At 44.6% G+C, this 110,800-nt stretch overlaps 4 protein-coding genes across 9 annotated transcripts; all 4 read left to right on the forward strand.

The window, feature by feature from the left end:
• The first annotated feature begins 3,127 nt into the window (after positions 1–3,127).
• LOC133373788 (ficolin-1-like) lies at positions 3,128–30,051 on the forward strand. 2 transcript variants are annotated; one of them, XM_061603996.1, is made up of 10 exons: positions 3,128–3,257; positions 5,763–5,876; positions 6,761–6,814; positions 7,702–7,737; positions 8,564–8,599; positions 13,889–13,924; positions 17,493–17,620; positions 20,966–21,095; positions 22,098–22,232; positions 23,229–30,051. In XM_061603996.1, exons 1-10 carry the CDS (start codon positions 3,170–3,172, stop codon positions 23,477–23,479), a joined length of 1,008 nt encoding a protein of 335 aa, XP_061459980.1. In that variant the 5' UTR covers positions 3,128–3,169; the 3' UTR covers positions 23,480–30,051. The 2 variants fall into 2 exon arrangements, with proteins under 2 accessions (XP_061459980.1, XP_061459981.1); XM_061603997.1 differs by lacking the exon at positions 22,098–22,232.
• A 2,271-nt stretch (positions 30,052–32,322) lies between these two features.
• Positions 32,323–48,932, forward strand: LOC133373697 (ficolin-1-like). Its single transcript, XM_061603726.1, has 11 exons — positions 32,323–32,373; positions 33,154–33,305; positions 36,016–36,129; positions 36,526–36,579; positions 38,337–38,372; positions 39,357–39,392; positions 40,258–40,293; positions 42,203–42,238; positions 42,933–43,065; positions 46,676–46,804; positions 48,498–48,932. Exons 2-10 carry the CDS (start codon positions 33,218–33,220, stop codon positions 46,776–46,778), a joined length of 636 nt encoding a protein of 211 aa, XP_061459710.1. The 5' UTR covers positions 32,323–32,373; positions 33,154–33,217; the 3' UTR covers positions 46,779–46,804; positions 48,498–48,932.
• An 11,745-nt stretch (positions 48,933–60,677) lies between these two features.
• LOC133373680 (ficolin-2-like) lies at positions 60,678–79,064 on the forward strand. Of its 2 annotated transcripts, XM_061603685.1 has the most exons (10): positions 60,678–60,825; positions 64,577–64,690; positions 65,087–65,140; positions 69,624–69,659; positions 70,491–70,526; positions 72,927–72,962; positions 73,702–73,829; positions 75,257–75,386; positions 77,169–77,303; positions 78,367–79,064. In XM_061603685.1, exons 1-10 carry the CDS (start codon positions 60,738–60,740, stop codon positions 78,615–78,617), a joined length of 1,008 nt encoding a protein of 335 aa, XP_061459669.1. In that variant the 5' UTR covers positions 60,678–60,737; the 3' UTR covers positions 78,618–79,064. The 2 variants fall into 2 exon arrangements, with proteins under 2 accessions (XP_061459669.1, XP_061459670.1); XM_061603686.1 differs by lacking the exon at positions 69,624–69,659 and having other exon boundaries at positions 60,679–60,825.
• Positions 79,065–82,461: 3,397 nt separating this feature from the next.
• LOC133373723 (ficolin-1-like) lies at positions 82,462–106,625 on the forward strand. Of its 4 annotated transcripts, XM_061603822.1 has the most exons (10): positions 82,462–82,563; positions 84,934–85,047; positions 93,905–93,958; positions 96,917–96,952; positions 97,874–97,909; positions 101,320–101,355; positions 102,128–102,255; positions 103,667–103,796; positions 104,803–104,937; positions 105,963–106,625. In XM_061603822.1, exons 1-10 carry the CDS (start codon positions 82,479–82,481, stop codon positions 106,211–106,213), a joined length of 1,005 nt encoding a protein of 334 aa, XP_061459806.1. In that variant the 5' UTR covers positions 82,462–82,478; the 3' UTR covers positions 106,214–106,625. The 4 variants fall into 4 exon arrangements, with proteins under 4 accessions (XP_061459806.1, XP_061459808.1, XP_061459809.1 ...); XM_061603824.1 differs by lacking the exons at positions 82,462–82,563; positions 84,934–85,047 and adding an exon at positions 88,889–89,009; XM_061603825.1 differs by lacking the exons at positions 82,462–82,563; positions 84,934–85,047 and adding an exon at positions 89,943–89,967.
• Positions 106,626–110,800: the final 4,175 nt, after the last annotated feature.

Consider the following 110,800-nt stretch of genomic DNA (forward strand, 5'->3'; position numbering starts at 1 on the left):
GTGACCAGCATAAGGGAAAAGGGGAAAAGGGAAGGAAAACATATAAAACATAAAACTATCGGGGGGGATTATCCCAATATACACTTAGATGGTTTTAAAAGAGAATTAGAGAAATTCATGGAGCATATCAAAGGCTACTAGCCATGATGGCTATGCTCTGCCTCCACGGTCAGAGGTGGGCGCTCTGCTTCTGAATACCAGTTGCTGGAAACTTCAGGAGGGGAGAGTGCTCTTGCACTCAGGTCTGGCTTGTGGGCTTCCCATAATGAGCATCTGGTTGGCTACTGTGAGAACAGATGGGCCACTGGTCTGATCCAGCAGGCTCTTCTTACATTCATATATTTTTATAGCCACTTGCTGAGGGGATTTGGCGTGCTGGGCTTAGGGAGGCTGGAAGACGGAGAGGTTGGGCAGAAGGCCCCTATTTTCTCCCATGAAGAGGTGCTTCCTTTCCCTGGTTTCTCTCTTCTGTCGCACACACATGCCTGCCTTTTTTCTCCTCTCTGTCCCATCTCAATAGACCTGGATCTCTCTGGGCCACCATACCCAACCCTTAGTGATCTGAGGCTATCTCAGCATGACGCAGCCAAGGCCCAAGTGCTTCCAAAGAGGCCCAATTCAGCTTGGTCGAATATGAAGCACAGCCCCACTAACAGATTACTTCACTCCCTACATAACCAGCTCATCACCATGTTCTGCTGAAAAGGGCATCTTGCAGATGCCACCAGGAGATCCGTTCTGCACCATGTCTGAATCGAGGCTTTGCTGTTGTGGCACCTACCCTTCAGAACAGGGACGGTGCTGGGCATGACTGGGCCCTTGGGCATCTGCCTGCCTTGGGCCTGTGGCACCCGCCTGCACTTCTCACCTACCTCTCCCATTGCTGTGAATGTCGTGCACACTGCATGCTAGGCTACCGTCAACCAAAATGGTGGCGGGGATGACAGCCCCTTAGGAAGCCCCTGCCACCATCTTAGTTGATGGGAAGCATGCGTGGGCAATGCACACAATGTTCACAGTGATGGAAGAGGTAGGTGGGGCATGTGTGCGGGCTTATTGTATGACGGGTGCCTGGGAGCTCCCTCTCCTCGATCTTCTGCAGGGTCAGGAGCTGCTGCTGCCGCAGATTGTGGAACAGGAATGCTACCCTCCCATCCTAAGGAGGGGCCCTTCCCTCTGGGCCACCGGGGCCCTCAGGCAGGGCCTAATCTGGCCAGCCTCTGGCGCTGGCCCTACTTTGGAACTCCCTCCCACTGCATATCAGTCAGGCACCTTCTCTGTTGTCTTGCCTGGTAAAGACACTTCTCTTTCAACTAGACTTTTAAAATCTTTATCCCATTTGGTATCTGTTTTGGATTTGAATTGATTTTAAGTGTGTGCTTTTTTATCGGTAACTGTTTTATTATGTTGTTATATTGTAAATCATTTTGGGATACCTCCTAGGAAGCGATTCATAAATGAAAGAAATGCAATTGCTAACAACAATCTAAATGGGGCTTAATTCTGGGAAGCCGTGCACAGGATGTCATTGTTAAGCCACCAGAAATTGCACAGAGATCAAGATGTCTTGGGAAAATTGCAGGCAAACAGGTTGCCTTTGAGGATTAATCTGACATGGGTCCCCCCCCCTTTTTTTAAAATGAAAAACAACTGCAAGAAGGCTGGAAACAGGAGGAAAGCACTGATGGGAAGAAGGAGCTACTTAACCCTGTGCACACCTGTTTGCTCAGCCCCCCCAGCTGCTTTTCATCTGATGAGGGGAAAGATACAGGGGAAAGTATTTCACCTTCTCCTCTGGGCTATTTTTTCCTATAAAATAAAAACATCAGGAGGAAGAATTATGGAACTGCTCACTGCAGTGAGCACACTATAGACCAGGTATCCTCATTCAAATACTTGGGAATACATATAAATAACCAACTACATTGGTCTCACCAGCTAACACCAGCTAACCCATATCAAATTACAAGCGCTCAGAACCTTGGGTTTATTAAAAAACTCTTCTATTCAAAAGGAGGCCAATTAGTGAGACCTATGCTTAATCTTTATATAGCTAAGTTTCTTCCCACAATCCTATATGGAAATGAGATCTGGGGCCACCCATTAAGGCTGACCCTCGAGTCAATCCAAAATACCTTTTTTAAACAAATTTTGGGCCTTCCTAAAAGCACTCCAGCTGCCCATGTGAGAATGGAACTAAATGCCCCTTCTTTAATGGCTAGACTCGATTTATCATTTCTACGATACTGGAAGAAACTTTCGATGCTTGACTCATCCTCCCTGGTAAAAATATGCTGGGAGGAACAGATGGAAAGTGGTGGTTGGGCGAAGGATTTTTTTTGCTGTTGGTATGCAATACCTTCTGACACCCACCCTTCTCACAAATCTTAACCCAAAGGCGCTACGTAATTTGATCTATGAGCATGGCCTACAATCAGATAGAGCAGCGATTGACATCTCTCCTTTCTCTTATTGGTTTCCACTTATTATGTTAAACGGTACATGTCCTAATTACTTTGATATACTAACATTGGCCCCCTTACGTAGAGCATAGACCGAGCTGAGATTCCAGGTAATGCCCTCAGGGTATTCGCAGGGCAGATACCTTGGAATTCCACATAGTGATCGATTATGCATAGCGGGATGCAGAGTACCTGAAGATTTGGTACATTATATGCTAGTCTGCCCAATGTTCTCTCCCCCAAGAGAAAAATTTTTAAATCCATTGTTCGCCTTGAGAAAAGGCCTAAACAGTTCTCAAAAAGTGATTTTCTTACTAGCTTCTGTACAACCCCATATTGTATTATCCACAGCCAAGTTTGCTTTGGCAGCAAAGAAACTCAGAGCCAGATATGTAAATAATTGTAGCTAAATTTATTAGCAAACAACTGAGCGTTTTATTATTGTTTTATGTACAGATATGTTTGGGGCTTTTGTAACAGCCTTTGGCTATATACATTTTATCAATCAACAAGCCTCTAAACAAGCCACTGCATGTGGTGTGATGAACCGCAGAGGAGTGCATGGAGGGGAGTAAGGGGGGGAAGGGAAGGAAGCGGAAATTCTCAGTTGTTGCAATTTTGTTGACTTTCATTTTTTGGAAGGAACGCCTCCCAGCTCATAAAAGCTTGAGGGGAACGCAGGCAGGAGACACATCGAAGGTGCAGCGATGAAGAGGGCCACAAAGCAAACTTGTATCTCCCTGCTCTGCCTGATGATGACAATAGCTTATGGGACCACCCTTGATACCTGCCCAGGTGAGCCTACATTGTTATTGTTATTGTCAAAGTTTATTTCTGTGCTGCCTTTCAAAGGGCCCCAAGGCAGCTCACAAAAGGTAATACTCCAATACAATTTAAAAAAAAATGCTGGTGGTTGTTAATTGCCTTCAAGTCTATCTCAACTTATGGCAACCCTATGAATCAGTGACCTCCAAGAGCATCTGTCATGCACCACCCTGTTTGGATCTTGTAAGTTCAGGTCTGTGGCTTCCTTTATGGAATCAATCCATCTCTGGTTTGGCCTTCCTCTTTTTCTCCTCCCTTCTGTTTTTCCCAGCGTTATTTTATTGTCTGTTCTAGTGAATCATGCCAGCAGTGTTGACACTTCTTCTTTGCTCTGTACAACTCTGTGCAAGGAGAGGCACAGGGGAGGCCTCCTCTCTCCGGCATGTAGCCGGAAGGTGAGCCAGTCGGACCAGAAGGGGCAAAGTGGGGAGGCCACATTGAGGATGCAGAGCTGCTCTCCCTGCAGAGGATTAAGGTGGGGCAAGAGATGTGTTGGCCCCTCAGAAAGGGAAGGGAAGCCAGTGGGAATGTGTGCCTGAGCATGGAAGGAAAGAGGAGGAGGAGGAGGAGGAGGAAGGACAAGCAGAGAGCAAACAGAAAGAAAAAGCCACGTTAAGTAACAAGAGATGAGAGGAAGATACTGACTGACGTAGGACTGAGGGTGAATGAAGAGAGGAGAGTTTACAGGGAATGAAAGGGGATGGCAAGCATTTCTAAGGGGAAGGAGGTTTGTAAAGTCTGGGGCAGCGGACCCCGGGGTGGGCTAAGTGGTAGGAGTGTCAAGCAGGTAGCCTAAGGGTGTGCCTGGGGGTGAGAAGCAGGGGTGTAGTCACCCAGTGTCCTGGGGGTTCTTGGACCCCTTTCCTTTTTGGGAGCAGGGTCTCAGCAGAGTCCCAATGCCTCCAGCATCCTATGAGCCAATCAGCATGAAAAGGGAGTGTGTTAGCCACTGAGAAGAGTCTTCTAACATGCTTCCTTGCCCTTTCCTGCTGATTGTAGCCAGTCAGAGTGAAAGGAGGTGAGTCAGCCACTGAGAAGACCCTTTCCAGCAGCTAACACTCTCCCCTTTCATGCTGATTGGCTCCCAGGGACGTCTGTTGTTGTGGGAGAAGGCATTAACAACCCAGCAGCAAAAGAGAAAAAAAGTGGGGAGAGGATGTGGCTGTGAGCATCATGAAGGGACCCTGCACTTCTGAATTAACCTTGAGAGAGGGAAGGCTTTGCCAGGTGCCTGTGAACATAAGGAGCACACTGGGGCTCTGAAGTCACTTGGGACCTACCCGGAAGTGAGAGCACCATCTTCACACTCTGTATGACTCTGGAGATGAGATCTGCCAAGTGATTTGAAGCCAAAAGGATGTTTGGCATCAGCTGAAAAGAGGGAGTGAGTTTTAAACTTCTTTTAACAGGTCTAATTTTGCACTGTTCTGACACTGGTTTTTGAACTGGGTTTGGGAGAAACGTTTGAAACAAATGACATCTTGCACACTCATGTTAATTCTGCAAGCTGATTTCCCCTCTAAAACGTCTAACAGGATGTGTTGGGGTCGTTTAACAGCTTGAGTCAAAATGAATACAGACTCCAATTTGTGTGTGCAAAATTGAGTTTCAGCGTTTCCAGGTGTTAACCCTGAGTGGGAAATGGGCTTTTATCTGCCCCAAGAGTGACAGGGGTTGCCTACTCCATTGCAGCCAGCTGCCCTTTTCTCCTGCCCTCAGCTGCAAGTGGGATTCCGACCCACAACAGGCAAAAGCAGAGGATGGGTGGATGGACCACCAGTGATGCATCCTCTCTGGCGTCCCTGTGGCATTTCTACAATATGCAATCTCTGGGGTAAAATCTGGCAACCTGACCGAGCTAGGAGAAATCCCTGGGGTACCCTTCCTCCAACATGCATTCCAGTTAGACACAGATTAATCAAAACGTTTAATTGCCGCTATCTCTATTATGATAAGATTGCAGGAGAACACAGACCCAAGAGCAGAGTTTGGGAGGAGATGATAGAAACAGAACGGAACTGTTCCTCCCCGTCAGCGAAAGACCTCAACATTGTGCCACTGGTCCTATTGTCACAAGCATTTAGGCTTTCTTTCTTACTTACCTTCAGTGGCCCCTTTGTATGACTAAGGCTGCAATGCAGTGCACACTTACCTGGGAGTAAGTCCCATTGAACACAATTGAGCTTACTTCTGAGTAGACACTTACTGGACTGCAGCCTAAATCAAGGAGGTTTTTACCTGACCTTTTCCATGACCTCATAAGGGCAGGAAACTTGAGAAACCTGAAACCTGCTGCATCCTAGAAGCAGGTATGGGTGTGCATTTGTCTTTATGTATGAGCGGCATGTTTAGAAATGGCATGCAATCGCTTCATATGAGCCAGTCAGTTTGTGGAGAGAGAATTTCTTCAAGCTGGGCAGAGTAGCATGTTGGGCTGTTTGCCTTTTTCTTCCAAATGTCTCTGTTCCCCTACAGAAGTGCAGGTCGTGGGCCTGGGAGGTGACGAGAAGTTGGCCATCCTCCGGGGATGCCCTGGCACTCCTGGTGCGACGGGACCACAAGGGGATCCAGGTGTCCCTGGTGCAAAAGGTACGTCCTTCTAGAGATGCCTTTTTGGGAGATGAGAGGTCCTGGGGCTCACAGCGGCTCCAAACACATGCATCCGTGCCTGGTTCTTTTGGAAGGTGAGGAGAATGCAGAGGCAGGACAAGTTATACAACAATAAGCATTTATCCTGCATTCCTCCTGATTTGCTTGAGGGGTGTTTAAACGTCTTCCTACTAATCCCACACTCTTCAATGCATTTCCCAGGAACTTTCCAAACTGCAAAAAGTCTGTTCTTTTTTAAAGTGGATTATTTGCTTTAGGGCAACAGATATCTTTTATACACTTTAACTGCGCAAACCTGAAGTTCTGGTGTGCAATTGAATCCCTTCCACAAAATGCTGACAGTCCAGAGGGCCTCTTGATGTATTGGGGGGGGGAATCCCAAATAGTCCGCAAGTGAGGATTTCCCCACAACCGAAATTCCAGCTTCAGAGGAGGAATTTTACACTATTCGAACAAAATGTGTTTTTTCAACATGATCATTGTTTATTTCCCCTCCACAAAAGGCAAGTTGCCTACATCCTGCTGGTTCTCAGTGCACATACATACACTGATGCAATCTTGGACGCTACAATTTGCACATCAATTTGCATTTTTTAAAAGCCTGCATGTCAAAAGCAAAGACACTTGACATAGTTTGGCCCTGCCCAAGCAGATCCAGAAATGAGCTCTGCCAGATAGTGCAATGTCTGGAGGTGAAACTGTGAGCAATTTCACATCATTCAGTCCATGTAGATGTGGATCTCTGTCGTTTTCTTTTTACTAGCAAACCTTGGAGCCAGCTCAGAGCCATGATCAGGGCCCCGTCCTCTTAGCTTCATCTTTGCCCCATGTAGACATTTTAAAACTTTTCTTTTTTTAAACAGGTGAGAGAGGCCTGCAAGGAATCCCTGGGAAAATCGGACCCCCGGGATTGAAAGGTATTAAAAATTATTCAAGAGGCAGTAGCGAGGAAGAAAATGGGAAACTTTAGGTCCATCCTTGACTGTACATATATTTCAGTTTCCTCTACAGTAACATATTTGGGGTGTGTGTGTGTGTCTAGTTCCTATGCATGCATGAGGGACCAAAACTGTGGACTTGTAAGCTGCAGAGATGATTATTCTTCCAAAATATGTGTCATTTTACACACTCTAGGAAATTTGTCCACCCCCCCCATGCATACTGTGTTGTAAGTGCCACCTGTGTTCTATAAAAATGTGGTCCATATTTCATGGGAAGCTGCCTTATACCAGGCTGGGCTGTGTATCCATCTAGCCTAGTATTGTCTATGATGATTGGAAGCAGTCTCCAGAGTCTCAAGAAGGAGAGTGAGAGAAAGACTGTTCCCGTCCCTTCCTACCTGATGATTGTGTGTGTGTGTGTGTGTGTGTGTGTGTGTTTGTCTGTCTGTCTGTGTGTACTGATGATGCCAGTAATTGAATCTGGGAACTTCTGTGAGCAATGCAGGTGTTTGGGGGGGGGCATGGAGCTACAGAGCCTGACTTCAGCAGATCAGTGGCTTCTTGCCCTCACAGCCCCCCTCCTTCTGATAGACAAGCTACAGGTGACACTGATCAGATCTTCTGACACTTGTTTTCCTTCAAAAGCAGCAGTCCATGGGGCTGCATTTTGGGGGGGGGCAGGAATTGGATTCGGAGAGCAGTGCTGGGGTGACCCCCTATATCCATGAGCTATTTCCCAGATCTGACTAATGCACACGCCTTGCAATGATATTTGAGCTGCTGGGGAAAGTATATATAGGTTACTAGTCTTGCAGGCGATGGCTGATTGATTCTTCTTCTTCCTCCTCCTTCTCTTTAACCAGGAGACAAAGGTGACCCAGGCACTCATGGGGAGAAAGGTAAGAAATGCTCCTGCTCTCCTTGGGCTGCTACAGTGGGATTCCTTTGGGGTTCCTCCTAGCACCAGCCCATTTTAGGTCAGGATGGAGCCACCAGCTTGACTGCTGACAGGAGAGGAGCGCCATCTATTGGTGGCAGATCAGTTTCCTCTCAGTGGTGACATTAGAACATAGACCTACCTAGTCCATCATCCTGTTCTCACAGTGGTCAACCAGATGCCCCAACGGGAAGCCCACAAGCAGGACCTGAGCGATATCACCTCTGATACTGGAGGTTGCACCTAGCCACCAGGGCTAGTAGCCACTGAGAGCCTTATCCATCATGAATTTGTCTAAACCACTAGTAAATTAAAGCCATCCAAGTTGGTGGCCACCGCTACATATTGTGATAGCAGATTCCATAGTTTAATTATGCTTTATGTGAAGAAGTTCCTCTGGTCTGTCCTGGATCTCCCAGCATTCAGCTCCATTGGATGGTTCCTCTCAGTTCTTGAGTTGTAGGAGAGGGAGAAAAACTCCTTTCTGTCTGCTTTTTGCACACATCATACATATTTTTATTTAGACATTTCCTCTGAACTAAAAAGCTCCAAATAGGTTTTCCCTTCACAGGGACGTTGCTCTGTCCCTTTGCTCATTTTGTTTGCCCTTTCTTGAACCTTTTTGAACTCTGCGATATTCTTTTTGAGGAGTGGCAACCAGAACTGTGCACAGTATTCCAGGGGTGGTTGCACCATAGATTTGTATAATGGCATGATGATACTGGTGGTTTTATTTTCAATCCCTTTCCTAATGTGGCACAAGCATCTGCTTCTGCTCTTATTCCCAGGTGATAAAGGTGACGCAGGAGCCCCAGGGAAGGTTGGTAAGTATAGAGATGAACTCCTTCTGGCCTCCTCTTGTACTGGTGAGGATTTGTATTATATTGTTAAGTTCACACCAACTCCCTGAGTGGCAAGTCATTCCAGGGGCATAGCTGTTACCTGGTTTCAGTTTCCCTTGGAAAGAAAAAATTGGAGACTTTACTTGCATTTTATAATATTTGTCAGCCAAAAAAGCAAATGTGTTTGTGTTTTCCCATAAGAACAATTTAAAAATCCATTATTATGGCAATACCTTAATTTTGTTGTTATGTGCCTTCAAGTCGATCTCGACTTATGGCGACCCTATGAATCAGCGACCTCCCACACCATCTGTCATGAACCACCCTGTTCAGATCTTGTAAGTTCAGATCTGTGGCTTCCTTGATGGAATCAATCCATCTCTTGCTTAGTCTTCCTCTTTTTCTACTCCCTTCATAGGGTTTTTGTGGTATTCAGAGGTGGTTTACCATTGCCTTCCTCTGAGTCTGGATGCATCTTAGTCTGGTGTCTCAGCTTTGACCATTCTGCCTTGGGTGACCCCGCTAGGAGTCTAGCCTCTTGGTCTAGACTCCTGACGGCTTTGCTCTCAGCTTCTTTGACACTCTCAAACCTCCTCACCATGTTAAGGTGTGCATCCTAGAAGGGGATGCCTTTATTAGGCCAAGTAAAATATGCAGGATTTTGAGGTCTCCAGAATTCTTTATCAGACTAAGTCAAACTGTGGTCTGTGGGCCACCAGTGGTGCGTGAGATTCATGCAAGTGGTCCACGGCATGTCTGCACTACATATTCATATTGCTTTTTAATTGTAAAATTAATTTTTATTGCTTTTTATTTCTTATATTGCATTTTATTGTATTACAATCTGAATTCCATGGAATTCAGATTGTAATACAATACAGTACAGTTGAACCTTGTTATAATGTGGGGGTCGAGTGCACATGCACCCGCCTTATAGGAATTCTGTGTTATAACGAAAACTGTGGTACTCGGGAACATTGTCACACCTGCAGAATATCCAGACCCACTGTACAGCGAGCATTGTATAAGAAATAAAAGAAGCAATAAAAATACAATTAAAATCATAGAATTATAGAATAGTAGCTTTGGAAGGGTGCTGTAAGGCCATCCAGTCCAACCCCCTGCTCAATGCAGGAATCCAAATTAAAGCCTACTTGACAGGTGACTGTCCAGCTGCCTCTTGAAGGCCTCCAGTGTTGGAGAGCTCACCACGTCCCTAGATCATTGGTTCCATTGTCATACTACTCTAGGAGTCAGGGCGTTTTTCATTATGTTCAGTTGAAATCTGGCTTCTTCTAATTTGATTATTCCATGTCCTGTGCTCTGGGACAATCCAGAAGAGATCCTGGCCCTCCTCTATGTGACAACCTTTCATGTACTTGAAGAGTGCTATCATATCTCCACTCAGTCTTCTCTTCTCCAGGCTAAACATGCCCAGTTCTTTCAATCTCTCCTCATAGGGCTTGGTTTCCAGTCCCCTGATCATCCTTGTTGCCCTCCTCTGAACCTGTTCCAGTTTCTCTGCATCCTTCTCAAAGTGCGGTGTCCAGAACTGGATGCAGTACTGAAGATGAGGCCTAACCAGTGCCGAATAGAGGGGAACCAATACTTCATGCAATTTGGAAACTATACTTCTTCTTCTTCTTTTTTTTACAGCATGTCCTTTGTTTTTGTTTTTTTTAATAATTTTTATTCAAATTTTCAGAAGACAAACAAAACAAAATCAAACAACAAAAACATAATAATACAATAAAAAATCTTGACTTCCGATTTGTCGCAGATCAGCTATAAGTATATAATATATATCAAACCTGTCCCTTGATACATACAAGATCACTTTTCTCCATAGGCTATCTTAATTAATCGTCAAATCCCATTATCATCATTTCATTTTTATCTTTCAACAAAAAGTCTAAGAGAGGCTTCCATTCCTTAAGAAATATATCTGTCGATTTTTCTCTAATTAAGCATGTCAATTTATCCATCTCTACTAAGTCCATTAATTTCAATAGCCAGTCTTCCATTGTTGGTGTTGATTCCATTTTCCACTTTTGTGCATATAATAATCTCGCTGCTGTAATCATATATAATATTATTCTTCCATATTTCTTTTCTATTTGTTTATCCATAAAACCCAATAAAAAAAATTCTGGCTTTGACTGAATATTTATCTTTAGAATTTTTTGCATCATCCTGCCTATCTGTGCCCAGAATGATTTTGCCTGTTTACACAACCACTACATATGATAAAATGATCCTTCTTGTTGTTTACATTTCCAACAAACATTAGGAACATTACTATACATTTTTGACAACTTTTCTGGAGTCATGTACCAACGGTACATCATTTTATAGAAATTTTCTTTAAGATTATAACATAATGTAAATTTCAATCCTTTTTTCCACATATTTTCCCATTGATCCATTTGTATGTTGTAACCAAAATTTTTTGCCCATTTTACCATACACTCTTTTACTTGTTCTTCTTCCATTTCCATTTTTAACAAAAGTTTATACATTTTCGCAATTATACATTCATCATTTGTACACAGACCTATTTCAAAATCAGATTTACTTATTTCAAAACCGTACATTTTCTTATCCATTTTATATCTTTCTAACAATTGTAAATAGGCAAACCATTGAGAACTATATCCTTCCTTTATTAATTGTTCTCTCTCTTTCATTATATATTCTCCATGCACATTTTCTAATAGTTCTTGATAAGTTAACCATTTCTCTTTTCCGGCCATTTCTCTTCTATAAAACGCTTCTTGACTTGAGACACATAATGGTATTTTGGAATAAAACCTTGGTTTATATCTGTTGCAATTTGGAAACTATACTTCTGTTAATGCATCCTAAAATAGCATTTGTCTTTTTGGTAGCCACATGCAGTGTTGGCTCATATTCAGCTTGTGATCCACAACAATCCCAAGATCCTTCTCTCATGTAGTATTGCTGAGCCAAGTATCCCCCATCTTCTACAGTAACTGTGCATTTGGTTTCTTTTTCCTAGGTGTAGAAGTTTGCACCGATCCCTGTTAAATTTCACTCTGTTTTCAGCCCAGTGTTCCAGCCTATCAAGATCACTTTGAATTTCCTATCCCTCCCAAATTTGTGTCATCTGCAAATCTGATAAGCATTCCCTGCACTTCCTCATCCAAGACATTAATAACAATGTTGAAGAGCACTGAGCTGAGGACCAAACCCTGTAGCACCCCACTCATTACTTTCCCCCAGTTTGAAAAGGACCCATTGAGAAGCACTCTTTGAGTACGATTCTGTAACCAACTGTGGATCCACCTGATAGTTGTTCCATCCAGCTCACATTTACCTAGCTCGCTAATCAGAATATCATGAGGTACTTTGTCAAAAACATTCCCACAGTCTACCAGGGAGGTTACCTGATCAAAAAATAAGATTAGTCTGGCAATTTGTTCTTGATAAATCCATGTTGGCTTCTAGTAATCACTGCATTGTTTTCAAAGTGCTTACAAACTGACCGCTTTATAATCTGCTCCAGAATTTTCCCAGAGATCGATGTCAGGCTGACTGGTCTGTAGTTCTTAGGTTCCTCCCTTTTGCTCTTTTTGAAGATCAGGACAACATTAGCCCTCCTCCAGTCAAATGCCACTTCACCCATCCTCCACGATTTCGCAAAGATCGTAGATTGCGGTTCTGAGAGTTCTTCAGGCAATTATCTACAGCATCTCATACAACTGCAGCGCATTTCAATTGCCTCAGTTGGCAGAAAAATCATTAAGTGGTGCGCCATGACCCTCAGCAGTTTTCAAGTGGCCTATGAGGTGGAAAACATTTGGGAACCACTGGGCTAGATGGAAACAGCAATGGTTGGGGGGAAGGGATTTGTGTGTGCTCATGTGTGTGTAGTCTCAGTCTGGACATTGTCTTCAGATGCAATGGAAGATGAGGTAGCAGACATTCAAAGAAGGCTCTTCAGGCCTTAGTCCAACCTGCATAGCACCTAAAGTACCCATTGGAATATCTCCTCCCTTCTTCCACATTTCATCTGAAGATGCCCAGACAGTGACCAGATGTTGAGTCCATGGCTTCACTATGGCTGCTTCACCATAATTAATGCCATCGGATTAATTATTATTTCTGTTATTCTCTATCTTCATGGAGAGAATTTTGAAGTAGCAACTCTCCATGCCTGGTTTCCTATTCATTCTTCTTGTTGTTGGAATGTATGACATTCAACTCCAACTTGTGGGTTGAGGCTGCAGGGGTTAAAAAGGGTAGCTAGAGAGGAGACCTCTTGGTTGCTTGGCTATACCTATCCCTTTAATCTCCTGCTGTTTCTTCCTTCCTGCTAGACTGATATGCAAAGGATGTTGATCCCAGTTCCTTCCCTCCTTCCCAGTCTTCTTCTTTCTCTCGAGAGGGGAGCAGACATCTTTTCCTTGTCTCTCCCTCTCATCCAGCATGAGGGCAAGTACTGGGCTCAGTGCTCGTTGCTCCAACTTAGCTAGTTAGATTCAAACACACACACACAAGCTCACTCAAAACTCTCCATTCTACTATGCAACTCTGCAGGGTCCTACAGGACATTGGGCCCAGCCTATACTTCTTCCCCCCCCCCCATTTCTCTGTTTATCATCTAGTTTGATGAAGAGTTTTGGAGAATTCATATGCTTGCATACTGTCATGTTTTTTAGGGAGTGGCCTAAAATGATATTGCCTTAATGAGGATTTTGTAATATTTGTGCTTACTAATAAATGTACAGGTTGAATGTAGGTGGAGGCACACAGATTAAACCCCCAGCAGACAAGCAAAGTCCACTCTTCCCACTTCTGAGCCCCAAGGAGACAGACAGCCCTCTAAGATGCACTGGGAACCTCAAATGTCACCTCTCTGTATCTTTTCCCATCTGCCTCAAACTGCTGTCTTGTCTCCACATGGATACCTGGAATATATAATCCTTTGCAGAGAGTGGAAGGATCTGCTCCATCCTCTGATTAGTTTCTGTTCTATTAAGAACATTCCCCAAATGATCCTGTGTCCAGAAAAAAAAATTGTTTCGTTCCCATGGCAATGCATTGTCTGTCTTTAACTTAACAAAGAACATGCATGGCCAGAGCTGGCCAGGAGGTTTAACTCTTCTGCCTAACAACCCTCAAAGTTTACACCAATAAACTTCCATGGTGAAACTCAAGGTGACTAATTGTAGGAGAGAGATTTGGTTAATTTATTTTTCACCTTCCCTTACTCATTCCACCTGCCTTTCTGATGTGCCATTTCTGCAGGACAGAATGAGCTGAATGACATCCATTGCAAGCAAGGTAAGTGTTTTCCTAGAACTTCTTTATAACCAGAATCTCACATCCTGCACTAGCGACGGGCTCTGTTTCTGCAATAATCAGATTTGATCAGATTTGATAATTGATAGTGTGAGTGATACTTTTATCGATCTACTTTCTATGTGAGCTCTTCAAATGTGTATTCCCTTTCACTGATGTCAGTGAAGTGTTGATTGTAATTGACAGATAGAAAACACGGGGAATGAGATGTTGATTGTAAGCAGCAAGGGGAAGACACTGCCTTGATTATCTGCCTTAATCTGCTTTGCAGTGTACTTGAAAAAAAATGTAAACAGGCAATCATTACAGAGTTCAGAATAAAGATCGATACTAGTGGAGACTCGTGAATAAATAGTGATTGTAATATCCATAATTCTCTGCAAAGCAAAAGAAACCAGAGAAGATCAGAAAAATGAGAAGATATTGGAGGAAAAAAGAATTGGATCATTAATGACCACCAGGGGGCCACACTTAAAAATGAAATAAAAAAAGAGAGAGGATTCCATCCTTATCCTGTGCAGGGAGGAAAGTTGAACTAAGAAATTAAGGTTGATATAGTTATGAGAATAAACACTGTAGTGTTTAAAGAAGTGAATGTCATATTTCTTTGGATATCGTTATATTCAATTTTTGTTGAAGTCATATTAGCAATTCCTTTGGTTATCACATTATATTCAATTTCTGTTGAAAGTCATATCAGTAGCCATTGAAAAAGACAACTGTCGAAACGCGTATGGCTGGACTTTTTTAACAAAAAATATATTTCTCTTTTCTCTATAAAAGAAACGGACCATTTGAACAAAATTTGTACACGTCAGATACATTCTTCATGATGTATACTGTTTTAGTCACATACTTTTGAAAATCATAGTATCATGTTTGTCATTGTTTGACTTTTGTATGTTATACCTTTTATATTCCTTTTTATTGTATTTTTATATGTTTTATTAAATTTACACTGAGTATTCTCATAACTATATCAACCTTAATTTCTTAGTTCTACCTCCGGTATCTGTTAAGGTTCCATTAGACTTGTCTTGATCCCAGGGAGGAAAGTTGACAAAGGGAGATTAAAGACATAGATAGTTCAAGTCAGTAGCCTGCCTCCAAGGCTTTCATTTCTTCCACCTATGTCTCCACACCTGGGAAAGCCAGTTTTCAGCCTCAGCCATTTATTTTGGGAACTGCTGGCAGCTTCAATGGATGACAGTTGCTGACCTCTTCTTCCCACTGATTCAGAAAGTCAGAAAAGAAAGGAAGAAATAAAGGAGGAAAGCAAGAAAGCAGGAGAGGTGGGATTTCTTGGGAGCTTTTGCTTTCACCTTGGCTGGAGGCCCCAATCCTGTCCCCCAGAGCTGGGACTCATCATAGTCTGATAGCTCAATCAATCAAATTTATTGTGCAGTCAGAGACCCGAACTACAAACAGTAAAAGCAAAATTAAAAAACAGGGAAGGTTAAAAAAGTTGGCATCGTAGAGATTGAGCTATGTGCAGGAACTTGGCAGACCCATGGGATATATACTTGTCCGTCCCTTTTAGAAGAAACTGTAGTTTGTCTAAAAATGAGCTGGATTGAGGCAATTTGGCAATCAGGGGATTTAGAAACTTAATTCGGGGCGTGTGATAAAAGGGACAGATAAAAAGAACATGCACAAGAGATTCGATTTCATTGGGGCTGCAGGGGCAGGATCGGTTGGTATATGGGATGTCCCTGAAGCGGCCTTCGAGAAGGGCTGACTTTAGGCAATTAAACCTGGCCTGTGAGAAGACTAGTCTGTAGCATGGAAGGTCTAGAAAAGCCAGGTACGGGGCAGGAAAAGGGGATGAAAAACTCAGACCAGAATGAAAAGGGGAACAGGAGGTAGAGGCCTTAGCTGTGTCCATTTGTAGATCAATATCCTTAAGTCTTCTGTTGATAGAGGCCTTAGTTGTAATTGGGTCTAAACTAGTTAGGGATAGCAGTGGAAGGCCGATGGAGGAGAATTTTTGTTGGACTGTTTTAGCCCAGGAGCTGGTAAAGAAATCCTGTTGGATGTAAGTAGCGTAATCTGACTTAAGGTTAGGAGAGGCCAGCTTGGACCAAAAGCATAGGGTGCGGGACCAGGACTGGCATTCCAAGGACGTGAGCCCTGCCTCTAACCTTAGGACTGCACTGGGGACGCATCGGGGAACGCTGAAAATAGAACGGAGAAAGTTAGAGAGAACCGCCTCCACTTTGGAGCAGAAATGGCTGACCCATATCGGGCTTCCTTAAAGGAGCTGTGGGGTGATTTTAGCAGCAAAAACGTTGATGGCAGCTGGTATGAATTGACCCCCCTTTTGAGAAAAAATAACGGAGTAGCACTTTGGCCATAGCCTTGGCCATGGACACAGAGGAGCGAATATGAGAAGACCATGAAAGTGAAGAATGAAATATTACCCCTAAATATTTGTATTCCCTGACCTGGGAGATTTTCTGGCCATTGATGGTCCATACCGGAATAGAGCGCCGAGGGGAAAAGACCAGAATCTTTGTTTTTGAATAATTAATGGACAGGAAATTCTGATTGCAGTAGGCCATGTAAGAGCGGAATAGCCTTCTGAGGCCTATTTTGGATAGGGAGCGTAGAGCCGTATCATCGGCATATAGTAATAGAGGGCATGCATGTTCAGCAATTTTGGAGGGTGGAAGTTAACTGCTTGACAGTATGTGCTCAGGTCGTTTAGGTAAAGGTTGAATAGAGTAGGGGCCAGTATGCAGCCCTGTCTCACCCCCCTATTGACTAAAATAGGGTTGGTAACTGAACCATCAGTTCTACAACGTACCTGAAGGGTGGAGGGCTGATAGAGTTGGAAGATAAGAAAAAGGAGTCTTTTATCTATAGATGTTTGAAGGAGCTTTGACCATAGCCTATCTCTGGGTATCGAATCAAAGGCCGATTTAAGGTCTATGAAAGCCACGTAGAGCCCATTCCCGTGGAGACTAGAATATTTTTCGGCCAGATGGAGTAACAGGGCACAATGGTCAAGAGTGGATCTCAGTTTTCTAAAGCCCGCCTGTTCCGGCCCGAGGATGGACTTCTCCTCGATCCAGGTGGTCAGCCTACCGTTCAAGTACTTGGCATAAAGTTTCCCAACGACAGATAGTAAGCTGATGGGTCTGAAGTTGTTGGGATCCTCTTGTGACCCTTTCTTATAGATGGGGATCACGATGGCATCCAGCCATGTTGTTGGGATACTGCCGTGGGTATTTATTGAGGTGAAAAGATTGGAGAGAAGAGGAGACCACCATGCAGCTTGCACCTTCAGAAGGTCAGCTGGAATTGCGTCAGGCCCTGGAGCTTCAGGCTATGGATTAGTGACATAATCTCCGCTTGGGATACTGGAGGCCAGAGGGGTAGATCTGAGGGTCTAGGGGGGAGTAGCTTTTCTGTAAGAGAAAGTGTGGGCTCCTTGAAAAGGTCTGAAAAAGGTCTGATAGCTGCAAAACCACACAAAGCCCTGTGACTTGCAGCCCAGTGAAACGGAAGCATCGCTGCTTTGAGACTGACGCCTTTAACTTCTGCTTAGGTGCCAGAAATTGCAAAGAGCTGTTGGCCAAGGGGGTGCTCCTGAGCGGCTGGTACACCATCTACCCCCAGGACTGTGTGCCCCTGACGGTGCTGTGTGACATGGATACCGACGGAGGGGGATGGATCGTAAGTCCAATTTAGGGAGGGAGGGGAAGACTGCTAGTGGAGAAGGCTGTGAACAGTACCTGTTCTTTGCATTGTTCAGTGCAAATCTATACACCTACTCAGAAAGTTTCACTTGAGCTTGCTCCCTCTTAAGTGTGTTTAGGGTTGCAGCCTTATTGCTGGTGAATGTTTTGCCTAAGCTTAAATAAAAAAATATTGAGCAAGAAATTAGTACAATTTTTGTTAAAATTGATCAGGGAGCTGAAGAATTTCCCTACGAGGATTGAAAATTCAGGGTTTCTAGTTTAGAAAAAGGACCAGCTGAAGGGGTCCTGGTGGAGCTTTGATATAAAGTGATGTCCAGCGTGGAGACGCTGTCATAATGCTAGAAACCAGTGGGGTCATCTGGTGAAAGGGGCTGTCCTGAACCTTTTATTAGACAAAAAGGAAGCTGGATTTATGGAACTCCCTGCCACAAGAAGTGGTGATGGCCCCTGGCTCAGATCTCTTTAGAAGGGAATTAGAGAAGTTCATTAAAGAAGAGCCTGTCAGTGCTGTGTTCCTCCCCTTTTCTCTCCCAGTAAACAGCAGTGACTCTGCTGCTCAGAGATGGCTCTAGAGTTAGTGAGCCTCTAGGTGAAAGTCATTCTTGGGGCCCTTTGATGTCAGGAGAAAAGTGCAGGTTTTTAAAAAGTGAAATAAAACATCATAGTAGGATCATAGCAATTTATTGAATGTATAGGTACAATTATTCGGTAGCAAGTCCCATTGCTGGCACAAGTGTGCCCTCTCTCGTATCTGTGGCACATGATTGTTGCCTTAATGTAACACATTGAAATGAGTAATGGCTATTGTATTTGGAAGTGGCGTCTGCTAATCCGTAGATAGGGCTGTTTTCTCTACAAGATATTTCTCTAATATGGGAAATACTTTTTCCTACATATGTTTTGCTCAGAAATCAACTCTACCTTGTTTTAGTCGGGCTTGCTCCTGAGCGAGCATGCATAAGAGTTTCCCTTTATGTTCTTGCCAGGTTGGATTTATAGATTAGTTTTAACTATAACTAGAGCTGCCGCTTGGTTAAACATATGTTAATAGCATGAGTCGGTGGATCAAATATGCATATGGAAAAATAAATAGTTTTTTATTTCAATAACTCTTTATTAAGAACATAAGAACATAAGAAGAGCCTGCTGGATCAGGCCAGTGGCCCATCTAGTCGAGCATCCTGTTCTCACAGTGGCCTACCAGGTGCCTGGGGGAAGCCCGCAAGCAGGACCCGAGTGCAAGAACACTCTCCCCTCCTGAGGCTTCCGGCAACTGGTTTTCAGAAGCATGCTGCCTCTGACTAGGGTGGCAGAGCACAGCCATCATGGCTAGTAGCCATTGATAGCCCTGTCCTCCATGAATTTGTCTAATCTTCTTTTAAAGCCGTCCAAGCTGGTGGCCATTACTGCATCTTGTGGGAGCAAATTCCATAGTTTAACTATGCGCTGAGTAAAGAAGTACTTCCTTTTGTCTGTCCTGAATCTTCCAACATTCAGCTTCTTTGAATGTCCACGAGTTCTAGTATTATGAGAGAGGGAGAAGAACTTTTCTCTATCCACTTTCTCAATGCCATGCATAATTTTATACACTTCTATCATGTCTCCTCTGACCCGCCTTTTCTCTAAACTAAAAAGCCCCAAATGCTGCAACCTTTCCTCGTAAGGGAGTCGCTCCATCCCCTTGATCATTCTGGTTGCCCTCTTCTGAACCTTTTCCAACTCTATAATATCCTTTCTGAGATGAGGCGACCAGAACTGTACACAGTATTCCAAATGCGGCCGCACCATAGATTTATACAATGGCATTATGATATCGGCTGTTTTATTTTCAATACCTTTCCTAATTATTGCTAGCATGGAATTTGCCTTTTTCACAGCTGCCGCACACTGGGTCGACATTTTCATCGTGCTGTCCACCACAACCCCGAGGTCTCTCTCCTGGTCGGTCACCGCCAGTTCAGACTGGCAGTTCAGACTATTAATTTCCAAAACCACATAAGACGGACATGAGTAACTATCAACTTTCAAAAATTTGTCAAACATAACATAACCCACTCCCCCTAAAAAAAATAATTAAAAAAATAGTCCGGCAACAAAAGGGGCCACAATTGTATTCATACTTTTGTTTTATTTTATTTTTGCTCTGCCGAGAGCACATCCCACAGCCCTCATCCTGGGCCGGGAGAGGCATGAAGACTGCCTGGTGCCATGCTGACTTCAGAAGCAAAGCAGAATGGGTTCCCCACACCTTGTGACATCAGAAGACCCCTGTCCTTTCCTCTCTAGGGACTCTAGGTGTTGCCCTACCCACCTGCCAAAATCCCAACATCCCAGGTTGAAAAGAGGAGACCGGGAAGACTTGCAAAGCCCTCCCCGAGCGGATCTTTTCAGACTTTTGCAATTGTCCCCCCATTTTTCATTTGCACCCCCCAGTGTCCTTTGCACAGAAGAACATCTCCTCCACCGCACACCCCATGTCCTTCTCTCTCTGCTGAAGAGCACCTCTCCCCCAACCCCCCACCTGCCTGCCAGCCAGCCAGCCGACCTCCCTCATCCACTTGCCGGCTGGCCTGCCTCGCCTGGCCTGCCACTGACCCTCCTCTGCCCCCACCTTCAGCACTTCTCCTGCAAGGAGGACAGAAGCGGAGGAGGGAGGCCACTGGCCATGGCAAGCTGCACAGGAACAGGCAACGTGGGCCTCGGCAGCTCTTCATCAACTGCCCTGCTATCCTGCCACTTCCTTCCTCCTCGCCCTCTCCTGAAACAGCACCCTTGGTGGGTTAGCTGGGTGGCAGCGGCAGAGCAGACTGGCTGTTAAGGAGCTGCCCTGGCCTGCCGTGACTGTTCCTCCACAGATCACTTAGGCTGCTGCAACCCACCTGCCAGCCTCCCCCTCGCTCACTTGCCTGCCTGCTCGCCTGCCTGCCTGCTCGCCTCCCTGCTCTCCACCCAACCAGCCGGCCCCCTCCCTCCTACTTTCCCTCCCTTGCCCACTTGCCAGCCTGCCTTGCCTGCTGCAGCCAACATGACCCTGGGTGCTTGTTTCCCCATGTGGGGCCCCTCCACATGTGGGGCCCTAGGCAGCTGCCTATTTCACCTGGAGGGCAGAGCCACCTCTCCTGCTGCCGGACAGCCAGCTGCGCAGTGCACCCCTCCTCCTCACTGAACTCTCCTGACGGTTACGTCTGGCCATGACAAGCGGGACCTGCAACAAAATGTGTGGGAGGAGGCAGGCCTTCAGATCTAGGGAGCCAACATTTTCATCTCATGCCCTCATTCTAGGAGAAGAACTAAAAGTAGCTCTGTCACTTCCTTGCAGGTCTTCCAAAGGCGAGTGGACGGCTCTGTGGATTTTTACCGGGACTGGGACTCTTACAAGAGAGGGTTTGGAAGCCAGCTCACGGAATTCTGGCTGGGAAATGACAACATCAACCTGCTGACCTCCTTGGGTAAATGGCGCACCTTCACTCCTTTCCTCTAACTGTGCTGGCCACAATTTTCTCTTTCACCACCATCTCCTGGGTCCTCTATTTTGAAAGGTGGGGGAGCCAATGTAAAGAGTTGGGCAAGGACTGGGGAGACCCAGGTTCAAATCTGCATAGCCAAGAAGCTCTCTGGGTGAGTTGGGCCTGTCATCTCTCCCAGCCTGCCCTACTTCACTGGGCTGTTGTGAGGATAAAAAGGGGGAAGGATAAAGGATGGCATAAAGATGTAATGAGATGTGAAACGAGAGCAGGCATCAATCTCACACCCACAATCCCTCTTGAAAAGCACTGTTGCTTGTGCAAGAGCATAAAGATGCCTTTGTGCAATTCTGCACATATTTCAGCAGAGGCTGGGTGAGGAAATCTGCTGGATATTGATTGTGACTTGACCTACTAAAAAAAATCTCCCAGTTTGCCTCTGTGTCCTGTTCTGGTCCTGTGGAGGAGCCCACTGGGCAAAGGAAGAAGGCGGGCCGGTTGCTGCAGCACCATGGAGAGCTCCTAGTGAACACCTGCTCTGAAATGAGTCCCTTTTGAGCCTCTGCTTCCCCACCCACCTCTCCTAAACTCCACCCCCTTTTGGAATACTGGACTCTTAAAGGGCCAGCCCTCTTTTCTCAAGACCGGCATTTCTTCCATGCTCTATGCCCTCCTGCCAGGTGCCCTCCCTGCTACACTCTTGGACTGGCAAGGTAGTGTTGATGGCACTTGGTTCCTCAGGCCCATGAGATGGTATCTGGGAGGATCCTGGCTTTGGTTCTATATGCCCTGGTGCTGTGGCATCTGGTTCTGGGAAGTCCAACCTTCCATCCTCGGGTTCAGTAGTCTGACTGCCACCTTCAGGCTCAGAGCCAGGAACAGTCCGGCTGTAGCCTCCTCCTCACTGCCCTGGTCACACTCTAGGGGAGATGGATGGCTGTGCTGTCACAGGCTGCAGGAACACGTCCTTCCCTCTGTTTTGGATAGGAGCAAATGAACTGCGCATCGACCTCACCGATTTTGATAACAACCACGTATTTGCAAAGTATGCGTCCTTCACAGTTTCGGGGGAAACTGATCAGTACCGGCTGGCGCTTGGGAGTTTCACTGAAGGCACTGCAGGTACCTCTTTGGAAACTGTCCTGCCTCTTTCTGGGGCTACAGGAGGGAAAACAATCAAACTATGGAGCAAAGTGACCTGATGGAAGAAGTGTGCTGTCTGACATGCCCGTTCAAAATGTTCGGGCAGCAGCAGGTGAGCGAAGGCAAAAGAGGACAAGGCAGATCCTGGGGAGCTCAGAAGAAGGGCCTTAGAAGAAGCCATTCTACTCCCCCCTCCTCTTTGTCACACTTTGCCATGTTTTTGTTACTGATGGGGTAAACTCCTCTGGTGTCCAAATTGATGCAGTTGCAAAGATTTACAGCACAAAATCTTTATTCCCAGCTATTCTTAAAATGAAGGAATATAGATTTTCACTCCTGCTTAAAAAGTTCTTCAAAATGTGATGGGGATCATTCCACCATGTGCAACTGTCTTTGAGTTCAGGGACCTTGTTGCACCCCTAATAATACCAGAGTTAGCACAATGGGGTCCAATAACTCCCCCAGCGATTCTCCAACCCCCTCATTCCCTTCCCCTGCAGCTACTGATCAGCCGCAGTACCCTCTCTGGCCATTATATGGGTGGCGCTGCAGTGCAGGAGAGGTTCGGCCAATCACTCCCTCTCTCTTGGTGGCTCAAGGAGCAACATGCCTGCACTGTGTGGCCAACATTTCCAGTTCAAGCCCCCTGTCACCTGACAATTGGTCAAGTGATGGTCGACGTATAAGTTTGAAATGGCCTCCACCATAACAGTGTGATGTAGTGGCTAGAGGGTTGGATTAGGACCTGTGAGATCAGGGCTCAAATCCCCACTCAGCCATGAAGCTCACTGGGTGACCCTGGGTCAGTCACCGTCTCTCGGCTTAACCTACATCACAGGGTTGTTGTGATGATAAAATGGGGAGAGGAGCAACCACGTACACCACTTAGAACTCCTTGGAGGAAAGGTGGGATATAAACGAAATACAGAACTAAATAAATACACAGACGGTTAGAGTTTGATCTCTTCCTCACAGGTGATTCGCTCACTGGCCACAACACCATGCCTTTCTCCACCAAGGACAAACAGCAAGACCCTGAGAATAAGAGATGTGCAGAGGCATATAAAGGAGCCTGGTGGTACAGCAATTGCCATAACTCTAACCTCAATGGGAGGTACTGGCTGGGGGCCCACAGCTCTTATGCCGATGGAGTTAACTGGCAATCTGGCAAGGGGTACAACTACTCCTACAAGCGTTCAGAAATGAAATTCAGGCCAGTGGCCTAGCGGAGAAAAGCGAGAGATGTGACTTCCAGATGTGACTTTCAGCTGGACGCTCCTAGGCATGTGGGCTCCTCCTCTTCCATTGCACTCTGATATGGTCTTCATTCCAGATTGGCCAGCAAGAACTGTCTATCCTCTCCCTGCAATAAACAACAACAGGAAAGCTGTTGACAGCAGTCTCCACCAGTTATCTCATGAGCTCTTGATCTACATCCATCCATGCAGCTTATGTCAAACAGTAGGAACCCCCCCCAAACCTGTATCAGTGAATCTTTTGAAGTTGTGCAAGAATTTGCCAATATAAATGTCAGATAATGTTTTTTCCAGTCTGATTCTCTAACATCTTCACCAGTGGTTGCTTTTCAGCACATTGTAGAAACTGAGAAATGTGTGCTCATAAAAACTGTAATCTCACCTACGCAATTCAGTAATCCCATGGCTGTTCACCATATGTTGGATGGTGATATCCAATTTGTTGGAATGTATGAGGTTCAACTCCAACTTGGTGGGTTGAGGCTGCATGGGGTTAATAAGGGTACCTAGAGAGCTAGACCTCTTGCTGGTTGAGGCTATACCTATCCCTTTGATCCTGCCGTCTCTTCCCTTCCTGCTAGACTGATAAGGAACAGGATGTTTGATCTCAGTTCCTTCCCGCCTCTCTCTGTGTTCTCTTTCTCTCGAGAGGGGAGCAGACATCTTCTTTTTTGTTTCTCCTCTCATAAGAACATAAGAACATAAGAAGAGTCTGCTGGATCAGGCCAGTGGCCCATCTAGTCCAGCATCCTGTTCTCACAGTGGCCAACCAGGTGCCTGGGGGAAGCCTGCAAGCAGGACCCGAGTGCAAGAACACTCTCCCCGCCTGAGGCTTCCAGCAACTGGTTTTCAGAAGCATGCTGCCTCTGACTAGGGTGGCACAGCACAGCCATCACGGCTAGTAGCCATTGATAGCCCTGTCCTCCATGAATTTGTCTAATCTTCCTTTAAATCCATCCAAGCTGGTGGCCATTACTGCATCTTGTGGGAGCAAATTCCATAGTTTAACTATGCGCTGAGTAAAGAAGTACTTCCTTTTGTCTGTCCTGAATCTTCCAACATTCAGCTTCTTTGAATGTCCACGAGTTCTAGTATTATGAGAGAGGGAGAAGAACTTTTCTCTATCCACTTTCTCAATGCCATGCATAATTTTATACACTTCTATCATGTCTCCTCTGACCCACCTTTTCTCTAAACTAAAAATCCCCAAATGCTGCAACCTTTCCTTGTAAGGGAGTCGCTCCATCCCCTTGATCATTCTGGTTGCCCTCTTCTGAACCTTTTCCAACTCTAGAATATCCTTTTTGAGATGAGGCGACCAGAACTGTACACAGTATTCCAAATGCGGCCGCACCATAGATTTATACAACGGCATTATGATATCGGCTGTTTTATTTTCAATACCTTTCCTAATTATCGCTAGCATGGAATTTGCCTTTTTCACAGCTGCCGCACACTGGGTCGACATTTTCATCGTGCTGTCCACTACAACCCCGAGGTCTCTCTCCTGGTCGGTCACCGCCAGTTCAGACCCCTTGAGCGTATATGTGAAATTAAGATTTTTTGCTCCAACCAGCATGAGGGCGAGTACTGGGACCAGTGCTCATTTCTCCAGCATAGACCAGTTAAGCTAGATATCGGAATCTTTCCTATCAAGCATATACTTCCAGAATAAAGTAGTTGTTTCTTATTTTAAAGCTTAAAATCTCTCTGACTAATTTTCAGGGAAGGTAAAATCTTAGCAAAGATTCATACACACACACTAAGCTTGCTCAATACTCTCCGTTTCGCAGCACATATACAACTTTGCTACGCATCTCAATAGAGAGCAAAATTCCGACACAATTCTAGTGTCAACCCAGTAGGGTAGCCCACATTCCAATTCTCTCTTGTGGGTTTTCCCTTGGAGCATCTGGTTGGACACTGTGAGAACAGGATGCTGGATTAGATGAGCCCCCATTGGCCTGATCCAACAGCCACACTCTTGTGTCCTTCCTTGAACCTGCTGCAGGGGCTGTGGGTTCCCTACTGCTATTACAGTGGTCTATGCGGTACTAGGTGAATGGCCAGCTGAATTCCAGGTCTCCTCCTCATGGCTCCTGTGCTTTAGCCCAGACAGTATACATTAGAAGGAGGGATGAACAGCGCTTGAGTATGCCCAGAGATCAGTACTGCCCAGCAATCCAATGAAGAAGTTTATTTAACAGGAGTATTTAAAAAGAGGGGAAATTGGGAAGAACAGCAATTATTTGCCAATCTAAAGGAAAATAAAGCCCTCAGCCAGAATACTGGTTTATCTAGTCATATACTAGGCCAGGGGTAGGGACCTGGAGACAGCGGCAGGCCCGATCCTTGTGTTTCCTACCCCACAGGCCAAGTTTGACAGGTGGATGGGACCATCCACTTTCAAACGCCTGATGCTATTAATTTATTTTTATTCATTACATTTATTGATAGCTTTTTGCACAAAAGTGTCTCAGAGCAACTTCCAATGTAAAAACAAGACATCAGTATGAAAAGAAGGGTGAAATAAAGCTAAAGCTAACATGCTCATCCATAATTTATTACAAAAAGACAAATCCAACCCACCCTGTTAAAAGATGAGTGCAACAACAAGCTAAAAACATACCTGATTACCCTCCAAATTAAGAGCTGTTAGCATAAAATAGAACCATAGGAGCCTGGCCTTCCTTTCCTTGATTGGGTCAGCACAGCAGGGCTGTTTTGCTTGCTAGTAGGGAGTGGAGGAAAATTCAGTTAGGTGAACCTTCCTAATTCACACTTTCCAAAACAATGTAAGGACCAAAATACAGCCATCCCTTGAAATTTGCACTTTGCCTAGGTGATGTCACTCACTACCTTGGAATACAAATTGAAAGAGAAGATGATGGATCTTCTTGCTGAATCAAAAACAAAAGATCCAAGATCTCTCGAGAGTCTAGGACTGAAGGATGCACATCCAGCACCTACTCCAATGGAAGTAGGACACCTGAAACCAGACCACAACAAACAACCATGGCAAGACCATGAGAGCTACATACAAGCCATTGGGAAACTTCTGTATATCAGCACTGTTAGCAGGCCAGATGTGGCGGTAGCAGTGGGGTACTTATGCAGAAGAACCAGCTTGGGAGCCAAAAAGGACTGGGAAGCAATCAAGAGAGTGGCGAGATATCTGAAGGGCACTGCAACCATGAAACTGAAGTTAGAGGCTACCCGAGATCCCAAACTAGTAGGATATGCAGATGCTGATTGGGCTGAAGACACTACAGATCGAAAATCCACCAGTGGAAACATCTACTATGGAAATTCAGTGATCAGCTGGGCAAGCAAGAAACAAGAGACTGAAGTACTCTCTTCCACAGAAGCAGAGTATGTGTCAGCTTCTGAAGCAAGCAGACAGTTGATGTGGCTGCTTGAACTGTTCAAAGATTTAGGCATCTCTATTCCTGGGCCTGTTGTGATGCATGAGGACAACCAAGGATGCATCAGACTCAAAGAGTCAGAAGGGGTGAGATCACGGACCAAGCACATAGACGTGAAGCATCATTTCATTAGAGATACCTACTGCAGAGGACTACTCAAGATGGAGTATTGTCCAACAGATGACATGACTGTAGATGCTCTCATGAAGACTTCATAATATCAGTACTGCTACCAAGCCAGATGTGGTGGTACCAGTGGGATACGTGTGCTGAAAAACCAGCTCGCCAACCAAAAGGGACTGGGAAGCAATCAAGGATACAACAGACTCTTGGAGTCAGAAGGGGAGAGTTCACACACCAAGCACATAGATGTGAAGCACCTACCTACCACCGAGGACTACTCAAGATGGAGTAGAACAGAAGAAATGGCTGCAGACGTTCTCACAAAGACGTTGGGCAAAGTCAGACATTGCAAGCTGCGAGACAAGATGAACCTTGTGGGCTGAACCAAACACTCGTTAAGGGGTGTTGGAACTGGGGCAAGAGCAACTCGTTTTGTTCTTGTGTTTGTGTTCCAGAAGGGAGATAGGCTTGATTATCTTTACCTGTGATGCTCTGACTGAGATACAAGGGGAGAATGGAGGCAGCAATTGCCAGATAGTTGAAAAACACTTAGAATGATTTTAAAAAATAAATAAAAAGGATGAGAGGATCGGGCCAGAAGCAGCAGAAGAAACTAAAATGAATAAAATGGTAAACAGAAGCAGAAAGAGGAAACCGGGAACAGATACAGGGTGGTGGAGGAAAAAAGAGAGAAAAGAACGCTTGAGAAAGGCAAACTGCTGCCACCGTGGCTAAGGCAAAACCACCACCGTGGTGGCTGAGGGACTGAACGGGAATGGAAGAAGCGGGAAGGATAAAGCTGAGGGAAGAATGTGTTAACAAGTTAAACTCCACAGACAAAAAAGGGTTTGAGAACTAACAAAAAATGAGGAGAAGACTTGAGTGGTAGACCCTTAGAAAAGAGGCTCCAGGAAGGAAAAAGGATGAGAAACAGGGTGGTGGTGAGAGAATGTCAGGAGAAGAATTAACAGAATGCTGATGGGGAAAAAATGGGTCAAAAACACTCATGAAAGCAAATGGAAGGACTGGCCAGGGAAAGGAACACTGAGGATGAAGAACCAGGTAGAACAAAGGAAGTAGAAAGCGAGGCTGATAAGAAGAATGAACGAGAAACCTTCCCTGGTCACATTTCAGCTCAGGCTCCTTAATAGGCACTGAAGTGAGGAAAGTTGTTTGGGAGAATGGGAGCCTACTGTGTTTTTCAATTGTGTGAGTAAAAAGATCGAACTGCTGTACTGTATATTTTACTCAGGGGAGATGGTCATAACCACGATATATCCGATTCTGTGGCACAATGAGATGTGTTATATCAAGATTCTACTCTGTCTGTCTGTCTGTCTCTGAATTTAAAGAGTGTTTGGTTCATGCTTAGTTCAAGAGAGTGAGTGTGATTTAGTGGTTAAAGAGTCAGACTGGGACCTGGGAGACCAGGGTTCAAATCCCCGCTTGGCCTTGAAGCTCACCTTGGACCAGTCACTGCCTCTCAGCCTAACCTGTCAAAGATCCATCCCCCTAGGGTTCCTTACCCTCAGTACTCCAAGGGGGTTCTTTGCTTCTGAGAACAGTCCCCACCCCACTGGGTTCCCCCTTCTCAGGCACGCTCCTCCCTTTCCACAGAAGTAATTATCCCTGGTATTCACTGCCACCACCCTTCTTTCTGAATTCTTCCCCTGAGTGAAGGGGCCTCAGAGAAGTATGTGATTTTAGAGGGATCTACCCTCACTAATCAATCCGTAGCGTTCAGCCTTCCAGCACTAGATTTAGAATCCTTAGTTCCAAGCCAATACATGCCTTTTATACAAAGATTGTTTATTTAAGGGTAGATATGTTAGTATATACAAAGGAGAAATAGTAGTTTGATTCCTTAAAGCTAATCACCCTCAGGCAGGCTACACACGGTCATTGGCATAACAAAAGGAGAGATGTTCAATACAGACACAAAACAAAAGAAAGACTTATCCTAACTAAGATCCTATACTTACATCCACGTAACTCTATTCCTCCGCAGCCGCAGCCGGGTTCCCAAAAGGCTGTCCCTGTTACACATCAGCAAGTTGAGGTAGATGGAACAAGAGGGAACTCCCTTTTGAAAGAACCTTAGGTCCAGGCTATCTGTTAGATCGTGTCTCCCTCTATGACCCTGTCCAAGTTTTGAGATCATCTGGTGAGGCCCTGCTCAATATTCCATCAATATCCCATCTTTCTCACAAGCTTGCTTTGTAAAAACACAGAATAGGGCCTTTTCAGTGGCTGCCCCTAGATTGTGGAATTCCCTCCCTAGCGAGGTTCGACTGGCTGCCTCACTTTCATCCTTTCGTGCCCAGGTTAAGACTATTTTATTCAGACGGGCTTTTAACTAATATTGTCTTTTTTTAACTTTTACTGATTTAATCTATTTTTAATTGTTTTAAACTGTATATTGCTTGTTTTTAATTGATTATGGTTTTTATTTGTAAGCCGCCCTGAGTTCCTTGGAAATAGGGCGGGGTATACATATTTTAAATAAATAAATAAATAAATAAATAAATAAATAAACCTTCTTCATATTTATGGGTTTCTTTTCCTCAACAAGGAGGGGGGGACTGTAAATAGCCATATCCCGCCCCTGCTGGGGATCCCTTCCTTTGAAGTCTTTGAAGATTGAGAGAGCTAGACAGAATCATCCAGGTGTCCCGATCTACAACATCCCCTCTTCCTGATTTTTAATCCCAGGAAGCTGATAAGGGGCAACACCTAAGAATCAGTTGCATTTCCTTGCAAGGTTGTAAATTGCCTGTCTGACACTGAGCTTCGGATCTTCCCCAGTAGGGAATCGTAAGGAAGCCACAGGCTCCCAGAATTCTCTCTGGTTGCCTCACTTCAGCCTGACCAAAGTTAGCTATTCTTGACATAACCTACCTCACAGGGTTGTTGTGAGGATACAATGGGCAGGGAGAGAACCTTGTATGTCCACCACCTTGCACTCTTTCGAAGAAATAAATGTGGGATATAAATGTAATAATAAACAAATAAATATAATTAAATGCGTGTACCAGGCAAGTTCAAGATTCTTGTGTTAATATAAAAGCCCTGGATCGCTTGGGTCCAGGGTACTTTAACGGACCACATGAGTCCTTATATCCCAGCTACTTCACTGAGATCATCTGGAGGAATCCTGTTAGTTGTCCCCCATGTTACAGTGGTCTGAGTGGCCTCCCCCAGAAGTCGGGCATTTAGTGCCTCCGGTCCCATGCTGTGGAGCTCTCTTCCAGCTGAGATTTGGCAGGCATCCTTGCTATTGACTTTCAGGCATTTCCCGGAGATCTTTTTATGCTGGGAGGCCTACGCAGTTGTTTAAAACGCTCTTGAGTAGCCAGTCTTTTTAATGATGTTTCAGCAATGCTTTCAACGACTTTTGTATATTGTACATGCCCTGATGTTTTGTGAGATGATGGTATATAAATACTTTAATACATATATTATAAATAAGTGGGGCATCATGTTTGTTCTCAAGACTGAGTCCTGGCATATTGTGACTAGTAGTGTAGTGGCAAAATCAGAAGTGCAGGATCCCTTCATGATAGTCACATCCATGCCCCCCTTTTTTTTGCTGCTCAGTTGGAATGAGATTCTTGTTAATGCCTGTCTCACGACAACAGACTTCCGTAGGAGCCAATAAGCATGAAAGGGGAGGGTATTAGCTACTGAAAAGAGTCTTCTCAGTGGCTGACTCACCTCCTTTTACTTTGATTGGCTCCAATCAGCAGGAAAGGACAAGGAAGCATGTTAGAAGACTCTTCTCAGTGGCTAACATGCTTCCCTTTCATGCTGACTAGCTCATAAGATTCTGGAGACATAGGGACCCTGCTGGGACCCTGCTCCCAAAAACGTAAGGGGTCTAAGACCCAAAGAGACCCTGGACGACTACACCCCTGATTGTGACACCCATTCTTAATGTATTTCCATGCACTAGCAACCTCCAGATTGGATGACTGCAATGTGCTCTATATGGCGCTGCCCTCGAGGCTGACCCAGAAGCTGTAGCTAGTCTGAATCCTAGCAAGATGGAGGTGCTGTGGGATGGTGGTTCCCAAGTTCAGATAATTGGTCAGTTGCCTGCTTTGATGGGGTCATACTCCCTCTGAAAGAGCAGGTCCGTAGTCTGGGGGTGCTCCTGGATCCATCTTTATTGCTAGAGGCCCAGGTGACCTCAGTGGCTAGGAGTGCCTTTTACCAGCTTCAACTGATAAGATAGCTGCGGCTGTTTCTGGACCAGGATAGCCTGACCACTGTTGCCCACGTACTGGTAACCTCCAGGCTGGGTTACTGTAATGTGCTCTATGTGGGGCTACCCTTGAGGTTGGTCCAAAAGCTGCAGATAGTGCAAAATGCAGCATCGAGATTGCTCCCTGGGGCAGGGTATCACCAATATGTCACCCCCCTGCTGAAAGAATTGCACTGCCTGCCTATTTGCTACCGGGCCAAGTTCAAGGTTCTAGTTTTGGTGTACAAAGCTCTATACAGCTCGGGACCAGGATACCTGAAAGACCGTCTTACTCAGTCGATCACTGCGCTCTGCAGGTGAGGGCCTCCTGCAGATACCATCTTATCGGGAAGTCCGTTCAACACAACATAGGAAACAGACCTTTAGTGTGGCGGCACTGACCCTTTGGAATTCCCTCCCCTTAAGTATTAGGCAGGCGCCATCTCTGCTATCTTTTCGGTGCCTTTCCTCTTTCAACAAGCCTTTCAAGTAGAGACCTTATCCCAGTCTGCATCTGTGTTGGAATTGCTTTTTAATATGTTTTTAAACCTTTTTTAAAAATGTTTTTAACCTTTTTTCAAAAGATGTTTTGAAAGCTTTTTAAAAAAAATGTTTTTAAAGATGCTTTGTTTTAATGTGTTTTGAAGTCTGTTTTTATGATGTTTAAAGTGTTTTTACTGCTTTTGTTTGCTGCCCTGGGCTCCTGCAGGGAGGAAGGGCGAGATATAAATCAAATAAATAAATAAAATGGGGCAGCTCAACTGCTCAATGGGGCAGAATATCAATATCATATTATGCCACAACTGAAAGAGTTGCACTGGCTCCCAATTAGTTACCAGGCTAGGTTCAAGGCACTGGTACTGGGGTATAAAGCCAGGGACCAGGATACCTGAAAGATGATGTCATTCCCTAGTACATATCCAGCTGATCACTGTTTTGCAGGAAAGGGCATCCTGCAGATACCAACCTATCAGGAGGTCCGCTCTGCACAAGAGCTTTAATGTGGCAGCATCTACCCTTTGGAACTCCCTCCCATGGCATAGGCACATTCTCTATTGTTTTTTCAGTGCCTGGTAAGATGTTCCTCATTCAACAAGACTTCTAAAATCTTTATCCCAGTTAGTATCTGTTTTGGATTTGAATTGATTTTCTGTAGGTGCTGTTGTTGTTTAACAGGTAACTTTTATTATATGCTTTTTATATTTTAAAATTGCTTTGGGTGCCTCATGGGAAGTGATTCATAAATGAAAGAAATGCTATTATTTATTAAATTATATCCCACCCTTCCTCCCAAAGGGAGCTGAGGGTGGCAAACAATAAGTGATAAAGCCCTAAAAACATCTTTAAAAACAATTCCAACTATTATTACCACTATGATCTAAGTGGGGCTTAATTCCGAGAAGACATGCACAGGATTTCACGGTTAAGCCACCAAAAATTTGGGGAGGGCAGAGATCAAGATGTCATTTTCTTGTGAAAATTGCAAGTGAACAGGTTGCCTTTGAGATGTGTTTTTTTTTTCTTTTTAAAATGAAAAATAACTTGGGAGGGCTGGAAACTGAAGCGAGGGGTTGATGGGAAGGAGGGGCTACTTAACCCTGTGCCTGCCTGTTTGCTCATCTCCTCAGCTGCTTTTCATTTCATCAGGGCAAAGATAGAGGGGCACTTATATCAACCTTTTCCCCTGGCTGTTTTTCCTAAAAAATAAAAACAGCAGGAGGAAGAATTGTGGAACTGCCCGCCACATTTGGCTTGATGATGTGCAGAGGTGGCAGGGAGGGTTAGGGAGGGGTGATGGAGGGGAAGGAAGCGAAAATTCTCAGTTGTAATTTTGTTGACTTTTTTTTTTAAAGAACACCTCCCAGCTCATAAAAGGTTGAGGGCAGGGCAGGCAGCAGACGCATCGAAGGTGCAGTGATGAGGGCGGACACAAAGCGAACCTGCATCTCCCTGCTCAGTCTGATGATGACAGTAGCTTGTGGGGTCGCCCTTGATACCTACCCAGGTGAGTGGCAAGCAGGCTGCCTTGCAACCAGGTGAGCCTGTACTACTATTTGCCAAAAGTTTATTTCTATGCTGTCTTTCAGCCAAAAGAACCCCCACCCCAAGGCGGCTCACAAAGGGTAACAGGTATACACAAAATGCAAATAAAAATGCAGCTTACAAAATTAAGACAACCAACTCCTTGCTTTTTAGCTTTTCATACTTGAGCAGCTCCTATTTAAACAAGAGGAGCAGTGTTGACACTTTTTCCTTGCTCTGTACAACTCTGTGCAAGGAGAGGCGTTGGGGAGGCCTCCTTTCTCAGGCATGCAGCCGTGAAGGTGAGCCAATTGGACCAGGACAAAGTGGGGAGAACCCACTGATGAAGGAACGCTGCTCAACCCGGCAGAGGATTAAGGTGGGGCAAGAGATGCATTGGCCCTTGAGAAAGGGAAGGGATGTGTGAGTGAGCATGGAAGGAAAGAGGAGGAGGAGGAGGAGGAGGAAGGACAAGCGGAGAGCAAACAGGAAGAAAAAGCCACAGAAAGTAACAAGATATAAGAGGAAGATACTGACTGACGTAGGACTGAGGATGAACTAAGGCCGTGTTCACACCATACATTTATTCCACTATTATTCCATTTTAAACAATCATCGCTTCCACCCCAAAGAATCCTGGGAAGTGTAGTTTGTGAAGGGTGCTGAGGGCTGTTAGGAGACCCTTATTCTACAGTTTCCACAGCGGTTTAACAGTCAATCCCTCTTCGCAGGGAACTCTGGGAATTGTAAGTCTGTGAGGGGAAGAGGGGTCTCCCAGGATTCTTTGAGGGGAAGCCTAAAGGGGTTTAAATGCAAACTGATTAATTTTCTTCCCCATCCTTACTTCTCTTCATTCCGCAGGCTCTTTCCCCCTTCCAAATTTATAATATAATGAGAGCTATTTTAACTAATTTATTAAATTAAATAAAACATTTTTGGAGTTTGGGGAGTTTATATAACTGATTCATTCTATTTCCCTTAATTATTGTTTTTAATCTGTTCCTATGGTAGTTCTCCTTATTTTGATGTATTTGCAGAAAGCCTGGTTGGCTATCATGCAATAAATTTAAATTCAAACATAACCTGATTATTGTTTTTTTTAAAAAGCTCAAGTTAAAAGGAATATAAACTTCAGTTTGTATGTGCAAAATTGAGCTTCAAGATTACCAGGTGATCATCCCAAGGGAGTGGGGGTGGGAATGGGCCTTTATCTGCCCCAAGAGAGTGACAGAGGTTGCGTGCTCCATTGCCGCCGCCCTTTTCTCCTGCCCTCAGCTGCAAGTTGGATTCTGACCCACAACAGGCAAAAGCAGAGGGTGGGTGAAGGGTGTGGATGGACCACCAGTGATGGATCCTCTCTGGCGTCCCTGTGGCATTTCTACAATATGCAATCTCTGGGGTAAAATCTGGCAACCTGACCGAGCTAGGAGAAATCCCTGGAGTACCCTCCCTCCAACATGCATTCCAGTTCTGTGTCTGACAGATTAATCAAAATGTTTAATTGCCGCTATCTCTATTATGATAAGATTGCAGGAGAAAACAGACTCAAGCAGCTGGGCATGTCTCTGCTGATGGAATTCCTGCTTCAGTCTGTTTTCAAAAAGAGCAGATTTTGGGAGCACAAGTTAGAAATAGAACAGAGCTGTTCCTCGCCTCCCTACAGCTGAAGACTTCAAAATTGTGCGGCCTCCCTTAATATGACAAACGTCTACGCTCTTTCTTTCTTTTAATAGCCCCTTTGTAGGATTAAATCAAGGAGGTTTTCATCTGACCTTTTTAATGATGTCATAAGAGCAGGAAACTCAAGAAAGCTGAATTCTGCTGCATTCCAGAAGCACCTATGAGTGTGTGTGTGCGTTGGGGGGGCATGTTTAGAAATGGCACGCAATTGCTTCATATCAGGTACGATAGTTTGAGGAGATGCAATTTCCTAAGATTTAGCAGAATATCCACTATGTTGGGCTGTTTGCCTTTTTCATAGAATCATAGAATAGTAGATTTGGAAGGGGCCTATAAGGCCGTCAAGTCCAACCCCCTGCTCAATCCAAATCAAAGCATTCCCGACAGATGGCTGTCCAGCTGCCTCCTGAAGGCCTCCAGTGTCGGAGAGCCCACTACCTCTCTAGGTAATTGGTTCCATTGTCGTACCGCTCTAGCAGGAGATTTTTCCTGAACTTCAGCCGAGATCTGGATTCCTATAACTTGAGCCCATTATTCCGTGTCCTGCACTCTGGGACGATGGAGAAGAGATCCCGGCCCTCCTGTGTGTGACAACCTTTCATGTACTTGAAGAGTGCTATCATATCTCCCCTAAGTCTTCTCTTCTCCAGGCTAAACATGCCCAGTTCTTTCAGTCTCTGCTTATAGGGCTTGGTTTCCAGTCCCCTTATCATCCTTGTTGCCCTCCTCTGAACCCGTTCCAGTTTGTCTGCATCCTTCTTGAAGTGCAGAGAGCAGAACTGGATGCAGTATTCAAGATGAGGCCTAACCAGTGCTGAATAGAAGGGAACTAGTACTTCACGCGATTTGGAAACTATACTTCTGTTAATGCAGGCTAAAATAGCATTTGCCTTTTTTGCAGCCACATGACACTGTTGGCTCATATTCAGCTTGTGATCAACGACAATTCCAAGATCCTTCTCACATGTTGTATTACTGAGCCATTTCTTCCAAATGTCTCTGTTCCCCTACAGAAGTGCAGGTCGTGCGCCTGGGAGGGGACGAGAAGTTGGCCATACTCCGGGGATGCCCCGGTGCTCCTGGTGCAACAGGGCCCCAAGGGGATCCAGGTGTCCCTGGTGCAAAAGGTACGTCCTTCTAGAGATGCCTCTTTGGGAGATGAGAGTTCCTGGGGCTCAGAGTGGCCCCATACACATGCATCCGTGCCTGGCTCTTTTGAAAGTCAAGGAGAAGGCACAGGCAGGACAAGAAGTGACTTTTATTGCTCCAGGCGGTGATCCTGATGTACTGAATCCCTGCCCACCATCCCTCAGGTCACACCAGTTCAAGGCTTTCTCCACATGCCCCATTCTGGTACAGAAATCTGGCCTTCCCCAGCTCGAATGAAGGGGGAGGTGATTGCATGGCTGTGGGAGTTTTCTGCTGCTCTTGTGGGGCTCCTGTCCAGCCACTGATCAGGCCCCCATCCTCTTAGCTTCACCGGTGCCCTCTGTGATAATGTTAAACGCTTTCTTTTTGAACAGGTGAAAGGGGCCTGCAGGGACTCCCTGGGAAAATTGGACCCCCGGGATTGAAAGGTAATGGGTCAAAAATTGTTGAAGGGACAGCAGCGAGGGAGAAAAGGGGAACTCGATTAAGAGAGTAGGCAGCTTGAGGTTTTCTCTCCCCTTGCCTCTCCAGTAATGTATTTTTTTGGGGGGAGGCGCTCCAGTTCCTATGTAGCATTCACAAGGGGCCCAAATGCTGGACTTGTGTTGTAAGTTGCAGAGGTTATAACTGCAAAAATGGATGCCATTCTACACACTGGTGAGAATTATTCCAAGCACCCCCCTCTCTCGCCCCAGATGCTGTTTTGCAAGTTCCACCTCCTTTCCACTCTAAAAACATGAGCAACATTTCCTTAGAAGCTGCAGGTCAGGCTCTTTATCCATCTCTGGCGAGGGGTCATAGCTCCGTGGCAGAACATCTGCCTTGCATACAGAAGGTCCCAAATTCAGTCCCCAGCAGCATCTCCAGGTAGGGCTGGGAAAGACTCCTGCCTGAAACCCTGGAAGGCTGCTGCCAGTCAGTGTAGACAATAGGGAGCCAGATGGACCAATGGTCTGACTCAGTATAAAGCAGCTTCCGGTGTTCCTATGTCTACTCTGACTGGCAGCAGTTCTCCAGGTTCTCAGGTAGAAGGAGAGAGAAAGAGACTCTCCCATCACTTCCTATCTAATCTTTAAAAAAAAAAAGAGGGGGGAGGCCAGTGTTTGCACCTGCCTCTTCTGCATGCAAAGCTGCTGCTGTGTTGGGGAACCCCTGAGCTAGAAGGTCTCCCCAAGGCCGACCTCAGCAAATAAGTGGCTTCTTGTCCTCGGAGGCCTCTCCTCCTGAGGAAGCAAGAAGAGGGCAAAAGTACCAAGGTCAGCGGAACGGAAAGAAGATGAGCTTCCGAGGGCCAGACTGCATGAGACACTGGAAATCTTTGTGATCAGAGCTTTTGACTGGGAGGAGTGGAGGTTGACCCCTCTGTTACTGCACTATTTCCTCTAAGTAAATTATGCACACACCTTGCAATGATATTTGAGCTGCTGGGGAAAGTATATAGGTTACCAGTCTTAGGGCTCATCCACACGGTGATTTAGTGTGTGTCTGGTGCTACTTGCATCCCCTTGTAATTTGCATGGTTCAGATGACGTTGCAGGCAAGGAGAAGCTATCACACAGTTTCCCCCTTTAAATCTGTATTAACCCAATCCACTGATAATGCAAAAAAGGAAAGGAAAAACCGTCTCAGCTGCACTGCGCTCCTCCATGTAGGTGCTCTGCTTCAATTTTTTTTAGTGGGCGGGCTTTCTTATGCCCCATCACCTGCTCCCTCTCTCTCTGCTGCCCGCAAAAGCTGCCGCTACTGCTGCCTACATTGTCTTTCACTCACTCCTCCTTCTAATCAGTTTCATATAGTTTCATGTCAATTGCACCCCCTCTCTCCAAGTCAAAGAAGTGTGCAATTGACAAGAAACAATTAAACTGACCAAACAAAACCCCCTCACCTTCTCCATTAGCGATATGGATACTCTGGAGGGAGTAAGTATGTAAAATTGGGGGCAGGGACACAAGGAAACAGCAACACTAATCCTTCCCAGAGGAATGCCTACTTGTGTGAATGGAAAACAGTGGTTTGGAAGCTACCGTTGCGCATGAAGTGTGGACCTTAAAAAGTTATTGCGATGGTAAAAGCAGCTTATTTACTATGAAGTTAGGCTCCTGTGTGGATAAGCCCTTGGAGACAATGGCTTATTGATTATTATTATTGATTATTATTCCTCCTCCTCCTGTTCCTCTTTAACCAGGAGACAAGGGTGACCCAGGTGCTCATGGGGAGAAAGGTAAGAAATGCTGCTGCTCCCCTTGGGATTCCTTTGGGGTTGCTTCTAGCACCAGTCCTTTTTATGTCAGGATGGAGCCAAAAGCTTGACTGCTGACAGGAGAGGAGCCCATGGGGCTGGATTTGTTTTGGGGGGAGGAATTGGATTGGGAAAGCAGTGCTGGTTTGATCCCCTATGTTGTTGTTATGTGTCTTCAAGTTGATCACGACCTATGGCAACCCTATGAATCAGCGACCTCCAATAACACCTGTTGTAAACCATCTTGTTCAGATCTTGCAAACTGAGGTCTGTGGCTTTCTTTATGGAATCAATCCGTCTCTTTTTCATCTCTTGACCCCCTATACCCATGAGCTATTCCCAGATCTGAATAATGCACAAACCTTGCAATGATATTTGAGAAGCTGGAGAAAGTATATAATTTATTTATTTTATTTTTATTTTATTAGATTTTTAAACCGCCCTATAGCTTTCTAGCTCTCAGGGCGGTGTACAAAAGGTAAAAACAGATTAAAATACAGTAAACATGATAACACTACACTATAAAATATAGAAACAAAATCAAGACAAAGACAAATTAAAATAAAATTAAATTAAAATGCCTGGGCGAAGAGGTAGGTCTTTACCTGGCGCCGAAAAGATAATAAAGAGGGCGCCAGGCGTATCTCATCAGGGAGGGCGTTCCATAACTCGGGGGCCACCACTGAGAAGGCTCTAGCTCTAGTTATTACTCTCCGGGCCTCCACATGCGTTGGAACCCGGAGAAGGGCCTTCGATGTCAAACGTAGTGAACGGGCAGGTATATAGCGGGAGAGGCGTTCCACCAGGTATTGCGGTCCAATGCCGTTAAGGGCTTTATAGGTAAGAACCAACACTTTGAATCTGGCCCGGAAACATATTGGTAGCCAGTGCAGCTGGGCCAGGACAGCTACCAGTCTTGCAGGCAATGGCTGATTTTTCTTCTTCCTCCTCCTTCTCTATAACCAGGAGACAAAGGTGACCCAGGTGCTCATGGGGAGAAAGGTAAGAAATGATGCTGCTCCGCTTGGGCTGCTACAGCGGGATTCCTTTGGGGTTGCTCCTAGCACCAGCCCATTTTAGGTCAGGATGGAGCTAGACACTTGACTGCTGACAGGAGAGGAGTGCCATCTATTGGTGGCAGATCAGTTTCCTCCCAGTGGTGAGCAAGGGCATTAGAACATACAAACAGACTTGTGGGATCAGACCAAAGACCCACCTGCTCCATCATCCTGTTCTCACAGTCGCCATCCAGATGCCCCAACGGGAAGCCGACAAGCAGGACATGAGCGATATCATCTCTGATACTGGAGGTTGCACATAGCCACCATGGCTAGTAGCCACTGAGAGCCTTATCCATCATGAATTTGTCTAAACCCGCATTTAACTTAAAGCCGTCCAAGTTGGTGGCCACCGCTACATATTGTGATAGCAGATTCCATAGTTTAATTATGCTTTATGTGAAGAAGTCCTTCCTCTGGTCTGTCCTGGATCTCTCAGCATTCAGCTTCATCGGATGGTCCCACTCGGTTCTTGTGTTGTAGGAGAGGGAGGTAAACTCCCCTCTGTCTGCTTTTTGCACACACCAGACATATTTTTATTTAAACCTTTCCTCTGAACTAAAAAGCTCCAAATGGGGTTTCCCTTCATAGGGACATTGCTCTGTCCCTTTGCTCATTTTGTTTGCCCTTTCTTGAACCTTTTCGAATTCTGTGATATCCTTTCTGAGGTGAGGCAACCAGAACTGTACACAATATTCCATGGGTGGTTGCACCGTAGATTTGTATAATGGCATTATGATGCTGGGTGGTTTTATTTTCAATCCCTTTCCTAATGTGGCATAAGCATCTGCTTCTGCTCTTACTCCTAGGTGATAAAGGTGATGCAGGAGCCCCAGGGAAGATTGGTAAGTATAGAAACAAACTCCCCCTGCTCTCCTCTTGTACTGGTGAGGATTTGTATTATATTGTTAAGCTTGCACTTAAGTCCCAGAGCATCGATCTTACCCGGGTTAGCTCCATGTTCTGTCACCCCCTTGTATTTGCTGGGGGGGGGTGCACTTTCATGATGAGGTCAGATAAGCAATGAAGATTGACACCGGCTGTGCTAATTCATTTAGTTTATTTAGCTAAGAACACAACGCTAAAGATCGGCATGATTCTACAGAACAGCTAACACTTCACCTCCCTCAGCTGCTGCAGGGGACTCCCCTCTCTTGATCTTAACAATAGCTGTGGTTGAGTCATGCACTCCTCCTGCCCTGATCTTAATGCTGATAGGTAGAATAGCGTTGAGGTGGGAGTGCTGGGCATGTGGTCACTGAGCAGAGAGCAGAGATAAGGCTTGTTTTCTCATAGATCAAAGGCTTGCTGGTATGCATGACCTGGAGTGTCCAGCCCCCCCAAGACTCTCCTAACTAGACTTTTCTTCATCATGTTACATCATCCACTCTTACACAGAGCAGTTTTGGACCTTTATTTAGGCTGAGATAGGGCATTAAAGGGACAATTGCTGGATTTTATATATCTTCCCAACAACATAATTTCTTTGACAATACACTCCATGGCTTCACCATCAATATTTTTCCTCCCACCCATTACTCTGTTTGCCATCAAGTCTGATTAAGTGCTTACACACACCCCAACGAAAGTCCACTGTTCCCACCTCTGATCCCTAAGAAGACAACCAGCCCTCTAAACTGCACTGAGAACCTCAAAGGTCACCTATCTGTATCTTTTCCAGTCTGCCTCAAACTGCTGCCTTCTCTCCACACAGATACCTGGAATACATAATCCTTTGCTGAAAATGGAAGGATCGCCTCTGATTAGTTTCTCCTGTTAAAAATACTCCTCAAATGACCCTGTGTCCAGAAGCAATTGTTTAATTTTTTAGTTCCCATGGTAATGAATTGTCTATATTTAACTTAACAACGAACATGCATTGCCAGAGATGGTCAGCCGGTTTAACTTATTTTGTCTAACCCCCAAAGTTTTACACCCATAATCAAATAATTCTTTATTACAGTCAAAGAACAGCATTTCTTTACACCAATACCCTAACTTTCTTCCACGTCATGGTGAAATTCAGGGCGACAAATTGTAAGAAATGTTTGTTACACTGCACAGTGGGATGGGCTGCCCTCTAATCCTCTCCACTGAGGTTCCTCAGAATGCCAGGCCACTCTTGCTTTGGACTAGGCTTGGTTGGCCCTTTTTTCTCAGAACTTAGAAGCTCAGTTCATCACAGGATGCTCCTATGAGCTTCTCCTACCTTCCTGTGATCAGGTTCTTCCTCTTTCCTTCTCCTAGATTCGGCCCTGTACAGAATCAACACAGGCAGTATCCTGCTTCTTTCCTCACCTTGGTAATTTTCCATTTGGCTGCCTAGGGAGGTAGCCACCCTCCTACATAGCCTGGCAGCATTTGGGTTGTCTGCAGTGCTCAGACAGAAGAAGCCACCCTCTTCCTTAACTTTTTCTGACAGTGTTCCTGTTAGAAGCACCAAAGGTCATAGATCTTTGCCTGCAGCCATCTCTTCAGCTGCTCTCTCCCTGTCTCCTCTCCCTTTGCCTTCCCCCATCTCTCTCCCTCTCCCCTCAAGCCCATTCCATCTCAGTATTTCTGACTTTCTGTTTTTTCTCTGCATGCTGAGAGAGGAGGCATGCCCTCTTGCCTGATCTTGGCTGTTGGGGAGACTTCCTGCTAATACTGACGTTAAAATGAGCTGATTAAGAGTGCCTCCTCACAGATTTGGTGAATTCATTTTTCACCTGCTGTGACTCTTGCCCCTGCCTTTCTGTTGTGTCACTTCTGCAGGACCCAATGAGCTGAATGACATCCACTGCAAGCAGGGTGAGTGTTTTCCTAGAACCTCTTTGTAGCCAGAACCTCACATCCTGCACATGTCTGCGTCTGTGTTGGAATAACTTTTTATCATTTTTTAAAAAATATGTTTTTAAAGATGTTTTTAATATGCTTTTAAAGATGTTTTGTTTTAATATATTTTAAAGTCTGTTTTTAAGATATTTTAGAGTATTAATGTTTTTGCTGTTCTGGGCTCCTACTGGGAGGAAGGGCGGGATATAAATTTAATTAATGATGATGGAGGAAAGTTAATGCAGGATATGTGAAGACATATATAGTTCAGTAATCTGCCTCCAAGGCTTTACTTCCTTCCCCCTACCTCTCCAAGACAGTTGAAAGCCAGTTTTCAACCTCAGCCATTTGTTTTGGCAACTGATGACAGTTGCCAGCCCATTTTCCTCTCTGGCTCAGACTGTCAGGGAGCAGGAGGGGTGGGATTTCTTGGGAGTTGACTTGGATTGGTGGCCCCAATCCTGCCCACCAAAGCAGGGATGCCTGGATGGCTGCAAAGCAACACAAAGCCCTGTGACCTGCAGCCCATTGGAATGGAAGCATCTCTGTGTTGAGTCTGTCACCTCATCATACTCTGATGGCTGCAGAGCAACCCAAACCCTTGAGACTTGCAGCCCAGTGGACCGAAAGCATCGCTGTGTTGAGTCTGACACCTTTGACTTCTGCTTAGGTGCCAGAAATTGCAAAGAGCTGTTGGCCAAGGGGGTGCTCCTGAGCGGCTGGTACACCATCTACCCCCGGGACTGCGTGCCCCTGACGATGCGGTGCTGTGTGACATGGATACCGACGGAGGGGGATGGATCGTAAGTCCAATTTAGGGAGGGAGGGGAATGAGACTGCTAGTGGAGAAGGCTTTGAACAGTACCTGTTCTTTGTATTGTTTGAAAGGGATTCAGTGGGACTTACTTCCTAGTAAGTGTGTTTAGGTTTACAGCCTTAATGGTGGTGAATCTTTTGCTGAAGCTGAAATAAAACAAGAAATTAGCATTTTGACGTTGTTGTTGTTAAACTTGACCAGGAAGCTGAAGAACCTTCCCTTTAAGGAAAAGTATTCAGGGTTTCTAGTTTAGAAAAAAGACTAGCTGGAGGTAGGGATGTGTGAGAAATTCAATTCCATTCACATTTCAAGCCAAATCTATCAAATTCACACTTTCCAAAACAATTTCTTCAAAATTCACACTTATTTGAATTTTGCAATGCAGTTTGCCAACCAAACAATGTTTCCAGACATGCATATATTAGTGGGAAGTTTGCACAAAAATGAAATTGTGAATAAAAATAATATGCAAAATGCATTATAAGATGAGGAAAAAAGTGTACATTAGTCAAAACTGTTGACTGTTTATTAGAAGAAATCTGCACAAAAATGCAGGAGAATTTTTATGAGATTTTTTTTAAAAAACCACAAATTGCTACAGAATTGTTCAGAACTGAATTGGAAAAATGAGAAATGGAGAGAACCGAAATGGACAATTCTTTCCCTCCCTAGCCAGAGGGGACCTGATAAAATATATAAAGTGATGCCTGGAGTGCAAGAAGTGTTTCTCCCTCTTTTTCATAGAATCATAGAGTTGGAAGGGGCCTATAAGGCCATTGAGTCCAGCCCCCTGTTCAATGCAGGGATCCAAATGAAAGCATCCCTGACAGGGGGTTGCCCTGCTGCCTCTTGAAGGCCTCCACTGTTGGAGAGCCCACCACCTCCCTAGGTCATTGGTCCCATTGGCGTACTACTCTAACAGTTAGGAGGTTTTTCCTGATGTTCAGTTGAAATCTGGTTTCCTGCAGCTTGAGCCCATTATTCCGTGTCCTGCACTCTGGGATGATCGAAAAAAGATCCTGGCCTTTCTCTGTGTGACAACCTTTCAAGTACTTGAAGAGTGCTATCATATCTCCCCTCATTCTTCTCTTCTCAAGGCTAAACATGCCCAGTTCTTTCAGTCTCTCCTCATAGGGCTTTGCTTCCAGTCCCCTGATCATCCTTGTTGCCCTCCTCTGAACCTGTTCCAGTTTGTCTGCATCCTTCTTGAAGTGCGGAGATCAGAACTGGACACAGTACTGAAAATGAGGCCTAACCAGTGCCAGTGCTGAATAGAGGGGAACCAGTACTTCATGTGATTTGGAAACTATACTTCTGTTAATGCAGACTAAAATAGCATTTGCCTTTTTTGCAGCCACATCACACTGTTGGCTCATATTCAGCTTGTGATCTACAACAATCCCAAGATCCTTCTCACATGTAGTATTGCTGAGCCAAGTACCCCCATCTTATAACTGTGCATTTGGTTTCATTTTCCTAGGTGTAGAACTTTGCACTTATCCCAGTTAAATTTCATTCTGTTGTTTTCAGCCCAATGCTCCAGCCTATCAAGATCCCTTTGAATTTTGTTCCTGTCTTCCAAGGTATTAGCTATCCCTCCCAATTTTGTATCATCTGCAAATTTGATAAGCATTCCCTGCACCTCCTCATTCAAGTCATTAATGAAAATGTTAAAGAGCGCTGGTCCCAGGACCAAGCCCTGTGGGACCTCCTTCGTTATGTCCCCCCAGTGTGAGAAGGAACCATTGATAAGCACTTTTTGAGTATGATTCTGTAGCCAACTGTGGATCCATCTGATAGTTGTTCCATCTAGCTCACATTTAGCTAGTGTCAGCTTCAGGGCTGGGGGCTGGGCAGTAACGAAGCAGCCGGCAGTTAGCTGGGCAATAAATCAGTCAAGGCCAGGCACTTTGTTTTGGCTCTCCACGACAGTCTCTCCTCTTCTGCTTCAACTTGCTGTTTTCCTTCCACCTTCTGTACTTCTCTTTGCTGTCGTTGTTCTAGCGTTCTATCTAAGAACTCTCCATCTTGTCTTACACTCTTCAGTGTGGCCCCTCACTTTTTCTGCCAACAGCACCACCAGTTTGCACGTGTACATCATGTTGTTCTCAGGCAAGAAAACAAAAATTGCACATACCTTACAGGTCGCCACCACTGGAGGGTCCTTCCCTTCCATAGTCCCTACTGCCATTTGTTTCTTTCTTTCTCCTTTTATTGGAGTGGCCTGTGCTTTTTCCTGTCCTCCTTCAGGGTAAATAGGAGAGTCCCACTGATACGTGGTGCTCTGTGTTGGAGAATTTTGTATTTCTCCGTTGGGATCTTTTGCTGGGGGTCCTTGAAGACACAGGCTTGCAGCAAAAAGGTCGGCCTTTATTAGATGACAAGTGTACACTTGGTCAGTCTCCCTCCGAGTGAGTGGAGGACTGCCACTTGGCACTGTTTGCCTGGGGTTTTTATACATTTCAGGACAAAGACTTTAGCATCTACCAATCAGGATTTAACACATCAGAATGACATAGACATGACAGTATTACACAGGCATTTTGCATAGGCATTGCACAGGTACTGTACTTCTCTGCATCGTGTTCTAGTGAATTTGGTGTTCCAATGAATTTGACAATGTTCGGTACTTCACATGAAAGTACATTTTCACAGTGAGCTAAGCATTTTAGTTAATGCAATCCTTTCTACGTCTTGGACAGTACAGGGATGTTCAGTGTTTGTTCAGTGTTATCAATTGTTCAGAGTACAAATAGTTCCAAACAAACCAGCATGGTCAGGGGAGATAGCTCCAAAGAGAAAAAGAGTCTGGCTTCCTACTAAACTATTAAAATGTTATGAAACTTTATAGCTTTATAAAAGATAAAGAATATATTTTGCTCATTGTTTATGTATATTGAATTTCCCATTAGCTATACATGTATGTATATATAAAATTCCCCATCACTCTGTACAAGGAAAAATTTTTTAGGGACCTCTCTCTTGACCTCCCCCGCCGAACTCCTCTGCCAAACTCCTGCTAGCTCTCCCTGTTCGCTCTCCCTGTTTGCTCGCTCTCTGAGAGCTGGCTCACTTGTATCTCCTGTGAATTAGCTGACACAGCTCCCTCTGCTCTGCTCAGTCAGGAGTCAGGAAACATAATAGGAGTCATAATGCTAGAAATCAGTGGGGTCATCATGTGAAAGGGGTCATCCTGAATGTTTTGCCAGACAAAGGGAAGGAGCTCTCCACAAAGGGGATTTATGGAACACCCTGCCACAAGGTGTGCTGATGGCACCTGCCTTAGGTCTCTTTAAAAGGCAGTTAGAGAAGTTCATAGAGGATAAGCCTAACAGTTGCTAATGAGACATTCCCAGTGCTATGACTGTCCACCAGTCTCTCCCAATAAATGGCAGGGACTGCTCTGCTGGACAGCCAGGTGCGCAGTGCAGCCCTCCTCCTCACTGAACTCTCCTGACGGTTACATCTGGCCATGACAAGCGGGACCTGCAACAAAATGTGTGGGAGGAGGCAGGCCTTCAGATCTAGGGAGCCAACATTTTCATCTCATGCCCTCATTCTAGGAGAAGGACTAAAAGTAGCTCTGTCCCTTGCAGGTCTTCCAAGGCGAGCGGACGGCTCTGTGGATTTTTACCGGGACTGGGACTCTTACAAGAGAGGGTTTGGAAGCCAGCTCACGGAATTCTGGCTGGGAAATGACAACATCAACCTGCTGACCTCCTTGGGTAAATGGCGCACCTTCACTCCTTTCCTCTGACTGTGCTGGCCACAATTTTCTCTTTCACCGCCATCTCCTGGGTCCTCTATTTTGAAAGGTGGGGGAGCCAATGTAGAGTGTTGGGCGAGGACTGGGGAGACCCAGGTTCAAGTCTACCAGCCAAGAAGCTCTCTGGGTGAGTTGGGCATGTCATCTCTCCCAGCCTGCCCTACTTCACTGGGTTGTTGTGAGGATAAAAAGGGGGAAGGAACAGCATACGGTGCCCTGGACTTCTTGGATGAAGGATGGCATAAAGATGTAATGAATGTGACAGGAGAGCACTGTGACGCCCTTCCCTGGCTCTCCCTGTCAGGTTCCTACCTGCGCGTGGCTACTGCCTGTCACTAGGCACCACCAGGGACTCCACCAGTCCGGACTGTCCTTTTTTATTGTTTCTCTCCCCGCTCTAGCACAGATCTCAACAGATCCCCCTGCTAGGCAACCACCAGTCACGTCCTAATACTAGTATTCCCAGAGACTCTGAATACTGGTATTGTTATTCTCTTCACCGCTGCCACCATTTGTTACAGTTTCCCTTCAGCCTTGGTCATTACCTTACCCTCCCTTCTGGTCTGTGAAACCCCAGCCAAGGATCAGGCCTTTGGTAAACCAAATTAAGTATTTATTAAAGATAACAAAGCTAACAAGATTAACAAGATTTCTTCTTAAGGCACATAAGCATATGGTTTTACTCAATACTAATCCGAACTCCACCCCCCTCCTTCTCCACTCTCTCCTGGCAAACCACTCTCTCAAACCCACCAAACAACCCACTCTTTCTCTTCTCCCCCCAGATTCCACTCTCACTCTTCCTTTTATACGTTCAGCCATTTTAAACACTCAGCCAATCATCTAGCATTCTACTGCCCATTCACTCCCCCTCCTCTTTCACTCCACTTACCATGTATCTTCTAAACAACCAACACTTACCATATATACATTAATATAGGAACATCACAAGCACACCCATGAGTCCTCTTGAAAAGCACTGTTCGTTGTGCAGGAGCATAATGATGCCCTTGTGCAATTCTGCCCATATTTCAGCAGAGGCTGGGTGAGAAAATTCTCAGTGATTCCTTCTTGAGCTACTAAAATATCATTTCCCAGCCTGCCTCTGTGTCTTGGTCTCGTGGCGAAACCCACTGGGCAAAGGAAGAAGGCGGGCCGGTTGCTGCAGCACCACGGAGAGCTCCTAGTGAACACCTGCTCTGAAATGAGTCCCTTTTGAGCCTCTGCTTCCCCACCCACCTCTCCTAAACTCCACCCCCTTTTGGAATACTGGACTCTTAAAGGGCCAGCCCTCTTCCCTCAAGACCGGCATTTCTTCCATGCTCAATGCCCTCCTGCCAGGTGCCCTCCCTGCTGCACTGTTGGACTGGCGAGGTAGTGTTGAAGGCACTTGGTTCCTCAGGCCCATGGGACGGCATCTGGGAGCGTCCTGGCTCTGGTTGTATAGGCCCTGGTGCTGTGGCATCTGGTTCCGGGAAGTCCTACCTGCCAACCTCGGGTTCAGTAGTCCACCAGATTGCCACCTTCAGGCTCAGAGCCAGGAACAGTCTGGCTGTAGCCTCCTCCTCACTCTCCTGGTCACACTCCAGGGAGGATGCGTGGGTGGGGTATCACAGGCTGCAGGAACATGTCCTTCCCTCTGTTTTGGATAGGAGAGAATGAACTGCGCATCGACCTCACCGATTTTGATAACAACCACGTATTTGCCAAGTACGCATCCTTCAGAATTTCAGGGGAAACGGATCAGTACCGGCTGGCGCTTGGGAATTTCACCGGAGGCACTGCAGGTACCTCTTTGGAAACTGTCCTGCCTCTTTCTGGGGCTACAGGAGGGAAAACAATCAAACAATGGAGCAAAGTGACCTGATGGGAGAAGTGTGCTGTCTGACATGTCCTCTCCCCAAACTTGTCAAAACATTTGGGAAGCAGCAGGGAGCGAAGGCAAAAGAGGACAAGGCAGATCCTGGGAACTGCAGAGGAAGAGGCCCTTGAAGAAGCCGTTTACTCCCCTCCCTTTGTCACACTTTTTGTTCCTGATGGGGTAAACTTCCCTGGTGAAGCTCAGAAGACTCCGTTATTTCCCTCAAAACTCCAGATATCAGACTGGTTTGTTCTGAGTCCAAATGGATCCATCTGCAAAGGTCTGCAGCACAAAATCTTTATTTCAAATAGTTTTTAATATTAAGGAATAAGATTTTTTTTTCTCTTAGTAAAGACTTTTTTGAAAAATATCAGGGATCATTCCAGTATGTGCAACTGTCTTTGTGTTGGGGGACAGGTTGCACCCCTAATAATACCAGAGTTAGCACAATGGGGTCCAATACCTCCCCCAGCGATTCTCCAACCCCCTCATTCCCTTCCCCTGCAGCTACTGATCAGCTGCAGTACCCTCTCTGGCCATTATACGGGTGGCGCTACACTGTAAGAGAGGTTAGGCCAATCACTCCCTCTCTCTTGGTGGCCCAGCTAGCAAGATGCCTGGAATGCGTGGCCCACATTTCCGGTTCGAGCCCTCTGTCACCTGACAATTGGTCAGGTGGTGAGCAACATATAAGTTTGAAATGGCCTTCACCATAACAGTGTGATGTAGTGGCTAGAGGGTTGGACTAGGTCCTGGGAGATTAGGGTTCATATCCCCACTCAGCCATGAAGCTCACTGGGTGACCTTGGGCCACTCTCTGTCTCTCGGCTTAACCTACAATCACAGAGTTGTTGTGATGATAAAATGGGGAGACGAGCAACTATATATACCACCTGGAGATCCTTGGAGGAAAGATGGGATATAAATGAAATAAAGAACTAAATAAATACATCAAGGGATAATTAGAGTTTGATCTCTTCCTCACAGGTGATTCACTCACTAAACACAACAACATGCCTTTCTCCACCAAGGACAAACAGCAAGACCCTGAGAATAAGAAATGTGCAGAGGCATATAAAGGAGCCTGGTGGTACCACCAGGAGTGCCATCACTCCAACCTCAATGGGAGGTACTGGCTGGGGGCCCACAGCTCTCATGCCGATGGAGTTAACTGGAAATCTGGCAAAGGGTTCAAGTACTCCTACAAGCGCTCAGAAATGAAATTCAGACCAGTGGCCTAGTGGGGAAGAGCGAGAGAGGCCTACAGAGATCAGTACTGCCCAGCAATCCAATGAAGAAGTTTATTTAACAGGAGTATTTAAAAAGAGGGGAAATTGGGAAGAACAGCAATTATTTGCCAATCTAAAGGAAAATAAAGCCCTCAGCCAGAATACTGGTTTATCTAGTCATATACTAGGCCAGGGGTAGGGACCTGGAGACAGCGGCAGGCCCGATCCTTGTGTTTCCTACCCCACAGGCCAAGTTTGACAGGTGGATGGGACCATCCACTTTCAAACGCCTGATGCTATTAATTTATTTTTATTCATTACATTTATTGATAGCTTTTTGCACAAAAGTGTCTCAGAGCAACTTCCAATGTAAAAACAAGACATCAGTATGAAAAGAAGGGTGAAATAAAGCTAAAGCTAACATGCTCATCCATAATTTATTACAAAAAGACAAATCCAACCCACCCTGTTAAAAGATGAGTGCAACAACAAGCTAAAAACATACCTGATTACCCTCCAAATTAAGAGCTGTTAGCATAAAATAGAACCATAGGAGCCTGGCCTTCCTTTCCTTGATTGGGTCAGCACAGCAGGGCTGTTTTGCTTGCTAGTAGGGAGTGGAGGAAAATTCAGTTAGGTGAACCTTCCTAATTCACACTTTCCAAAACAATGTAAGGACCAAAACACAGCCATCCCTTGAAATTTGTACTTCTGCAAATTTTGCAGTGCAGTTCTCTACAAAAATGCATAATACTAAGGTAAGGTGTCCATAAAGATGCATATATTAGTGAAAATGACATAGAAAAATGCTTTACAGTAGGAAAAATATGAACATTAGGGAAAACATACTTTGCAAAAATGTATATATATATTAGGGAAATTTGCATACAAAATGTGTATATTAGGGGGACTTCCCAGGAGGATCCCTCCGCCTGTGCAGCCTCTGAGACGGCTCCCGTCTTGGATGAAACTTTTTCAGCTTTAAATCCAGTCAGAAGGGTCTTTTTTGACTGGGGATAATTTCTTCCGGATAAGGAAGAAACGTGAGATTTCCCACACAGCTTTGTTGTGATTGTTGGAGACTGGAATTCGTCAGAATTGTCTGTGAAAGAAGGTCTTCCAGCAGCTCGGACAGAGCGAGGATTTCTAGCTAGCTCAGCTGAAAAAGTGACCCGTTTTTTTTTTTTTAGAAAAACGGTTTAACAGGCCAGCATCCTCCTGTCTACGCTTATCACTTTCTTATCTACACAGCTAAAGAGATTTGTCAAAGAATCAGCAATTAAGAAAACCTGGGTGAGACAAAACTTTCCTTCTTTTTTATTCACGGAACTAAGGGGGAAGAAAATAAAAATAGCCTATCTTTTTTTATTGCAAAAAGCTGACATGGAAAATAGCATTATAAAGATTACAACGGATGAGGGTTTTCTTTTTGACTTATAAGACTTTGGTGTAATATATGTCTGGGACTATTTTTTCTGATCTACTTTTTTTTTTTTGACGAATCTGCTCATCTTTTCTGCTACTAGTTTTTTGGATGCTGTGAACTAAAGCTGTTTTTGCACTTCTGAGCATATAAGAGATAAGGGCTGTCTAGAGTGTGACGCCAGTTGGTTTGATAGATTAAGTCCTTTGTAACTGGATAAAGAAATAAACTGCTCTTTGCTTGGGACATTGAAAATTGAAGGAGTTTTGTTCCTTTGGCTTTAAGAATGACAATTAAGAAGATCATGGATGTACAAGAAGGGACTTTATCTTTAGACATGTTTCAGAAAATAATGAATGGGATTAACTCAATAAAACAAGAACTGAGAAATAATAGTCAAGCGTGGAGAATTGAATTTGACGAAATGAGACAGGAGCTGAAAGAAATTCAGGATTCTATGAGAAAGGAGAATAAAGAGGGATCTGGAAAACCAAAAAAGGATGAAAGAGAAATTAAAGGCAAGGTTCAAACTATGGAGATTGGATTAAATATGGATATGGAAAAAGATTTGGATTTCCTGGCTGTGATGGATTCTGGAGACAAATATTACGGTTTGGAACTCAGCGCTGTCACTGAAGGAATTGAAGAGATTGGAGATAAAGATATTATCGGTTCAAAAAAATTCCTGGACTGGAAAGATTTGATGGAACTTGAAATGGAGAAAGCTAACAGAATTAATCCCTGTTTTGTGTCAATGGAAAAATCTTCAAGAGATGTGCTAGAGTATCATATAAAAAAGAGGAACAGAGATGCGGCTTTGCAACAATACTTCAGTGATATGTTCGGAACTGATGGCAAGAAAATATCTGTGAAAAAGGAAATTCCTATCAGACTCTTATTATATGACTATGACAGCAAGATTATTGGGCGCGTAAAGATGGAAGATGGAAGATGGAACCAATACGGATAATGGAAGAAGAGCGATTTGAAATTACTGGACTTAGTAGACTTGATGAGTTGGATTAATTGACATGTTTATCTAGAAAAAAAATTGATGGACATATATCTCAAGGATTGGAAACTTCTCTTTGACTTTTTGTGGAAGAATAAAATGATATGATGTTAATGAGATTTGTACCCAATTAAGATAACCGCTGGAGGAAGGTGATTTTATAATCTATAAGATACAGGCTTGTTATATATTATAGACTTATAGCTGAACTACGACAAATCGGAAGTCAATTTTTTAATATATTTTTTTCTTTTTATTGTATTAGTTATGGATTTGTGTTTTTTCTTTTTGTATTGTTTTGGTTTTGAAAATTTGAATAAAAATTAATTGAAAAAAAAACCAAAATGTGTATATTAGGAGAAATTCACACTAAAATGCTAATGAATTTTCATGAGGACTTTGTTTTAATGCAAACTGGTGCAGAAATGTGGAGAAACAGAAATTGACATCCCTATTTGCTACGCATTTCCAGCTCAGGGAATTGACCATGGCTTAGAAAACACATCTCTGGCTGCCCACGGCCCCCACCTGATCGCAGCAATTGTTGACAACCAATGGCTAGGACACAAAACATAGATTTGGAACCCCAAGAAAAGACTGGGGAAGTAGCACCTAAGGAGATCGTAATGCAGGCCAACGTTACTCCACAGGAGAGCCTCGCAAATCCTGACATGTATCACGTCCAGAAAGTCCGCTATCCTCACCTAGCCTTCAGCAGCCAGCTGCCCTCCAGACCTGAACCTCCTGTTTTCACTGCTGTGTGGTTTTAATGAGTTTCATTGTGTATTTTAATTACGGATATTTATATTTTAGTGCCTATGTGACTGGTTTGTAACTGCTTTGATGCCTATTTTGGTGTTAGGTGGTATATAAATGAATAAATAATAAATGATGAATACTGTTTTCCTTGGACTACAACTCCCATTACTCCCAGCCAGAATGGCTATATGGTGCTGGGGCTGATGGGAGCACAGCTGGAACAGCCAGGACTGATGGGAGTTGTAGTCCAAAACATGTGGAGGACACCAGGCTGGCCTCGCCTCTCTAGTTTGGCCTGGAATTATTGACTTTGCCCTTTTTATTTTTATTTATTTATTTTATTTGTTTCATTTATAGACCGCCCATAGCGAGTGGCTCTCTGGGCGGTGTACAAAAAAGTTAAAATACAAAATATCAACAATAAAATCAGACAACAAACAATAAACACAAGCAGCAACAAAAGAAAAAAGAAAAAAGAAAAATATAAAATTATAACATAAACGCTTAAAATGCCTGGGAGCATAGCCAGGTCTTAACCTGGCGCCGAAAAGATAGAAGCGTAGGCGCCAGGCGTACTCCTTTTCTTCTCCTGAAACTCCCTCCTGGGACACTGACAGGGTACCTGTTTTTCCTTCTCTCTTTCAGTTCCCTCCTCAAACCCACTTTTCCACGAAGCCACTAGAACAGCGAACCCTTCAGTAGGCGTAACTGTAGTGATCATGTACACCCCTTCCCTGTTTACTCCATCTCCTTTCCCGTCTTCTGTTGTCTCTCTTGAGCTGATGTATTAGGATTGCCAGGTTCAGGGCTTGATATTGATCCTGTATCTTTAGGAGAAGAGAAAGTCAGCCAAGTGCAAGTGTTCTTGCAACACTGTAATGAGAAAAACCACAACGTGGAATTCTCCCCACCGCACAACTTTTAAAGATACAGAAGACCTCTTGGTTGCCAGGCCCGGCCTCCAAGAGATCTTCTGTGGAAGAATTTCACCTTGTGGTTTTTCCCATTACAGGGTTGCAAGAACACTTGCACTTGGTTGACTTTCTCTTCTCCTAAAGATGCAGGATCAGTCTCAGGCCCTGAGCATGGCAACCCTATGATGTATATAGATTGTAAGCCCCTTGGGACAGACATGTCCTCTGGTACTTTATGAGGCATCATGCACAACAATGGCGCCATATACATTATTAATGATAATTAACAGGTAATACCTATCCCCATCATCACAGGACATTAAGCTGAAGTGGATATACCTGTGAAGCACCTCAGCTGCCAATCTGTCATTAGGTACTGAGTGCACAGGAAAGGTAAAGCAAGATGGGAGCCTTGGTTTCTCTGCAACGAGACAAAGCGAACAGTTGCCAGACTCGTTGCCCCATATCATATTCCAAGGGAGAGATATGGGCAGGATGGGTCTGGTTTGTGGCTGGTTTTGTGCCATGGCCTTTGGTAAGAGTGCCTGAAGGTGAGGCAGGCGTGTGTGTGTGACATGCCTCCAGATAATATTTGAGATAGCTGTTCTCTTTTGCTGTTCTGGCTGCCAGGAATCAGCTATGAGGAAGAGGTTGAGTGTACAAAGCAAAAAAGGACCTCCCATTCTAAACTCTTATCAAGCATTCCCCATCAGTTGATGCAACAGACTGCCTCTTTCCTTGCCTCACCTCTTGCTGCCTTCTGGTCACTACGTCCCCCACATCTCAGCTGCACTGCTGCCCAATGCTACACTCCCCCCTGGCCCTCTGGGGCCTCCCCATCTTCCAGATGAGCCTTCCACTTTCCTGCTTCCTCATAGCAACAGCCAAGGCCATCAACATCCCACAGGGCATTTTTAAAGGAATTATTACTGGGTGTCCTTTTTTTTTCATGCAAATGGTTTGCATGGGGACGCCTCTCTATCATGTACAAGGGAGAGTGGGTCAAAGTTAAAAACAAACAAAAAAACCGGGAGTGAATACAGCCTTGCAAATGCATGTACACAAGTTACTAGCCTAGCAAAAAGCAAATTGGACTTAAAGACTGCTACTTATGATCCACGCCTTGCTGTAGCAGAATTCTTACCCCCCCCCCCCAAAATGAAGATCTGGAGAACCAGACATCACAGTGTAGAGGGAGAGAGATTTTGTTAAATTAAACCTTAAGGATTATTGTGTAATGTGCCCCCCTTGTTCTACTGTTTCGGTTCCATTTCACGAAAATTTCATACCTCTAGTCAGTATTTCAGTGACTTCTATGATGAAATTGTGTTCTTAGTTCTTTAATTACATTTTCTGTGTCCCTTTCTGTCCACTGGGGGTGTCCAAAAGCTAGGACTGGGAATCCATTTGGATACACAACTATTGCTTAAAAATGCCTTGATGTTCCATCACTGACCTTTCCTTTTGCCATTTGGAATATTGGTGGATACATTCTGTGACATTACAGTAGCTGAACCAATGACTAGCTGGGTCTGGGAAAAGAGTAGGGAAGCTAAAGAATTTTGTTTGAACCATAAATATGTCTGAATGTTTGTTTTTCCACTCAACCAGATTCCACATTAGGTCAAATTTATTTTTTCTGCTCTTGTGCTGCTTTTGTCAACAATGAGGAGGGTTTTTTTGCAGCAAGCCAATCAGTTTTGCATTTTTCACATCCGTTTTGTAATCTCTGTTTTTCATTCCCATTTATTTAATGTATTTAGTGGTTAAGGTGGTGGACTATGACCTGGGAGACCAGGGTTCGAATCCCCACACAGCCACGAAGTTCGCTGGGTGACCTCGGTCCAGTCACTGCCTTTCAGTCTCAGAGGGAGGCAATGGTAAACCACCTCTGAATACCGCTTACCATGAAAACACTCTTTGTAGGGTTGCCATAAGTCAGGATCAACTTGAAGGCAGTCCATTTCCATTTTCATCGCAATCATTGGTGCTCTTTTAAAAACTACCACATGGTGGTACTGTTTTTAACCATGGAATGTGATGCTTGCATGCCATGGCTCTCTCATCCTTCCAATATTTTTTTTCATTGTCCCATAGGAACTAAGTGTTGTTCAGCCAGCCTCCAGCTGGAGCAATTGTCTGCTGCTGAAACCTGAATGTCCAGCAGAACCATTATTTTCCCCTGCATATTTTAATTATTTTATCTTGTCCCTTTGTTCTCACCCTTGCTTTCTTTATTCCTAATAAACGTTCCAAAATTTGACATTTGGGTCACAGGGTTCATGTAATCCCCCCCCCGAGCTTAAGCTGCTTGATTCATGTTATGCAGGTATATAGAATCGGGATTGGCAGAGAAAAGCCGGCTGCTTGGATCTCAGAGAGTGACAGCAAGCTGGGTGCTGGCTCTGTGCCCCTTTGAGTGGAATCTTGGCAGAGAAAAGCAAGTTTGGTTTCACCACGGAGAGGGCCAAGCAAAGTGGATGCTATCTCAGGGTTCCTGTTTAAGCGTTCACCTGAGAGCCCCAGAATCTCCTCCCAGCTGGGAGTTGCAGGTACTAAAAGGGGAGGATGGTGGCATCAATTACCAGACAGTTTGGGACACAACTGGCCTACCTTACAGGGCATAAGCAGGCTCTCCTAGCCCTTCCTTTTCCATTACATGGAAACCAAATCCCTATTTTCTGCTGCTGCCAGGGGGTGGTGGGTGCAAATACTTTGCCTGCTATGCTCTGCTGCCGCCATTCCATTCACTTCATCTGAGGTGAGCACCCTGCAGATGTTCTGTGTCAGTGTATCATGTTTACGATTATGAATGCTTTAAAAGCTACAATTTCCCACTTTATTTATTTATTTATTTTATTCCATTTATACCCTGCCTTTCTTTCCATGAGAGAAACCCGAGGCGGCTTACATGTGGTTCCCAGGTGGTCTCAAATCCAGGCACTGACCAGACCTGACCCTGCTTAGCTTCAGCAGGGAGCTGGCCTTATGTGCCTTCAGACCGTAGCCTGGGACTTTTATGAATGGAATTCCATCCTAAGCCACTCCCCACAGTGAACCCTTGTCCAATGCCCACCACCCCACAATCCATAAAGAGAATAGCATTATTGGAGTATTGCAACATGTATGCAACAGGCAAATAGTGGACTGAAAGGAAGTTTGTGGCACATGTGACATGCAATGGATGATGACAAACAGCCGCTGAATTTTAGACGGGGCCAAATTAAACATGAGCTGGCACCCCTTGTGACTGTGCTATAGCATGCGGGTCGGGGACAAAGGATGCACCCATGATACAGGGATTTCACGTTGTAATGAAAACTGCATTGAAAAACACTTAGAATGATTTTTTAAAAAAATGAAACAGATGAGAGGATCGGGCCAGAAGCAGCAGAAGAAACTAAAGTGAATTAAAATGGTAAACAGAAGCAGAAAGAGGAAACCAGGAACAGATATAGGCCAGCAGAGGAAAAAAGAGTGAAAAGAACTCTCTTAAGCCGCTGCCATCACAGTTGAGGCAAAACCACCACTGCGGTGGCTGAGGGACTGAATGGGAAGGGAAGCAGCGGAAAGGATGAAGCTGAGGGAAGAATATGTTAACAAATTAAACTCCAAATTAAAGATTTGGATTCCTGCATTGAGCAGGGGGTTGGACTTGATGGCCTTATAGGCCCCTTCCAACTCTACTATTCTATGATTCCACAGACAATAAAAAGGGCTTGAGAACTAACCAAAACTGAGAAGACTTGAGTGGTAGACCCTTAGAAAAAAGGCTCCAAGAAAGAAGAAGAAGGAGAAACAGGGGTAGGATGGTGAGAGAACATCAGGAGAAAAATTAAAAGAATGCTGATGGGGGGGAAATGGCTCAAAAACACTCATGAAAGCAAATGGAAGGACTGGCCAGGGAAACGAACACTGAGGATGAAGAACCAGGTAGAACAAAGGAAGTAGAAAGCGAGGCTGATAAGAAGAATGAACAAGAAACCTTCCCTGGTCACATTTCAGCTCAGGCTCCTTAATAGGCACTGAAGTGAGGAAAGTTGCTTCAAAGGATGGAAGCCTACTGTGTTTTTCAGTTTTGTGAGTTAAAAGATGTGCGAACTGCTGTGCTGTATATTTTACTTGGAGAAGATGTTCATAGCCACAATACATCCGATTCTGTGGTACAATGAGGTGTGTTATGTTGAGATTCTACTCTCTGTCTGTCTGTCTTTGAAATTAAAGGGTATTTGGTTCATGCTTAGTTCAAGAAAGGGTGCATCATGTAGTGGTTAAAGAGTCAGACTGGGACCTGGGAGACCAGGGTTCAAATTCCCGCTTAGCCTTGAAGCTCACCTTGGACCAGTCACTGCCTCTCGGCCTAGCCTACCTTATAGGGTTGTTGTGAGGATAAAATTGAGAGGGAAAGAACCTTGTTTGTCCACCACCTTGCACTCTTGGGAGGAAAGGTGGGATATAAATGTAATAATAAATAATAAATAAAAATAAATAAATATGTGTACCAGGCAGGTTCAAGGTTCTTGCGTTGATATACAAAGCCCTGAATCGTCTGAATTCAGGACACCTTAAGAGACCACCTGAGCCTGAGATCATCCGGAGGAGTCCTGTTAGTTGTCCCCCATGTTACAGTGGTCTGAGTGCCTCCCCCAGAAGTCGGGCATTTAGTGCCTCCGGTCCCATGCTGTGGAGCTCTCTTCCAGCTGAGAGTTGGCAGGCATCCTTGCTATTGACTTTCAGGCATTTCCCGGAGACCTTGTTATGCTGAGAGGCCTATTCAGTTGTTTAAAACGCTCTTGGGTAGCCAATCTTTTTAATGATTGTTCTGCAGTGCTTTCAACCACTTTTGTATATTGTATAGTGCCCTGATGTTTTGTGAGAGGGTGGTATATAAATACTTTAATACATATATTATAAATAAGTGGGGCATCATGTTTGTTCTCAAGATGGAGTCATGGCATATTGTGACCAGGAGAGTAGCGACACATTCAGAAGTGTGGGGTCCCTTCATGATAGTCCCATCCATGCCCCCCCTTTTTTGCTGCTCAGTTGGGAATGGGATCCTTGCTAATGCCTTGTCTCACAACAACAGACTTCTGTAGGAGCCAATAAGCATGAAAGGGGAGAGTGTTAGCCACTGAAAAGAGTCTTCTCAGTGGCTAACTCGCCACCTTTTACTTTGATTGGCTCCAATCAGCAGGAAAGGACAAGGAAGCATGTTAGAAGACTCTTCTCAGTGGCTAACATGCTTCCCTTTCATGCTGTTTGGCTCTTAAGATTCTGGAGACATAGGGACCCTGCTCCCAAAAATGTAAGGGGTCTAAGACCCCCTGAGACCCTGGACAACTACACCCCTGATTGTGACATCCTTTCTTAAGGGGCACCCATGCACTGGCAACCTCCAGATTGGATTACTGCAATGTGCTCTATGTGGGGCTGCCCTGGAGGCTGCCCTGGAAGCTGTAGCTAGTGCAAAATGGGGGCAGCTCAACTGTTCACTGTGGCAGAATGTCATCATCATATTACGCCACAACTGAAAGAGTTGCACTGGCTCCCAATTAGTTACCAGGCTACGTTCAAGGCACTGGTACTGGGGTAAAAAGCCAGGGACCAGGATACCTGAAAGATGATGTCATTCCCTAGTACATATCCAGCTGATCACTGTTTTGCAGGAAAGGGCATCTTACAGATACCAACCTATCAGAAGGTCCGTTCTGCACAATATCACAATCAGGGCTTTAATGCGGCGGTATCTAGCCTTTGGAACTTCCTCCCACAGCATATCAGACAGGCACCTTCTCTGTTGTTTTTTTAGTGCCTGCTAAAGATGTTCCTCTTTCAACAAGACTTCTAAAATCTTTATCCTAGTTGGTATCTGTTTTGGATTTGAATTGATTTTCTGTATGTGCTGTTGTTGTAGAGGTAACTGTTTTATTATATGCTATTATATTTTAAATCGCTTTGGGGTGTCTCATGGGAAGTGATTCATAAATGAAAGAAATGCTATTATTTATTATTAAATTGACATCCCACCCTTCCTCCCAAAGGGAGCCGAGGGTGGCAAGCAACAAGTGATAAAGCCCTAAAAACATCTTTAAGAAACACCTTAAAACATCTTTAAAAACAATTCCAGCATAGATGCAGACTATTACTATTATCACCACTATGATCTAAGTGAGGCTTAATTCTGAGAAGACATGCACAGGATTTCATGGTTAAGCCACCAGAAATTTGGGGAGCGCAGAGATCAAGACGTCCTTTTTTGTGAAAATTGCAAGTGAACAGCTTGCCTTTGAGGTGTTCTTTTTAAAAAAAAAAAAATGAAAAACAACTACAGGAGGCCTGGAAACTGAAGCGAGGGGTTGATGGGAAGGAGGGGCTACAACCCTGTGCCTACCTGTTTGCTCACCCCCTTCGCTGATTTTCATTTCATGAGGTGAAAGATAGAGGGGGACTTATTTCAGTCTTCTCCCCCTGGCTGTTTTCCCTAAAAAATAAAAACAGCAGGAGGAAGAATTGTGGAACTGCCCATTACATTTGGCTTGATGATCTGCAAAGGAGGTGGGGAGGTAACAGGAGGGGAAGGAAGCGGAAATTCTCAGTTGTTGCAATTTTGCTTTTTTTAAAAAAAAGAATGCCTCCCAGCTCATAAAAGGTTGAGGGCAGGGCAGGCAGCAGACGCATCGAAGGTGCAGTGATGAGGGCGGACACAAAGCGAACCTGCATCTCCCTGCTCAGTCTGATGATGACAGTAGCTTGTGGGGTCGCCCTTGATACCTACCCAGGTGAGTGGCAAGCAGGCTGCCTTGCAACCAGGTGAGCCTGTACTACTATTTGCCAAAAGTTTATTTCTATGCTGTCTTTCAGCCAAAAGAACCCCCACCCCAAGGCGGCTCACAAAGGGTAATAGGTATATACAAAATGCAAATAAAAATGCAGCTTACAAAATTAAGACAACCAACTCCTCACTTTTTAGCTTTTGATACTTGAGCAGCACCTATTTAAATAAGAGGAGCAGTGTTGACACTTTTTCCTTGCTCTGTACAACTCTGTGCAAGGAGAGGCATTGGGGAGGCCTCCTTTCTCAGGCATGCAGCCGTGAAGGTGAGCCAATTGGACCAGGACAAAGTGGGGAGAACCCACCGATGAAGGAACGCTGCTCAACCCGGCAGAGGATTAAGGTGGGGCAAGAGATGCATTGGCCCTTGAGAAAGGGAAGGGATGTGTGAGTGAGCATGGAAGGAAAGAGGAGGAGGAGGAGGAGGAGGAAGGACAAGCAGAGAGCAAACAGAAAGGAAAAGCCATAGAAAGTAACAAGAGATGAGAGGAAGATACTGACTGACGTAGGACTGAGGGTGAACTAAGGCCGTATTCACACCATACATTTATTCCACTATTATTCCATTTTAAACAGTCATTGCTTTCCCCCAAATCCTGGGAAGTGTAATTTATGAAGGGTGCTGAGGGCTGTTAGGAGACCCTTATTCTACAGTTTCCACAGCGGTTTAATAGTCAATCCCTGTTTGCAGGGAACTCTGGGAATTGTAGGTCTGTGAGGGGAAGAGGGGTCTCCCAGGATTCTTTGGGGGAAGCCTAAAGGGGTTTTATATGCAAACTGATTTATTTTCTTCCCCATCCTCTTCATTCTGCAGGCTCTTTCCCCCTCTAAAACCTCCAAATTTATAATATAGCGAGAGCCATTTTAATTAATTTATTAAATTTAAAAAACATTTTTGGAGTATTCCACCATGTTTATATAACTGATTCATTCTATTTCCCTTAATTATTGTTTTTAATCTGTTCCTATGGTAGTTCTCCTTATTTTGATGTATTTGCAGAAAGCCTGGTTGGCTATCATGCAATAAATTTAAACTGAAACATAACATTTTTTTTAAAAAAAAGCTTGAGTTAAAAGGAATATAAACTTCAGTTTGTACATGCAAAATTGAGTTTCAAGATTACCAGGTGATCATCCCAAGGGAGTGCGGGTGGGAATGGCTTTTGTTAAGAATGGATCTTGAACTTTCTCATGAGCAGAGCTCACTAGAAATGCAAGTTTCCCTATGAAGAGAGCAGCAGAATCTTTGGCTGGAGTTATCCGCACGTCACCCCCAGAGCATGCATAAATTTACCCTTAACCCAATAACACACACACTGAAAGTAAAATAAAGAGTGGTTTTATTAGGAGAAGAAACAAGGAAAAATATTGCAGTTTACAATTACAGTTAACAATGAGTAGCTTTCTAACTATTATTCATTCATTCAGCAACGCTGGATAGATAAAGCAAAGAGACTAACCCTATGGACACTTTCACATTAAGCTCACCCACACAGAAAGAAAAAGGAAAGAAAAGGCCCAGAAGTTGCATATTCCTTTCCTGGAGAGTTGCTCCAAGACTAAGGCTGAGAGACTATTGTATCTAGCCCAATGAGCCAAAGCTCCGCCCTTTGTAACCAGTGCTAGATTTGAAAGTTCTCACCCCAAATCCTTAGCTTAGAAGCTCTGCAATTGTCCCGAAGATGCTAGAGTGCGTTGATAAGAAAAGCAGCTGTTGGAGCCCTCCAGAAGAAGAACTACTGACTCCTCCCCACCCCTCATGCTTATACTGTACCTTTTTCTAACTAAACTGACCCCAATGTAAACCCAATGTAAATGTCCCCAGAAAGATGTGGACGTGACAGAGAACAATGAAAGAATTTAGGATCATCAGTCAAGGAATTTGGTTGTTTCCAGAAACCATTCCTTGAGGAATTCCCAGCTAATAGGTGTGATCTCCCTGCTGTAGATTCCTGATGATTCCTAAAGGTTATCAAAATCCTTATGTAAAACAGTTTCTTTGTTTGAAAGGAGCGCCTGATTCTTACTGGGCAACATTCCCCAAATTTCCATAGGAGACAGGAAGTCTGTACCCTCAGGCTTTCACAATATGTTCTCAGGGGTCACAGAGAGGCTGTTTCCCAGGAATCTTTGCTGTTGCAGGTTTCCCAAACTCTGGTTCACTGAGGTGAATCAAAGATTAAAAATTCACAATATTTGATTCCTTACACTTTATCTGCCCCAAGAGAGTGACAGAGGTTGCCTGCTCCATTGCCGCGGCCCTTTTCTCCTGCCCTCAGCTGCAAGTTGGATTCTGACCCACAACAGGCAAAAGCAGAGGGTGGGTGAAGGGTGAGGATGGACCACCAGTGATGGATCCTCTCTGGCGTCGCTGTGGCATTTCTACAATATGCAATCTCTGGGGTAAAATCTGGCAACCTGACCGAGCTAGGAGAAATCCCTGGAGTACCCTCCCTCCAACATGCATTCCAGTTCTGTGTCTGACAGATTAATCAAAATGTTTAATTGCCACTGTCTCTATTATGATAAGATTGCAGGAGAAAACAGACTCAAGCAGCTGGGCGTGTCTCTGCTCATGGAATTCCTGCTTCAGTCTGTTTTCAAAAAGAGCAGATTTTGGGAGCACAAGTTAGAAATAGAACAGAGCTGTTCCTCGCCTCCCTACAGCTGAAGACTTCAAAATTGTGCGGCCTCCCTTAATATGACAAACGTCTACGCTCTTTCTTTCTTTTAATAGCCCCTTTGTAGGATTAAATCAAGGAGGTTTTCATCTGACCTTTTTAATGATGTCATAAGAGCAGGAAACTCAAGAAAGCTGAATTCTGCTGCATTCCAGAAGCACCTATGAGTGTGTGTGTGCGTTGGGGGGGGCATGTTTAGAAATGGCACGCAATTGCTTCATATCAGGTACGATAGTTTGAGGAGATGCAATTTCCTAAGACTTAGCAGAATATCCACTATGTTGGGCTGTTTGCCTTTTTCATAGAATCATAGAATAGTAGATTTGGAAGGGGCCTATAAGGCCGTCAAGTCCAACCCCCTGCTCAATCCAAATCAAAGCATTCCCGACAGATGGCTGTCCAGCTGCCTCCTGAAGGCCTCCAGTGTCGGAGAGCCCACTACCTCTCTAGGTAATTGGTTCCATTGTCGTACCGCTCTAGCAGGAGATTTTTCCTGAAGTTCAGCCGAGATCTGGATTCCTATAACTTGAGCCCATTATTCCGTGTCCTGCACTCTGGGACGATGGAGAAGAGATCCCGGCCCTCCTGTGTGTGACAACCTTTCATGTACTTGAAGAGTGCTATCATATCTCCCCTAAGTCTTCTCTTCTCCAGGCTAAACATGCCCAGTTCTTTCAGTCTCTGCTTATAGGGCTTGGTTTCCAGTCCCCTTATCATCCTTGTTGCCCTCCTCTGAACCCGTTCCAGTTTGTCTGCATCCTTCTTGAAGTGCAGAGAGCAGAACTGGATGCAGTATTCAAGATGAGGCCTAACCAGTGCTGAATAGAAGGGAACTAGTACTTCACGCGATTTGGAAACTATACTTCTGTTAATGCAGGCTAAAATAGCATTTGCCTTTTTTGCAGCCACATGACACTGTTGGCTCATATTCAGCTTGTGATCAACGACAATTCCAAGATTCTTCTCACATGTTGTATTACTGAGCCATTTCTTCCAAATGTCTCTGTTCCCCTACAGAAGTGCAGGTCGTGGGCCTGGGAGGGGACGAGAAGTTGGCCATACTCCGGGGATGCCCCGGTGCTCCTGGTGCAACAGGGCCCCAAGGGGATCCAGGTGTCCCTGGTGCAAAAGGTACGTCCTTCTAGAGATGCCTCTTTGGGAGATGAGAGTTCCTGGGGCTCAGAGCGGCCCCATACACATGCATCCGTGCCTGGCTCTTTTGAAAGTCAAGGAGAAGGCACAGGCAGGACAAGAAGTGACTTTTATTGCTCCAGGCGGTGATCCTGATGAACTGAATCCCTGCCCGCCATCCCTCAGGTCACACCAGTTCAAGGCTTTCTCCACATGCCCCACTCTGGTACAGAAATCTGGCCTTCCCCAGCTCGAATGAAGGGGGAGGTGATTGCATGGCTGTGGGAGTTTTCTGCTGCTCTCGTGGGGCTCCTGTCCAGCCACTGATCAGGCCCCCATCCTCTTAGCTTCACCGGTGCCCTCTGTGATAATGTTAAACGCTTTCTTTTTGAACAGGTGAAAGGGGCCTGCAGGGACTCCCTGGGAAAATTGGACCCCCGGGATTGAAAGGTAATGGGTCAAAAATTGTTGAAGGGACAGCAGTGAGGGAGAAAAGGGGAACTCGATTAAGAGAGTAGGCAGCTTGAGGTTTTCTCTCCCCTTGCCTCTCCAGTAATGTATTTTTTGGGGGGGAGGCGCTCCAGTTCCTATGTAGCATTCACAAGGGGCCCAAATGCTGGACTTGTGTTGTAAGTTGCAGAGGTTATAATTGCAAAAATGGATGCCATTCTACACACTGGTGAGAATTATTCCAAGCACCCCCCTCTCTCGCCCCAGATGCTGTTTTGCAAGTTCCACCTCCTTTCCACTCTAAAAACATGAGCAACATTTCCTTAGAAGCTGCAGGTCGGGCTCTTTATTAGGGTTGCCAGGTCAGAAGCAACCCAAACCCTGAGATTTGAGGGGCGGGCCCTAGTGATGTCATGGGGCAGGCCCTAGCGATGTCACGCGGCGGGCCCTAGTGATGTAATTAAGCATGATACATTAAGCATCAATCACAGTTGCTTGGAGCATACAATTAAAAAAAATCTGATTGGAAATTAAGATAGAAATCTTAGCTAAAAGATGGAGCCTGGGTAGTGAACATTTAATCTAGTTTACTTGCTTTCAGCAAGAAGGGTTAATTGCCTTCAGGCTAGGCCACTCATCAGAAGGTCACTGTAGGGACAAAGGAGCCTAGTGTTGTGGAGATGTTAGACGGGAGCTTTGGAGAGTAAAGATGGAGGCTCCTGAAGGCTGCAATTCTAAACACACTTACTAAGGGATTAAGCCCCATACTGACTTCTAGTAGATATAGTTTGGATTGTGCTGTTGGTAAACCTTGACTAGGGTTCCTCTGCAAAGACATCCATATCCAAGCAGGGTTGGCAACCCCCTGCCTGGAATGCCCTGCCCTTATCTTTTAATGTGGCTGCTCTAAACTTCTTTACAGATTTGACCCTTCACTTCAGAAAGAGGTCTGAGAAATGAGTGAGAGTAAGAAGAATCTTTTAAAATTGTTCTTTTCAATTCACTCTTGAATGCACATCATACCTAGGGCAAATCCACACCATTCATTTAAAGCACATTCAACACCCATTTGGAGCACATGAATCCTACCACAGAATCATGGGAACTGCAGTTTGTTAAGAGTGGTGAGAACTATAACTGTGAGGGGGAAACGACACTTCCCAGGATTCTTTAGGGGACGTCGTGCCCTTTAAATGCGAGTTGGATGTGCTTTAAACAAATTGTGTGAATCCACTTAATAAATTTTGCCTGCATGTAAATTGTTTTAATTAATTTTTCAAAATGGAAATGAGCTATAAACTGTAGTGGGTGACCATGGGCTACTCACCATCTCTCAGCCTATCTACCCCTCAGGATGAAAATAATGGAGAACCATGAGCACCCCAAGGCATACTTAAAATGTAAAGGAAGAATTGTACAACCATAGTGTGAAATTGGATACTTATTGGGACACAGTATGACAAAATATTTATATAAGCATGACTATCAAATATGTTTATTATTTATACAACCTGTAAAGATATTTATAGTGCAATCCTATGTTTGTTTACTCAGAAGCAAGTCCCAATGTATTCAATTGGGCTTACTTAACCAGGGAAAACTGTTACCTGAAGTGATAAGGAACTTGTTCTTTTAACAAAGTTGAGACCTTATCCCAGTCTGTGTCTGTGTTAGAATTGCTTTTTAATATGTTTTTAAACCTTTTCTTTTTTTTAAAAAAATGTTTTTAAAGCTTTTAAAATGTTTTTAAAGATGTTTTAATACATTTTAAAGTCTGTTTTTATGATTTTTAAAGTGTTTTTAGTGCTTTTGTTTGCTGCCCTGAGCTCCTACTGGGAGGAAAGGCGGGATATAAATCAAATAATAAATAAATAAACATAAATAAATAAACTTCATTCACTCAACCCAAAATTCAGAATCATGCCACCGCAAGCTGTTTTGCAACTGTTTATACTTGTTTTATGGTTATTGGTTTTTAAAGTGATTTATTTCTTATTGTGAGCTGCCTTGGTTTCCAATCACCAACCCTACCTCACAGGGTTGTTGGAAAGGACACACACACACACACACACACACACACACACACACACACACACACACACACACAGAGGTGTAAAAATACACCCCATATAATCCTAACCATGTCTACTCAAAAGTAAGTCCTAACGGAGTATTGGATTAAATAGTTTCATATTTCATAGCCCAGGGTCTGACTCTTGCACAGAAGAGAAAAAAAAACTTTAAGCCATATTACTTACGCAAACTGCAAAATCTCAAAGCCCCCATTTTCTGATGTTGAAATTAAGTTTAGGCAAGCCTGGATCAAGAAGTCACAACCTGGCTTCATTTATTGGCTACAATCCTGAAAGGGCGGGGTTAGAGCCAGAGCTTCAACAAGTTACTTTTTTAAACTACAATTCCCATCAGCTCCAGCCAGGATGGCCACTGGATTGGGCTGATGGGAGCTGTAGTTAGAGCTAGGAGCTGTTCTAAACATCTGTAAAACAGATTTAACAGTCGTGCGGGGGTCGTTTGACCTTTTGGTGTATATCTTGGGAACCAGACCACCTAGAAACTTAATTTTTTTTTTATATTGAAGCTGAGAGTCCAGAGATTAAAGGGCACTAGTCAGAGAGCTGGAGGGCCCCCCAAAAAACTGGAGACTCTGGCAAAAAACCGGAGACCTGGTAACCCTACTCTTTACCCATCTTTGGGGAGGGGTCATAGTTCAGTGGCAGAACATCTGCCTTGCATGCAGAAGGTCCCAAATTCAGTTCCCAGCAGCATCTCCAGATAGCGCTGGGAGAGACTCCTGCCTGACACCCTGGAGAACTGCTACTGCCTGTCAGTGTAGACAGTACTGGGCTAGATGGACCAGTGGTCTGACTCAGCATAAGCAGCTTCCGGTGTTCCTGTGTCTACTCTGACTGGCAGCAGCTCTCCTCAGGCAGTAAGAGAGAGAAAGAGAAAGTTCTCTCCCATCACTTCCTATCTAATCTTAAAAAAAAAAAAGAGGGGGGAGGCCAGTGTTTGCACCTGGCTCTTCTGCATGCAAAGCTGCTGCTGTGTTGGGGAACCCCTGAGCTAGAAGGTCTCCCCAAGGCTGACTTGAGCAAATCAGCGGCTTCTTGTCCTCGGAGGCCTCTCCTCCTGAGGAAGCAAGAAGAGGGCAAAAGCACCAAGGTCAGCGGAACAGAAAGAAGATGAGCTTGCGAGGGCCAAAGTGCATGAGACGCTGGAAATCTTTGTGATCAGATCTTTTGACATTTGTTTTCTTTTAAAAGCAGCGGTGCATGGGGCTCTGGGCGGAGAGGGATTGGATTGGGGGAGCAGCGCTGGGAGGGGAGGAGGTTGACCCCTCTACCTCTGCACTATTTCCCCTAAGTAAATTACACACACCTTGCAATGTTATTTGAAATGTTGGGGAAAGTATGTAGGTTACATACCAGTCTTAGGGCTCATCCACACAGTGAGTTAGTGTGTGTCTGGTGCTATTTGCATCCCCTTGTAATGTTGTTAGCGTTTTATGCCGAAGTGATATGCCCACTTTCCAGGGTACTTGTATGCCCACAATCGAAGAGAATAAAGACGGACAACAGCGAGTCATGTAAACGATGGATCTTTACTGATCCCTTATGCAAAATAAATCAATGATACAGTTCTAGTCCTCTTACTAACACCCCCCACACCTTGCGGTTTCTTTCCCAAGGCTTTATACACATGGTATGCTCTGTGCCAGCTGCAGCCTCTCCTTCGAGCTGTCCTTGAGCTGCTGCACATGTTAACCCTTTACAGTCTTTCTGGAAACTTTCTGAACACTACTTTTTACAGAAGCCTACATGTAATTCACATGGTTCACATGACATTGAAGGCAAGGAGAAGCTATCAAGCAGTTTCCCCCTTTAAATCTTTATTAACCTAATCCACTGATAATGCAAAAAGGAAAGGAAAAACCATCTCAGCTGCACTGCGCTCCTCCATGTAGGTACTTTGCTTTGATTTTTTTTAGTGGGCGGGTTCTCTTATGCCCCATCACCTGCTCCCTCTCTCTCTGCAGCAGCCTCTGTCTACTTTGCCTTTTACTCACTCCCCACTCTAGTCAGTTTCATATAGTTTTGTGTCAATTGCACCCCAAGGCCAAAGCTACAATTGACAAGAAACAATTAAACTGACAAAAAATCCCTTCCCCCTTCCCCCTTCCCCATTAGCAATATGGATACTCCAGAGGGAGTAAACATGTAAAATTGGGGGCTGGACCACAAGGAAACAGTGACACTAACCCTTTCCAGAGGAGTGCCTACTTGTGTGAATGGAAAACAGCAGATTGGAAGCTACCATAGAGCGAGAAGTGTGGACCTTGAAAAGCTATTGTGATGGTAAAAGCAGCTTCTCTAGTACAAAGTTAGGCTCCCATGTGGACAAGCCCTTGGAGACAATGGCTGAATGATCTCTCTTTTTCCTCGTCCTTCTCCTCTTTCACCAGGAGACAAGGGTGACCCAGGTGCTCGTGGGGAGAAAGGTAAGAAATGATGCTGCTCCCCTTGGGCAACAATGGGATTCCTTTGGGGTTGCTCCTAGCACCAGCCCTTTTTATGTCACGCTTGACTGCTGACAGGAGAGGAGCGCTATCTATTGGTGGCAGATCAGTTTCCTCTCAGTGGTGACATTAGAACATACAAACAGACCTGTGGGATCAGACCAAAGACCCACCTAGTCCATCATCTTGTTCTCGCAGTGGCCAACCAGATGCCCCAACGGGAAGCCTCCAAGACCTTGAGCAATATCACCTCCAATATTGGATGTAGTACAACTGAGAGCCTCATCTTTCATGAATTCATCTAACTCCCTTTTAAATTAAAGCAAATCAAGTTGGAGGTCATCACTACATTTTGTAGTACTAGCAAATCCCATAGTTAACTATGCACTGTGCGAAGAAGCCCTTCCCTTTGTCTGTCCTGAATCTACCAGCATTCAGTTTCATCAGATGGTCCCAGTCGGTTCTTACATTAGAGGAGAGGAAGAACTCCTCTCTCTCTGCTTCCCCCCCCCGGTACATCATACATATTTTTATTTAGGACCTTTCCTCTAAACTAAAAAGCTCCAAATGGTTGTAACTTTCCTCTTAGGTGAGTTGCTCCATCCCCTTGATCATTCTGGTTGCCCTTTTTTGAACCTTCCCAGCTCTACAATATCCTCTTTGAGGTGTGGCGAACAAAATGGTGCACAGCATTGCGAGGGTGCTGACATCGTAGATTTCTAAAATGACATTATGATATCGGAATTCCCCTTTCAGTCCCCTTCCTAATGATCCACATGTGGCATAAGCATCTGCTTCTGCTCTTACTCCTAGGTGATAAAGGTGACGCAGGAGCCCCAGGGAAGATTGGTAAGTATAGAAACAAACTCCCCCTGCTCTCCTCTTGTACTGGTGAGGATTTGTATTATATTGTTAAGCTTGCACTTAAGTTCCAGAGCATCGATCTTACCCGGGTTAGCTCCATGTTCTGTCACCCCCTTGTATTTGCTGGGGGGGGGGGGAATGCTCTTTCATGATGAGGTCAGATAAGCAATGAAGATTGACACCAGCTCTGCTAATTAATTTGGTTTATTTAGCTAAGAGCACAACACTACAGATAGGCGGGATTCTACAGAACTGATAACACTTCACCTCCCTCAGCTGCTGCAGGGGCCTCCCCTCTCTTGATCTTAACAATAGCTGTGGTTGAGTCATGCACTCCTCCTGCCCAGATCTTAATGCTGATAGGTAGAATAGCGTTGGAGTCTCTCTTGACCAGTCCTCCCCTGCTCTGCTGTTATAGCAAGACTAGTATCAAGATGAGTCACCTGTCTAACACCTCCCAGGGGCTGACTCCCTCTGCATGTGCCATCCTCGGATCCTGCGGGAGTGCTGGGCATGCAGTCACTGAGCAGAGATAAGGCTTGTTTTCTCATAGATCAAAGACTTGCTGGTATGCATGACCTGGAGTGTCCAGCCCCCCCAAGACTCTCCTAACTAGACTTTTCTTCATCATGTTACATCATCCACTCTTACACAGAACTGCTTCTACTTGAGCAGTTTTGGACCTTTATTTAGGCTCAGATGGGGCATTAAAGGAACAGTTGCTGGATTTCATATATCTTCCTGAGAACATAATTTCTTTGACAATACACTCCATGGCTTCACCATCAATATTTTTCCTCTCACCCATTACTCTGTTTACCTTCTAGTCTGATGAAGAGCTTGCACACTGTTTTGGATGACCTAAGAAATGTATTCCCCTAATGTGGATTTTGTAATATTTGTGTTAACTAAAAAAGTTACCGTTGAACATAGGTGCACATAGCTTAAAAACCCGAATGGACAGAGAAAGTTCACTATTCCCACCTCTGATCCCTAAGAAGACAACCAGCCCTCTAAGATGTACTGAGAACCTCAAAGGTCACCTATCTGTATCTTTTCCAGTCTGCCTCAAACTGCTGTCTTCTCTCCACACAGATACCTGGAATACATAATCTTTTGCTGAAAGTGGAAGGATCTCCCCCATCCTCTGATTAGTTTCTCCTGTTAAAAATATTCCCCAAATGACCCTGTGTCCAGAAGCAATTGTTCAATTATTTAGTTCCCATGGTAATGAATTGTCTATATTTAACTTAACAACGAACATGCATTGCCAGAGCTGCTCAGCAGGTTTAACTTATTTTGTCTAACCCCCAAAGTTTTACACCTATAATCAAATCATACTTTATTACAGTCAAAGACCAGCATCTTTACACCAGTAGCCTACCTTTCTTCCACACCATGGTGAAATTCAGGATGACAAATTGTCCCAGGCTATGGTTTGAGGGCACCTGAGGCCACCACCTTGCTGAAGCTGAGCAGGTCTGGGTCTGGTCAGTGCCTGGATGGGAGACCACCTGGGAACCACATGTATGCCACCTTGGGTTCCATGGTGAAAAAGGCAGGGTATAAATGTAACATAAAAATAAAATAAGAAATGTTTGTTATCATGCACAGTGGGATGGGCTGCCCTCTAATCCTCTCCACTGAGGTTCCTCAGAATGCCAGGCCACTCTTGCTTTGGAGTAGGCTTGGTTGGCCCTTTTTTCTCAGAACTTAGAAGCTCAGTTTATCACAGGATGCTCCTATGAGCTTCTCCTACCTTCCTGTGATCAGGTTCTTCCTCTTTCCTTCTCCTAGATTCGGCCCTGTACAGAATCAACACAGGCAGTATCCTGCTTCTTTCCTCACCTTGGTAATTTTTCATTTGGCTGCCTAGGGAGGTAGCCACCCTCCTACATAGCCTGGCAGCGTTTGGGTTGTCTGCAGTGCTCAGGCAGAGGAAGCCACCCTCTTCCTTAACAGTGTTCCTGTTAGGAGCACCAAAAGTCATAGATCTTTTCCTGCAGCCATCTCTTCAGCTGCTCTCTCCCCCCTCTCACTTTCCTTCCCCCCTGGAGCCCATTCCATTCAGTGTTTCTGACTTTCTGTTTATCTCTGTATGCTGAGAGAGGAGGCATGCCCTCTCGCCTAATCTTGGCTGTTGGGGAGACAGAGCTTGGAAAAGTTACTTTTTTGAACTACAACTCCCATCAGCCCCAGCCAGCATGGCCACTGGATTGGGCTGATGGGAGTTGTAGTTCAAAAAGTAACTTTTCCAAGCTCTGCTTCCTGCTAATACTGACATTAGAATGAGCTGATTAAGAGTGCCTCCTCACTAATTTGGTGAATTTATTTTTCACCTGCTGTGACTCTTGCCCCTGCCTTTCTGTTGTGTCACTTCTGCAGGACCCAACGAGCTGAATGACATCCACTGCAAGCAGGGTGAGTGTTTTCCTAGAACCTCTTTGTAGCCAGAATCTCACATCCTCCACATGTCTGCGTCTGTGTTGGAATAGCTTTTAAAGATTTTTTTTTAAATTTGTTTTTAAAAAATATGATTTTAAAGATGTTTTTAATATGCTTTTAAAGATGTTTTGTTTTAATATATCTTAAAGTCTGTTTTTTAAGATATTTTAGAGTGTTTAAAGTGTTTTTCCTGCCCTGGACTCCTACTGGGAGGAAGGGTGGGATATACATTTAATTAATGATGATGGTAAGGCAGGATATGTGAAGACATATATAGTTCAGTAATATGCCTCCAAGGCTTTACTTCCTTCCCCTTACCTCTCTGCACCCTGGACAGCCAGTTGCCAGCCCCTTTTCCTCACTGACTCAGTCTATCAAGAAGCAGGAGGGGTGAGATTTCTTGGGAGTTTACTTGGACTGGTGGCCCCAATCCTGTCCACCAAATCAGGGATGCCTGGATGCCTGCAAAGCAACCCAACTCCTTGTGACTTGCAGCTCTTGAGGTCTTCTGTATCTTTCAAAGTTGTGCAGGGGGAAGGGAGAATTCCACCTTGTGGTTTTTCCCATTACAGTGTTGCAAGAACACCTGCACTTGGCTGACTTTCTCCTCTCCTAAAGATACAGGATCAGTCTCAGGCCCTGAACCTGGCAACCCTAAGCCCAGTGGAATGGAAGCATCTCTGCTTTGAGACTGATGCCTTTAATTTCTGCTTAGGTGCCAGAAATTGCAAAGAGCTGTTGGCCAAGGGAGTGCTCCTGAGCGGCTGGTACACCATCTACCCCCGGGACTGCGTGCCCCTGACGGTGCTGTGTGACATGGATACTGATGGAGGGGGATGGATTGTAAGTCCAGTTTAGGGAGGGAGGGGAATGAGACTGCTAGCAGAGAAGGCTTTGAACAGTGTCGTTCGTGGTATTGTTTGAAAGAGGTTCAGTGGGATTTACTTCCTAGGTAGGGTCCTGCTTTACTTCACTTTACAGCGATGCGCTAATACAGCGGTCTCAATTTGACACAATTAGACTAAAGCCCCACTCATACGGCGCTTGTTCCACTTTTACGGCGGTTTTCAGACGTCGCGCACCATTCTATTCAATGAGTTCCTCTTTACAGCGGTTTTCACTTTACAGCGGGGGTCTGGAATGTAACCTGCTGTATGAGTGGGGCCCTACTGTAAGTGTGTTTAGGTTTACAGCCTCATTGCTAGTGAATCTTTTGCTGAAGCTGAAATAAAACAAGAAATTAGTGTTTTGATGTTGTTAATCTTGACCAGCAAGTTGGAGAACCTTCCCTTTAACGAAAAGTAGTCAGGGTTTCTAGTTTAGAAAAGACTAGCTGGAGGAAGGATGGGTGTGAATTCAGTTCACATTTCAAGCGAAATCTATCAAATTCACACTTTCCAAAACAATTTATTCAAAATTCGCACTTATTAGAATTTTGCAATGCAGTTTGCCAACCAAACAATGTTTCCAAACATTAAGGGAAAGTTTGCATAAAAATGAATATGTGAGCAAAAATAACATGCAAAATGCATTATATTATGAGAACATGCTTGCAAAAATGTATACATTAGTAAAAACTGCCTACTGTTTATTAGAAGAAATTTGCACAAAAATGCTAGAGAATTTTTATGATGATTTTATAAAAAGAAATCACAGATTGCTGCAGAACTGTGGAGAACTGAATTTAAGATTGGAAAAATGAGACTTTCAGAGAACCGAAATGGACAGCTCTTTCCATCCCTAGCCAGAGGGGACCTGATAAAAATTTCATATACAGTGATGCCTGGAGTGCAGAAAGTGTTTCTTCCCTTCTCTCATAATGCAGGAACTCAGTTGGGCGATCCATTGAAAGGGGTCATCCTGAATGTTTTGCCAGACAAAGGGAAGGAGGTCTCACCACAGTGCATTTATGGAATTTACTGCCACAAGGTGTGGTGTGGCCCCTGGCTTAGGTCTTTTTAAAAGGGGATTAGAGATGTTCAGGTATGGAGGATAAGCCCAGCAGTGGCTCATGGAAACTCCTCAGAGCTATGACTGTCCACCAGTCTCTCCCAGTAAATAGCAATGACTGCTCTGCTGGACAGCCAGGTGCGCAGTGCAGCCCTCCTCCTCCCTGAACTCTCCTGACGGTTACGTCTGGCCATGACAAGCGGGACCTGCAACAAAATGTGTGGGAGGAGGCAGGCCTTCAGATCTAGGGAGCCAACATTTTCATCTCATGCCCTCATTCTAGGAGAAGAACTAAAAGTAGCTCTGTCACTTCCTTGCAGGTCTTCCAAAGGCGAGTGGACGGCTCTGTGGATTTTTACCGGGACTGGGACTCTTACAAGAGAGGGTTTGGAAGCCAGCTCACGGAATTCTGGCTGGGAAATGACAACATCAACCTGCTGACCTCCTTGGGTAAATGGCGCACCTTCACTCCTTTCCTCTAACTGTGCTGGCCACAATTTTCTCTTTCACCACCATCTCCTGGGTCCTCTATTTTGAAAGGTGGGGGAGCCAATGTAGAGTGTTGGGCAAGGACTGGGGAGACCCAGGTTCAAATCTGCATAGCCAAGAAGCTCTCTGGGTGAGTTGGGCCTGTCATCTCTCCCAGCCTGCCCTACTTCACTGGGTTGTTGTGAGGATAAAAAGGGGGAAGGAACAGCATACGGTGCCCTGGGATTCTTGGATGAAGCATGGCATAAAGATGTAATGAAATGTGAGAGTACAAAAATATGTATCCATGGACAGGACCACCACATGTGCATGTATGATCTTATTTCACCACACCTCTCTAAAAGATTAGAAGTGGCCTGATGAGTATGAGATAGTTTTAAGGGGTCATGCCCCATCTATGAATAAAGCATAGATTTAAGCTCCTAGTCTGGGCTGAGATAATTTTTCTGGACAGAAGCCTTCTCTGAGATCCAAAAAGCAGAACATAGTTATGGGCCCACAGTTGGCATTACTCAATGTATACACAACACAAAACAAAAGCATTCAAAATAAAGATTTAATCTGTCATTGTCTGTCAACTGCCAGAATGGTTATTGGAAGGGCATTTATTTATTTATTAAATTTATTAGGCGACCATCTGGCTGGTTAGCCAGTCCCTCTGGGTGACGTACAGAAGGAAAGCATACAAATACATAAAACAGTAAAATCTCAACTAACAATAATAAAACCACACAAAGTCCAAATGTAAGTTTTTACCTGACAGACAGATAAAAAAGAGTAGACTAATTTAACTCATAATAGTTTTCATCTTTATTTTCCTACTTACTGGGATCTTCCATATAATCAATGGATGGCTCTATGTCTTCCTGTGAGCACTGCTTAACGTACCAATAAACATAATAAAATAAAATAAAACAGGAGGGGGGTCTTCTTTTCCTCATCAACCCTTCAAAGTGTCGCTATGTTTTTCATGCTTTAAAAATGTGATATTTTGTACCATCTTCATATGTGAGGATGTATAAGCTCAAGTAAGGTTTGTAGGCACTTGGTTATGTCCCATTCAAAAGTGGGACCATGTGCAAAAACGTATTGCCAAATATGAATGGGTTGCCATGTGCTTTCCATGTGCTTTTAAATTTAAGCCTGTTTTTAAAACTCCCGAGTTAAGGCTATAACAAAGGAAGAGCATCTCTAACCCAGAAACATTTTATCACAATGCTCCAAAAATGCAAAGCTTGAGAGTGTGAGCTTTTGTTCTTGTGACATGTTGGAGATTTGTTACATTTGTTAATTTGTATTTGTGTTTATTTTTTGTGAGCCTTCTTGAGGGCCTTTTTGGCCAAAAGGCAGCATAGAAACATAACATAACACTGTTTCAGAATGAGATCTTTCATTCTGACTTTTGTGATGTATGTAATATATAGAGAGACTAAAATGCTACTAGATCGTGTAATGTCAGCCTACAATACAAGGGCTATTAAGAGTTTGTTTGTGACTTCAGGTATTGGAAGCTACTCACCTATTTCTTTTCCATGTAGATATTTTTGTAAATTTGTATGAATAAATTACATTAATTTTAATAAATTAAAAAATAAAAAGAGAGTAGGGACCAAGCTCATGCACAAGTAGGCTCAGAGCCAGGAACAGTCTGCTTGTACCCTCCTCATCACCGGCCTGGTCGCTGCTGAACTCTGGGGGTCATGACTTACTCTATGAGTACGTCCTTCCTTCTGTTTTGCATAGGAGCGAATGAACTGCGCATCGACCTCACCGATTTCGACAACATCCATGTATTTGCCAAATATGCGTCCTTCACAGTTTCGGGGGAAACGGATCAGTACCGGCTGGCACTTGGGAGTTTCAGTGAAGGCACTGCAGGTACCCCTTTGGAAACTGTCCTGCCTCTTTCTGTGGCTGTTTGGGGGAAACCAGTCAAACAGTGGAACAAAGTGACCTGATGGGAGAAGTGTGCATGTCCTTTCTCCAAACTTGTCAAAATGTTTGGGCAGCAGCAGGTGATCGAAGGCCAAAGAGGACAAGGCAGATCCTGGGAAGCACAGAGGAAGGGGCCTTTGAAGAAGCCATTCTACTCCCCCTCCCTTTGTCACGCTTCGCCCTGTTTTTGTTACTGATAGGGTAAACTTCTCTGGTGAAGCTCAGAAAACGAAAATATTTCCCTCAAAACTCCAAAACAGGATGGTTTGTTCTGAGTCCAAATGAACCCATTTGCAAGGTCTGCAGCACAAAATCTTTATTCCAAACAGTTTTTAACATTAAGAAATATGAAGTTTTCTCCTACTAAAGACTTATCTGAAACATATCAGGGATCCTTCCAGCATGTGCAACTGTCTTTGTGTTTGGGGACCCAGTTGCATCCTTAAGAATGCCAGAGTTAGCACAATGGGGTCCAATGCCTTCCCCAGTCTCCAATCCCCTCCTTTCCTTCCCCTGCAGCTACTGATCATTAGCGTCTCTGGCCATTATATAGGTGGCACTATAGTGTCTTGGTGGCTCAAGGAGCAAGGTGCCCAGACTGTGTGGCCACCATCTCTGGTTCGACTGCTCTGGCACCTGACAATTGGTCAGGTGATGACATATATGTTTGAAATGACCTGCGCTATAACAGTGGTTAGAGGGTTGGACAAGACCTGGGAGATCAGGGTTCAAATCCTGATTCAAGCCATGAAGCTCACTGGGTGACTTTGAGCCAGTCAGTGTCTCTCAGCTTGGCCTACATCGCAGGGTTGTTGTGATGATAAAATGGGGAAAGGAACAACCATCTACACCACCTGGAACTCCTTGGAGGAAAGGAGGGATATAAACAAAATAAAGAACTAAATAAGATACAGCATGGCAGATTGGGCTGATGGGGGTTGTAGTTCAAAAAGTAAGTTTGCCAAGCTCTGATAAAGATAATTAGAGTTTGATCTCTTCCTCACAGGTGATTCACTCACTGGCCACAACAATATGCCTTTCTCCACCAAGGACAAACAGCAGGACCCCAACAACAGTAAATGTGCAGAGACATATAAAGGAGCGTGGTGGTACAACGTTTGCCATACCTCCAACCTCAATGGGAGGTACTGGCTGGGGGCCCACAGCTCCTTTGCCGACGGAGTGAACTGGCAATCTGGCAAAGGGTACAACTATTCCTACAAGCATTCAGAAATGAAATTCAGGCCAGTGGCCTAGTGGAGAAGAGCAAGAGAGGCCTACAGATGTGGCCTTCAGCTGGATGCTCCTGGACGTGTGGGCTCCTCTTCCATTGCACTCTGATATGGTCTTCATTCTAGATTGGCCTGCAAGATCTGCTTTTCCTCTCCCTGTAATAGACGTTGTTAAGTGACAGCCGCCTCCACTTGGATGAAGCCATGCTTTGGAATGAAAGAGATTATGAACAGCTTCTGTGGAAGGCGTTTTCCAAAATTGAGCCATCCTTCTGCATCACCAGTCATCACTTGATGTCTTGGCTTACATCCATGTAACGTATGCCAAACAGTAGGCAGACCTTCCCCCCCCAAGCTATATCAGTGAAACCTTATGAAGTTGTACAACAGTGTACCAAGAGAATTGTGAAATAAAGGTTTCCCCCCTAATTTCTTCACCAGTGGCTGTTTTGCAGCACACTGTATGAATTGAGAAATGTGTCCTCCTAAAAATAGTCTCAGCGACGACCTGCTGGAATTAGGGATGGAAAGTTCTGTCAATTTTGGTTCTCTCACTTCCTCATTTTTCTGATCTTAGATTCAGGTTTCCACATTTCTGCAGCAATTTGAGGGTTTTTTTTACAAAACCCTCATAAAAATTCGCTAGCATTTTAGTGAGAATTTCTCCCACTAAACAAGTTTCTGTAGGCATTTTAACTAATGTACACATTTTTGCAAGCCATTTCTCACCATATAATGCACTTTTGTATGTTATGTTCACCCATACATTCATTTTCATGCACACTCCCTATACATATATGCATTTTTGTAAATATTGTGTGGTTGGCAAACCCTCCGTGGCGCAGAGTGGTAAGTGGCGGTAACGCAGCCAAAGTTCTGCTCACGGCTGGAGTTCGATTCCAACGAAAGGAGGAAGTCGAATCTCCGGTAAAAGGGGTCGAGGTCCACTCAGCCTTCCATCCATCTGTGGTCGGTAAAATGAGTCCCCGGCATATGCTGGGGGGTAAAGAAAGGCCAGGGAAGGAACTGGCAATCCCACCCCATATATACGGTCTGCCTAGTAAACATTGCAAGACGTCACCCTAAGAGTCGGAAACGACTCGCACTACAAGTGCGGGGACACCTTTACTTTTTTACCTTAAAAATTAGAATTGTAATACCATTAAATACAATTTGAAAATTTAAAAATTAGAATTGTAATACAATTTAATTAAATATGAATATTTAATGCAGACATGTCATGGGCCACTTGAATGAAGCTTGTGGGCCACTGGTGATCTACAGACCTCAGTTTGGGAACCCCTATGCTACAGCCCTTAAGTCCATTACTGCTTGGAGCACCAGCTGCCCTTGGACCATTTCCATTACAGTGCACACGGCCGGAGTTCGATTCCAACGGAAGGAGGAAGTTGCATCTCCGGTAAAAGGGGTTGAGGTCCACTCATCCTTCCATCCATCCGTGGTCGGTAAAATGAGTACCCAGCATATGCTGGGGGGTAAAGAAAGGCCAGGGAAGGAACTGGCAATCCCACCCCATATATACGGTCTGCCTAGTAAACGTCGCAAGACGTCACCCTAAGAGTCGAAGACGACTCGCACTACAAGTGTGGGGACACCTTTACCTTTAGCAAACAGCATTGAAAAATTCAAATAAGTCTGAATTTTTGAAAGATGGCTGCATTTTGGTTCCCATATTGTTTCGGAAAGTGCATATTTGATAGATTCAGCTTGAAATGTGAACTGAATCGAATTTCTTGCCCATCCCTAGCTGTGATACTGGGCTGCCTTTTGCAAAACTTCCCCAGGATTTTGGGACAATTCAGCCTCCCCTTCCCCTCTTCTTCAATCAGGTTCTCTTCCTCTCCCCTCCCCCCATGTTCTCAATAATATTTTAAGTCATCCAAATGGATTGGATTCCTGTCACAGGTTTTTTTCACAGTCCAGAGTTTTTGCAGCGCTGCCTACGGAAAGACCACCATGGAAGTGGAGTTACTGTTGCTTCTCTGGGAGTCTTATCAGTGTGGCAGAATCCGCAATGAATGGTCCATATTATGGGAAGACTTTCCATAGAATGCTAATCCTAGCTGAAGCAATGGCTAGGGTGGTGGTGGTATTGCATTTGTCCTCAGAACTGAGTTCAGGCATATTGTGACATTTTTTCTGTAATGAAATGAAGAAGGAAAACTTGGGGTGATGCAAATCTGGGTGGAAGCTGAGGGAAAAATAAAGAGAAGTGGTGGCTTGGTTTCATGACAAATATGGTACAGAAACGTGACTAGAAAATAGCAGGATGTGGGGGGGGGTCTTATTCAACTTTTACTCAGAGTACACCCACTACAATGAATGGATGTATGTTAGCCTTGTCCATTCATTTCCATGGGTCTTCTCTGAGAATGCCTAACAATGGATACAACTCTGGGAAATACACACACAGTATTATTATTATTATTATTAAATTTATTTATATACCGCATTTTCCACAAATCCACATGTGCTCAAAGCGGTTCACACAAATAGTCCAAATGCAATAGCATAACACATAATAAAAAGGATAATCACTACATGAAGAAAAGTATATATATATATACATCAAAGCATAAATGAGCATAAAGCTCAACAACAAAGCCAAAGCAAAGATATTTAAAAACTAACCCCCCCAAATCTCTTCCATCCCCCCGACCCCCATAGCTCAACCCAAAGGGCAGAAAGTCTTCTGAAAGAAGCTGCGCTTGAAGGCTCCCAGGGCTTCAGGGTGGGGCAAGGCAGGTGGAAATAGCCTCCCTTGATGGCAAACAGAGGCTCTCTCACCTCATAGTCCTTCTCCAGAAGGCAGCTCCCTTTTGAAGGCTTCCAGGGCTGGAGGGTGTTTATTTGTTTGTTTATTAAATTTATAATATTTATATCCTGCCCTTCCTCCTAAAAATACTCTAAAACATCTTAAAAACAAGACTCTGAAACATATTACAACAAAACATCTTTTAAAAAATATTAAAATGCAGAGCATATTTAAACAAAACATCAACCACTGACGCACACGTATGATTGCTCCTGACTGTCCTTGCTGTCGCTGTGGAGAGCGTTGGTTGGCTTGGTACTCTAGTGATCTGTGTGAGATGAAATAGAAGGGTTGGCAGCTGGAGCACAGGTGGCATAACTCTTGGTCTGACCCTGACTGAACACAGGTGAGGTCACATTACCGTGCCTGCCATGTGGCAGCGGTGGTGGTGAAGAAAGCTCCCTTTTCTGCCAACATTGCATCTTCAAGTAGATGCCATTTCCAAGTGGTGAACAAGCTTTTTTCATCTGGCCGATAGAGGGTTGCTCTGACACTCTTGGCAGCCTGGTGTAACAACTGTGCAAGGCACTTTAGGAGGGACAAAATCCCTAAATTCAGTTGCAGTTGGATCCTACAGTTAGAGCCAAGTCCAATGGAGACCTCCAGAGCACTGTCTGCTGAAAGAGGTGCCCCTTGGCCTCTGGCTATCTTGGCTTCTTAGAACCAGCTGTAGGGGATTGACTGGGTGGGTTCAGGGAGCGATTAATGCTTCATTGGAGGAGGGGGAGGTACCATTTGCCTCGAAGGAGGTGGTGGTGAGTCCCCTCCTGAAGAGGACCTGCCCATTTGCCTCGTAGGAGGTGGTGGTGAGTCAATTCCCCACTTTTTGAAAAGGATGCCTCCTAGCTTATTATGGAACTACACATCACATGTGATTTGATGATCTGCGGAAGTGTTTGTATGGTAAAGCAGGGATGATGGAAGGGAGGAAGGAAGCAGCATTCTGAGTTATCATTGTGCTGAAATTTCTTTTGTTAAAGAACCCCTCCCAGTCCCAGCTCATAAAAGCCTGAGGGCAGGGCAGGTAGCAGATGCATCGAAGGTGCTGCAATGAGGATGGACACAAAGCGAACCTGCATCTCCCTGCTCTGCCTGATGACAGTAGCTTCTGGGGTCACCCTTGATACCTGCCCAGGTGAGTGGCAAGCAGGCTGCCTTGTAACCAGGTGAACATGTATAATTCCGGGATTGCAATCTGCCGTGTGATTTGAAGCGGAAAGGGCATTTGGCACCTGTAAAGAAAGAAGGACAAGGTTTTAAGCATTATTTTTAAAAAACAACAACCCCGAGACCTGTCTAGTTTTGTAATTTTCTGACTCCCATTTTTGAACAGGATTTAGAGGAGCATTTGAAGACAAATGCTTTTTAAATTTTGTAAATTTTTAAATATTTTAATTTAACATTTTAAACTTAATATGATCTTAATTTAAATCTCAATGGCAATTTTATTAATGTTTTATAATTGTACTATATATATATATATATTTTTCCACACTTGCTCATATTTTAATTGTGATTTTATTTGTTGTACACCGCCCTGAGAGCTTTCTGCTATAGGGCGGTCTAGAAATGTAATTAAACAAATAAATAAATAAATGGCATCTCACACACTCCTGTTAATTCTCCAGGGTGTTTCCCCCTCTAAAACATCTAAATTCATAGCAGGATGCTAAAATGAATATAAACTCCAATTTGTATATGCAAACTTGAGTTTCATGGTTGCTAGGTGTTAATCCCAAGTGGGGGATAGACCTTTATGTGCCCCAAGAGAGAGACGGAGATTTATTTATTTATTATTTAATTTATATCTCGCCCTTCCTCCCAGCAGGAGCCCAGTTGCCACTTCTATGACTCCACGCAGCTCCTCTCTGGCAGTGTCTGAAAATAACCACTAGGAGGCTTCTGTAGAATTATCAGCCCTAGCTTGTCCCTTTGGGTTTCTGTGAGCCAGAAATCAACCACAAGAAAGCTTGTGGTTAAACTGTGAAAGGGCCCCCAGTGCTGCAGCCATCTTCTCTCTCTGCAAAGGAATTACTCACAAGAGAGAGTTAGACCTTCCCTTCTGGAGGCCAGTGTGTGCAATTCTCCCACGGCACCATATGCAGTATTAAGACTGGGCGCTTGGTAACAGGAAGAGTCTTTATTATCTAATTACAGATGATGATGGAGCTTCCACTCCTTTGAAGAAAGGTTGCAGCACTTAAGGCTTTTTATTTTAGAGAAAAGGCAAGTAAGAAGTGGCCTGATAGAAGTGTATAAAATTATGCATGGCATGGAGAAAGGGGACAGAGGAAAGTTTTTCTCCCTCATAACACTAGAACTTGTGGGCATCCAATGAAGCTGAATGTGGAAAGATTCAGGACAGACAAAAGGAAGTCCTTCTTCACCCAGCGCATAGCTGAACTATGGAATTCACTCCCCCAAGAGGCAGTGATGGCCACCAACCTGGATGGCTTTAAAAGAGGGTTAGGCAAATTCATGGAGGATAAGGGTATCAAAGGCTAATGGCCACAGTGGCTATGCTCTGCTTCCATAGCCGGAGGCGGTGTGCTTCCGAGTACCCGTTGCTGGAAACCACAGGAGGGGAGAGTACTCTTGCACTCAGGTCCTGCTTGTGGGTTTCTCACAGGGAACTGGGTGGCCACTATGAGAGTAGGATGCTGAACTAGATGGGCTACTGGCCGGATCCAGCAGGCTGTTATTGTGTTCTTACGTTCACATGCTTTGCTGGCTCACACAGCAAGCAAGCAGGACAAAGCAGGGCTGACAATTGCAGGAACCGCTCTAGGGGTTATTTTCTCACATTGCATCAAGGCACATGACAACAGTGGCCAGCCACCCTTTTCTCCTGCCCTTTCAGTAGCAGCAAGTTGAATTCTGACCCACAACAGGCAGAGGTAGAGGGTGGGTGGAGGGTGGCCTGCCACTGATGCATCCTCTCTGGCATCCATATGGCATTTCAACAATATGCAATCTCTGGGGTAAAATCTGGCAACCTGGCTGAGTTAGGAGAGATCCCTTGAGATTTCCACACCCCTCCAACATGCATTCCAGTTCTAGGTGTGACAGCTTATGCAAACTACTTAATTCCCATTCTTCCTAAAATGATAAGATAGATGGAGAAAACAGATCCAAGTAGCTGGGTGTGTCTCTGCTGATGTAATTCTGCTGATGGAATAAATATTAGGGTGGTGACTATGATTATCTTTCCTGTTTCAGTTTGTTTTAAAGAAATCTGTTAGAAACAGAACGGAGCTCTCCCTCACCTCAGCAAAAGACTCCAGAATTGTGCTACCTGCCTTATCACAAACCTTTAGGCTATGTTTCTTTTTTTTAAAAAGTCCCCTTTTTTATATGTGTGTGTGGGGGGGATGTTTAGAAATGGCATGCAATCGCTTCATATAAGCCAGTCAGTTTGCAGAGAGAGAATCTCTTCAAGCTTCGCAGAGTATTCAGGATGCTCGGCTGTTTGCCTTTTCTTCCAAATGTCTCTGTTCCCCTACAGAAGTGCAGGTCGTGGGCCTGGGAGGGGACGAGAAGCTGTCCATACTCCGGGGATGCCCCGGTGCTCCTGGTACGACGGGGCCCCAAGGGGATCCAGGTGTCCCCGGTGCAAAAGGTACGTCCTTCTAGAGATGCATCTTTGGGAGATGAGAGGTCCTGGGGCTCAGAGCGGCCCCAAACACATGCATCCATTCCTGGGTCTTTTGGAAGGCGAGGAGAAGGCAGAGGCAGGACAAGAAGTGACTTCTATTGCTCCAGGTGGTGATCTTGATGGACTGAATCCCTGCCTACCATCCCAGGTCCCAGTTCAAGACCTTCTCCACATACCCCACTCTGGCACAGACGTCTGGCCTCCCCCAGCTCTAATGAAAGGGGGTTGATTGCATGGTGTGTGTGTGAGAGAGGTATTTTTGTGCTGCTAATCCCCAGCTCTGTCTCACACACTGTACAGCTTCTCAGTGCAAAAAAAAAAAAGGCTATTTTTTCCTCGCAGCATTATGAGAGCTAGAAACTTGAGAGTGTTGGATTTCTCATCACTCACACACACATTTAAAATGGTATTCAAAGGCCATATTTCATGATGCAGGGACCTCCACTCTTCCCCAAGCCCCTCTGAAATTCATTTACTAGTATTTATTTTAGAAATGTAGACCCCCCCTCCTTCTACTGCATTCCCAGGAGGTGAGATTGCTGCATGAGGGAGGGCACATTTGGGTGACGTTCTTTCTTGTGCCTGTGTAGATGAGGGAACTGGGATGTATTTGTACAGAAGCAACATTTGCTAAAATATGTTCTGAGTTGCAATGCACTTATAACGAAACTACTCTAAAAAATACACCTCCAATCAATTTCCAAGCTTCGCCCTCCTCTGCAGGACCGCACTCTGTGTGTGGGTGTTGTTTTCCCGCCAGGCATTTGCAGTGCAAGGCCTCCAAGGAAATACTATCCGTGGGCCACTCCAGGTGACAATCTCATCGAACCTTCATCCTAATTTGCTTGCACAAATCTTACATGGAGGCTAGACTATATCTGTTCTTCATCGAGCAATTGTTCTGATTTGTTTGCAGGATAGTTATACAACAATGAGCATTCATCCTGCACTCATCCTGATTTGCTTGAGGGGTGTTTGCATTAATTATTTGTTCATCCCACACTTTTCAGGGCATTTTCCAGAGCTTGGAAGTAACTAGCTACAAGTAACGAACTACTTGTAATTCATTACTTTTTTGAGTAATGAGTGGGTAATTCCTTTACATTTTGATTGTAATAGAACTAGGAGTAAAAAAAACTACATACATTTATAATAAAAGGTTACAAAGTTGCAGTCATGTTAAAACAGTAAAACAATAAAACAACAAGGAAAACAGTTACAGTTGGGTGGCGGAAGCTTCTGAAAGGATAGATGCCTTCCGAATTGATTGAGCCGCAAAAATAAATTTAGCAACTGACAAGATAGTATCCTTATTAGCTGCTGACAAAAGATGTAAAAGTAAACAGTTAAGCGGTTTGTAGGGGTATTTATTTATGATGGGGGTTATGAATTTGGAGCGAATATCGTCATATAGGGCGCACTCAAAGATGACATGAGAGAGAGTTTCTATGGCGCTGACACCACAAAGGCATAATCGGTTTGCATACGGGATACGTTTAAATCTCCCTTCAAGTAAGGCAGAGATAAGACAGTTAAATCTAGCCTTTGTAAAGGCTAGACGATATTTGGGGATCGTAAGAGTTTCCAGATAAGGGACACTGAGCATAGGCACAAAGCTCAGACCAAAGTGAATAGGAGAGCAGGTCGAGGTGGCTGCAGTTATGGAGCGTTGGAAGTCCATATCGTTGATACGAGTCCGGATAGAATGTTTAACTGTCTCTGGAGCGAGGCACATCAGATGTTCAATTGAGAGGCCAATACTTGCAAGGTAATTTGTAAACGTACGGGCCCATTTCGAGGTAAAAGAGTCTTCCCAGAGTAAAGGGAGATAGCCAGTAGATTTTTCATAAGACATTTTAAACCAGAAATTTAGGGCGGCCAACCACGCTTGAGACTCAAGTGAGACTAGGCCAGATTCTAACCTAAGGACCGCCGCAGGAACGCACCTGGGAACGCCAAAAATTTGTCTGAGAAACAAGGAGAGAACTGCCTCCGCAGAAGAGTTGAAGGCGCCAATCCATAAAGGTACCCCGTAGAGAAGTTGAGAAATAGTTTTGGATCTAAAAACCTTTAGGGCTGCCGGAATGTATTGTCCTCCTTTAGTGAAGAAGAACCTTCGAATACCACTGGCTGAGTTGCGAGCAGTAGAAATAGCCCCTCGGATATGGGGATTCCAGGACAGAGAGGAATGAAAAAGTATACCAAGGTATTTGAAATGAGAAACCTGTTCTATTTTATGGGTATTAATTGTCCATGCGTGAGCAGGAGAGTGCTTGGCAAAAGCTAAGATCTTAGTTTTGGAAAAGTTTATAGATAGTTTGTTATCATGACAGAAACTCATAAAAGCTTTAGTTAGGCGTTTGAGTCCTACTTTAGAAACAGAAAGGAGAACAGCGTCATCTGCATACAATAACAAGGGACAATGCAGGTTTGCTAACTTAGGGGGGTGGAAGTCCGGGGATTGACAATAAAGGGACAGATCATTCATGAAAAATTTAAATAAAAGTGGGGCTAGTATGCAGCCTTGTCTAACTCCTTTTGTTGTAGTAATGGGGTTTGTGAGATGACCTTCACGACTACATCTAACACGAAAGGATGTGTGGTGGTGCAGACGGCTAATTAAGAAGAGGAGTCTCTTGTCGATCGTAGATTTTGCGAGTTTCGCCCATAGTATCTCCCTAGGGATGGAATCAAAAGCCGATTTCAAGTCGACAAAGGCAACAAACAGGCCGTTACCCCAGCGGTTCTTGTATTTTTCAGCTAAGTGATTTAAAATCACACAGTGTTCTATCCCAGACCTACCTTTCCGGAAAGCTGCCTGCTCCCTCCCAAGGATATTATCCTCCTCCAACCAAGATGAGAGTCTCTCTTTTAAGTAGCAGGCATATAGTTTGCCAATAATGGAAAGGAGGCTAATTGGGCGGTAATTTGCTGGGTCCTCTTTGTTCCCTTTTTTAAATATAGGGATAACTATGGATTCAAGCCAAGACTCAGGGAAGCATCTGGAATTATTGATCAGAGTAAAGAAATTTGCTAGAAGAGGGGCCCACCAAGCTTGGTGCGCCTTCAACATTTCAGAAAGTATGTTATCAGGTCCAGGAGCTTTGCCGGATTTCAAGCTAGCAATCAAATCAATAATTTCTTTTTGGGTTACAGGTGGCCAAGTGGGAAGATTTGTTAAATTATCAATAAAGGAAACAGCATTTACAGTCTCGTTGTTTGCAGAAAAATATTTCTCCCAGAGGTATGGGGAAATGTGGCAAGGGGCCGGATTTAGTGGGCTCATAGAACCAGAAATCAGCTCCCAAAAACACTTCGAATTATTTGATCTGGAGGCTTGAATTAGGGCTTCCCAATCTTCATGCATCACCTGCCTTTTTTTGATGACTATCATATGCTTGTAGTATTTTTTGATAATAAAATACTCAGGGGGCAGGGTGGTTAAATTTTGGTGTCGATATTGAAGGTATAGCCGTCTCAGCTGTTTCTTAGCATCAAGACAGTCCTTATCAAACCATCTGGGAAAACCAGTGGTAGGAGGAGCCCTGAAGGAAGAAGATGGTGGGATAATAGAGGCTTTAAGTTTGGTAATTAAGGAGTTATACGCTATTGACGCTAAATATGAATCAGAAGCATGCATGATCTCCCTCTGTAAGGACAGGGCAGAGGGGGAAGTGAGAAATAAGGCCACATTAGAGGCTACTGTGGGAGTCCAAAATGTCCTTTTATGGGTAGGGTGGATTAGATTTGCCATTGGTTTATGGGTAAGGAGCAAGTGACCGCGTTCTGGTAGATAAAAGGAAAAGGTAAGGGGAAGGTGATCACTATCCTGTCTGGAGCCGACAGAAAAGTCCGAAATAAACCTGAACAGGGAATGCGAGATCAAGGCGTAATCGATGACACTGCACCTGAGGCCAGAGATGTAGGTAAATTCCGCACATGAATCTATCTGCTTATGACCGTTCAACATTATTAGGCTGTGTCTAGCAAGGAATCGGTATAAACATATTCCACCATAATTTATCTTGGGGTCCTTGGAAGTCCTAGCATAGCCTGGGAGGTATGGGGCGGTGTCCTCGCCCCCCCAGAGGATTGAAGCAAATAGCGCATCATTGTGGGGGCCAGACCTGGCATTGAAATCACCCATAACAATGAGAGGAGCTTTGGGGAATTTAGCCTCGAGTGATGTTAGATAATTGGTAAGAACGTCCCAGTCACAGTCAATTTGTGCCCGAGAGGCATGAGGGGGAATATAAACATTTACTAACAGAAGAGAAAATGTGCTAAAAGATAATAAAACAGCCTGTGCAATGTTTTTACAAGGGGTTAAACTTATAGAGCGAGCTGTTACAGAAGTAGAAATGAGTATGGCTAGGCCTCCTTTGGGTCTGCCTTTGGAACTGGGTTGGGAATAGGTCGCTGGTAAACATGAACAAGAGAAACCATCCACTATTAATTTAAGGGTACACCACGTCTCCTGTAAGAAAATTAAGTCAAATTTGTTCAGAAAAGTAATAAAGTCAGGAATTTTTTGTTTGGCATTCCACCCTGCAATGTTCCAGGAGAGAAGGTGGAATGTAAACTTAGGTGAGAGAACAGAAACCTGGCATGCATTAATAATTGGATTCGTAGGATGAGAAATTTCCTTTGCTGTATAAGATTTGCAGAGTGAGTGCTGTGGTGTCCTGAAATGAGGGTTTACCATTTTTTCAGGAGATTCACAGGATAGAATCGGGTTTTTAGAATTTAATAAGGGTTGTCAAGTCAGTTCAGGAACCTCATGTACTATCACATCACATATTGTGCTAGGTCTACAAACATTTGAGTAACAATGTGGCAGTACCTTTAAGGGAACTTTCAGAGGAGAAACTTGAATGCTGGATGGTGAGTTCAGTTCATAGTCCTCCAAGTATCTGGAACATGTCCTTTTTGCCCTTAGATTGTTTAACAGATTCTGCATTTTGTTTATGACCTCACTTTGTTCATTCTCAGTGAATGTATGGAAACTATTTAATAGTTCCTCCTCTCCCTCACAAGCAAAGTCAAATGCAAGATCTTGATTTTCCTTACTGTTTACCAGAGAAGGAGGTGACTGTAACGGAACGAAAATGGGAGCTGGTGGTGGGGAGGAGCTTACTTCATCCAAAATAATAAGATCAGAGTTTATGGAGTTAAGTGTTTCAAAGTTTAATGTTTCTTGTGCTGGGGGAGACAAAGGGGATAAATTCTTTTCCAGCATAGTTGGTCCTAATGATAGAGAAGAGCAGTTCATGTTTAATGTGCTTTTAAGAGGAAGCTGTTCCAGGAATGGATCCAAGTTTCCAGAGTTTGATATATTTTTGCTGCTGTTCGAGGAAAACTTCCTCCTCTCATGTGAAGAGATAAGGTTTGTTGTTGGAGTTCTCTTTGTGAACAAGGAAATTGGACTGGCCAGGTTTGTGAAATGTCTCTGAACGGATATTCCATGGTAGCTGAGAAGGGATTTATTTGCAATTATCCGTGCTGTTGTCTCAGCCGATTTAAAGGTAAGTAAAGCAGACGTTTTTGTTGAGGGGTTGTAAAGGAATTCCACATACGAGATATCGTCAGGCCGTAAATCCATTACACCTAACGACTGGAGGGCGTAACACACTCTTTGCTTCCTGATGTTTACTTTTTCTTTGATGTTAAGAAGAGGAAGATTCAGCAGTGCAAGTTTGTTTGAATTATATTTGAGAAGCCAATTCCCATTTGTATTCTCTCGTCGTGAAATCTTGTTATTGGTAGAGCATATTCCGCTATAGGACCTCGGGTTGGGGTGAGTAAGTAGCTCTGGAAGATTTGGACTTTTTTTGCTTTCTGGTAAGGCTTTGCAATAAGATCTAGGGGGTGTTCTCGCTGTAGATGAAGCAGATAAATTCTTTGTTTGCGAAGCTGTTTGCTGTTGAGCTTTAAGTACTTTAAAAAGTTTCTGAAAGTTCATCTTCTTACTCCTTGGCGGTTTGTAATTTTTTATGTTTTTGGATTTTTTCTCCTTAGGTGCAATACGAGGTTTCTTTATGTTTGCACACTTCAGTGTTGTTGTTGTTTTGTGGGGGGGAAGAGTGTAGTTTAGGCTCAAATATAGTTTGGATAGTTCTTCCATAAATGATTTTAGAAGGTTGTTTGTTTCTTCCAAAAAAGCTTTGATGTTTTCAGTCTCTTTTGCCACAATGGCTAATTGTAACTGCAGACATTTTTGGCCAGTTAGAAGTAGTTTTTGGCCAATTTGTGCCAGTTCCGTGGTTTCAGTAACTTCTGTAGAGCAGGCAGAAGATGGCTGTGATTGAGTAAAAATGGGAGTCTGGCTGTCGATGTCTGTAGCATGCACAGTAGACAGAATGTCTAAGGGGGAATGTAAGTCAGTGTCCTTGTACAGAGAGGAAGATGACGTCTCCTTGCTTTCAGGTACCTGCAGCAGAGAGTTGATCAGACTAGGTGTATGCGTCTGCCCAAAAAGGGGATCTGTGGATGTTCCATACACCAGGCTTTGTATAATTTCTGGGTCATCCCTTGCCTGGAATTCCTCACTCAAGCAGGAACAGAATTGTTCTGTTTCGATTTGGGAAGGGGTTTTCTCAATAGATCGTGACACATTTCTCTTTGTCTTATCCGCTTTGGTTGATAAAAAGAAGTTTGTAATTTTAAGCTGTTGATCCCCATTCCCAGATTCTTCCAAAACCTGTTCTGATTTATGGTCATGTTCATAACATCTTTTCCTTGTTTGAACCATTTTAAAAACTATAAGGTTTGCCTTTTAAACTCAGAGATGAACGGAGGTATAATTATAAATTGTCGACTCCAAGGCTAAGTAGTTTTATCTTAGGAATCCTTAGATTTTGTTATGGTAAATTATATTCCTTGAGTTAGTAATGCGAAGCAGAGTTGTGACTCACCGGCTGATAAAGAGTCTGTTTTCTTGCAGATAAAATGGTTCCATAGCCTTCAAAAAATAGGTGTTGTTGATGCTGTTAGGTTCCAGAATAAAAATATCCAAAGAATATCTCTAAAGATAGCAAAAAAAGAGGCGAGGTGGGTATGAGCTTCAGAGCTCGCTAGTGGACCTGCCTGCCAGCAGCCATCTTCCGTCGCCCAAGAACTAGGAGTAATTTTACTACTTTTGTGGAGTAATTGAAACGTTTCCAGAATTACTTTTGGGCATTACTTGGGGGGAGGGAAGCAGGGGAAGTCTTCTGCTCCTCTGATTTGTGGATGAAAATCATGTGCCTCAAACTGGGCTTCTGTGCAGTGTCGCTTTTTCCTCGTGCTCTGTGGATGGGCAGGAGGTGACGAGGCGGAGAGTGAGACGGGGTGGAGTGGAGAAAACAATTATTTTAAAAAATGGATAGTGGTGGTGAAGAATGGAGTGGAAGGGAAAAGGATCTGGAGGTCAAGAACATGGATAAAGGAGGAGAAGGAGGCAGCAGCAGAATGGAGATAAAGAACTGTGGAAGTGAAAGATGACAGAGTGTGTGTGTGTGTGTGTGTGTGTGTGTGTGTGTGTGTGTGTGTGTGTGTGTGTGTGAATACTGTGTTTGCACTTGGCACACAAAGTGGCCTCCACCACCCTCTCTGGCTACTGTGATGCATTTGCAGTATTTTAACTTTTTTGCATCTCAGGGGAAAATGTTTGCTTGAGTGAGTGTCCCTCAGTTGGTGGTGGGGCAGGGTCCGGGAGGTGGTTAAGTGAGAGAGATTATGCTGTCTGTCTGAGTGGGGGGGGGGGTTGCACTTGGTTTGACATGCAAAGATCTGAGTAGTGGCCTCAGCCTCCCTCCCTACTACCCTTACTAGCGGAGAGACCACCATTGCTATCTTATGAATAAAAATAATTATTCTACTACCTCTGTATGTGTGTGTTTATTTTTAATGTTGTTTTAGGCTACTTAGATGTGCAGCAGCCAAGGCCAGTACCTTGTTGGCGGTTTTTTAAAAAGTAACTGAAATGTAATTGTAGTGATTTCTTTGAAGGAAAAGTAAAGTAATCAGTTACTTTCAGAGCAATTGTAATTGTAACGGTAATTACTACTTTTGGGGGCCATGTAACTGTAACTGTAATTTATTACTTTTTAAAAGTAATCTTCCAAGCTCTGGCATTTCCAAAACAATTTCCAAATCACAAAAAGTCTGTTTTTTTTTTTTAAAAAGTGGATTTGTTGACCTAGGACAGCAGAACTCTTCAATCCACTTTATTTGTGCAAGCAGTTCTGGTGTGCAATTGAATCACTCCCACAAAATGCTGACAGTCCAGAAGGCCAGTTGACATATTGGGGGGAAATCCCAAATAGTCCACAAGTGAGGATTTCCCCACAAAGCGAATTCCAGCTTCAGAGGAGGGATTTTATGCTATTCGAACAAAATGTTTCCAAATCTTTTTTCAAAAGTAAACATGGACACATGATCATTGTTTATTTCCCCTCCACAGAAGGGAGGTTGCCCACATTCTGCCAGTTATCAGTGCACATACACTGATGCAATCTTGCACGCTACAATTTGCACATCAATTTGCATTTTTTAAAAGCCTGCATGTCAAAAGCAAAGACACTTGACATAGTTTGGCCCTGCCCAAGCAGATCCAGAAATGAGCTCTGCCAGACAGTGCAATGTCTGGAGGTGAAACTGTCTGTGAGCAATTTCCCGTCATTCAGTCCACATAGATGTGGATCTCTGTCATTTTATTTTTAATAGCATACTTTGGGGGCAGCTCTGGTGGAGCTCCCATCCAGCCATGGCCAGATCCCCGTCCTCTTAGCTTCACCTTTGCCTTGTGTAGACATGTTAAAACTTTTCTTTTTTTAAACAGGTGAGAAAGGACTGCAGGGAATCCCTGGGAAAATCGGACCCCCGGGATTGAAAGGTAATGTGTTAAAAGTTCAAGGTTCTAGTTTTGGTGTACAAAGCCCTATGCAGCTTGGGACCAGGATACATTAAATATTGTCTTACTCCTTATATACCCAGTTGATCCCTGAGCTCTGCAGGTGAGGGCCTCCTGCAGATACCATCTTATCAGGAGGTCCGTTCTGCACGACAAAGGGAGCAGACCTTTAGTGTTATGGCACCTACTCTTTGGAATTCCCTCTCCTTAAATATTAGTCAGGCACCATCTCTGTTATCTTTTCAGTGCCTACTGAAGACCTTCCTCTTTCAACAAGCCTTTTATGTAGAGACCTTATCCCAGTCTGCCCCTGTTTTGGAATTGCTTTTTAATATGCTTTTAAAGCTTTTTTTAAAAAAAAGATGTTTTGTTTCAATAAAGTCTTTTGTTTTTAAGTTGTTTTAGAGAGTTTCTAGTGTTTTTGTTTGCTGCCCTGGGCTCCTTCCGGCAGGAAGGGTGGGATATAAATGTAATAAATAAATAATAAATAAAATAAGTAAACATTGTTCAAGGGGGAGCAGCAAGAGAAGTTGATTAAAAGAGTAGGAAGCAGTGGTGCTTCAAGGCCTCAGGCAGAGGAGACAGGGAGGGAGAGAAAGACCGCTCAACTCTTACTTGATATCTATATATTTAAACTGGAAATATCGGTGATTGAACCTGGGATCTTCTACATGCAAAGCTGGTGATGGTGGTGGTGGGTGAACCCCTGAGCTGGAAGGTCTCCCCAAGGCCGACCTCAGCAAATCAGCGGCTTCTTGGACCAGTGGTCTGACTCAGCATAAGCAGCTTCCGGTGTTCCTGTGTCTACTCTGACTGGCAGCAGCTCTCCTCAGGCAGTAAGAGAGAGAAAGAGAAAGTTCTCTCCCATCACTTCCTATCTAATCTTTAAAAAAAAAAAGAGGGGGGAGGCCAGTGTTTGCACCTGCCTCTTCTGCATGCAAAGCTGCTGCTGTGTTGGGGAACCCCTGAGCTAGAAGGTCTCCCCAAGGCCGACCTCAGCAAATCAGCGGCTTCTTGGACCAGTGGTCTGACTCAGCATAAGCAGCTTCCGGTGTTCCTGTGTCTACTCTGACTGGCAGCAGCTCTCCTCAGGCAGTAAGAGAGAGAAAGAGAAAGTTCTCTCCCATCACTTCCTATCTAATCTTTAAAAAAAAAAAGAGGGGGGAGGCCAGTGTTTGCACCTGCCTCTTCTGCATGCAAAGCTGCTGCTGTGTTGGGGAACCCCTGAGCTAGAAGGTCTCCCCAAGGCCGACCTCAGCAAATCAGCGGCTTCTTGGACCAGTGGTCTGACTCAGCATAAGCAGCTTCCGGTGTTCCTGTGTCTACTCTGACTGGCAGCAGCTCTCCTCAGGCAGTAAGAGAGAGAAAGAGAAAGTTCTCTCCCATCACTTCCTATCTAATCTTTAAAAAAAAAAGAGGGGGGAGGCCAGTGTTTGCACCTGCCTCTTCTGCATGCAAAGCTGCTGCTGTGTTGGGGAACCCCTGAGCTAGAAGGTCTCCCCAAGGCCGACCTCAGCAAATCAGCGTCTTCTTGGACCAGTGGTCTGACTCAGCATAAGCAGCTTCCGGTGTTCCTGTGTCTACTCTGACTGGCAGCAGCTCTCCTCAGGCAGTAAGAGAGAGAAAGAGAAAGTTCTCTCCCATCACTTCCTATCTAATCTTTAAAAAAAAAAAAGAGGGGGGAGGCCAGTGTTTGCACCTGCCTCTTCTGCATGCAAAGCTGCTGCTGTGTTGGGGAACCCCTGAGCTAGAAGGTCTCCCCAAGGCCGACCTCAGCAAATCAGCGGCTTCTTGGACCAGTGGTCTGACTCAGCATAAGCAGCTTCCGGTGTTCCTGTGTCTACTCTGACTGGCAGCAGCTCTCCTCAGGCAGTAAGAGAGAGAAAGAGAAAGTTCTCTCCCATCACTTCCTATCTAATCTTTAAAAAAAAAAGAGGGGGGAGGCCAGTGTTTGCACCTGCCTCTTCTGCATGCAAAGCTGCTGCTGTGTTGGGGAACCCCTGAGCTAGAAGGTCTCCCCAAGGCCGACCTCAGCAAATCAGCGTCTTCTTGGACCAGTGGTCTGACTCAGCATAAGCAGCTTCCGGTGTTCCTGTGTCTACTCTGACTGGCAGCAGCTCTCCTCAGGCAGTAAGAGAGAGAAAGAGAAAGTTCTCTCCCATCACTTCCTATCTAATCTTTAAAAAAAAAAAGAGGGGGGAGGCCAGTGTTTGCACCTGCCTCTTCTGCATGCAAAGCTGCTGCTGTGTTGGGGAACCCCTGAGCTAGAAGGTCTCCCCAAGGCCGACCTCAGCAAATCAGCGGCTTCTTGGACCAGTGGTCTGACTCAGCATAAGCAGCTTCCGGTGTTCCTGTGTCTACTCTGACTGGCAGCAGCTCTCCTCAGGCAGTAAGAGAGAGAAAGAGAAAGTTCTCTCCCATCACTTCCTATCTAATCTTTAAAAAAAAAAAGAGGGGGGAGGCCAGTGTTTGCACCTGCCTCTTCTGCATGCAAAGCTGCTGCTGTGTTGGGGAACCCCTGAGCTAGAAGGTCTCCCCAAGGCCGACCTCAGCAAATCAGCGGCTTCTTGTCCTCGGAGGCCTCTCCTCCTGAGGAAGCAAGAAGAGGGCAAAAGCACCAAGGTCAGCGGAACAGAAAGAAGATGAGCTTGCGAGGGCCAAAGTGCATGAGACGCTGGAAATCTTTGTGATCGGATCTTTTGACATTTGTTTTCTTTTAAAAGCAGCGGTGCATGGGGCTCTGGGCGGAGAGGGATTGGATTGGGGGAGCAGCGCTGGGAGGGGAGGAGGTTGACCCCTCTACCTCTGCACTATTTCCCCTAAGTAAATTACACACACCTTGCAATGGTATCTGAGCTACTGGGGAAAGTATATAGGTTACCAGTCTTGGAGATGATGGCTGACTGATTTTTCTTCTTCTTCCTTCTCCTTTTCAACCAGGAGACAAGGGTGACCCAGGCGCTCACGGGGTAAAAGGTAAGAAATGCTCCTGCTCTCCTTGGGCTACTACAGTGGGATTTATTTATTTATTTTATGTATTTATTGCATTTGTATACCACCCCATAGCCGATTCCTTTGGGGTTCCTCCTAGTACCAGCCCATTTTAGGTCAGGATGGAGCCACCAGCTTGACTGGCGACAGGAGAGGAGCGCCATCTATTGGTGGTAGGCCGCTTTTCTCCCAGTGGTGAGCAAGGGCATTAGAACATACAAACATACCTGTGAGATCAGACCAAAGACCCACCTAGTCCATCATCCTGTTCTCACAGTGGCCAACCAGATGCCCCAAAGGGAAGCCCACAAGCAGGACCTGAGTGATATCGCCTCTGATACTGGAGGTTGCACATAGCCACCATGGCTAGTAGCCATAGATAGCCTTATCCATCATGAATTTGTCTAAACCCGCATTTAAATTAAACCTGTCCAAGTTGGTGGCCACCGCTACATATTGTGACAGCAGATTCCATAGTTTAATTATTCTTTATGTGAAAACGTCCTTCCTCTGGTCTGTCCTGGATCTCCCAGCATTCAGCTCCATTGGATGGTCCTACTCAGTTCTTGAGTTGTAGGAGAGGGAGAAAAACTCCTTTCTGTCTGCTTTTTGCACACATCATACATATTTTTATTTAGACATTTCCTCTGAACTAAAAAGCTCCAAATGGGGTTTCCCTTCATAGAGAAGTGGCTCTGTCCCTTTGTTCATTTTGTTTGCCCTTTCTTGAACCTTTTCAAACTCTGTGATATCCTTTTTGAAGAGTGGCAACCAGAACTGTGCACGGTATTCCAAGGATGGCTGCACCCTTGGTTTGTATAATGGCATTATGATACTGGCGGTTTCATTTTCAATCCTCCTCCTAATGATCCCCAAGATAGCATCTGCTTCTGCTCTTACTTCTAGGTGGTAAAGGCGATGCAGGAGCCCCAGGGAAAATTGGTAAGTACTATTTATTAATTAATTTATTATTTATTTATATCCCACCTTTCCTCCAAGGAGCTCAAGGTGGTGTACATGGTTTTTCCCCCTTTCCATTTTATCCCCACAACAACCCTGTGAGGTAGGTTAGACTGAGAGATTGTGAACGGGCCCAAGGTCACCCAGGAACCTTTATTTCCAAGTGGGGATTTGAACCCTGGTCTCCCAGCTCCCAACCCAACATTCTAACCGCTATACCACACTGGTATGAAGACCAGCTCCTTGCTCTCTTTTTGTTCTGCTGAGGATTTGTATTATATTGGACTCGATGGCCTTATAGGCCCCTTCCAGATCTATTGTTCTATGATTCTATGATTGCTAAACTTGGACTAGGGAATGGGGGAGAAATTTGATTCAGTTTATTTATTTATTTTTATTTATTATTTGATTTATATAAAATAATATAGTTTGCATTTAATTTATATAGTTTGCATTTAAAGCCAAATCTATCCAAACCGCACTTTCCACAACAATATAACTGAAGGGCACTCATCCTTCAAAATTTTATCCAAATATTGGAATGCAGCTATGCAACAAAAAAAGTTTATAAAATGCATATAATAGGGGAATGTATGCATAAAAATAAAATTCACACTAAAATGCTGAAAAATTTCCTGATAATTTTTTTAAAAAAGATCCACAAAGTGCTGCAGAAATTTGGAAAACTGAATTCAACATTTTGAAAATGAGAAACAGAGAGAATCAAAATTGACAGATCCATTCCTAGTTTGCACCCATTAGCCATGAGAAGTTCTAGGGGTGTAGCTCTTACATGGGTTCATTTTCCTTTGGACAAAGATCATTGGAGGCTTAGACTGGAGGCTTTACTTGCATTTTGTAATATTCATCAGACAAAAAGTAAAGGTAGCTCTGTGTTCCCATAAGAACAATTCAAAACTCTATTATTAGGGCAATACTTTCACTGTTGTTGTTGTTGTTGTTATGTGCCTTAAGTCAATTACGACTTACGGCGACCCTATGAATCAGTGACCTCCAAGAGCATCTGTCATGAACCACCCTGTTCAGATCTTGTAAGTTCAGGTCTGTGGCTTTCTTTATGGAATCAATCCATTTCTTGTTTGGCCTTCCTCTTTTTCTACTCCCTTCTGTTTTCCCCAGCATTATTGACTTTTCTAGTGAATCATGTCTTCTCATGATGTGTCCAAAGTATGATAACCTCAGTTTCATCATTTTAGCTTCTAGTGACAGTTCTGGTTTAATTTGTTCTAACACCCATTTATTTGTCTTTTTCACAGTCCATGGTATGCACAAAGCTCTCTTCCAACACCACATTTCAAATGAGTTGATTTTTGTCTTATCTGCCTTTTTCACTGTCCAACTTTCACATCCATACATAGAGATCAGGAATACCATGGTCTGAATGATCCTGACTTTAGTGTTCAGTGATACATCTTTGCATTTGAGGACCTTTTCTAGTTATCTCATAGCTGCCCTCCCCAGTCCTAGCCGCCTTCTGATTTCTTGACTATTGTCTCCATTTTGGTTAATGACTGTGACGAGGTATTGATAATCCTTGACAAGTTCAATGTCAAATATTGTTTAAGCTTTCAAGTTCTGCAGAGCTCTTCATCAAGCTAGATGGTAAATGGAGCAAAGGAACACTGACTTACAATGAAATACTCTGGCACTGTTAATGAAATGGGATATGCCCAGCCACCATTTTATCAATATATAAATATATATCGATCAGCTGAGGGATATCTCCCATGCGTTAGTTTCAAAATATGGGAATTTATGAGGTGACAGAATTTGAGAGTCTATTTTTGAAGGGGTAAACTGCAAAACTGTCAAGTAAAATAGATGAAGAGATCTTGGATTTAGATTAAACAATTAATTCTCATCAAAATTGCTTAGGTTAAATAAAATACATAGGACTAGCAAAGACAGATAATTAGTCTTGCATTTATTAACTACTGCTGCTAGAATAATTATTTGTTATAATTGGAATAAAAAGAGAACCCTGTCTCTGGAAGAGTGGATCACTAAAATCTGGGACATTGTGAGTATTGTTAACAGGGGTGTAGTTGCCTGGGGGCTTGGGGTGTCTTAGACCCTTTACTTTTTTAGGAGCAGGGTCCCAGCAGGGTCCCTTTCCAGTATGCTAGGAGCCAATCAGAGTGAAAGGAGGTAACACTCTCTTCTTTCCTGCTTATTGGCTTCTAGGAGTGTTTGTTGTTGTGGGAAAAGGCATTCACAAGGATCTCATTCTCAACCCCACAGCAAAAAAAGGGGGAAGGGGGTGTTGCTGTGATTAACATGAAGGGACTCTGCACTTCTGAATTTGCCACTATGCTACTGATGGGTAAGCTCACACATATACTAAGAGAAGGCAGAGAATTAGATAATCTTTTTGTGGAAAAATACAGTATATTTATTATTTATTGGTGTAACAAGGTACAACGTAATATAAGGTAGAGCCATTTACATTACTAGGAGCTCTGTGATTGTTCTGTCTGATTATGGTATAGGATTTTGTAGTTTGCTTTAAACCCAGTGATTAGCTGTTGTTTTAGTCTTCCTTCTCTGTTTTTCTTGTTTATTATAGTGATTATAAATAAACTGAATTAAAAAAGGAATGGAAAAGGAGGAGACATTCAAATGAGGCTGTCTAGGTTTTGGTGCACCCTACATAGCACCTAAAGTACCCTGTTTGAAGATCTCCTCCCACGTGAAGACAGTGACTCTATGGCTTCACCATCCATTTTTTCTCCTTCCACCCATTGCTCTGTTTATCATCTAGTCTGATGAAGATGTTTGCACACTGTTTTGGGTGACCTAAAAAAAAAGTATTGCCTTAATAAGGATTTTGCAATATGTGTGTTTACTAACAAACATACAGGTTGAACGTAGGCAGAGGTGCACAGGCTAAACATCTCAAAAGACAGGCAAAGTCCACTCTTCCCACCTCTGATCCCTAAGGAGACAGCCAGCCCTCTAAGATGCACTGAGAACCTCAAAGGTCAGCTCTCTGTATCTTTTCCAGTCTGCCTCAAACTCTTCCACACACAGATACCTGGAGTAAATAATACTTTGTTGAGAGTGGAAAGATCTGCTCTATCCTTTGATCAGTTTTGCCCATGCAGAACATTCCCCAATGATTCTTTGTTCAGAAGCTATTTTCCCCCCATGGCCTTGTATTGCCTATATTTAACAACAAAGAGCATGGACTGCCAGAACTGGCCAACAGGTTGAACTCTTCTGCCTAACAATCCCCAAAGTTCACACCAATAGCTTACCTGTCTTCCATGGTGAAACTCAAGATGACTGATAGTAGGAGAAAGATTTTAGTTATTTTTTCCCCACCTGCCTTGACTCATCCCCCCTGCCTTTCTGATGTGCCTTTTCTGCAGGACAGAAGGAGCTGGATGACCTCCATTGCAAGCAGGGTAAGTATTTTCCTAGAGCTTCTTTGTGACTGGAATCTCACATCCCACTAGGGTTGCCAGGTTCCTGGCCTGAGACTGATCCTGTATCTTTAGGAGAAGAGAAAGTCAGCCAGGTGCAGGTGTTCTTGCAACCCTGTAATAGGAAAAACCACAAGGTGGATTCTCCTTTCCCCCTGCACAACTTTTAAAGATACAGAAGACCTCTTGGTTGCCAGGCCCAACCTCCAAGAGGTCTTCTGTATCTTTAAAGTTGTGCAGGGAGAAGGGAGAATTCCAACTTGTGGATTTTCCCATTACAGGGTTGCAAGAACACCTGCACTTGGCTGACTTTCTCTTCTCCTAAAGATACAGGATCAGTCTCAGGCCATGAACCTGGCACCCCTACATCCCACACCGGGACGAAAGTTGACATAGGGAGATTAAAGACATAGGTAGTTCACGTGGTGGGTCAGTAGCCTGCCTCCTAGCCTTTCCTTTGTTCTGCCTATCTCTCCACACCCGGAAAAGCCAGTTTTCAACCTCAGCCATTTATTTTGAGAGCTGTTGGCAGTTGCAATGGATGACTTCTTCTTCCCACTGACTCTGAAAAGAAAGGAAGAAAACAAGCAAGCGGGAGGGGTGGGATTTCTTGGGAGTTTTTGTGTTCACCTGGGCTGAAGCTGGGACTTATCATGCTCTGATGGCTGCAGAGCAACCCAAACCCTTGTGACTTGCAGCCCAGTGGAACGAAAGCATCGCTGTGTTGAGTCTGACACCTTTGACTTCTGCTTAGGTGCCAGAAATTGCAAAGAGCTGTTGGCCAAGGGGGTGCTCCTGAGCGGCTGGTACACCATCTACCACCGGGACTGTGTGCCCCTAACGGTGCTGTGTGACATGGATACCGACGGAGGGGGATGGATTGTAAGTCCAATTTAGGGAGGGAGGGGAATGAGACTGCTAGTGGAGAAGGCTTTGAACAGTACCTGTTCTTTGTATTGTTTGAAAGGGGTTCAGTGGGACTTACTTCCTAGTAAGTGTGTTTAGGTTTACAGCCTTAGTGGTGGTGAATGTTTTACCTAAGTTTAAGTAAAAAAAATTATTGAACAAGAAATTAGTACAATCTTTGTTAAAATTGATTGGGAGCTGAAGAACCTTCCCTATGAGGATAGCCAGTCCAGAGAAAGCCTTGTGCAGTGTGCTGGACTACGACCTGGGAGGCCAGGGTTTGAATCCCCACACAGCCATGAAGCTCACTGGGTGACCAGTCACTGCCCAATTAATCAGCATCTACTCTTTGGAACTCCCAGCCTATTGACATCAGGCACCCCCTTTTGCTGCACTCTTCACCATGCCCAATTAAACCATTTTTGTTTAGGCAAGCCTAACTAGATGTGCAGAAGCTGACATGATTTTAAATCTGTTTTTACATTATTGTTGGCTTTCATTATTTCTGGATGTTTCTAAATACTTGCTTTTAAAATGTCTTTTATTGATAATTTTAATGTTCTGTTTGATTTTTTTGTAAACTACTTAGAGGTTTTATTACAGTCAAGTGTTATGTACATTTCGTTAAATAAATAAGGCTGTGAGTGGCTAATGGGAGCTCCCCAGTGCCTCTCTCTCCCAGTCAGCAGCAGTGACTCCTCTGCCGGGTGGCCAGGCGCACTGCACCACCCCTCCTCACTGAATGCTCCTGATGGCTACGTCTAGCCATGACAAGAGGAAGTAGCCGTAGATCTAAATTTAAGACTGGAAAAATGAGACTTTCAGAGAACCGAAATGGACAGCTCTTTCCATCCCTAGCCGGAGGGGACCTGATAAAAATTTCATATACAGTGATGCCTGGAGTGCAGAAAGTGTTTCTTCCCTTCTCTCATAATGCAGGAACTCAGTTGGGCGATCCATTGAAAGGGGTCATCCTGAATGTTTTGCCAGACAAAGGGAAGGAGGTCTCACCACAGTGCATTTATGGAATTTACTGCCACAAGGTGTGGTGTGGCCCCTGGCTTAGGTCTTTTTAAAAGGGGATTAGAGATGTTCAGGTATGGAGGATAAGCCCAGCAGTGGCTCATGGAAACTCCTCAGAGCTATGACTGTCCACCAGTCTCTCCCAGTAAATAGCAATGACTGCTCTGCTGGACAGCCAGGTGCGCAGTGCAGCCCTCCTCCTCACTGAACTCTCCTGACGGTTACGTCTGGCCATGACAAGCGGGACCTGCAACAAAATGTGTGGGAGGAGGCGGCAGGCCTTCAGATCTAGGGAGCCAACATTTTCATCTCATGCCCTCATTCTAGGAGAAGAACTAAAAGTAGCTCTGTCACTTCCTTGCAGGTCTTCCAAAGGCGAGTGGACGGCTCTGTGGATTTTTACCGGGACTGGGACTCTTACAAGAGAGGGTTTGGAAGCCAGCTCACGGAATTCTGGCTGGGAAATGACAACATCAACCTGCTGACCTCCTTGGGTAAATGGCGCACCTTCACTCCTTTCCTCTAACTGTGCTGGCCACAATTTTCTCTTTCACCACCATCTCCTGGGTCCTCTATTTTGAAAGGTGGGGGAGCCAATGTAGAGTGTTGGGCAAGGACTGGGGAGACCCAGGTTCAAATCTGCATAGCCAAGAAGCTCTCTGGGTGAGTTGGGCCTGTCATCTCTCCCAGCCTGCCCTACTTCACTGGGCTGTTGTGAGGATAAAAAGGGGGAAGGATAAAGGATGGCATAAAGATGTAATGAGATGTGAAACGAGAGCAGGCATCGATCTCACACCCACAATCCCTCTTGAAAAGCACTGTTGCTTGTGCAAGAGCATAAAGATGCCTTTGTGCAATTCTGCACATATTTCAGCAGAGGCTGGGTGAGGAAATCTGCTGGATATTGATTGTGACTTGACCTACTAAAATAAATCTCCCAGTCTGCCTCTGTGCCCTGTTCTGGTCCTGTGGAGGAGCCCACTGGGCAAAGGAAGAAGGCGGGCCGGTTGCTGCAGCACCACGGAGAGCTCCTAGTGAACACCTGCTCTGAAATGAGTCCCTTTTGAGCCTCTGCTTCCCCACCCACCTCTCCTAAACTCCACCCCCTTTTGGAATACTGGACTCTTAAAGGGCCAGCCCTCTTTCCTCAAGACCGGCATTTCTTCCATGCTCAATGCGCTCCTGCCAGGTGCCCTCCCTGCTGCACTGTTGGACTGGCGAGGTAGTGTTGAAGGCACTTGGTTCCTCAGGCCCATGGGACGGCATCTGGGAGCGTCCTGGCTCTGGTTGTATAGGCCCTGGTGCTGTGGCATCTGGTTCTGGGAAGTCTTACCTGCCAACCTCGGGTTCAGTAGTCCACCTGATTGCCACCTTCAGGCTCAGAGCCAGGAACAGTCTGGCTGTAGCCTCCTCCTCACTCTCCTGGTCACACTCCAGGGAGGATGCGTGGGTGGGGTATCACAGGCTGCAGGAACATGTCCTTCCCTCTGTTTTGGATAGGAGAGAATGAACTGCGCATCGACCTCACCGATTTCGACAACAACCACGTATTTGCAAAGTATGCGTCCTTCACAGTTTCGGGGGAAACGGATCAGTACCGGCTGGCACTCGGGAGTTTCACTGAAGGCACTGCAGGTACCCCTTTGGAAACTGTCCTGCCACTTCCTATGACTGCTGGGGCGAAACCAATCAAACATGTCCTTTCCCCCAAACTTGTCAAAACGTTCGGACAGCAGCAGGTGAGTGAAGGCAAAAGAGGACAAGGCAGATCCTGGGGAGCACAGAGGAAGGGGCCTTTGAAGAAGCCATTCTACTCCCCTCGCTTTGTCATACTTTGCCATGATTTTGTTACTGATGGGGTATACTCATCTGGCGAAGCTCAGAAGACTCAATTATTTCCCTCAAAATTCCAAATATCAGACTGGTTTGTTCTGAGTCCAAATTGATCCATTTGCAAAGGTCTACAGCACAAAATCTTTATTCAAAATAGTTTTTTAAATTAAAGAATATGAATTTTTGCTCCTACTAAAGACTTCTTTGAAACATATCAGGGATCATTCCACCATGTGCAACTGTCTTTGAGTTCAGGGACCTTGTTGCACCCCTAATAATACCAGAGTTAGCACAATGGGGTCCAATAACTCCCCCAGCGATTCTCCAACCCCCTCATTCCCTTCCCCTGCAGCTACTGATCAGCCGCAGTACCCTCTCTGGCCATTATATGGGTGGTGCTGCAGTGCAGGAGAGGTTCGGCCAATCACTCCCTCTCTCTTGGTGGCTCAAGGAGCAACATGCCTGCACTGTGTGGCCAACATTTCCAGTTCAAGCCCCCTGTCACCTGACAATTGGTCAAGTGATGGTCGACGTATAAGTTTGAAATGGCCTCCACCATAACAGTGTGATGTAGTGGCTAGAGGGTTGGATTAGGACCTGTGAGATCAGGGCTCAAATCCCCACTCAGCCATGAAGCTCACTGGGTGACCCTGGGTCAGTCACCGTCTCTCGGCTTAACCTACATCACAGGGTTGTTGTGATGATAAAATGGGGAGAGGAGCAACCACGTACACCACTTAGAACTCCTTGGAGGAAAGGTGGGATATAAACGAAATACAGAACTAAATAAATACACAGATGGTTAGAGTTTGATCTCTTCCTCACAGGTGATTCGCTCACTGGCCACAACACCATGCCTTTCTCCACCAAGGACAAACAGCAAGACCCTGAGAATAAGAAATGTGCAGAGGCATATAAAGGAGCCTGGTGGTACAGCAATTGCCATAACTCTAACCTCAATGGGAGGTACTGGCTGGGGGCCCACAGCTCTTATGCCGATGGAGTTAACTGGCAATCTGGCAAGGGGTACAACTACTCCTACAAGCGTTCAGAAATGAAATTCAGGCCAGTGGCCTAGCGGAGAAAAGCGAGAGATGTGACTTCCAGATGTGACTTTCAGCTGGACGCTCCTAGGCATGTGGGCTCCTCCTCTTCCATTGCACTCTGATATGGTCTTCATTCCAGATTGGCCTGCAAGATCTGCTTTTCCTCTCCCTGTAATAGACGTTGTTAAGTGACAGCCGCCTCCACTTGGATGAAGCCATGCTTTGGAATGAAAGAGATTATGAACAGCTTCTGTGGAAGGCGTTTTCCAAAATTGAGCCATCCTTCTGCATCACCAGTCATCGCTTGATGTCTTGGCTTACATCCATGTAACGTATGCCAAACAGTAGGCAGAACCTCCCCCCCCCCAAGCTATATCAGTGAAACCTTATGAAGTTGTACAACAGTGTACCAAGAGAATTGTGAAATAAAGGTTTCCCCCCTAACTTCTTCACCAGTGGCTGTTTTGGTTCTCTCACTATCTCATTTTTCTGATCTTAGATTCAGGTTTCCACATTTCTGCAGCAATTTGAGGGGTTTTTTTTACAAAACCCTCATAAAAATTCTCCAGCATTTTAGTGAGAATTTCTCCCACTAAACAAGTTTTTGTAGGCATTTTGACTAATGTACACATTTTTGCAAGCCATTTCTCACCATATAATGCACTTTTGTATGTTATGTTCACCCATACATTCATTTTCATGCACACTCCCTATACATATATGCATTTTTGTAAATATTGTGTGGTTGGCAAACCCTCCGTGGCGCAGAGTGGTAAGTGGCGGTAACGCAGCCAAAGTTCTGCTCACGGCTGGAGTTCGATTCCAACGAAAGGAGGAAGTCGAATCTCCGGTAAAAGGGGTCGAGGTCCACTCAGCCTTCCATCCATCCGTGGTCGGTAAATGAGTCCCCGGCATATGCTGGGGGGTAAAGAAAGGCCAGGGAAGGAACTGGCAATCCCACCCCATATATACGGTCTGCCTAGTAAACGTCGCAAGACGCCACCCTAAGAGTCGGAAACGACTCGCACTACAAGTGCGGGGACACCTTTACTTTTTTACCTTAAAAATTAGAATTGTAATACCATTAAATACAATTTGAAAATTTAAAAATTAGAATTGTAATACAATTTAATTAAATATGAATATTTAATGCAGACATGTCATGGGCCACTTGAATGAAGCTTGTGGGCCACTGGTGATCTACAGACCTCAGTTTGGGAACCCTTATGCTACAGCCCTTAAGTCCATTACTGCTTGGAGCACCAGCTGCCCTTGGACCATTTCCATTACAGTGCACACGGCCGGAGTTCGATTCCAACGGAAGGAGGAAGTTGCATCTCCGGTAAAAGGGGTTGAGGTCCACTCATCCTTCCATCCATCCGTGGTCGGTAAAATGAGTACCCAGCATATGCTGGGGGGTAAAGAAAGGCTGGGGAAGGAACTGGCAATCCCACCCCATATATACAGTCTGCCTAGTAAACGTCGCAAGACGTCACCCTAAGAGTCGGAAACGACTCACACTACAAGTGTGGGGACACCTTTACCTTTAGCAAACAGCATTGAAAAATTCAAATAAGTCTGAATTTTTGAAAGATGGCTGCATTTTGGTTCCCATATTGTTTCGGAAAGTGCAGATTTGATAGATTCAGCTTGAAATGTGAACTGAATCGAATTTCTTGCCCATCCCTAGCTGTGATACTGGGCTGCCTTTTGCAAAACTGCCCCAGGATTGTGGGACAATTCAGCCTCCCCTTCCCCTCTTCTTCAATCAGGTTCTCTTCCTCTCCCCTCCCCCCATGTTCTCAATAATATTTTAAGTCATCCAAATGGATTGGATTCCTGTCACAGGTTTTTTTCACTGTCCAGAGTTTTTGCAGCGCTGCCTACGGAAAGACCACCATGGAAGTGGAGTTACTGTTGTTTCTCTGGGAGTCTTATCAGTGTGGCAGAATCCGCAATGAATGGTCCATATTATGGGAAGACTTTCCATAGAATGCTAATCCTAGCTGAAGCAGCATGCAGTATTGCATTTTGGATGGTGACAGAGAATAGGTTGGCTCATGCCAGCCTTCTCCTCAGCTGATGCTCTCCAGACTTTGTTGGACTCCAGCTCCCATCAGCCCCAGCCAGCATGTCCAATGGTCAGGGATAATGGGAGCTGTGGTACCACAACATATGCAGGGCACCAGGCTGGAGGAGACCGCTATATGTCATACTGCTTGCAGAACACTTGCACACTCACTCTTCTACAACATCCCTGCTCAAAATTGTTGATTTTTTTGGGACTGATTTACCCACTCAGTTTCACTCACCATGCCATGGATGGTGGGTGACACTGCATTCTAGAGCCAATCCAGCAGGGTAGCCCCTTAGCCTCTGGTTAGCTAGTGTGAGAACCGGATGCTGGACTAGATGGGCTACTGGCCTGATTCAGCAGCCAGACTCTTCTTCTGCCCTTCCTTCCACCTGTTGCAGTGGCTGTGGGTTTCCTGTTGTCTTTGTGCTGGTCTACGTGGCACTAGGTACTTGGAAGCCAGCTGACTTCAAAGTCTGTTTGTGAGCTTCAGTCCATCCTCCTCCTCCTGGCTGCTGTGCATTAGCTCAGGAAGTCTAAACTAGGTGGAAAGATGAACAGCGCTCGAGCATGGCCAGAGATCAGTACTGCCCACCAATCCAATGAGGAAGTTTATTTAACAGGAATATTTAAAAAGGGAGGGGGTTGGGGAAGAACAACAATGATTTGCCAATCAAAAAGAAAATAAGGCCTTAAACCAAAATACTGTCCTATCTAGTCATATACTGGGCCAGGGATAGGGACTTGGAGTCAGCTGTCAGGCCTGATCCTTGTGTTTCCCACTGCCCCCACAGGGCAACTTTGACAGGTGGATAGGACCACCCACTGTTAAACACATGATGTCAATATGACATTAGTTGATTTGACCTCTGTCAAAGTTTAAAGGAGGTCACTGTAATTGCTGATCAGTTGTTATAGCAACCACTCTTGAAGAGGCAGTTTCAGCACCAGTCAGCTGATTGGTGCTGGGAATGTACCTGCAAAAAGTTTGCAGTAAGTTTCTGCTAAGGGGGGGCAGTCTCCTAAAACTAGAGCATTTCTTCCTCTGCAGATAAAGCAGTTTGAAGCCCTGACAATCAGCTGATTGTCAGCTGTGCAGGGCTATCTTCAAGCACTGTCAACCAGATAAAAGGGCTTCAAAGCACCTTGCAAAGGGCTATGCAGTCGGTGCCAATCAGCTGATTGGTGGTGCCAGCAACACCTTTTTTCAGCCAGCCACCACTTTATCTGCCCTGCCCCTGATATCATATACGTCAGGTGTAAAGCAAGCGGCTGTGGCTTGGCCAAGGTGGCCTGATGGGCCAAATGGAGAGCCTTGGTAAGTATAATTAGACCTGAAGGGTGGAGACCCTGCACTCTGCAAGGTAACATGTAGAAGACCTCTGAAGTTACTGCAGCTTCTCACCTCTGGAGATAATTGAAGGATGAGTGACCTGGTCTTTGGGCATGATGCCATGCTTTACGCCACTGTTCTTCAATCCTGAATCCCCTGATGTGGTTGGGCTACATCATCCTTGGCTGTTGGCAAAGCTGGCTGGGGTTGATGGGAGTTGTAGTCCAACAACGTCTGGGGACCCAAGGTTGAAGAACACTGCTTTATGCTGTTTAAAGAGGGCGAACATGACTGACAGCAAGAATACTGGTGGAAGGAGCATTTAAAGCCAGCCTTGTTGGCTGACAGTGAAAAATAGGATGGAGATTATTTACCCACTTAGTTCCACTCTTCCTTGCACAGAGCAATGTTGAGTCAAAGGTTTGGAAGGGGGATCATGATACAGACTCTGCTATTCCAGCCAACTCCATGGAAGTTTTCAAATGTCATCTCATGCTGCTTTTTAAAAAATATATATATTCGTATTCTAAACCATGTTTTCTAACATTCAGTAATGACTTTCTTACGGAAGTCTGTTAGCAAAGCAAGACTACTGAGGATGCAAAGGAGCTATCTTGAGCTTTTCCCAATGGCTCATGTCTTCTATTACTTTATAGTAAGGGGGGAGGGGATTTTGATCTTCCATCTCAGTCCCTCCCCCCCCAGACAGAAACCCACCCCACCCCAACTAACATCCTTGTGTGGCAAATTATACAGACAACTTCCTCTGGGATACACCCCTTCCTGTCCCAGCAGAAATACACAAGATTTTGATAAAATAAGGATTTGCATTTATTATCTTGGCATCATTTGCAACCAAATAAATTAACAAAATAATCTCTTCTGAGGGGCAATTACGGGGAAGGGATTTGCATTTTTGCAGCTGAAATAAAGACACAGAGATATAAATGGGACTCCCAGTTCGGCTATGTGAGGGTCATTGTGTGGGGGTAATTGTGAGTGTGTGGGAGTACTTACCTCTCCGGCAGCAGCGGAACCAAAAAAGGCTATTTTCAGCAGCTGTCCCTGGTGTCTGCCTTTTTATTTACCAACAGTGCACTAAATAGTCCATCATTCCAAGGCGTCATGGAAGGAATAGTGCCCATTGCAAAAAAAAGGGTGGGGCCACAAAAGAAACTACCATTCCCCCCTTCCATAACACCCCAGAATGAC

This window comes from Rhineura floridana, chromosome 20, assembly GCF_030035675.1.
Source record: "Rhineura floridana isolate rRhiFlo1 chromosome 20, rRhiFlo1.hap2, whole genome shotgun sequence".
Taxonomy (NCBI): domain Eukaryota; kingdom Metazoa; phylum Chordata; class Lepidosauria; order Squamata; family Rhineuridae; genus Rhineura; species Rhineura floridana.

Bases quoted from the DNA above. Each gene is read 5' to 3' on its own strand.
- LOC133373788 (XM_061603996.1), top strand. From the start codon at position 3,170: ATGAAGAGGGCCACAAAGCAAACTTGTATCTCCCTGCTCTGCCTGATG. The intron at 5,877-6,760 runs GTACGTCCTTCT...TTTTTTAAACAG, and splicing joins AGGTGTCCCTGGTGCAAAAG to GTGAGAGAGGCCTGCAAGGA. The intron at 17,621-20,965 runs GTAAGTCCAATT...ACTTCCTTGCAG, and splicing joins CCGACGGAGGGGGATGGATC to GTCTTCCAAAGGCGAGTGGA.
- LOC133373697 (XM_061603726.1), top strand. From the start codon at position 33,218: ATGAGGGCGGACACAAAGCGAACCTGCATCTCCCTGCTCAGTCTGATG. The intron at 33,306-36,015 runs GTGAGTGGCAAG...GTTCCCCTACAG, and splicing joins CGCCCTTGATACCTACCCAG to AAGTGCAGGTCGTGCGCCTG. The intron at 42,239-42,932 runs GTGAGTGTTTTC...ACTTCTGCTTAG, and splicing joins TGACATCCACTGCAAGCAGG to GTGCCAGAAATTGCAAAGAG.
- LOC133373680 (XM_061603685.1), top strand. From the start codon at position 60,738: ATGAGGGCGGACACAAAGCGAACCTGCATCTCCCTGCTCAGTCTGATG. The intron at 69,660-70,490 runs GTAAGAAATGAT...TCTTACTCCTAG, and splicing joins AGGTGCTCGTGGGGAGAAAG to GTGATAAAGGTGACGCAGGA. The intron at 77,304-78,366 runs GTACCCCTTTGG...TCTTCCTCACAG, and splicing joins TTTCAGTGAAGGCACTGCAG to GTGATTCACTCACTGGCCAC.
- LOC133373723 (XM_061603822.1), top strand. From the start codon at position 82,479: ATGAGGATGGACACAAAGCGAACCTGCATCTCCCTGCTCTGCCTGATG. The intron at 85,048-93,904 runs GTACGTCCTTCT...TTTTTTAAACAG, and splicing joins AGGTGTCCCCGGTGCAAAAG to GTGAGAAAGGACTGCAGGGA. The intron at 97,910-101,319 runs GTAAGTACTATT...CCTTTTCTGCAG, and splicing joins AGGAGCCCCAGGGAAAATTG to GACAGAAGGAGCTGGATGAC.